The following is a 136,999-nucleotide window of genomic DNA, read 5'->3' on the forward strand; positions in this document are numbered from 1 at the left end:
GAAGAAAATCACTATTTTTATTTTTCCCTCTTTCCAATATAAGCATTTAGTGCTATGGGTTTTTCTCCGTATACTGTTTAAACCACATCATGGTAATTAGATATGACCTAAACCATAAATCTCCAACCGGCAGATTCTTTGTGTCTTCTACAGCACTTAGTGTGCTCACAATGAACACTCAGTGAACTTTTCCTATATTAATAAATTGAAGAATGATATGTTTGATCGCATTCTTCAGTCTATAATCAAGCAAAAGAGAAAAATGACTGCAGGTGGCAACACCATCGTAAACATGTTCTGAGCCCCTCTTCACCGTGGGGCTGCTGCGTTTTATTGATTTACTGATCCACTTCCAAATGCAAGTTCTTTGAGAACATAAAGACTTGCAATCCATTGATCCTTCTTTTTTCCATTTATCAGATCTACCCCCTGCCCTATCCATCTTCATTCCCCACCCTGTCCTAAGATTGTGTATAGTCCAAAAGTTCAACCACTTTCTTACTAATGATTTAAATTTACACCCCCTACTCTCCTTTTAAATCTTTTTGGAGGTGAAGATTTTTTTGTTTTACATTATAAACAATTTCAAACTTACAGAAATACAAAGAACAAAATAATGAACACAAATATGACCACCACCCAAATTTAATAGAAGATGTCAATTTAAGAGAGTTTTTATTATGCCAGTAAGTGGTACCATTAATCACCCAGCTGCCTATGCCAAAACCCAGTTACTAAATTTTAATCCTTTCTCCTGATTTCTATCTGGTCAATGCAGATCATGTTGTTATAATTTTATTTCCTAAATATGTCTCATATATGCTCCTATTCTCTTCATCCCCATTGCCACTAGTGTGGCCCAGGGCTCCGTCATATTTCACATGGTTTATTGCAAAATCCTTTCTACCACAATTGCTGTATTCAAGCATGTTTCCTTTCAGACAATGAGCTCTGAGAGGCAGGACTACGTTTATTCTTGATCTACGGCTTCATCTCCAGCTCCCAGCACTTAGCAGGAACTCAGTAAACGTTTTCAAATAAATTAATGAATGCATTTTTTATGTACTATATAGTTTACTTCTTCATCAACATGATATGTCTATTTTAATAATTTGTGTTGCAGAATGAACATGGAGAAACCTAATTCATCTTTGGTGGTGGAATTATCTTACCCAGACTTGGTCATCAATGTAGGAAAAGTAACTATTGGTGAGGAGAACAGAAAAAAGCTGCAGAAAACTCAGAGAGTGCAAGAGAAGGAGAAAGTTATACAAGCTGCATGTGCTTTATTAAATTCAGGAGGAGGAGTGGTTCTGATGGAAATGGCAAACAACGATGAGCATCTTGTGGAGCTGGGACTGGATTTAGAAGAGTCTTTGAGAACACTTATTCAGTCACCAGGTTTGCAAGCTTTCTTCGAGACCAAGCAACAAGGGAGTTGTTTTTACCTTTTTGTTAAATCTTGGGGACCTGAGCCTTCCCCTGAAGATGATTCCATGAAGCCCCGCATATGCAGCCTGGATTCTTCATTATACTGTAGATCTGGCACCTCTGTGCTTTCCATGAAACCAAGAGAGGCATTTAATTTCCTGAAAACCAAGAAAAGAACTGCAAAATATTTGGACGAAGGACCTTCTAAAAAAATTCTCAGGGAGTCAAAGCAAAACTTCCAGTACTTGAATCCTGCTTACAACACTTTCCAAAGAGACCGTTTTAAGCGTGGTGAAACCCTGCCTTTTCCTGAGTCTCAGTATGTAGAGTTTAAACAGTTCTCTTCGAAACATATCAAAGAGTACATAAAAAGCATAATTCCAGAGTACATCTCTGCATTTGCAAACACTGGAGACAGCTATCTTTTTATTGGAGTGGATGATAAGAGCAAGAAAGTTCTGGGATGTCCTAAAGAAAAAGTTGACTGTAACTCTTTGAGGGAGGAAATAGAAAAGACAATAAAAAAATTACCTCGTGTCCATTTTTGCCAATCCCAACGCCAGATAACTTACACACTCAAATTCTTCGATGTGTTCGAGGAGGAGCAGTTATATGGCTACGCTTGTGCCATCAGGGTGAAGCTGTTCTGTTGCGCAGTATTCGCGGAAGCTCCCAAATCATGGATGGTGAAAGGCCAGGAAGTCTGCAGCCTGAGAACCGAGGAATGGGTAGGCATGATGATGGACACAGATCCAGGTAAGGGGGCGAGAGTACCTCCCTTCTTGTCCTTTTCTACCTCTAGCACCTTCATTTTAGTCAGGTTTCTCTTCGTTTCCTGTGACTTTGAACTTCTCACATCCGCTAAATTCCATGGTTTTTTGAATCTTCAAGTATCCTGCTTTCCATACTTGATAAAATTTCAGCGGGTAATTAGAAACCCAAATCAGTGTCTTACAATAGGCGATTTTTTTTCTCACATCAAAAGATGAGAAGAAAAATTTGGGGAAGTGGTTGCCTTGTAGTAGCTTTTACTGGCTCCAACATCATTTATTGATATTTTGCCCTGGCTGAGTAACTCAGTTGGGTAGTGTTGTCCAAGCACGCCAAGGTTGCAAGTTTGCTTCCTGCTCACGGCACATACAAGAATCAACTGATGAATGCATAAATAAGTAAAACAACAAATCTCTAAAAATCAATAAATACAATTTCAGGAATTTTGTGAGCCAGTTGTTAAAACTGGCCATTATTAAAAATTATTATATAAACTTACAAATACATTATATAGAAAGAAATGTAATAAATGCAAACTTACCACTGCCTAATTATTTACCACATTTTAATACTATTTTTGCTTATCAGGCTATTTACATCTATTGTATCTGTTTGGTTGAAATACTATAAAATGCTGTGCTACTATGCGTTTCTTCCCAACTCTGCACTGAATGACATCACATTGGTAGCTTGACATTATCCGTGGTTGAAAGTATTTACACCACAGAAATAAGCTACATGTACATACATGTTTACTAAAAGAATGTGCTACATAGAAAAAAAAAGCAATAGAAACAAAATGCTATCTAGACATAGAGAGTGAAGAATTATATTGAATGAGAAGCACATTCAAACTTCCAAATAATGTCTCTTCATTATCGGATTTTGGTAACCTCCATATGCAGTAAAGGTACTTGTCTACACAAGATGAATGGGGCATTATCTTGCCATTATCTCTCAAGTCACACTACCTAGACAGTCACATGATACATCTCCTTGTAAGGCCTCTTTCAGTGGTGAAAAGATGAACTAACATGTCAGAATAACATGAATTTTCTTTCTTTCTTAAGATCTATGCTTGTCCGAAGACTTTGAATCTCAGCTGAGTCTGTCTAGTGGGCCTCCTCTTAGCAGACCAGTGTACTCCAAGAAAGGCCTGGAACACAAGGAAGATCTCCAGAAACTTTTATTTCCAGGTAGCAATTACTGTTTGTCTACTTGACACCAGCCAGTTTCTATGCTAGGTTGAGGGGAGATAAATGGTTATGCTTGTTTTTTAAAATCTTGAAAGTAGCCCTGACTGATGTGACTCCAGTGGGTTGGGCATTGTTCTGCAAATTGAAAGGTTACCAATTCGATTCCTGATCAGGGCACATCTCTGGGTTGCGGGCCAGGTCCCCAGTTGGGGACATGTAAGAGGAAACCATTTGATATTTTTCTTACACATTGATGTTCCTCTCCCTCTCTTTCTCTCTCCCTTTCCCTCTCTCTAAAATAAATAACATGTTTTTAAAATCCTGAAAGTATACTCTGAAAGCCTATGTGTACCAGGTGATAATGCTACTAGTATATTGATGATAAATAATTTAGAAGTGAACTTTCACTGACCCCACTGGCTGAGGCAGTAGCACATATAGAATCCAAGACTATTATTATCCTTAAAGACTATTCGGTCCTAAAGTTCTCAAATTACACTGATCATCAATATTTATGGTTATTTTAAAAAGTACAGATACCTGGTTCATCACTCTAGATTTAAGAAATTAGGATATGGGGATAGTATGTCATAATGTATATTTTTATTAAGCTTGCTCCTATAATTTTGGTGTTCATCCAGGTTGGATACCTTTTTATGTAGTTGAACTAGAGGCATACATTGCACCAAGAGCAAAAAAAAAAAAAAAAAATGCCCACCTCTGTCATATTTTCCAGAGGAGTGCCCGTTATAAATATAAAAATAATATTTATATCAAGATGTAACATAAAAAAAGTGAAAATCAAGCCCTGGCTGCTGTGGCTCAGTGGATTGAGCGTTGGCCTGCGAACCAAGTGTCGCTGGTTTGATTCCCAGTCAGGGTACATAATTAGGTTGCTTGTCAGGTCCCCAGCTGGGGGCGCATGAGAGGCAACCACATAGTGATGTTTCTCTCCCTCTCTTTCTCCTTTCTCCTCTCTCTAAAAATAAATAAATTAAATAAATTAAATAAATTAAAAAAAGAAATTCAGAGCCAAGACTCAAATTTTAAAAAAAAGTGAAGATTAATTATGAACACTTTTCAGAGGTAGGAGAAACAGTTGTGTTTAACAGCACAAAATAATGATACAAAACCAAGGACAGCACCTGTTTTCTGCTCTCATCGCTCACTCCCAATTGTTAGGCTTTTACTGGGAGTCCATTGCTGTCCTCTTTCTAGACTTTTAGAGAGAGGAAACCACTTGCTGAAGTCTATGCAGCATCAGTGGCTTATCTGGCACTAGAATTTGATACATAAATGTCATGTAAATGTGTAAATATTAAGGACCATTAATAGATACTGACTGCCCAAAATTTTACTTTTTCCCTTACCTGAGGTCTTTCCTTTCATTTGGACATCAAATTTATATTTTAAAAATTGTACACAATAAATAATATTAGATACAAGAATAAGGATAAACATTGATAATGATTACCATGGAATAAATTATAACTAAAACAAAATACTGACTGTATGTTCACATATTCTTACATAAATTAATACAGTCTTATATAAAAGTTTTTCAGGAATTATACCAAATATCAAAAGAATGCTTTCCTTTTTTCACATTAAAAATTTTTAAAGATTCTATTTATTTATTTTAGAGAGAGTAGAAGGGAGAGAGAAAGAGAGGGAGAGAAACACTGATGTGCAAGAGAAACATCAATCAGTAGCCAAGGAAGGAAAAAAGAAAAAAGAGAGAAACATCAATCAGTTGCCTCTCACACGCCCCCAACTGGGGACCTGGCCCGCAACCCAGGTATGTGCCCTGACTTGGAATCGAACTGGCAACCCTTTAGTTCACAGGCCAGTGCTCAGTCCACTGAGCCACACCAGCCAGGGCTAACATTAAAATTTTAATTTAAAATTAAAGGGTCACTAAACATAAATTTGGAAAATTAAGAATTTCTTATAGTCTGTTAATGTCATTCTAAATTTTATCTGTAAATATAGATAAGGATATAGATATGTTTACAAATATGATATATTTTACATGATTTTCTTAGTTTTAATTATCTATTTAAATGCATATGAAAATTTAAATTTCATATTTAATACTCATAACCAATTTTACTTTTAAAATTATCTCTCTGAATTTTATTTTATTACTTATTTTCATGAAAACTAGATACTTTCAACACTACTTAAATTGTTCCATAGCCACAGAAAAAGGATGGAAATAACAAAGTTATTTTTTAAGCAGGAATAGCAATAATTACAAAACTTGACAGCACAAAAAAGGAATAACTCATACTAATATTATCTGTGAAAGAGGATGCAAATTAGAACTCCAGGAATGAAAAGATAGATCAACCTTAAGGGAGTTATTGTTAAAATTCAACATTTCTATATATCTATGCAAAATATATGATAATATGTATTCTTGACTTGTAAAAAACCTCAATAAAATAGGAACTCATAGATACCTCTTTAATATTGTATTTATATCTATCTATATCCCCTAAAGACCATCATATTAATTGGGGGATGTTATAGGGAGTCTATTAAATTCAGGAACAAAACAATCATGTGCACTCTAGAATTCACTGTAATATTGGTTAGCCAATGCAGTTAGATAAAGGAAAGAAATTAGAGGGATAAAAATTGAAGACGATAAGGCCCTGGCTGCTGTGGCTCAGTGGATTGAGCGTCGACCTGCGAGCCAAGTGTTGCTGGTTCGATTCCCAGTCAGGGCACATGACTAGGTTGCATGTCAGGTCCCCAGTTGGGGGTGCAAGTGAGAGGTAACCACACAGTTATGTTTCTCTCCCTCTCTTTCTCCTTTCCCCTCTCTCTAAAAATAAACAAACAAATAAATAAATAATTTTTAAAAATTGAAGAGGATAATACTATATATTTAGAAAATTTAAGAGAACCAATGAAAAACCACTATGAACAAAAGAATTCAGAATGAATTGAAATAATTGCATTACATAGCATTATAAGAAACATCAGTGAATATTAATATGCAGAATTCAGTGTCAATATAACAATGAAAGAAAATACCCAATTTTCAATAACAACAAAAAATTATTCAATAAAATATCTAGCATAAACCAATCTGCAAAATAATTAAAACCCATTGAAGGACACAGATGAAAACTTGTATCAAATGGAAACACATGTCATGTTCTTGAAGTCAGCATCATAAAGTTGTCAATTCTCTGTTATTTTATAAATGTTATAAGATACCAATAAAAAAGAGATGAACTTAATCTTGACAATCTTATTCTAAAGTTCCAGTGAGAGAGTAAATAAAAAGAACCAGAAAATAAAGACCTGAAAAGGAAGAGCAAACAGGAGGGGCTATCAAGACCTCAAATCATTATAAAGCCTCTAATTTTTAAAAAATTGGCGTATAATTAGACCAAGAATGTAGAATAGACTCTCTCAAAATAGATTCAAATATATATGAGAATTTAGTTTATGATGGAATTCACTTCTTTAAAAAAGTGTAGAGAGTAGAAAAGTCAACTGCACTAGATTGCAGCGCCTGGGGTGGACCTTTTTCTTAATGGTTTCCTTTCTCTTAAGATTTGATACAATCTGTCTTTTAAAAAGTGGAGAAAAACTGATGTTTCAATAAAAAAGATATCAGGATAACTGGGTAACAATTTACTTTTTAAAATATGGAGTCACACACTTCATGCCACATACTAACATAAACTCTAAATGGACCAAGAATTTTAAACAAAATGTTAAAGCCGTAAGTGTTCTAGAAGAAAACTTGGGCAAATGCTTTTATAACTTTGGCACGAGCATTAGAAAAATCAAGATTCAAAATCCAGAAGCCATGATAGTAAAGATTGATATATACGACTGCATAAATTTTTTTTTAAAAAGAATTGTGCATGACTAATGCCACGAAAAACAGTCAAAGGGCCATTGACCAACTGGGAGAAGCATTTGCAGCTTATAGTACAAAGGGCCACTGTCTTTAATATGTAAAGAGCTTCCAGAAGTTGATAAGGATAAAAAACAACCTCTTAACAGAAAAATCAACAGACGGTTCAGAAAAAATAAAATTCAAATGGCTTTCAAACATTTGAAAAGATGCTTATTAATCAAAATAAGAAACATATGCAAATTAAAACAGGATATCATTTTTATGTTTGCAATGTAAAAAATAAAGAAATCTGACATCATATTTTATATACTGTGCTGTGGAAACACATGGCTTCTCATATATTACTAGTGGGAGTGCATGTTGGTACAACTGGCAATTATCTATCAGAATTACAAATGCATTTACCTTTTTGCCCAGTAATGCCACTGTTAGAACTTTATTCTTCATATATATATACCTGCATACATACCAAATGTACAAGGTTATCTATTGTACTATTATTATAATGGCAAAAGATTAGAGGGGAAATCCATGTGCCCATCAGTAAGGACTTTTTAAATAAAATATGATACATCCATAAAATGGCATGTTAGATAACTGAAAAAATATAAGAAAGTTCTTGCGTAGTAATATAGAAAGATCTCCAGTATATATTGCTAAGTGAGATGAAGTAAGTGCCAAATGGTTTGCTACCTATTGTGTAAGAAGGTGAGGAAGAGGATATTTGCATAAGGAAATTTTGGAAGGATAGGCAAGCAACTAAAAATACTATCATGGTGGGGGAGTAGGATAGTGTTTGGAAGGCAGGAAATGGAGCGAATAAGAGTAGGAATATTTTGGTATTTGGACTATGGGAATGTATTACCTAATTAAAATTAATTTTTTAAAAGCCAATTTTTATTTTCAGAGACTACTGTTATTATTAGGTTCTGAATACTAACAGTGCTAAACAAAAAGTTTGTTTTTTGTTTTGTAGTTGGACTCCAGGTATTAAGAATAGAGATGTCCTCAGCACTTTAATTGTTAGCATGGATTGATAATGATTTGCCTTCAGTTTAAGTACTATAAATATTTATGTTAGAGGAAATGCAGTGATTGAAACAGAAATGTTGTCGATAACTGGAGTTATTAATACTAAAGAAAATCGGGTCCTGGGCTAGTAGGTCAGCATCAAACCAGCTCCTGGTGTCCTACACTGTTAGGAACCCTCCCCTGATTTCCTATAGTTTGAAAGCAACCACTCAGGACGCTTTAGTGCTTTGTTTCTAAAGATTTCCCTAGATACAAAGTGGCATTAGTGCACAAAATGGTTACAAAATTCTATGGGAACCCTGAAGAGAGGACAGACATAGCAGTTCTGGGAAAGATGAGAGGAGTTTTATCAGGTGACAAAAGTGGAGGAGGGCATTAGAGTCTCAGAACACACCTCTGCAAAGGCACAGAGGCCCCAAGTCACGTGGGGAGTGTGCCTGCTCTGATGCGTGGAGAGCGATGCATTTATGGAAAACCTATTCTGGTCCCTGCAATTTGCTCAGTGTAATGTAAAATATCAAAGAAATGAAAGGGACACTTCTTGCCTTCACATAATTTTCTTAGGAAGTACATCCTCTTGTATAACTAAAGAAAGATAAGACCCAGTCAATGATGAAATAAAACATGTTTGCTATTAATTGCTTTAGTGATTTTCTCCATTTATCAGCAGGGGTAGCCTGTGTGACTTGCAGGGCAGTGTGGCAGAGTGGAGACAACAGAGGGTCTGGGGTCTGGATGCTGGTTCTGTCATTTCCTACGGATGTGGCTGTGGATGACTCACTTAATCTGAGTTTCCATTTTCTCATAAAAAAGAGAATAATAAGTCTATCTGCCTTGCATAATTGTGAGGCCCAGTGATGTCTGTCAGCTCCCTAGTACAATCAACAAATGATGTTTTATTAATTCCTACTTCCTTTGGTTTCTAAAGCTCTAGTTTAAACATATGTTATTCTGTTTCATTTATTCTAAGATATGTGTTCCCCCCACCTTTTAACATCTCTGGAATCTGCATGTGTCTCATAAAGGAAGCCATCTCCCACTTGCTATCTATCATCCAGGTTACAGACATAATCAAGTTGTGCAAACAACTAGTACAAGTAAGAAAGCACTAACAACAACGAACAATTGCCAATGAAAGATGGGTAATTTCACTTAAAATTGGTATTACAAATGTGATTCTGGCTTGTGATCTGACACCAGCACAACAAGATGAAAACAGTCTCTTCATTTTCCCCCCTTTGGGACAAATGATCATTGAAATAAGTTTTAAACACCTACGGTGTGAGTTTATTTTCATGTCACATAATTATTCTTTGCTTTCATGACAAAAGGAGACTTGTGATGGATGCAGTCTCACCTTGACCTGTAAGGGAGTACCAGAGTTTTGTTTCAGAAGAGTTACCTCAGGGCCTGGCCTCAGGGTCTCCCAGTCCAGGACTACAGGGGATTCTCTACTAATAAAAGGTGTAACGTGGCTCCATCTTCTCTGCAAATATTTAATGAGCACCTTCTTCCTGGGAGGGCTCCTTCTGCCTCCATCAATGGGAACTGTTCAGAGAAAATTTGAGATTCGAATACTTTGAGGGTAAGAAGGGGAACAGAACTAACATTTCCCAAGTAGCTACAATGAGCCAGGTATTTTATGCTTTTTTATTTATTCCTCACCATAGGAAATATGGTTTTTGTTTGTTTGTTTGTTTTACAAATGAGGGAACAGAGTCTTAGAAAAACTAAGAAATTTCTCAGTGTGCCAGGTTTTCAAGACTTCATTTCCTTTATTATAAAATAATATTTACAAAAGAACACATATGAAAAAGCTCTAATTTATCATAAGGTTAATTATAATTGTAAGTATAATAATTCCTTTTTATTAATTGTAATTAGTCATAAAAATAAATATGATATTGACCTCAAATTTATAATTATCTCCATATTTAGTGGCATCAGAAGATTTGCAACGTTATCCTGAATCCCTCTGGCAGGAACTGTCCTCAGAGCATGAAGGTCTGGAGGAATTAATAAATAAGCAAATGCATCCTTTCTCTCGGGGAATTTTGATCCTTTCTAGAAGCTGGGCTGTGGATCTGAACTTGCCAAAGAAGCAGGGAGTCGTCTGTGATGCTCTGCTGGTAACACAGAACAGCACCCCCATTCTCTATACCATTCTTGAGGAGCAGGATGCAGATGGGCAGTTGTATTGTACCCGTACAGCCTTTGCTCTGAAGCAGAAACTGGTGAACACGGGCGGCTATGCTGGGAAGCTGTATGTCATGCCCAAGGTCCTCCATCTGAGCCCTGAGAGCAATGCGGAGTCCTTTGAAGGCTCAGGCTCTCTCATTGACTACCCTGAGTCCTATTACCTTGCAGACACCCAGCAAATGGAAGCCTTGCTACAGTGCCTCGTGATTGTCTCACTCGGCTTCAGATCTTCCCTGAGTGACCAGGTCGGCTGTGAGATTTTAAATCTGCTCACCATCCAACAGTATAAGATCATCTCAAAACGCCTTGACAAGAACACAGAATTGTTTATCCATGGCTTACCTGGCACAGGGAAGACAATTATAGCCACGAAGATCATGGAGAAGATCAAGAATGAGCTTCATTGTGAGGAAAATGAAATTCTCTATGTTTGTGAGAACCAACCTTTGAGGGACTTTATTGGGTAAGTAGTTGGATCTTGCTGTCACCAAATGAGGTTAGGTTCAGTCTGAATTCATTCCATACCTCCCTCCGCTCAGACCATTTTGTTCTGTAACAATCAAATCAAATGATCTATTAACAATAGTCCTGTGTTCATAGGAGTATGATAGCCATTTTCCTCCTTTATATACTTGGAGAAAACCTGAGTGTGTCATTTTAATTTTTTTAAAGATCTTACTTATTTATTTTTAGAGAGAGGTGAAGGGAGGGAGAAAGAGAGGGAAGGAAACATTGATTTGTGGGAGAAACATCCATTGATTGCCTCTCACATGCCCCCAACTGGGGACCTGGACCCACAACCCAGGCATGTGCCCTGACTGGGAATCAAACTGGCGACCCTTTGGTACGCAGGCCATCACTCAATTCATTGAGCCACACTAGCCAGGGTCATTTTAATTTTTTAACTGTTCATATATGTTATTTATTTTTTATTTTTTATTTTAATTTTTACAGTAATAAAAATATCTGCTGTGCAGTGACCCGGAAAACCTTCATGAGTACTGACTTTAAAAAAATTAAACACATCATCATTGATGAAGCTCAGAATTTCCGCACTGAAGATGGGGACTGGTATATGAAGGCAAAAAGCATCATTCAAACAGGAGATGATGGCCCACGAATTCTCTGGATCTTTCTAGACTACTTTCAGACCACTCACATGGACAAGAGTGGCCTCCCTCCACTCAAAGACCAGACTTCAAGAGAGGAACTCAACAAAGTGGTCCGCAATGCAGATCCAATAGCCCACTACCTACAAGAAATAATGCAAGATGTCAGAGAAAACCCGCCTCCTAACATCCCCCCTGGCTCCCTGAAGATACTCCATGAAGCTGAATGGGCTCAGGGTGTTCCAGGCAACTGTTATATTAAGACGTTCTCGAACTTGGAGCAGATAATAGCTGAGATAGCAATGCAATGCCAGGTTCTCTTGAAGAATGGTTATTCCTGCAAGGATATTGCTGTGATTTGCAGCAAACAAACTGATGTAGAAGAATATAAATCTAAGCTTCAAATAGCAATGAGGAAGAGAAGTAGTTCTGTGCTCAGTGAGGAATCTCATCTGTTAGTACAAATCAAAAATGCATCAGATATCATGGACAATCACATTGTGTTGGACAGTGTCCGCCGATTTTCAGGCCTAGAAAGGAACATAGTGTTTGGGATCGATCCCAGAGTAGCTGAGCCACCTCTTTTCCGCAATTTTCTGCTCTGTCTGTCTTCCAGGGCAAGGAAACACCTGTATATTCTGACACTAGTCTAAGAAAAATTGATAGAGAAAATATTCCCTCTGTCCCTGCAGTTTCAGAAAAGGAATGACTACTCTGCATCATAAAGGCATTATTTCTAACAATGGACCTTTGTAGGAAAACTAGCTTCAGAGTTGTTGCTCTATCCTGTAACATGAACTTCTAAAAAGTATAATTCTGATTGATTCTATCAATTGGTACTTTTTTGCCTTGCTTATTCATATTTATACTGACATTCAGTTTTTTAAAACTTTAAGTTTTGTTTGCTAATCCAGAAGAGAATTGTTGATATTTCTTTCTTTGTCCACACTTGGAAGAGCAATAAAACATAGGACTGCATACATTTGTTTTCATAAAGTGTTCAAGAATCTATGGCTCCTTAAATTTAACAAAGGGTAATATGAATTGGACCATTAATCTGAGAGATGATTTTTATGGTGAATAGTCCCTCCATGTCCAATTTCAAGCTTCCTATGTGACATCAACAGGCTCCTAACATCCCTGGAAATTTAACAGGTAGCTCTTGCAAGCCAGCAGAAGCCGGTTCCAGCACTACAACTGAAACCATTCCATAAAAATTTAACGTGCCTTTTTCTCAGCACAATGTGTTCAGAAAGAGAAAACATTAAAACTGGAACACTATAAACTTTTATTGAATTACTCAGTTGTTTTTACATTGATATTTATGTCTCAAAAGGTATTGTTTACCTTTTTACTGACTCTATTATCTTGAAAGGCAACTCTTCCAAGAAGAAAACCATTATGATATTTAGTCCTCTAAAAACTAATTCCTGAAATTTAATGTATTGTGGACTACATTAGCAAAAGAATAAGGTTCACCAGAAAAATATGGCCATGATATAGGATAATGTTGTCACACAACGTTCAACCTGAAGCTTTTAAAAAAATTTGAAGCAACTGCAACTACAGAAGAATATCACAGATCAGAAATAAAGGAGCACAGATAAGACATGGCCCAACAAAGAGAGAATGTGAAATGTGCCCTCAGCCAATCAAGAGAAGAACAACACAAAATAATTTCAGGAGTGAAGGCTAGATTATAAGGTGCATAGGGATAATCAACACAATAGACAACAGAATAACAAATTAAGAATATAAATTAGAAACCCAAAAAAGTAAAGAGATGTTTTAAAAGGTTAGAAGGAGACACATGTGGAAGACGGAATGGATTTTCAATGTATCTATAATTGGAGTCCTTCAAAGAGTGATACAAAACACTAGAACAGAACAAATATTTAAAACTGTAACTCAATAGAATGCATCTGAAATTAAAGGACACCTGAATCTATATATTATAGGAGCCTACCATGTGTCTAGAAAATGTAAAATTGGGTAGTACCCACTTGGCCTTCCTTGAAGCCAACTGTGGTCATAGGACCATACACATCTTGGACTATAAAGACAGAATCCATTGGCAGCCACACAAAGACTGAGTCACTTCAATGAAGTATCAGGCTGACACTGGCTTTCTCAGAAGAATGTTTCATGCCCCAAAAGAGTGGAGCTACACCAACAAAAGAGCCCCAGAAAGGAAGTGTGACCTTTTCTATGCAGCCACTCTGTCCATTATGAATGAAGAATGGAGAAGAACAATTTTGTATCTGTAAAAACTCAGGGAGGACCAATCCCATGAATCCTTCCTGAGCAACTTTATTAGAGGATGAACTTCATCCAACCAAGAAATGATTGTAGAACCATTGGCACAAAGACTGTCAGTGAACATGGACTATAGTGAACTGTAGATCTAAGATAAAAAACAAAGTTGGAGGTAAGAGTGGCAAAATAATATGTAAATGACATATACTGTGATAATATAGAAATTGCATACCTAAGGCGAGGGGAACACAAAGAGAAGAGAAGGTGGAAACCATACTTATTCCCTCATAGGACATTTAGTCATTTCTCCTACACAAGTGTCCTTCTTTACCCCAGTGTGTGTAGAATTTCCTTCATATACATTTTTTTTTAAGATTTTTATTTATTTTTAGAGACAAGGGAAGGGAGGGAGAAAGAGAGGGAGAGAAACATCAATGTGTGGTTGCCTCTCGTGTGCCCCCAACTGGGGACCTGGCCCACAACCCAGGCATGTGCCCTGACTGGGAATCAAACCAGTAGCCAGCCCTTTGGTTCTCAGGCCGGCACTCAATCCACTGAGCCACATCAGCCAGGGCTCTCCTTCATATACATTTTACACATTTCTTTATATGTTTATTCCTAGGTATTTTATCTTTTCTTCCATTATATTTTATGACTGCCCATTACTATTTTCTTCTATAGAAAAAGAATTACCATTTTAAACTGGTAAATCTATTTGTAGAAAATTAAGTATATTTAAAAGTATGAAGATAAATACTAAAAACATGATACTATTAAATTGGGTAGTAGAGGAGAGGAAAATGATAGGGGAGGGAACGTTTATAAGATAGCTGTATTAGGGCTCACGGTAGGGAACTGTCCAAAGAAGATGGAGCTTAAGAGTATTATATAAAGAAATAGCTTGCCTATTTTATTTTCCCCGTAAACCTCTCTCCTGTCTTCTACCTCAAAAATTTTGTTCAGTCCTAGGCAAAGTGAAATATATTTTGTTTGGATTTGTTGCTTTCTTCAAGCCTACCCGTGCATGCTCTTCTACCCTTAGCATAGGCTGCTAATGGTCTCTCAATATTTATTCTTTCCTTTTTCTATAGTAACATACATTTTTAGGGAAGTACATGATAACCTGACATTTTAAAAAGCTATTTTCCAGCTTCCTTGAAGCCAGTGGTGTCCATAGGGCCAAATTCTGGCCAAAGATATGTGAGCAGAAGTACTGTGTTTAATATTCAGGAGGTTTTCTTAACGAGGGCTTCTTGATGGTCCTGTTTTTAGAGAAATGATGTATTTTTCCATCAGCCAATTCATTTGGGTAAGGGATTATTAAGATGTGCCCCCAGGGAATCCCCTAGGCTTCTTACACAGTTCTTCTTGATCTGTGATGTAGCAGCAAACCAGTTTTCCCTTCATCATCAGTGTGATATTGTGATTTATAAGAAATATATATTTGGCCCAAGGTGACAGTGGCTGGTAGCAAAAGTTCATTAAATGGGTTATTAGATGTAATCATGAGAAAGTTTACTCACACTTCCACCCCTTGGTTCTCAGACTGGTCCATTCTGGCATACACTGCAGATTCGTCGTCGGCGGCGGCAACCGTCCGTCTCGAGAGACGATGGCGTAGCTTCTTGAGAGTCTATCTGCACCGCCGAGAACGGCTGTGCAGTCCGACTCGGGAGTGACAATCCCTGCCGCACTTGTTACAGGTGAAGGCAGATGGCTGTTGTTGCTGCTGTTGACGCTGCTTCCGCCTCGATCTTTTCTGGGCCGCCTCCTCGTTGTGCGCAGCCTCTGCGCGTGAGGTACCTTGCCTGACCGCGAGCCTCCAGGCTAGGCGGTCGTCTGCTTGAACTTCCCATGTGTTGAGATTGATGGAGCATTGTGTCATGTCCTTTTTGCAGATGTCTTTGAACCGCAGTTTTGGGCGCCCTGTCATCCTCTGGCCTTCTGCTAGCTCGCCGTAGAGGAGGTCTTTGGGAATACGGCCTGCATCCATTCTTTTGACATGGCCGAGCCACCTGAGGCGTCTCTCACTAAGAACTGCATGCAAACTGCTCATGTTGGCTCGCTTCAGCACCTCGGTGTTGGGGACCTTATCCTGCCAGGCGACATGCAGGACGCGTCGCAGGCACCTCATGTGGAAGCTGTTGAGTTTCCTTTCGTGCCTTGCGTAGGTGGTCCACGTCTCGCTGCCATAGAGGAGAGTGCTGAGTACGCAGGCTTGGTAGATGCGCAGTCTGGTTTTCTCAGTGAGGCTGGAATTGTTCCACGCTCGCCGGTTCAGTTTGGCCATAACTGTGGCTGCCCTGGCGATTCTCCGATTGACCTCCAAGTCGACTGACAGAGAGCTCGAGATGGTGGACCCGAGGTAAGTGAAATCGTTGACAACCTCCAGGGTGTATCCGTCGATGGTGATGCATGGGGGAGTCCCCGTGCCTTGAGCCATAACGTTCGTCTTCGTCAGGCTGATGGCTAGTCCGAACTCCTTGCATGCGTGGGAAAGGCAAGTGACTAGCTGCTGGAGTCCCTCTTCGGAGTGTGATGTCAAGGCTGCGTCGTCGGCGAAGAGCATCTCACGGATGAGCACCTCTTTGACTTTGGTCTTGGCTCGTAGACATACATCATATACACTACATACATTACATTACATACATCAGGTTATGGCTTCAGGCTCTAAAAAGCCAGCTGATTCTAAGTGATGGGCGTATGGTAACAGCAGAGACTTCTCTGTGTATGAGCTCAATGCTGTCCCATTGGGATATACTGTTGTGTTAAGATGAATTTGTTGTTTTATTCTAAGAAACCAAGGTTTGGTTTAACAGGTGAAAATCAACTGATGTAATCCACAACATCAACAGATTAAAAGAGAAAAATGATATAATTGTCTCAATGAATGTAGAAAAAGCATTTAATGTTATTTGACATGCATTCAAGATACAAACATACAGCAAACTAGAACTAAAAAGGAACTTCCTTTCCCTGGTTAAAGGTGTGTTCAGAAGCTCCCACCAAATATTATACTCAATGGTAAAATGTTGAGAGGTTTCCCTTCAAAAGATGGGGTGTGAATATTTTAGGGGTTCAAAGCTGGGAAATAACGGTTCATTCTTGCAAATTCCCAAATAAATTGCTGATCACTTGGACTTGCTTGACCTTTGTGTGGGTAATTGAGGGGCAATATGTTTTGGAATGTGATGAAATGTAGGAGAAAAGTAATGCTCCAGAATTCCTAGAGGCTGGCCAAAGAAGGAGAAAGGAGAAAATGGAGCTAGGTGGGCATTGGTGCCCTTAGGTTACCAGCTGCTTCAGCCGTTCCTTTCTCCCACACCACGTACAATGAGGGCAGATCTGGGGCAGGGAGTCCAAGAGGGGCCCCAGTGCGAAGCCGGTGCATTTGCACCCACGTGGGCTCTGCGTTAGGCCAGTGAAGAAGCCGCAGGCTGAGCAAAAGGCCTATGGCTAGGAAAAGAAAAGGGAAGGAAAGGAGGAGGAGTCGGGGAGCTAAGGAGGGAGGGGACAGACAAAGGGAGGAAGGGAGGAGGAGCAGAAAATCCCCAAGACCCAGTTTAGTTTTCTCCAAACACAAGCCCCAAGACCTGCCAGCCTCCAAAGTTCATCCGAACGAACGGGCTCCACCGCCAGGCAGAAGCGGAGTCTAAGTTCAAATCCTGGCTTCTTGGGACGTGTTGTGGAAGTTAGAGCAACAGCAACGGAAGAGCAGTGGCAGAATTCTCCTTTCCCTCATTTTGGGGCGGGCTGCTCTTTTCCTGGGGAGGGGCCGGCACCCTGGACTGGACCCCACAGCCCGCGAGGCCGGTGGTCCAGATGGGAAAGCTCTGGGGTCCCTACCAGGGCCGCGGCCCCCAGAGAACGGGGCCCTGCGAAGCTCTTAACATGTTTCTCTTCTATTACTCTTGACTTATTTTGGCCTAACAGCTTAAAAAAAAAAAAAAAGCGTAAGTTATACTAGGCACTCGGAGGTAACCAGGGATGTAGCGGAGTGCGCGTGGACAGACAGCGCCCCCGGGGTGTCTCTAGGGTGGGGATGTAAGGACCGCTCCCCGCGCCTCCAAGACTGGAGGTTCCAGCGAGTTGGCTGCGGGCAGATGAAGCACTCAGGAGACTGTACTGGCTCCTACGCCTGGCTCCCCACGGCCCCAGCTTCTCTCCAGCCACGATGAAGTCATCTGGCCCCATTTTTCCGGGTGCGAGAAGAGGGGGAGGAAGAGAGCTGTCGCCTGCAGAGGAAATAAAGATGTCATCTGTGACACTTGCCCAGTTTCTCAGAACAACCGCCCAGTTCTCTACACAAGCATTTGACAAAATACAGACCATAGGTCAAACCCAGCCTACCACCTGTTTTTGTTAGGTTGAAAAAATCTCAAGGAGAGTCATGTTTTGTGACAGTGAAAATTAGACAATATTTAAATTTCATTGTCCATGTAAAGTCTGTTGGAATGTAGCCACGTCATGCATTTATACATTGCCTATGGCTCCTTTTGTGCTACAACAGCAGAGCTGAGTAATCACAGCAGAGACTGCCTGACCATACTCACTCAGGCCTTTCACTGAAAATGTTTGCCTGCCCCTAATCTACACCACACAGGCAGCGCGCAGCCCAGTGCAAGGGCCACTCCACGTGCACTGCCCTCCCATTACAGCAGAAACTCGTGAAATGGGTGCCTGCATCGGAAATGTATGTTTCATGACCATGCTCTGCTACCTGTGCAACAAGAGGAACGCACAGATCCATGACGGCTTAGGCTTGTCAATAACTTATCCCGAGATGGAAAGCCTTACAAACACCCAGAAAATGAAGCTTTGTTGCAGTCTCTATACTAATGGGTTCCTTATTTATGTTTTTCTTGGCCTAGTTTTTTCTTATGTGAGCAGCTGAGCTCTGAAGTTTGAACCCACTCATATAACAGTATAAGCTGTTTTTAAAGAACCTTGGTGAGAGCAGGAAGTTGTTTGCAACTCACCTGAAATAGGGAGAAGAGCAGGAATGCGTTTCCCTGAGTCAGTTGAAGGTTTTTACATTTGTGAAAAAAGAGCCTCTGGAGAAGTTTGCGAGGTGCGCAGTCCGGGCATGACAACAGCAGGATGTGAGCAATGTTATAACTTCTATGTACATAGCAGTTTACTAGTTGAATCTGCCTTCTTTATTACATTAGAAAATCCTGCACTTGAGCCTTACATTTCTGACAGCAAGTAAAACATCTTCCAGGCAGTAGCTCAGGAAACCTTCCTGAAAAAGTAACTTTGAGAAGAGGCAACATGTCCTCATTGACAAAACTAAGAATTTCCACGCTGACAACATGAACTGCTGTGAGGGAAAATCAAATCATTCAAGGGAGAAAGGATTGCCCAGGAATATTATTTGGATTTTCGTTGACTACTTTCTGACTAGCACTTGGGTTATGGATAGGCGGTGGTATCGAAGGATGTTGCACACAGTAGCTCAATTTCTGTGAACCTTTGAGCTCCTTTATGTAAAACAGTGCTTCTCAATCTGTAGTGTGTCATGTGCATATGAATCCCATGGACATCTTGCAAAAATTTTGATTCAGGAGGTCTGGGATGGAGCCTGATAGTCTGCATTTTTAAGTAGCTCCCAGTATTGTTAGTGCTGCTGGTCCACAGGCCACATTCTGAGCACCGAGGTTCTAGCAAATGCCAGGTAGGGGTATTTTAAACCCATTAAGTATTGACCACTGTTGAGTCCAGACATCAATTAACCAAAATCAATTAGCCAAATCTAGCATAGTATTAATACCCTCTGATAGCAGCACATTCAATTACAGCTGGGTGTCCATAATTTTAGGCAGATCAAGCCTTTCATTTCATCCTTCTTCATCAAACATCTTTAGTATACATTGCCACTGCTGCTCCCCAGGCTCTGCCAATAAACATTGATGAGATTGTGAAACTATGGCCTACAGGCTATCTCCTCCAGGAACGGTCTTCACCTCTGCGCCAAGTTGGGCTCTAACTCCTATTACAGGGTGTGTTTGAGTCTTGAGGAACATCAGCATCAGGTGGTTAGGCACCTGGTCCAAGTGCAACCATTCAGCTGTCAAATTTTTTTTTTTGCCTGGGAAATTCGCTTCCCTTAGGCATGGTGTGCCTTCCTCTCTAAAGGTATTTAGGGGTCCAGAGTTCTCAGCACCTACCTGTAAGAACGGAGTCGCTCAGAAGGCCATTAAAACGCAATGAGCAGGAAAAAAGAAGTTTATTGGGCGAATCAGCAAATGGGGAGGGAGCCCTGCCACTGGTGGTCAAGCTTAGCAAGTGGGGAGGGAGCCGTGCCCACGGGTGGCTCCGACTCCGAACTCCTAGGGAGAGGGGAGTTGCTTTATAGGGGGAAGAAAAAAGCGACTATTGAGTTTAGTTGGCCGTTTGGTTATCTGGCAGCTGCAAGTATGACAGGCTGATCAAGGCCAAATTCGGTTTGGTTTGATGCACCCTGCTATTGCCGGGAACTCTCAGCCCAAAACATCGTTATCTCCCAGGCAGTTACAGGTGGGAGCGGGGCTGGGGCTAGGGGGAGGGCATGGGAACTCAGGCTGTCACTACCCAAACAGCCCTTCGTGGTTTTTGCTGCTGGGGGAAGGGGAGAGAAATTAGGAAAGAAAAGAAAAACAAACTCAAATTTCCTTAAGCTTTTTTATTTCTTTTATTTTTTAAAAAAGGTTGAAGCAAATATAAAAAAAAATATTAGCACTTATAAATCCTAGATAGCAAAGATGTATTATATATACAATTTTTTTACTTTTTATATTGTTTAAATTTTACCACTCCTCATTACACATCACTATTCATTATGGCCATGAGGGGCTTATCTCGGGGTACAGGTTGATAAAAAAATGATTCATAAAGCCATGACATCAACCAGTAAAAGCACAGGCATGGCAAAATCACATCAGCAAATACCCAAAATATTACTTGTACCAAATCCAAAAGTCATAAAAAAGCAAAAGCTGTCTTTTTATCATCTGTGTTCCCTCGCATTCATTTGCCCTTCCATAGAGCCAAACACTATTACCAGTTTTTTTGTACACTTGCAAAGATACTTAATGAATTTATAAGCACATCTCTGTATCAGTTCTACAAGTCAAAGATAGCCACTTTTAGAACACTGATTTGTTCACCATACAAAATCTCTCAGGGGTGGTCCCACATCAATACTTCATAGTATTACAGTGTGTTGATATGCCACAGTTAATCAATTCAACCCATTGAGGGGGCTATTTACTATTTTGCAGTCTTCTATTAAAAATAAAGTGAAGTTCAATGAACTGTACAGAAGTCATTGCATGCATTTAAGCACATAGGTAGAATAAATTCCTAGAAGAATAATTGCTACCTAAAGGGATATGCGCATTTAAAATTTTGGTAGCCTGCCAGATTGTTCTTGATGGAAGCTGTACTGCTTTTCACCCTGGCTGGTGTGGCTCAGTGGATTCAGTGCTGGCCTGTAAAACAACGGGTCGCTGGTTCGATTCCCAGTCAGAGCACATGCCTGGGTTGTGGGCCAGGTCCCCAGTTGTGAGGCACCGGAGAGGCAACCACACATTGATGTTTCTCTTCCTCTGTTCTTCCTCCCTTCCCCTCTCTCTAAAAATAAATAAATAAATAAATATATATTTTTTAAAAAGTGCTTTTTCCCTGCCAAATAGTAAAATCATTAGGTTTGAACTTAGTGATTTTTGTCAATCTAATGAGTGGAAAGAGTGATATGTTGTAATTTTTAATTTATACTTCTATTATTATGGTTAAAGAGTCTGTATGTTTAAAAACTATTTTAAATTCCTTTTCTGGGTTCTTCTGCCTATTTACATCCTTTGCCCATTATTCTTTTGGTATCTTAGAACTTTTCTCTTTAGTTTTTAGAAACTTGTTTAAAAATGCGGAGTAAACTACTTGTCTATGATTTTTTGTTGCAGATAATTTTTCACTGTTGTTTGTTTCTTGACCTATTTTCATAGTGTTTTTTGCTACAAAGATAATTTTGTTTAAAATAGTCAATATTTTATTTCATGGTTTCTGATTGGAGACCATATTTATGCCTTCCTTATACTGAGATTATAAAAGTAATTTTTGCTTCATGTACTTCCATAATTCCAAATTTTTACATTTAAGTATTGAATTCACCTGGAATTTATTTTGCTGTCAAGTGTGATGTATGACCCAAGCCTAATTTTTTGCAGATAGGTACCCAAGTCATTTAGCATCATTTGGCAAATAACCCATATTTCCCCAATGAACTTGAATGCTACCTTTAACATATGCTACATTCCCACACATATTTGAACTTATTTTTGGACATTCTAGTCTGCTCAATTCCTGCCACACAACAGAACCATATTGCTTTAATTATTGTAACTTAGGAGCTCCTGTGCCTGAGGGTCTCTTGGTGTTTTCCCAAGCTGCCTTTCAGTGTCCCAGATGGCACTCTAAATGGATCGTATTAGCGAGAATTCTAGTTTTCTTTCTTTTCATGTACCCTCTTTGCTCAGTACTGCTTTAAGCTTGTGAGTGTAACTATGCCTTCATATAAATCTTTTAAATTCTGATTTTTATGTCCACACACACTTATTGGGTGTTTATGGCATGAGCTTGAGCTCTCTTCTTTGCTTCTCTCTTGCTGGTAAAGTTTGGGCTGTAGTTTTACTAATTTTGTTTATTCTTTCAGGTATTGGTAAAGAGAGAGTCTGGGAACTGTACTGATTCAGCTTTTAATTGAGAATTGCCAATTTTTATATTAATCATTTTATTTTAAAAATATATCTCTATACTATCCTAAGTGATTTACAGTTTCTTCCAAGTTAGCTACAAATCATTTCACAATGCATTAATTCCATGCTTTCCCACGGACATGTCTCAAAATTTTTCAAGTTCTTAATATTGTAACCCAGCTGCCAGAAATAACCAATTCTTGCTTCAAGTTCATATTTCTTACAGAGATATCTCAATATCTCTATTTTGGGGGAAATACTGGGGTCTTTACTTAACCAAGAATTAACTCTGATTTTTTTTAGTTTAAGTCTCTCAGAAAAGAGGGATTTGTTTGACTTCAAATATTATGAGAATTTCTGAGAGACCATCGGCACACAAGGAATTTGCTCTTTGAGAGATGAGCTGAAATCCTGGAGACTCAGCAAAATAAAGATACTGGACTTACTTTATCATTTCATTGGTTATTAAATTAAGTGAAAAACAAAGTGTAACCTTTGAGTTCAGTACTTTCATCTTCTTAAGTACCCTTTCATTTTAAAGTTAATTTAAAAACACAGTATGTCCCCCTGAGCAAATGTGGCCATCTTTCCTTTGAGTAGTAACCCAAGATTTTCCACAGGAACAATATTAAAGCAGAGTTAAAGGGCTGAGATTTCAAGTAACTGAAAAGCACACATAAATTTTTTAAAACTGTGATAAGAAAAATACTAACACTATTAAAAGGAAACTAATAAATTAATGTGATGTGGTCTTACAAAAAATTATAATTTGTGCCTCTGATCATACATTTTGAAATGTGCCACAGTCATTCCTTGCCATTAAAAACCCAGACACACTATCCCTCTCCACCCTTCATCCTCTCCCAGCACATCATAGTCAAACATTTCTACACCATGGCAGTGTTAAAAGTAATAAAAAATATGAATTTGCCTGGCACATACAACTCTGATCTTCTCATGACTTCTTCCCTCACTGAGCACTTCTCTGACCACTCTAGATAACCAATCCTCCTTCCTGTCTACCTACCCACCTACCTACCTACACACACACATACACGCACACCCAGATGAGGGTTACTTAATTGTTTCTTAAATTAGGATCTTTCTGTCAGTTAGAAACCTTCAGAATATACAGGTGTTTCCTTGCCCTGGAAGCCAGACAGAGCAGAAGACTGTGGAAAACAGGTGGCAGAGCTCCCCTGGGATCGATCCCAAACATGGTGTTTCTTTCCAGGCCCGAAAATCGACGGACACTGCAGATAGCTAAGGTGTATGGAAAGTACAAAAATAACGATAATTTGAACACCTCAGTATTCACCAGTTATTTGTAATACACTTATTTGTAGTGGAGGGGATTGAGGACAGAATTTGAGTTATTCTTAGTATTTACTCAAAATTAAAAGTAAAACTCTCATGTTTGGTCTGTCCAAGAGCAGGAAAAGCCAAGAGCCGGCTACCTCTGGTCATTCACACATGCACACACACACTCAGTTAATGCAACTTTTTACCATTTTTCTCAAGCTAAGCAGGGAGCAAGTTAACAAGAAGTGGGGTGTTTTAAAGGGACAAATGGCCTTATAAGGTTCAGGGAGTCTCTCATGGAGGGAGAATCACTGTCTAGGCCAGCCACGTGTCAGTGACCTCTGCCAGCACATGAGGTGGAGGTCACAGTAAGGTGGGAAGCTGCGTGCCTTGGTCTGTAGGTCTTGGCCCATAGAGAACCTGATCAGCGTTCTCCGTGAGAGACACAGGGAGATTGATGCCGAGGCTCCATGCTCAGTGACACGGTAGCTGCTCAGGCTTTTATGCTAAAACGTTTATGGGGAAACGATGGGCTACAGCAGCCAGGAGTTTTAGCACAGAGCTTTATCAGTCCTTCCACAGACTTTGGTGTTTATAATATTCACTTTTTAGGCAATAAGAGATTTTCTATTTTCTTTATTTTTAATCAATAGCAACAAATTAAAAAAATAAATTTTACATAAACATGTTTTGATGGTTTAAAAAAAAAATTCTTACCTGAGGATATGTTTTTATTGATTTTAGAGAGAGAGGAAGGGGGAGAGAGAAGGGGGGGTGAGAGAGAGAGAGAGACATCAATCATTTGCCTCCTGTATGCACCCTGACTGGCGATCAAACCCAAAACCTAAGTATGTGTCTGGACCAGTAATCAAACCCACAACCTTTTGGTGCACAAGACGACACTCCAATCAACTGAGCCACCCAGCCAGGGCTTGGTATTTCTTAAGAACAATGTTTGTCATTGTTCAAAGTGGGGTAAACCTCTCCATAAATTTACTAGGAGGAGGGATGAGGCACCCTTTACAAGGGTTTATATAGACTATACTCATCAGAGAATGGCAGGGAGAATCTGGGTCCTCTGGCCCTCCCAGCACCCACAATGAGATCCAGAAGCCTCCTGGTGTTATTCCTGCCCCAGTGGGTGATTATACTTTTCCTGAAGGAGCTTAGTTATGTGAGCCCAATGCTCCATTTGCTTTTACATGTGTAGGAAAGTGAAAGTGTGGCTTAGAATTTTCTCTCTGTATCCTCCCTCAGATCTTTAGTTCACTGAGAATGAATGTGGTAGGCAGAATAATGGCCTCCCAAGGATGTCCACTTCTTAATCCCCAGAAGAGGTTATGTTACAAAGCAGGGGGAATTAAGATTGCAAAGAGAATTAAGGTTGCTAATTAGCTGAGCTTAAAATAAAGAGATTGTCCTGAATTATCTGGGTGGGTTTAATGTAATCATGAGTGTTCTTTAAATGTGGAAGGAACCCTGGCCAGTGTGGCTCAGTGGATTGAGCGCCAGCCTGCAAACCGAAAGGTCCCCAGTTAGGGGTGGGGGAGAGGCAACCAGTCAGTTGCTGTTTCTTTCCCTCTCTTTCTCCCTGCATCTATTGATATACCATATTATTTTTCTTCCCAGAGTCATTACTGGGAATTGTGCTGGGTTGAGAATTGTTTTCTCTCTTCTCTTTCATACCATGAACTATAATAACTATGTAAGCCTGGAGCTTCTGTGGATTATCTTTCCTACCACATGGAGGGTGCCTGCCAGAAGATAAGGTCAACTCAGGGGCTATCAAAGCCAAGATATGGGGTAGGAGGGAATGAGAGAGCAAGATAAAGACATCCATGCAGAAAATAATGTTGGTGACAACATTTGAACACTGAATCTAACAATATCAGAACTTTCCCTGGATAGACGAGATATATGAATGAATGAAATTTTTTATTAAAGTACTTATGAATTGATTTTATTTATATTCATCATGTCCATCTTGCTTGGAAGATTTTCCCAAGCAAATTGCAAACATCATGTCATGCTGTTGAACATGAACTGTATTTCCATCACAGTTGAGTGATGGATGTGATATGGGGCGAGGACAGGGCACTGCAGCAGAAACATGCAGTTCTAGGCAGCCTTATTCAAACAGCAGGGGAGAGAGAGTATAAACCAGGACAGATGAACATCCAGATACAACAGCATTAACCTTTATATTCACATGCCTGTGAGGCCCTACCTTACCACACAATACATTTTCCAAAATATAAAGAACTTCAGCCCATTATCCTGGCCTTTGGAATGGGTACAGAAAGAATTATACAACCTATCTTCCAAAATACAGATACAATTTATTCTCGAAACTTCTAGAACATGACAGATATAAGGAGCCAATGAAACAGACAAACTTTGGGCAAAGGGGAAGATTCACAACTCAGGGAACAACCAAGTTTCTTGTTTGTCTGTTTGTTTTTTGTTTTGGAGACTTCATCATCACTGCTATGATCCCTAGATGAACCGACACTCCAGGAGTTCCAGCCTCAGGACTGCCTAGTACTGGCTCAGCCCCAGCATGCCTGTGGGCTTCTGTCTAAGACACTGGTTTAATGAAGCCATAATCCATGCACTTGACGAGACATTCCCGGGCTGTCTGAATCACTGCTGCCCTCTTCTCGTCCGGTTCCTGTTTGCCCACCACAGTCAGGATCTCCAGCAGCTCACTCTCCACCAGCTTCTTGGCCAGCTCAGCATCAGCCTCCAGCAGGTTGTAAGCAATGACCAGGCCCCGGTGCTGGATTGACAGCTGGTCGTGCAGGCAAAGCCTCTGGAGGATCTCTAACCACTGAGTTGTCTGGTGGGGAAAAGGTGGTTAAGGAAGGATTAGAGGAATCCGTGGGTGGACAGAGAGATTTTGGGTACTGGGCATTGGCCCAGCCCAGATTCTGAGCTCTAAAAGGATGAGCACATATCTGGTCATGTGTGTATGGGACTCAGCATATGCCTACCTGGGCCCCTTGGGACTACTTGGATGATGCCCATTATACCAGAGCCAGGGCAGGAATTGGAGACCTAGAAGGAATTTGAAAGAATCTAATCCCTTTCATTTTACAAGTGGAGGGACTGAGCTCCAAGAAGAGGAAGTAACTTAGCTATGTATGGTATCTGGAAATAGTAGAAAACAAACATCCACCCATCCATTTATTTTTTAAAGCACCTTAAGAAGCAAAGGGACAGGCTTACTGCATGCCTGAACAGAATGAGGATGGAGGGCATTCAAAGAGGAGCATTCTAACCCTGGGCACATGGTCAGGACCTATTTCTACTAACCCAGGTGCCCCTGGAGACATGAGCTATAGGTGTGCACTCCATCAGCCCTGACTTCATCTGGGATCAACACTGGAGTTGGAGTGTATCTTCTCCTCCCTTCCCCCTCCCTTTCTCTCTTCCATTCCCAGGTGTGAAGCAGCCCAACCACTGTGCACGGGGAAGGCAGAACCACTCTGATCACCCCAGGAGACAGAGATGGAGCTGAGAATAGAACCAGGAGGCTTGACTCTTAATCATTCAACAGACACCCATGGGCAGCAGAGTAAAATAGTTATTGGCATGAATCTTGGCGTCAGAGAGACCAGTGTTCAGGCCCCAGCTCAGCCACTTACCAAATTTTATGACCTTAGCTGTTATTTAGCCTCTGCAAGCCTCAGGAGCCTCCTCTACCATCTGCTCTGCCTGTCTCTTAACATTGTGGTGATTTAGTAAGATGGTACATGGGAAGAGCTTAGCATGGGAGCTGAAGCATGGTGAGAGCCCAACAAGTAGAAGTGGACAGGGATGGTGACATTAGACACTAATCCGAAGAGTTCCTTTTTGCTTCCCTGTACCGGTCACCCCCACCCTTTAGTAGTAAGCCGGGATAGCTTTCTACATGCACTGCTCTCAGATGGGGAGAAGACAGAGGGGAAGAAAAGGCAAGTCATTGGCTTCTGAGCTTCTAGGAAGACTTCTGTAAACTCTACACTGAATCTCCTACCACAGAGAAAGGAAATGAACATTCATCTAACTGGTAGGGTTCAGGGGAAGATTTAATGCTGATGGGTAACCGATAATGAGTCCAGTGTCCATCGCTCCCTGGGATGAGTCACTGGAGGCTAAAGGAAGGTCCTTTTGGGATGGGATCCCAGAAGAAAAATCTGTTGCCTGGCTTCCCAGGGCGTATGTCAGCAGGTGTGTGCAGCATCCAGCATGGCCCCAGGGTTGTACAAAAGAGAGGTATAGCCAGCTTCAGAGAGTCCACAGGATACCACTGTGGGGACAGGAATGCAGCCAACATTTCTGAGTCCCTCAGAAAGGAAGAAGAAGTGGCCAGGAGAGGGTGGGCCATCCTAAAGGATTCCAATACCTTTCCAATTAGCTGTGTGGCCTTGGGCTACTTTTCTGCACTCAGTTTCCTCATTGGTAAAATAAAGATAATAATAATCATGCCCACCACACAGGGCTTTGGGGGGAATGGAATGACTTAATAGATATACACACTTAGAGCACTGCCTGGAGCCCAGTAAACTGAGGAGTCACAGAGCGCCCTGCAGGGGCCGTTGATAGGAGTTACTTCAGCAGAGGCTGCTTAGGGTAGCAGTGTCAGTGTGGTCCCCAGGCTGGAAGCACCTCATCCCCGGTACTGAATCAGAATATCTGGGGAAAGTATTTTAACTGGCCCTCCAGGTGACTCTTGCACACCTTACAGTTTTGAGAAGCTTGCCTTAGGGAAAGTGTTGAAGCCCAAGGACTAAGCAGGATGAGCTATGTTCAGCAGGGACACCCCTCCCCTGGTGCCAGGACAGCATCAGCACTGTGGACCTCAGAGAATACACACACACAGACACACATACACACACACATCCCTACATTAAACTGAGTATCTGAAAGAGCCTGCCTTTAAATAAAGAGACTTGACTTAAGTACCTTTGAATTGAGATGTTCACATTTTTCTCGATCAGTAGAGATGATGGCCATGAACTTAGTTGTTTGGTGGAATAAAGTCTCATTTTGCACCCCATGTTCGTGACTGTGTAAATATCCCTTTCATTACACCCTTCTGCGATGGCCACAGTGCCACCAAAGGAACTGAACGCCGTGTCCACTTAAGAGAGCTCCCGATGGTATCCTAACCACACCCATGCTTCTAGGGAGCTTGAGGCTCCACAACAGTATTTAGTGTTGTTGATATTATTATTATTATTCTTAAACAATGAATCATAAGCACCACCAAAGGCAATGTGTGAAACTACAGTGGAAGAGATTTGAATTGGAAAACTCAGAAAGTTCAAATAATGACTTTAAGGGGCCAAAAGGTATAGACTCTCCTCTCCTTAGGTGGTAGGAACAGGGGGGTTAGGAGAGGTTACCTTGGGGGTAGGCCTTCCCCCAGAGCAGTGCGGTCTGGGCATGAAAAGAGTCCTTAGAGCAGTGGTTCTCAACCTGTGGGTCGCGACCCCTTTGGGGGTCGAATGACCCTTTCACAGGGGTCGCCTAAGACCATTGGAAAACACATATATAATTACAATTACCTATTGTTTTTGTGATTAATCACTATGCTTTAGTTATGGTTGGGGGTCACCACAACATGGGGAACTGTATTAAAAGGTCGCAGCATTAGGAAGGTTGAGAACCACTGCCTTAGAGCCTACCCCCTTTCTAGCCCCCAGGGCCCACTCTCACCACTTGGGTCATCTTGAGGCACAGTTTCTTATGTGCTGCTGTCAGCATGGCCAGGGCCCCTGCAGCTGCATTTTGCACCTTTTCATCATCCTCCCCGCAGAGCAGTACCAGAAGCTTCAGCCGGTCATTCCCATCAGCCAGGAACCTCTCCTGTACCTGTGGGAGGAAGGTACATGGCTCAGAGAAAAATGCCTTTACCAGCCTTGAGAGGGGAAGATGCACCTGAAGCCACATTCTCTGACTCAGTATCTCTTGGAGCTTTCCTTTGAGCAGATTACCCACACCACCTCCTCCAGGAAGTCTTCTCTGAGTAGCTGTGTGAAGGGGCTACAATCTCCTTCAGCTAAAAGTTAGAGAAAACAAGGGATTCCCTAGATAGTGTGCTCTACCACCTGTGTTTGTATTCAACTAGCCACGGAGGGGAAAGAGGCAGACACAGACTCCTCAAGGGTAGATGTTGCCTGAGGAGCCACATCTCACTTCCAATTTGGGGAAGCCTGGAGTGTTTATCTCACAATAGGTGGGCCTTCAGGGTCTGCCCTAAAATGACTTTGCAGTCCCTAAAGGCACAGGGGCGTGGCAAGAGCAGGGAGAGGTTGGGTAGTTTATTTGGTATTAAAGTGCTGCTGTACCATCTCCACCAGGTGAGAGGTGAGCTTTTCAAAGAGTCCGAAAACAGGAGAGGAGCCTTCTCGGGCTCAGGGTCCTGAAGGCTCACTGACCCTTCCATCCTTCTGCTCTACAATAAAATGTGATTGATCAAGTTTAAGGGCATTTTGTTGGGTCAGGTTTCCTAGAAGTGGAGCTCCAAAAGGAGTCAAAGATCACAGCTGCCCAGGTTAAGCTGGATCAGTGTCCTCAGAAGTGAGAGTGTGGCAGGGATGGTCCATGCGGTCACTCCTCATAAGGCACAGTTGTGAATGGGAAACAGCTGCCCCCAGAGGACTGTTTTCCCCCACCCCTTGCACCTAGATGTGGTCATGACTAGTTCTCAGCAATGGAATGTGAGTGGAAATGTTGTGTGTCACTTCCAGGCCACCAGAATAGAATACTACAGGTGTCTCTCCCATGGTCTCTCTCCCAATTCACCCTCTGAAGAGAGATCACTCCCAAGGTGGCAAAGGGGGAGGCAGTTCTTGATGATCAAAGAAGCCTGGATCCACGAGTCACTCCTTGGAAATGAGCCACCTGATCCAAATGTGAGTGAGAAATGAGCTACCCTGTTGGGACCACTGTGTTTTTAGGTTCTGGTTGCTGGCATCAGTTGCTGCTTCCGCAGGGAAGGCCGCTGCCCCATCCCATTGTTGCTCCCCTCCCCTGTCCCTGGACACACTCTCTTCTCCCACATGGCTGCCAGGCCCCAGCCCAGCCTTCGGCCAGCTCCCTGGTGGGCCCTGGTCGTTCTGTATCCTTTGACTTGAACAGGCTTTCATGGGTCTAGTTTTCCTCCTACAACAGTGAGAAGACCCAAGACTTAAGTTCAGGACAGAGTGCATGTCACACTAGGCTCCCCATGAGTGTCCAGGAGGGCCACTTAGCCTGGCCCCCACATTGTTGAGGAACCTCAGGCTAATGCCCTGTTGTTACCTCTGATGAGGTTGTACCTGCAGGCACAGCAAAATACTCTAGCAGGATGGGAAGGAGAAGACATGCCTCCACCGTATGGTTACAGTTTATCCCATAACTGGACCATGAGGCTATTGACATGTTCTGAATTCATTTTATTGTTATAAATTCCATGATTATTCTATGAAGAGCACAGTTATAATGCAATGCAGTTTCTATGGAAATAGAGTATATTCATGTTAACATTTAAAAATATTCCAAAACTGTAACTGCTTTTGCATTTCTTCCACATATTCCTATATATGGAGCTTCAATAGATGCAAGTGGTCTAGCCTTGCTTGGCCTCTAAGAGGTCCTGGTCTCATATCCTGCTTTGTTATGAGGTTATTTAGACCTAAATAACTTAGGTAAATGGTAACTTCTACCTCATCCAATGGGAGCTTTGGGGTCAAAGTCCCAGCTAGTGATACTACTACTTTGTCTGTTTTCTTTCACCTTTGTGCATGTATTCCTCTCAGGGTTCCTGGGGGGGGGGGCTGTAATCTAGGAAAGATTTGGGGGTTTCTGGGTTCTGTGGCAAAAATGCAACCTTAATACTATTATAACAGCCCCCAGTCTCACGCCAGACCCCGGCCTGTGGCCTGACTCCCTGGGCCTCGGTCACTCCCCTTCCCCATAATGAGCCCCCTCACCTCCTTGTTCAACACCATGTTACACACACACTCGGTGGCCGCCTGCCGCAGCTGGTCGTGATTCTCAAACATGTAGTTCTCGATGTCTGGCAAGGCCTTCTCCTTTAAGATCTTCTGCCTAGGGCGGGAGGGGTGGAGGAAGAGGCCACTGAGTTCTCTGTCGTGAACAGCTGGGGTGTTTGGCCGCTCAGGTGCCCTTTTCCCACCCTAGTGGTGTCCTCCCCATGTCCTCGGCCTGCGTGGTTTCTGTGGCATTGACCCTGCCCCCAGTTTTTTTTTTGGGGGGGGCACCAGTAGGCGTGAGCTAAATGACAGAGCATAGCACCCAGCTGGAGATTCTCTTGTATTAATGCAGAGGAAGAGAGACTCTCTCTCTCTCTCTATCCTGCTGGACATGAAGCCAGAAAAAGATGAAGCCACTTCCTGCCGGGTACGAAGATGAAGCCTTGTGGCTGTGAGAGGCGGGGAAAGCCCACCTGAGAGTTAAGACAACAGAGACAGGCGAGGTACAAAGAACCGGGCCTCAGGTCAGCTTTGTAACCCCTGCATCAAGCTGCACCTGAGGCTGGAGTACCCCACACTTTTTATTTCCATGAGACAGTAAATTCCCTTTATGCTTAAACCAGTCAGAGCCGAGTTTTCTGCCAGCTGGCACCGAAAGAATCTCAGCCCAATACACTCCGCCACCCCTGCTTCTGAGAAGGAATACACTTTGTCTCTCCCCACCTGCCCCCCTGGGTATCTTTTCACAGCTTCAGAAGGAAGTATTTTCACAGTCTCCTTTGGCTTGTTCACTCGCCACATGGTTTCTCCAAGTGCTAATTCAGATCTCTCCCACTGTGTTTCTTCTCACGGCCTTTGATCGGGTCCTTGGAGGAGAGCAGTTTTCCCACAAGGTATCTGTGAAATTCACCCAAACGCCTCATGGGACACCTGTCTTCACTCCTGCTCCCTGCACACCCCACTCACCGGAGTTTTTCACTCCGCCCAGACAGGTTGGTGAGGCCTAGGAGAGCCTCGTAGTTCTGCAGCCCATCCCTCTGTGTGTCTAGGAGTCTCACAAGGGGACGCACCACCTCGTAGACCTATGGGGAGGAGAGGAGGGGTGGGTCAGGTGGAGACCACGATCCCAGTTTCTGACATTTATAGGTGTCCAGCTTTAGAATTTCCAAAGCACTTGTCCATCCACTATCTGATTCGACCTTAATGATGATCCTGCAGGCAGGATCATTTCCTTTACTTCGCAGATGAGATGAGTTTCCGAGAGGACCGCCCAGTTAGTCACCTCCTGTCGCCCAGACACGCACCCGCTCCCCAGGGAAAGCGATGTCCGGATTGGAGACGGCCGCGATCTTTGCTAGGGCGTGGGCTGCCTTCACCTTGCCCACATCCGTGCCCTTCAAAGCCAGGGGAATCAGGGCCTGTAAGAAAGGGCACAGTCCCTCCTGGGTCACAGACATCCAGAGGCCCCTCTCCCCATCCTCCAGCTGCTGTCTGTCTGTCTGTCTGTTCCATCAGAAGTTCAGGAAGACTGCGATATAATCAACTCCTGGGCATCATACAAAACAATGAAATACTTAATCACAGATTCACTGCCTCTGGTTCTCAGGGCACATTAAGGATTCATCCCTACTCTCCTCACCATCCATATATTCATTTGGTTTTTAGAAAAGTAAATAGATCAATACATTGATTTTTTACTTTCTGCCTGAGTCAAACCTAATCATAACAGCAGCCATTTATTGAGTATCTACTATGAGCCAATACTTTAAGTGTATTTCCTCTAATCCTTGTGACATTCTGCAAAGTAAGTGTGTGATTACCCCACTCCCCATTTTGCAGATGAGGAAACTGTGGATCAGGGAGATTAAGTAATTCACCCAAGATTGTACAGCTAACAAGGGGACAAGCAAAGAATGAATGACAAGTCTTCTGCAGCGAAGTCCATGGCCTTTGTATCTGTACTGTGCTTCCTTCCGGTGGCCAGGAGGACAGATGGGCTCCCACAGTAAGTCCCATGATGCGTCACAGAATCAGGCAGAAATTGGATTGAGGCCATAGCACAGCATAGTTACCTAAATGATCATATTCCAGGAGGTCAAATTGGAGCAGGGGGTACATTAGTGTTGAGCTGGGAAAACAGTGTGCCTGAGTGCACACACACACTCACAGAGTACCTTCTAGGATGGCGAGAACTTTATCTCAGCCAATTACCTTGCCACCACCTTGAGCCACAATGGTGCCTCGGTCCCTTGGGTTGTCACACAGTGCCAGGAATACCCTGTAGAGTGAGGATAAAGGGCATTTAATGCCCCAGCACACCCTTCCCAGGCATCAGCAGCCAGCCAGTCAGACTCAGGGAAGCGCTGGAAAGTGCTGCCGCTGTGTGCGCGCACCATGGGAAGACACTATCAAGAACATTAGTGGCTGGGGAGGAAGAGAGGCCTACCGAAGCTGCAAAGAGCCACCTCACCCTTACTTAGGAAGACAATGAGTGGCTCCTTGCTGCCTACCAACCACGAGAAGCACGTCAACATCAAGGCACCCCAGGACCTCTGTGACCTGGCCCTGTCTCCCATTCTAGTCTTACCTAGCACTGCTCCCTCCCATCACTCCATGCTCCAGACATACTGCAGGAGGACCCCAAACTCACTCATTCTTCCTCCATCCTGGGTGTCTTTGCATGTGCCGGTCCCTCCACCTGGAACCCTTGCCTCCCCTGCAGTTGAGCGGCTCCTGTTCCTTCGAGGCTCCCTTGAGCTGTCATATCCTCCAAGAGGCCTTCCTGGATGCCCACCCTCCTACCCTCCAGGCTGGCTGGCTGGGTGCCACTGCTCGTGCTCCAGCCAGCTCTGTCTTTCTCCCGTCATGGCACGTGTACCATTGTATTGAACCTGTGAGCCTGTCGTCCTCCTCCACCAGGCTGCACACATGCGGTGCCTTTCCTCTCTGAAATAGCAGGTCCCACACAAAACCCAGGATCCAGGTAACCAGCCAGTGACCTCTTTCCTCCTGATGCAAACTTCCACTTGTGATCACCTGCCCCCGCCCATGTCACTTTTTAATGTCAATCCCTTTAGGCTCCTCTCCAGGCCCCTCAATGGCTCAGTTCCCTATTTACTCCCTGCATTTCTATCTCCCTGCCCAGCCTCCCGCTTTCTGTCCCCTCAGACCCCAGCCCTGACCCACGGTGGCCGCACCTGGCCAGCAGCTCTTTGGTCTGGTCGGTGAGGATGGCACTGTCTGCTTTCACCATGCAGGCCAGCGCAGAGATGACGCCGGCCTTCAGGAGCCGCTTCACCCGCATGTCTATGAAGTCTTTCTTGTCCTGGGGAGACAAAAGGGCGCAATGGAGAAGGGACCTGGCACCAGGACAATCTGTATTGGAACTAAGATGGTGCATTTCTGACTTCTTGTGGTACATAGCATAATGGTCCCCAAAGCGTTCATGTCCTAATCCCCAGAACCTGTGAATATGTTACATGGCAAAGGGACTTGGCAGACACGATTAAGTTAAGGATCTTGAGCTGGGGAGATGATCCTGGATTACCTGGGTAGGCCCAATATAATCACCAGGGGGCTTTATAAGAGGAAGGCAGGAGGGTCAGAGTTAGTGGTAGGGCATGGGACAGCAGAAGCAAAGGTTGAAATGATTCAAGGTCATGAGCCAAGGAAGGTGGCTTTCCAAAGTTGAAAAAGGCAAGAAAAGATTGTGCACTCAGAGCCTCCAGAAGGAACCCGCCCTACTGATTCCTTGACTTTGACCCAGTGACACATTTTAGATTTGTGACCTCCAAACGTGGAAGATAATAAATCTGTGTTATTTGTGGCAATTATATTTGTGGCAATTTATTGTAATAGTAATAGGAAACTGCTACCCTCCTCTAGGTTCCCTTTGTCCAAACAACAGCCAGCAGGTTATAGCATGTTCTGCTGTTGTGAATGTCAGAACAACTCCTCCTCTTCCTTGCCCTCCCCCTGCCCCAAGACAGAGCTTGAGTAGCTGATATGGCCAGGAAATCAATCCCAAAGACTCTTCATTCACAGAGGAATGAAATAAAAGAATGATAATCCAAAGCACTAGATGACCCACATGTTAGGTTTTGTTTTTTTGCAGACGGTTGACTTTCTGTTAGGGTATGTAGCAGGTGGAAGGGTAGGGGGACGCAGGCAGGAGTGAGAGGGGGTAGGGAGCAGATAAAGCTGACATGACAATGGGTTGGGCTTTGCTGGAAACCCAAAGTCAGCCCCAGGGTTGAATAATCCTCAGAGTAGCTGGCATGAGACTGACAGCCGCAGGCGATCTTGAGAAGCCACATTTGACCTTGACAGCAGCAGCGCATGCTCTACACTCTTGCCTGCAGAAATACTATGCAGCTTTGAGAAATAATTCAGAGACTGACACAGCCATGAGAAAACCCATAAAGTATTTTCCCAAACTGGGAACGAAATGATAAGTACATTCTGATTACAACTATGAGGAAGAAAAAAAAAAGGTGGTAGGTAAAGTACCATGCCCCAATGCTGAGGGTGGTCAGGGGAGATGATGTCATTGCGTGCGATTAATTCTCTTCTTTACTCTCCACCTTTTTGTTTGTGTTGCAACCTGGTTATAGTATTTTGATCATTTAAAAAATCTACATGTTTTACTGGCTGGAAATATGATGCATATATAATATATTCATATACAAACCACATACGAAGTATACCTTTGTGCACAGGGAATCACTGCGGGAGGGCCCCCAAGGGGATCTGTGACACCTTGGCTACTGCAGATCTGTGTCCCACCTCTTCTCATTGTTCCTGCTGAGCACCCATATCCTCAAACCCAGATACCCCAGAAAATAAGATGTTTATGTGTTGGGAACATAAAATGCAACTGTCTGATGTCCGTGAAATCAACAACATAAATCGTAAAAAGTGTTCATCATGGTTCTGTTTGCTTTCTCAGACTGCAAATTGTTGGGTTCCTGACGTCCTCCCCCACCCCCGCGACCCCCCACCCCCCAGCCGGTAGAACATTAAAACTAAGAAAAACCTGAGCGCCACCTAGTGGGAGAAATTTACCATTATCACCTTCAGTTCCCCTTACCTGAAATGCCTTCAAACACACCCACACAGCACCCTGACATCACCCTCTCTCCTTTCCACCCCTCTGGAGGTCTGGTGGCACAGACCTCCCTCCCGGGGTGTCCCTGTCCCCACCTTGGGGTGCTCCTCGGGCACATGCTGCTTGGAGAACTTGGCCAGCTGTACGAGCTCGGGGATGACCTCCTTGACATCGTAGCTGTTGGTGCAGTTCACCAGGGTGGTGGCCACTGAGTACAGGACGGTCTTGTCAGAGGTCTGCTGGCACGGGGCAGGGAGATAGGAGGGAAAAGGCAGAAATGAAACTTTGGAACAAACTTTTGCTTCCAAGATGGCCCCCGCATGGCCCACACATTGGTTTGGGTGGAGGGTGTGGCTGACGCAGCTCAGCTCAGGAAATGCACAAGCAGCACGGAGGGCGAGGAACTGGCTCCGGTGCTACACGGTACACCTCAGCAGCACCCCCGAGAGCATGGGTGGGAGTCCTCAGAGTCCACCCTCTTTTGTGTGCCTCTTTGCAAAGGTCAGGATGGCCCTGGCGGGTGACTCAGTTAGTTAGGGCGTCATCCCAATATGTTCAAGTTGTGGGTTTGATCCCCAGTCACAGCACAAACAAGACATAGAGGAGTGAAACAACAAATTGATTTTTTCTCTCTCTCTCCCTTCTTCTCTCTCTCTCTCAAAAAAAAAAAAAATCAGTGAAAAAGAAAGGAAGAAAGGAAGGAAGGGAGAAAGGAAGGAAAGGGAAAGGAAGGGAACGGAAGGGAAAAAGAAAGAAAGATCCAGGCCAAGACACTTTCACATGTGTGTCTGCCTTCCCTGGGGTGGGGATGGGATGGGATGAGGACAGGGTGGGGGCTGGACATCCTCTGGCCTGGCCCTGATGAAAACCTCTCATACGTCCTCCCTTTAGTGGTGAGAAAGAGGAAAGGAGTCTGAGAGGGGCTCAGAAAGAGAACGGGGGCTAACAAGAGGCCTGGTACTGCCTCTTGGTCCTTCAGATCTCACTTCCTGAGGATCTGGGGGAAAAAAATCCCAGCCTCTTGTTCATCCTCCCACTGCCTGGAAGGCAGGAAGAGTCGCGAACCCAGTTTGTAGCCACATAGCATGAGCGTGAGGGAGAGGGAAATAACCCAGGTTTCCACAGGGAGTAGAGGGTCCAGCCAGGATGAGGACACAGGGGAAGGCCCTGTGAGCCTGAATCTGGGAGATCTTTCCTGAGGCCACAGGTCAGGGCCACACTTGCCTTCGCCAGCTCAAACATGACCTGCAGGGCAGGGATGTCCTGGACAAAGTCATCCTTCACGTCAGCATCCAGTGTGAGGTAGGCCATGCCCTCCACCGCCCATCGCCGGGTCCAGGTGTCTATGGCCGGGTTGCACAGCCACCTGGAGTTGGGGAGGGAGACATACTGTGAAGGGCTCCAGGGCTCGGGCCAGGGCAGTGACACCGTTTCAGGTGGTGGGTAGCAGGGGAGGGGCCTTTCACAACCTGGTGTACACCAGGCACACCCCGGAGAGATGGCAGGCCTGGGGAAATAGCACCCCTTACTTGCGGCACTGTTTGGCCAGCTTTTCCGTTGACCCTTCAGCAAACTGCCTGAGACCATAGTCTGTGCCACCTGCAGAGCCGAGCTTACAGAGTCCCTGGGAGGAGGAGAGACGGTGGACATGTGAAGGATCAGAGACATCAAGCTTGGGGACAATGCTTTGTTCAAACAGGTCCCTGGCACTGGAACATGTCACCCCTTTTTCTTTGCCCGGATGAACCTCTATGCATCCTACAAAACTCAGCTCCAGGGCCACCTCTTCTGAGATGCCTTCCCTGAGGCTTCCAGGTGAAGATAGATGCCCAAAAAGCTGGAGGTGTTTCCCCTAACCCCTCTCCCCACCATCTGACCCTGCAGATGTTCTGTGTCTGCCATTTTGAAATATCAGCACGAGATAATAGTAATCATATCTGGATCTGCAAGGCTGAAACTTGTCAGAGCACAAAAACCGGCAGAGAAATCCTATCTTGTGGGTGACAAATTCAGATATACAGAATTTTACCCAGGAAATTTGGACTGTTGTTAGAAAAAAAAAAGTCTTCCATAAGAGAAAACTCACAATAACAGAAGCTAAAATTAGTTTATAAAAAATTGATACAAAAAAATTACTCTAAGCCTCACTCTAATTATTTATGAGGAAAAGGTCAATGAAAATAATTTCTGTAACATGAGGATGGAAAGAATGAAGCAGGATTAACTGTGCCATATAGAAACTGATTAACGAAAAAAACCGACTTTTTGGAGTTTGCTCTAAAAATACTTGCTGGATAAGGCTCATCAGTGTCAGTGCCACCCAGAAGCATGGGGGGAGGGGTGAAAAAGGAGCAGGGATTAAGAAACAAACAAACAAACCTCATAGACAGACAACACTATGGTGAGTACCAGAGGGAAGGGGGGTGGGGGGAGGTAGGGAAGGGTAAAAAAGGCATGGAGGTGTTGGAGGTTGAACAGCAGGATCCACCATTCTGATTCTCTGCCCTCACAGCCTCCTGCACGTCCCCCTGCTCCTCAGGGGCCTGAGTGCCCTTGGAGCATGGTCTCCTCAAGGGTGGGGCCATGCCTCATTCATCCTGATGTCCCCGGTGCCCGGCATGGTGTCTGGTACCCAGCCCGCTTACCACCAGTGTGCGGATCTTGATCTTCTCATTTTTGGTGGTCTTGTAGATCTGTTTGAGCAGTGCCACGCCATTGGTGATGATGAACGTGGCACGGCTGAGCTTGGTGGAGGCGTGGATGAGGGCCTCCACGGCCACCAGCTGGTCTGCCTCTCGGTCTGAGCCGCACAGCGCTACCATCATCTCCATCACACCTTTCAGCCCCAGCAGCTGATTGCCCAGGTCAAAGGGGCCTTGCAGGATCCCTGACACTGTCTGGATGGCTATCACATTCTTGTCCATGTCCTGGGGGTCAAATGTGCCCCTAAAAGAGAAGTCAAGGGTGGTCAAGAGGACTGGTGGGCAGAGTGTGAGATTTGGGGGCAGACAGATTTGGATTTGCATCCTGGATTCACCACTTGTGTGCTGTGTGACCTTAGGCAATTCACTGAAGCTTTCTGAGTCTCAGCTTCTTGATCTGGAAACTAAGAATAGCACTACTATTTCGAAGAGTTACAATGAGGACAAGTGATAAAACAGATATACCAGGGGTCGTGTTCCCCAAGCACACTGTGAGACCGTGGTTGACACACAGGAAGTTTATTTGGGAGAGCTCTTGGGATCAACACCTGTAGGGGAAAGGAAGAAAGCAGGACTGGACAGAGATGCTGGGCTGCATGCTATCGCGACAAAGCCTCAGCCTGTGAAGAGTTCTAGAGCTGAGACACCCCTCAAAGCTGTTCCATGTTGGGGTGAGGGACAAGTCATTGGGTGCTAGCTGCCCTGGGAAGGGTGAAGCATCTGGGACAAGTCCTTACGACAGGTAAGAGGGGAGAACTGTGAGCCAACAGGCTTCCCAGCAGCTGGGGTGCCTGGTGGGTACAACAGAGACAACACGAAAAGGACTACCACGCCTGCTCGCTGCACGTCCCCCTGCAGCGTGGCTGAGTCACAGCTCAGCCTGCACCAGTCACTCCCCCCACTGTTCCCAGCCCCTTCCCCTATCAGAGGAGGGTGTGGCCTAGATGAGTCAGAAGGTTCTGCTTGGCTTTCAGAATTTACTACAGTATCATCTATCCTATGGGAAAATCTGTGTTTGGGGAAGGCAGAGGTGATGCACCTACTGATCCTTCCATGATCATGATGGGCCCAGGCTGGTTCAATGTGGGGAATCTGGGCAGGTGTGCACAGTGGAAAGGCAGATATGTATAAATGAGGGAAGGCAGTGTGGACTAGGCAGGAGAACTCCACACCCAGAGTTGGAGACCTGGGCTCTGGTCCCACATCTGCCTGGGGCTGGCTTAGTGACCTGGGAGAGAAGCTCTGAGAACCCCTCCAGCTCTGACATTCCAGGTCCTGCCCCTCTTCTCCCCACCCAGTGCCAGGGACCCTAGAGCCTTCATAATTAGTTTGTGCCCGCCCTTTAGGCTCGTTCCTCAGGCTAGCTGGTGCCTGAACCGCCCCCAGCTCCTGGCCCATGAGGGAGCAGGGTAGGGCAGCCTCAGGTGCCATTTGTGGAAGGCGGTGACCCCACCCACTGAGCCTCAGATGACAGACCTAGGGGCGGAGCCTGTGCAGAGGCAGCGTCCCAGAGGCTGATGGGGTGGGGCCTCAATCAAAAGCCTCTTTACAGGAGGACTAGCTGGGTGAAGTTACCCAGACTTAGTTTGGGACCTCATGAAAGACTCAAGGAGTTGGTCACAAAACCTGAGGCTGAGGGAAAAAAAAGACCAGAAGAGCCCTGAGGAACTTTAAGTGAAACACAGCCAGGAGTCAGGAGAAGCTACAGGGTTGTCCAGGAGTCACTGAACTTCAGCTACGGGCCAAATCTAGGAAGCTGAGAATGGTTTTTACATTTTAAAGGGTTTTTTAAATGTGCAATAGAGACCTCCATGTCCCACAAAACCTAAAATATTTACTCTGTGGCCCTTTATCAGGAAAGTGTGCAAACCCCGCATGGAGAAAGGAAAAGCAGAGTGAAGGCAGGGTCTTTACCTTCCCAAGACTCACCTGGGTGCTTTTTTTTTTTTTAAGGTTTTATTTATTTATTTTTAGAGAAAGAGAGGGAAAGAAACCTCACTGTGCAGGCGAAACATAGATTAGGTTGCCTCTTGCACGTGCCCAACGGGACTGAACCCACAGCCCAGGCATGCGTCCTGACCAGGAGTTGAATCAGTGACCTTTCGGTTTGTGGGACGATGCCCAACCCACTGAGCCACACCAGTCAGGGCACCTGGGTGCTTTTAAACATGAAACTTTCTGAGCCACACCCCAGACAACTAAGTCCAGGGCAGGTCCCAGAAACCTGAACCATGTACAAGTTTGAAGATCATTAAAATAAAAGAGTAAAGGCCATGTAGCAGTAGGAGGAGAAGGAAGACACATAAAGAGAAACAGACACAGAGAGAGCATCTGGGTCACCGTGATGATGGAGGGACAGTGAGAAGACCCAGGAACTCCAGCAGCTGAGGGCCCCAGGCTCCTGTCTAGTCCCTGCAAGGCCCCACAGTTCTTCAAGTCATGACAGAGCCAAGTCTCCCTCCTTGACAAGTTGAGGTTTGTTTCTTTCAACTACAGGAAATTGTGGTAGGTCTAATGTATGTCCGAAAATATTCTGACAGTCCTCCCTGCAAAAGGTGAAGCCTAATTCTTTCCTCTTGAACACAGACCAGACAATGACTTGCTTCTAATGAAGAGAATGTGGTGGAAGTGATGGTGTCACTTCTGAAGCTAGGTTATAGAAGACATCGTCATTTCTACCTTGCTCTCTCTTGGAGGACTCACTCTAGGGGAAGCCAGCTACCACGGGGAAGAATCAAGGCCTCCCGCCAACAGCCAGCACCCACGTGCCAGCCATGGGAGAGCATCATCTTGAAAGCAGACCTTCCAGCCTCAGTCAAGGCTTCAAATGACGGCAGCCCAGGCCAACATGGGACTGTAACCTCAAGAGAACCCCAAAGCCAGAACCATCCAGCCCAGCCACTCCCAAACTGCTGTCTTATTATAATAAATCATCGTTGCTGCTTTGAGCTGCTAAGTTTGGGGGTAATTTGTTGTACATCACTGATAACAAATACAGAGGCTGACCCATGGGGCCTCCAAGACACTCACGTGATGTACTCCTCGCAGATCTTGCGGAAGTGATCGCGTTCTGGGTCACAGCGTAGGTCGTCGTAGAGCTTATTGATGAGGATAGAGGCCAGCATGCGGGTGTTGTCCGTCAGGGGCAGGCAGGGCGGGAGATCTGGAACCTGCCCCACCACCTTCAGGATCTTCCTCAGTCCTACAGGACAGACGGCATCAGCCAGCGGAAGACCCCTGCTGGGCTGTGTCCTCACAAACACGCCCCTCCCTCCGTCAGTCATGCCTTATCATCCGTTGCTCTCCAGCCTGCCTTTAGGGAGCATAGGGCTTATCCAGGGGGAAGGGCCAAGAGACCCAAGCTGTACACCTGACTCTGCCCCTACTTGAGCAATTCATCCCCCCACTACGGGCCTCGATTTTCACATTTACAAAATCAAAAATAATTGATCTCAGAGGACTCTATCAGTGCTAACATTCTATAGGTTGATGTATCACAGAACCTTCTTCAAACACTTATTTTATATTCTCTTTTCCCTACCTCCCTCATAGAGTTGGAAGACTCAACGAGATAATCTATGGAAACTGCCTAGTGACGTCATTAGCACTCAAGAAAAATATGTATCATTTATTTAGAACAATATATTTACTATTATTGTTGTTTTCCCTACCCTTCTGTTGAAGACTCTTCGGTGGCTTCCTATTACATATCAGGCTAATTCAACTGTCATGTATTTGTTGAATAAATGAATGAATGAGTGAATGAATGAATGATCACTTTTCAGGCACTGAAATCAAAGAAACGATCCTGACCTCAAAAAACTCACAACGCAGTAGGGAAGACAGACGTATAAAGATTACAATAAGGTGTGATAAGCATAGAGTGGTAACACCACAGATGGGGTGATTTGCTCCAAAAAAGGAAGAATTGCAAGTTATTTTGAGCACTTACTCCAAGAGCTTTATACCTGTTGCCTCATTTAATTCTAGCAATGATCCAGCTGCTTTGGAATCATTACTCCCATCTTTCAAGTAGAAAACCAAGACTTGGAGAAGTCAAGGAGGCTGCCTAGGACCATGCAGCTGGTAAGTGACACAGTGAGTGACATTTCCCAGCAATGTCTGATTTCAAAGCCCATAATGTTAACTGGGATGCTATGCTGTCCCTGGGACAACAGACAGCTTGACTTCAGAGCCAGGTTTTAGAGGTGGCTAGGAGTCACTCAGACCTCAGGTGGCACACAAAAGTGGGAGAAGGAACATTCGAAGTAAATGTTGGAAGACATGAAACTGAGTAGTAAGAGTGAATTAACTGTGCTCAACAGTAAATTTTATGCTAGGTGTCTTTTACTGTATATACAAAAGCACTGGCAGGGCTGGAGCATAGGAAGGGGCCTCATGAAACAATGCAAATTCCCCAGCCCAGCTCTCAAAGACCGCCGTCAAATGCACCTGCTCCGCCTCCCACCACCTTCCCAACCTCAACCGCCATTGTTCCCTTCTATCCCTGCCCTCACCTTCAGCATCTATCTCATTTGTATTCTGCTAGAATACTCTGCACCTTCTCTTTGTCCATTTCTGCCCCTCCCTGAATCCCAAAGCTCACTTTAGGCTTGACATCCTGATAGCTCCCCGACCCAAGTCGCCCAACCCAGTTTGCAAAACATACAACCTCAACATTGCAGCTTTTCATTAGTACACCAGGATTCTAAGTCCATATTGTCTTTACCCAAGTGTTATTCATTTTGATGCCTAGAATAATAAATATGGCTCCCCATTACGCTATACCATAAACCATAGGGTTGGGCCCAAATCCTCGTGCAGAGAGAAGAGGTCTGCTGTTGATTCTCAGCCTTTGCAATATATGCAGAGAAGACCAGAACTGGGGCAAAAGTGTTGGGGGTGAGTCTTAAGCACTAGAGTCATTTGTTAATGTGCACTTTGCTGAAATCTGTGAAAACCAAACAAGGAAGTGCAATATTAAAAAGAGAATGAATTTCAAGCTGGTAAAGCTGACTTGAACCTTTTAGAACAGTGAATGGTCTAAATGTCATTAAACTTTTGAGAGAATTTATTGTAGCAGATTATAAAGCCACAGGTATAATTCCTGAACAATTAAAGAAGTTAATTTAGGAGAGGGTTAACACCTTGGAGCTAATAAGCTCAGCGACTATCTATCTGCTGGAACGTCATTACTGTGCTTTATATAAAGTACACTTGATGCCATGTCTCCCTTCTAGAAGGCCTATGAAGTATTTTGCCAACCATGAGACTTCAGGAACATGACCCAGTGGTGGGTGGAGTCTTGCTTATTCTTTAACACTTACCCCCATTTGTTAGGAAGCTCCGCCCAGATATTTTTGGTGTGTTTGGACATTTTCTGGGTGTGGTCAGGCCCTTAATTCAGACTTGACCTCCACCTTCACCAGCCCACTGGTGGATTCTAATATGCTGATGCTTTCCTAGCTTTTCAGCTGGGCCTGAATACTTCTTCCAGATAAGAGCCATACCTCTTGCACTTTCTGCCCACTGGAAAGGCTGGAACGAGCCCCAGACCCACCCACCTCCTCACCGTTATCCACCACGTAGATGGTGCGTGAGTTGTCTTGAATGGACAGGTCCTTCCTGGGGACATTCTTATTGAGCAGGTTCAGAGCCTGGTCCCTGCCCTGGCCTGACACCTTTTTACTAACCAGCATGTCAAGCAGGTGACTGGTGATCTGCTTCAGGTCCTTCTTGGTGTCTGAGGAAGGAGAGCACAGGGGTAAACAGAGAGGACTAGGGAGCCTCAGGTTATTAGGACCAGGAATGAAAGGGGCTTCTAGGACTCTGGAAATATCGAATCTACTGCTTCTGGGATATTGGAATTTCCCAGGAGGGCACAGTATTGTCCATCTCACCCCCCAAAAAGGAAGGAAATCACTAGACAACACTTCCAGGGGTCCTCCAGCCGCTCTGAGCACTGGCCTCTATGACAGCCCATTCCATCCTTGAACAGCTCTGGTTCATGTCTTTATTTCAGGTAATGATTGGCAGGGATCCAGAGATGCTTTGTGCAGTTTTTAATAAACTGGTTTAATAAAATATTTTCCAGAAAGAAACTTTATACTCCTTACAAACATCTTACTCCTCACAGAGTCAGGCAGGCTGGGAGCCTGAATTCAAGCCTCTGTCTGGGATGCCAAGTCCTCCCTACCCACTGGGAATCTTTTTTTTTTTTTAATGAGTTGTTTTTGTTTTGTTTAAGATTTTATTTATTTATTTTCAGAGAGAGGGGAAGGAAGGGAGAAAGAGGAGGAGAGAAACACCTATGTGTGGTTGCCTCTCACACACCCCCAAATGGGGACCCAGCCTGCAGCCCAGGCATGCGACCCGACCGGGAACCGAACCGGTGACCCCTTCGATCACAGGTCAGTGCTCAATCCACTGAGCCACCCCAGCCAGGGCCCACTGGCAATCTTAAATGGCAAATGCCTTTTCCTGCTTTGTCCCATCTGGCCCCCCTAAAACTTGGAGATGTTTGTTCCCATTCCAGGTTGGAGCCCAAAGGTAGGCAACAGGCAGACAGGCAGAAAGGAAAGCTTTCCAAACCATGTCATCTAAATAAATGAGGAAGGAATGAGGCTAAGTAGAGAAGGAAAGACAAAAGCGGACAAGGTAGCTTGTTTTCAGATAAAGATATGGCACGAGGGTGAGTAACAGACTTACTCTGTCAGGCTGTAGGCGGCAGAATTGGGACCAGAGGTGGGTAGATGCCACAGGGAGATAGGTTTGAAATCAATGTTCAGAATCTTTTAGCAGGGATATGTAATAGCGCACTGCCTCACTAGGAAGTTGTAGCCCCCAACAAACCGCACCTGTCATTATTACGTGCTAGAGGAGTCCCCTCCCACACTGGGCCTGGGCTGGTCATGTGATTTACTGCACATCCAGAGGCTTCAAAAGCATTTGCTCACTGGGGCCTGTCCATTGAAAAGTCCAGCCACTGTGTTACATGGAAATCCCACTAGAGAGGCCATAAGGCGTGAAACCAAGGTGTCCGGGCAGCATGCCCAGTTAACCATCAGCACCAGCCACACGAGTGAGTCCGGTTCAGACCCTCCTGTGATTCTAGCGCAGAAAAGGAACATGACTCGCTGACCATCACAATAGTAAATCAGAACCATATCAGGAAGAATTCAGGACTCCAAAAAAATTAATATTACTAATCTACAAAGAGCTCTTATGAATCAATAAGAAAGCACTGATCCTCTAATGCAAAAATAGGTAACAACATGAACAAACCATTCAAAGACAAAGAAATCTAAATGGTTAATAAAGAAAAATGATTAATCTCACTAGTACTTTTTAAAAATTCACACAAGGTCATTTTTACTTAATGAAAAGGAAAATAGATCTTTAAGAATGATCTTATTCAAGTCTGTTGAGACTGATTTGAGACTGTAACTCTTATCATCACTTGGTAAGAGTACAAACTGAAGCACCTTCTCAGAAAGGAATTTGAAAGTAAGATGGAGAAAGAATATTAGTTACGTTCACAGCTATTGACATAGTACTCCCCATTTCTCAGAATTTCTTCCTGAGAGGCCTGGCTGGTGTGGCTCAATGGACTGGTGGTGAGGGCCTGAGACAGGAAACCAGTCAATGCATCTCTCACACATCAATGTTTCCCTCCCTCTCTTTCTCCCTCCCTGCCCATCTCTCTGAAAATAAATAAATAAAATCTTTTAAAAAAGAATTTGTTCCAAGAAAATAATTACAAATGCAAACATAGATTTATGTAAAGAATGATTACTGAAGTGTTTTACAAGCATGCAATTAGAAACTATCTCAATCTCTAATAACATAAAGCAGGTTGATGAATTATGATACAACCACGCAATGAAATATACTAAAATTATTTAAAATCAATTTTCCTTTAAGTGAAGCTGTTTCTGTGACCCTCCCAGGCAGAGCAGGAACTCCTAAAACGATGCCTCGAACCTGGATGTGCAGAAAGAAGCACAGGTCTATGCGTGCAAGTATTTAGAAATGAAATAAATGTAAAATTAATCATTATTAAAGTCAAAAAGAATTCTTTTTAAGAATATTAAATGGTACACAATACTAACATAATGCTCAGTGAAGAAAAAATACAAAACTATCCATAGTCAAATTCCAATTTTGTTAAATAGATATTTATATGGATAGCTAGTGGAAGAAAAAGGTTCTCTGAAAGGGTAATTACAAGGTTATTTTTTTCATTATTACATATTTCTAAATTTTTGCAAATTTCTCCAATAAGCTTCTGATACTTTTTTAAAATTGTGGTAAAATATACATAAAGTAAACTTACCATTTCAACCATTAAAAAAATATTTTATTTATTTATTTTTAGAAAGAGGGGAAGGGAGAGAAAAATAGAGGAAGAGAAACATGAATATGCAGTTGCCTTTCGCACGCCCGCAACAGGGGACCTGGCCTGCAACCCAGGCATGTGCCCTGACTGGGAATCGAACCTGAGACACTTTGGTTCACAGGCCGGTACTCAATCCACTGAGCCACACCAGCCAGGGTTTTAACCTTTTTCAAGTGCATAGTTCAGGGGTATTAAGGACAGACATTCACATTGTTGTTCAACCATCACCACCATCCATGTCCATCTCCATCTCCAAAACGTTTTCACCTGGCAAAACTGAAACTCTTATCCATTACATAACTCTCCACTTCCTCCTACCCCACCCCTGGCAGCTGCCATTCTAATTTCTGTTTCTATGAGTATGACAACTTCAGAAACTGCATGTATGTGGAATCATACTGTTTGTCTTTTTGTGCCTGGCTTATTTCATTTAGCATAACATCCTAAGGTTCTTCCATGTTGTATCATGTGTCAGAATTTCCTTCCTTTTTAAAAATTTTACTTATTTATTTTTAGAGAAAGGAGAAGGGAGGGAGAAAGAGAGGGAGAGAAACATTGATGTTCGAGAGATACATCCATCAGTTGCCTCTCTCATGCCCGCAACTGGGTACCTGGCCTGCAACCCAAGTGTATGCCCTAACTGGGAATTAAACCCATGACATTTAGGTTTGCGAGCCAGCACTCAATCTACTGCACTACACCAGCCAGGGAAGTATTTTCTTCCTTTTTAAAGATGAGTAAATATTCCATAGTGTGTGTGTGTGTAACATTTTGTTTATCCATTCACCTGATGGACATTTGATTTGCTTCTACCTTTAAGTTATGGTACATAATGGTGCTATGCATCTGTTAATTTTATAATCAGAATATAAGTATGAGCCCTGACTGGTGTGGCTCAGTGCATCATCCCGAAAACCAAAAGGTTGCTGGTTTGATTCCCGGTCAGGGTACATGTCTGGGTTGTGGGCCAGATCCCTGACTGGGGGTGTGCGAGAGGCAACCATTGTTTCTAACGCACTGATGTTTCTCTCTCTCTCTTTCTCCTTCCCTTCCCCTCTTTGTAAAAATAAATAAATATTTTTTAAAAGAAAAAAAGTATGAAAATAAAACCAGACCACCTCCACATACAGGGAATTCCCACTCTGAGGTGGTAACTGACTCTCCCTTGCCCTCCAGGCCCCGGAACCAAAACTGAAAACTATCTCTTACCTAGAACCAGAGCCTCCTCCTTCCCTCGATGCTCCCGCTTGTCCTCCCCAGACAGAGAGTCAATGATGGCCTGGAGCAGGTTGCAGACAGCCAGAGACATCTCCTCATTCTCCACTGCCATGAGGCTACAGATTCTGTCTACCCGGACCGCATGGAGAATCACGGTGGCCTAGATCCCCAGCAAACCACAGTCAGCGGTGCGCCCCTCCCTCCCAGCTGGCATGCAGGTTCGGGAGCTGGAGATAACCCCCCCCACGCAGTAGGGAGCTAATGTCTCAGGGCCCATGGTCTGGGGATGCCCTTGACACCAGCCATGCTCCTTTCCAGGGGTTTAGAGCCACGGGCCACATGGAGCCACTGAGCACTTGCAACGTGGCAAGTTCACACTGAGATGTGCTCTAAGTGTAAAATACATGCTGGATTTTGAAGACTTAGTATGAGAACATGTAAACTATTGTAGTCTTTGCATTCAGCTCTTCCTCACAAATGACTTTCAATAATCTCATCTGTGTATAGACCCATTTCCAGCACAGAGAAAAGAACATAGGAGCAATCTCTGTTTAATCCTGGACCACACACCAAAGTTGGAGGGGACACTTCAGACTTTGTGTCAGGGTGTGTTTATGCCAGTCACACCCTGCCCACATGTCACCCTCCAGGTCCTTGGATGAGCAGCCATTCACGCCTAGCACCCCACACCCGGGCCCTCACCCTAGCTCGGTGGCCACTGCACATGCCCGACAGGGTCCGCACTGCAGCCAGCACCAGCTCGAGACTCTTAGTGTCCATAAGCTGCAGAAGCAAGGCCACTCCATTGTTCTGGAAGATCCTTTCTGCCCCTGCTTCTTCACGGCCCAGTACAATGAGGTTGTTGGCAGCCTGAAAGAGAGAAGAGACCATGAGGGCCAGGAGGAACGTTTGGCTGCTGAGGCCTTGGTCTTGTGCCAAGTGCAGGGTCTGGTTCAAAAACTGTGTCTTTATATTCTTTTACCCTATAATCTTACTCCTGGAAACATAGCCCAAGAATATAATTCAAAAGGAAGACACAATAACTTGTATAAAGACCAACTTGATGAAATATATTGCAATCATTAAAGACATAAATAAAAAGACTACTGAGTGATTTGGGGGGAAAATGGTAAACAGAATCAGAATTGTAGGTCCAACTCTGATTATATTTATGTTAAAATAAAGCTGTGTGTGTGTGTGTGTGTGTGTGTGTATGTATACATGCTTATGGATAAGGACTTAAAAAAGGTAGGGAAGTGTTAAATTAATTGAACAAAGAGGCCATTAGAACGAAGCAGCTGTAATGTCTTAGCAGCTAACCTAAGTAAACCAAGACCTAACTAAGTCTGTAATGCCTCAAGGTTAAGAAGTCCAAATTTAAGAACAATGAATCACAGCCAGCTAGGCTTTCCCAAATAGTGAACTGCTTAAGCTATAGCCAATAAATAACTTTCTTGCTTTGCTTCCACCAGTTTTCTGTCTTTCCCCTGGCTCTAGTAGGTGGAGTACTCCTAATCACTGCCTGTTTTGGCATCGCCTGATTCAAATTGATTTCGCCCAAATACACTTTTAACACTTTTAATATGCCTCAGTTTATCTTTTAACAGAAGTGAAGTGTTTCTATGTGGAGAATTCTTTTCCTTGAATATAGTTTTGCTGTTTTGTTTGTTTGTTTGTTTACCTGTTCAGGGTAATCTGAAGTTGCAAGACTTTCCACTGAGGAAGGTGGAAGGGAGAGAGAGCAAGAGATGAGTCTCAAAAGCCCTAGGCTTGAGTTCTGATTCTGCTACATGCTAGCTGTGTGACCATGGGCAAGTCAGAGCACCTCTCTGAGCCCAGATTCCTGTACATAGAATTAGGCAGTTGAGCTAGAAGGTTCCCAAGTGTCTTCCCACCCTAAAACCTTCCAACCTGAGGATGCATGAACCTTAAAAGGCCCAGATCAGGGAATAAGGCCCTAGAAAGGACCTGAGAACTTAGGGTGGGTGAAGAACTCATGAAGCAGCAGAAGAAGGAGGATGTGGGCAAATAAATGGGGAGTGGGTGCTGGGGAGGGGGCTGATTAGAGAATCCCAGGAAAGCATGACCAGAACCATCAGCACTCTACTAGTCAAAGGCTTTGTATTTTACCAAGTGCTTTTATCTATAACAACTCATTAACTCTTCGCAACAGTTTGTTGTAAAAGATATTTGCATATTACATGGCCTTATTGACTATACAGCGAACAAAAATTCCCCAGGCATTGTTTGCCAAGTTCTTATAAATGTAGAACATTCAGATGCTCATTTTTTTTCCTCTGAAAAAAGACTAGAAGGGAAAGGGGGAAAATGCAACAAATTTGGCTAAGAGGATGGCGTGATGAGTAAATATTTTCATATCTCAGAATGACTTTTTGCAATGTTTCTCAGGAATGTGAGATACTCAAAATATCAAAATCAATGCAATGCAGAATAAAAATAAAAATCTGATGAACAAAACATCAAAAATTTAAATATACACGGAATCCAACCCTGCTACAAAACTCTCCTCAGTGGCCTTATACTGAACGGCTCCCTTCTTACAGTTCATGTGGTTTTCTCAAGTGCTTGACCTTTGGCCTCTTATTGTACATGTTCCCCAAGTGGACGCCCCTCCATCCCTCTCCCCTCTTCCATTCCTGCTTCCCAAACTGTCCAGAGACTGGGGCGGGGCCTGAATGGGGAGTGGTTACACCCCGGGCCCAGAGCGTGTCCTCTGTTGGTCGGCTGCTTGCCCAACACTAACCTTCTCCAGTTTATCAGCTTCACTGTTTTCGTCCAGGAGGATCTCAAACATCTTCTGTACCCTCGAGTCTGTGGAGAACTGCACACGGAGCTAAGGAAGGAGGAGGGAGGAGTGGGGAAGGGAGCAGGCAGAAGTCCACATTTAGTCAGCTCCACGTGAAGTTCATCTCAGTAATATTAGGGTATCTACTCTGGGCCCTCACACTGCCATTCATTCATTCATTCATTCAACAAACGTTTACTGAACAACTACTAGGTGCCAGACACTGCTGTAGATGTTTAGATGCTAGGGATAGAATGGCAAACAAAATCAAGTCCTTGCCCTACAAAGCTTACAGTCAAGTTACATTCCTTATCCCAGTTGGTCATTGCAAGTCTTGGAAGGCAAAGGGATCATCTCCCCAATTTTGGAATCTAGAAAACAGTTAGCTACTAGACATTTAAATACGGGTTAAAACATAAATAGGCCTCCAGGATCAGAAACTGGAAGCAGCTTAAAGTAGCTCCTTAAGCAATTGAAATTACTATGTTTAGATGTGCATCCCTCACAATACCCATCCCAGCCTCAAGGCTCTGAAGCTTTCTTAAAATGACCAAACCGATCATCATCCCCCACCTCACCATCTCTGTCTGTACCTCCCACTACTTTGTTGTGCTGGTCTACACTCCCTCCTATGTCCTTCCAGGCCTTCAGGGAAGGGAGGGGTCTCTCATGCACCTCCCAGTCTTTGACCCTCTTGGGTTGTATTTCCCCAGCCCTGAGTCCGCACTCCAGACAGTGGTCCCACCTTGGGGCTGCCCCAGGCACATAGGAGTTACTGAGTCTTAGAGCCAGAAGCTGAGTGATCAGTTACCCTCCTGCTCCAATAGAGAGGAAACTGACACCCTGGGGGGTCCCTCAGAAAATTGGGAGCTAAGGCAGGACTAGGGTGCAGAATTCCTCACTTCTGGTCCAAGTTCTCCCCACTTTACTCCATTTTCCTAGAAGAGATTTCCTGTTCCTACTGGCTCCTGACTCTCCTCTATCCGCCACCAATAACACCCCCACCCCATTCCTAGGTATCTCACGCTGCCTTTATCCTCCTAGAAAGAGAGGGAGAGGTGAAGACACATTAAGTTGCAATTTTAACAAAAACCTCTATCTGGAACGTAAAAGGCCCCAGCTCTGGTCTGGCTGGCTCCAACACTTACACAAGCATTACAGCATCTCTGTTCCCTCACAGAGAGGTGCACCTGCTCCCCCGTTCTGCGGTACCTGCCTATGCCACTTGCTCACTCCATCCAAGGGAGTGGAGGTAGGACTAGCCTTGCCCTAATGTCCTGCACCTCTACCATGTCCTTGCTAGGAATGGGGGGAGGTAGCCAAGGCTTGTGGGAAGGGGTCTGGCTGACCTTCTCCTGGATGCTTGTATTGAGCTTCCTCAGTGTCTCCTGGAAGTTCTGGTTCCGTGGCTCGAGGGTGGCACAGCGCTGCACATCCTTGAAGGCCTGGTCCAACTTCCCCAGGTGCTCCAGTGCCTGGCATCGCCGATACAGGGCCTTGATGTCCGAGGAGTTGATGTCAATGGCTAGGGGGGACAACAGGCAGGGCCTTAGGGGGTTGGGCTGCAGATCACCTTCCTTCCCCTCCTGCCGCTGCCCCCAATCTCTTCCTTGGAGATTACCCACCCATGTGGACTATCTGGTTCAAGGCTCCCCTTTGTTAAGGAAAGAGGAAAAATCATTGTCTCAAGGTTGGAAGGGAGTTTAAGGGTCACCTTGCCCAATCCCTGATGCTCTAGAATCTGCTACACTGATCCCTGCCAAGTGTGCATCCACCTGGTGCTTGCATACCTCCAGTAGTGGGGAGCTCCCTCATAACGCCCTTCCCCTTTCCTACCTGAAATATGTCCCTCTGTAACTTTGCCCTTTCATCTTAAGTCCAGCTCTGGAACCCCCAAGATGAAATCCAATCTTTCTTCCTCGTGACAGTTTTTGCTTTTTAGGAATTTGAAGGCAGCTCTCCTCCGTCCCACCTGGGAGTTGCTTTTTCTGAGCTAATTATTGCCACTTTCCTTGGCTGCTCATCACAGGGTGTATTTCCAGTCCCCTCTCCAGCTGGTTCCCTCCCTCCTGAACTCATTTCAGGCTATTTGTTTCTCCTAAAAGAATGGCAACTGGATCAAAACCCAAACACAGACCTGCAGCCAAGAGAAGTCTTCCCATTTTAATCATGCTCTTAAGCCAATGTTGACTTATGGTTTTTTTTTTTTTTGTTTTTTTTTTTTTATGTTTACTTCTCCTAGTGTCCGTGGAACAGGCTGGTGACTCCCTCTTCCCCAGAAGAAGCCCAGCCCCCATGGAGTAGACTGGGCTGATGGACTTGGTCCTGGGGATCCCCCATGAGAATATCCAAATTTACAACAAGGGGTGTGTGCATCATGACCATGGCAAAGATTTTCAGAAGCAATCTCTTTTTTAAAAACATAAATTGCTCATTTATTGTATTCTATTCTGGTTCTTATGTAAAATGCCATTTCCTATAAAACTATTGTTATTTTTATTGTTGTTTCATTACAGTTGTCCCAATTTTTCCCCTGTTACTCTCCACTGCCCCACCCATCCCCCCCCATCCCCCTCTCCCACAGTCAGTCCCCATCCTGTAGTCTATGTCTATGAGTCATTTATATAATACATGTTCCTTGACTAGACCATCCCCTTTCTTCCCCCGCTTCTCCTTCTTCCCTCTCCCCCTCCCCTCTGGTCACTGTCAGTCTGTTCCTTGTTTCCATGCCTCTGGTTCTATTTTGCTCATTTATTTGTTTTGTTCACTAAGTTCCTGTTATAGATGAGATTATATGGTATTTGTTTCTCACTGCCTGGCTTATTTCACTTAGCATAATACTCTCCAGTTCCATCCATGCTGTCACAAAAGGCAGGAGTTCCCTCTTTCTTTCTGATCAGAAGCAATCTCTTAAGAAAAGAAACTTAACATGGAACTCCATTTGCAAAAATGTGACTTAGGGGTGGAAGGCACACCTGAAGCCCCGCCTACGATGCCTAGGTTGGCATTTACACAATTTGTAACTCCCCTTAGACAAAACAGGGATGCTGAGGCAGGTGGGGCAAAGGAGGAAGGGGTGGCTCACCTCTCGAGGCATCTGAAGCTGCCTGAACATAGCTCTCCTGAGAAAGAGAAGGAGACTTAGTTAATGGGGGCCCATTGCAGAGACAGCCTGAGAGGGTCCCCACGGGCATTAGAGGGCACCTGATGGGAGCTGCTGGCCATCAGGGACCCAGAGGAGGGTCCCTGGCTGGTTATGGAAAAGTGAGTGAGATTTGGATTTGAATCTGGGCTCTGCTACTAACAACCTGGGAGATCTCGGACAACTTATTGAACCCTCTGAGCCTTGGGGTTCTTATCTGCAGTATGAACATGACAGCCGCTGCCTCAGCAGGCTGTTATTGAGATGCTACAACATAACATAAAAAGCCCCTGGCTTGATGCAGGTTCCCATTACGCTGGTTTCCATCTGGGGGGAGTTCTGTCTCCCAGGGTAGTGGGTCTAGGAAAGCAGTGAGAGGCGCCCTTCTCCAGCCTGAGGGGCCTTGGGGAGGGGGCTGGGACGATGGAAGACGGATGATGCCTATCAGGAAGGGGAGGCTGCACCCCAGCCCAGCCCTCAACCTCCTGCCCCGCCCCAAACCATTTTCAGGCCACAGGCCGCCCGGTTGCGATAGAGTGTGGCCTTCAGGGCCTTATCCTTGGTCAGCTTCAGGGCCTGGCTGTAGCTCTTTGTCGCGGCCTTGTAGTCCTGGAGCTGGAAGTGCCGGTTCCCTTCCTCCTTCAGCTGCACAGCTTCAGCCTCCGCCTCTGCCATCTGTCGGGACAGGGCAGCTCTGTCTGGCCAGCCACTCACTCCAGACCCAGGGCTGGACTCCCAGCTTGAGGTCTGGAGCTCCAGGGTGAAGGTGAGTGTTCTTACCTGGAAGGGACCTGCGCCCAGCACCCCCAAATCCATTACCCAAAAGGATATTACGGCATGTGCTTGGAGTATAGCCCAAGTTGAGAGGGGCCTCAGGGTCCCTGTGCCTCCCTCTCTGTCCCTCTCTGCTGGGCAGATGAAGCCACCAGGCCAAAGGCCTGAACTCTCAGTGCAGACCTTAAAAGTTCTTGTTGGCTCCCCTTCTCCCTCCCAGTCCCAGGAACATTCCAACTGGCTTACTTTCTCCCAAAGACAATGTGCTTGGGCTGTTCTCCGGTGATGTGAGGTTGCTCCTCTGAGCTCCGGTGTGAACCCCCAGCCAGTCAGCCTCCCTCTGCCCCTCCCAGCCCCAACCCAGGAGACTATCGCCCCTGCCAGTGGCTCCAGACTATATTTGGCCACAGGGGCAGGTGCTCCTGGAGTCTGTCATTGATACTCAGGGCCCTCCCCATCCCCAGACTGGATAGTCAAGTACCACGTGGAGATGCTGACTAACCTCTGCCCCAGCACTCTGCACAGGGGCAGTTCTGGGGGCTCAGGCACTCATACGCTGAAGAGTGAGAGAAAAATCCAGAAGGTACGGGAACCCCCCAGCAGATCTCCTTCCCTAGGCACAGCTATAATGTCCCTTCTCCACCTCCATCCTGGATAAACAACCCTCTCTCCCTCCCCCAACCACAGCTATTTTGGGAGCAGAGTGACAGCTGAGGGGCTGACAGACTTGGATGCAGAGAGCAGCTGCCCACAACTGCCCTCTCCCTGTGGCATTCGCTTGTTAAAAATGTCCTTGCTTTACAGAAAGACCAGCAGACTTGTTAACTCAGTTTAATGGAATTGGGTCTGTTTTGATCCACATGTATTCTGTTCCTCCCCATTTGTAGTGAGTGGATACACTCAGCCTACCTCTCCTGTCCGACTGGGAACTCCCTGAGAATGGGCTCTGTATATCCTACCCCCTCCAGACTGTAGCCTTCTCCTAGGGCATGAGCTGGGTCAGCCTGGGAATTCCTGGAGACCAAGGACTGTGCCCCTTATCTGACTGGGAACTCTCCTCGGACAGCTGAGTCTCCCTCATCAGAAAAGGGTCTTTCTGGGATAAGAACTACGGGTTCACCACTAGAAAGCATCTCCCGGGGGGGGGGGGGGGACAAGAAATGTTTCTCAGGAACTGAGGGTTCCTGAGGTAAACTTATGAGGTTGTCCTGAGATGGACAACTCTCTCGCCTTTCAGTGTCTCCAAGCCTGGGCTGTGCGCTTCCTCTCCGAGGGCAAGCATGGCATCTCATGCATCTTGACTTCCCCTGGGGCAGAGCCTGGCAGAGGCAGTGCCCAGCGTGTGTTTCCTGATTGCATAAATAGATGAATGTGTGGTGTCTACATGCTGATGCTTTGATTCACTTACTACCATGGTGCCCCCTCCCATGTGTCTTCAAACTTGCCTACCCAGGCTGAGAAAGACACTAAAGAAAAAGCATAGGTGGGTTACCGACACCAGATTCTGCTCCTGGCTCTGTGACTTCGAACACACAGCTATGACTTTGGACAAGTTCTACTGCCCTACTGAACACAAGGCCCAGCCCTGATGCATGTTTGTCTAATGTATGTTTGTTGACTACATGAATGGATGGATCGATGGATGGATGGATAGATTGATTCCCTGAGGTCATAGTGTCCCAAATCCTGGGCCTCTTTATGGGGCAAGTTCTCTGTAGCAATGAGGTAATATGATAAAGGATTCTGCCACTGGCAGAGAACTGCAGTTCTGTGATTTTAGGTCCAATGAATCCCAGATTCTAATCTTGATTCATTCATTCCACAGGTATTTCTTAAGCATCTACTGAGGGCCAGGAACTGTGAACGATCATGAAAACAGAGAACACTCATGAGGACAAGGATCTGTGTCTATTTTGTTCATTTACATATGCCAAGTGCCTATAATAGTGTGTGGTATGTAGTAGGTGCTCAACAATATTGAATAAATGAATAAAATAGTTCCATAAATCTGCAATTTCAAATATGAGAAATACCTGGACATTTTGAAAACATGTAATAGGGGAACCTGACATCGTTTTAGAGAAGGTTCCCCTAAGTAAAAGATTAAAGAAGTTAATGCATTGAGAGCTCCTAGAACAATGCCCAGTAGAGAGTAAGTGCTCAGTATACTTGTTAAATGAATGAATGAATAAATATTTAAGGAACGACCTGAAGAGTGAGAAACTTGTATTAGTTTGCTAGAGCTGCCATAACAAAATACCACAGACGAGGGGGCTTAAACATTAGAAATTTACTTTCTCACAATTCTGGAAGATAAAAGTCTAAGATCAAGGTGTCATCAGGGTTGATTTATGATGCAACTTCTCTTCCTGGCATGTAGACAGCCAGCTTCTCACTGTGTCTTTACCTGGCCACTTCTCTGAATGAGTGCAAAACAAGAGACCTCTGGTGTCTTCTCTTCTTATAAGGACACCAGTCCTACGGGATCAGGGTCCCATCCTTATGACCTCCCTTAACCTTTACTACTTCCTTATAGGCCTTATCTTCAAATACAGTCACACAGAGGGTCAGGGCTTCAACATATGAATTGGGGAGGGTGGTACACAATTTAGTCCATAACATTTCCAGACAGGGAAAACTGCATGTGCAAAAGCACTGATGCAGAAAGGGTCATGCCTTGGAAGAACTAACAAAAAGCCAGAAGGATCTGATCTTAAAGAGATAAGAATGGCTGGAGAGGTAAGGCAGGCTGAATGGACCCTTATGAGGAGTTTGAAATTTTTTTTTTCTTGCATGTGATGGGAACCACTGCAGGGTTTTAGGTGGAGAGAAACTGACCAGATTTTTGGTTTGAAATCATCACCCTGGTTGCAGTGTAGAGAATGCATGGGAGGAGGCAAGAATAAAAACAGGGAGGCAAGTGAAGAGGTGGTGTAGGGAACCATGGTGACTCAGAGCACAGTGTGGCAGTGGAGATGGGGAGCACTGATTTAAGACAGGTTACCCAGGCAGAACTGACAGAGCCTGAGACTGCCTGGGTGTGAGGGCTTGAGGGGCGAGGGGGAGGAGGGCTGACAAGGAAAATCCCAGGTTTCTGGTAAGAGCACTCCTGTTCTTTGTTATCTGCTTCAGTTCCTCATCTGTACTATGGGGAGAAAAGGGTTGTTGTGAAGATTAAGAGTACAGCACTTAGAACAATGCTTGACACGTTGCTATCATTGTTATTGCATTACAGTGTTGAGAACGGTAGACATTTTCTGCTTTTGTTCTCATCAAATATTTTTAATTGATTTAATCCATTTTAAAAAGAATGATAAGGGGAAGAGGGTAGGGGAAGGTTGAAGAGGGTAAAGGAAGTCAACAATATGGTGATGGAAGGAGACTAAACTTTGGGTGGTGAGCACACAATACAATATACAGATGATGTATTATAATGTACACTTGAAACTTATATAATCTTATTAACCAAAGTCATCCCAATAAATTTTTTTTTTTTTTAAATAATGACTTATTTCCGGGTCGGTAAAGTTACAGAAAATTTTTATTCTATTTTATTTTTTATCCATGTATTCTAATTTTTCTAAATAAACGTGTAATAAAAATACAATAAAAGTCATTTTTTCAAATAAAAAATAATAATAATTTTTGCCCTCAACCCAATAGCCTTTGGCTTTGTAAGTAATCCCCTACAGGGATTACTGCTGCCTGGAGCCTATTTAGTCTCTGTCATTTTCTACCTCTGTGGTCTTGGAGAAAATCACAGCTTAAAACCTCGATTTCCCCATACATAAAATGGGCAAGAATCCCCGTTCTAACGAGACAAAAGTTTCTTTGCATCTTGCAAGGCACCGAGCTGTCCAAGGGGAGGTTGTAGAGATGGGTACTATGTGAGGCCATTCCCAAGGCCGAAGGCCTGGCGCGGCGTGACACTTTCCCTCCGCAACACCAGAGGGCAATGTCGCGGGCTGCGGCACCACCCGATCACGGGGGCGGCGCTCTGTCCCCACAGAGTCTTTCTCCACGTGGGAACGCGGGATGGCGGCGGCGGCGGCGGTGGTGGGTGTGCGGGAAAGGGGGCGAGGGCGTCGCGGCAGGGCGCTGGGGCCCGGGGGCCACGATGCGGGAGGGAGGCGGAAATGGAGACCCTTCTGTCCGAGCCGTGTGGCTGACGCCCGCGGTGCTTGTTGGCTCAGGACGAGGCGGCGGCGCGCGACGTGCAGCGGCTGCTAGTGCAGTTCCAGGATGAGGGCGGGCAGCTGCTGGGGTCCCCGTTCGACGTACCGGTGGACATCACTCCGGACAAGCTGCAGCTCATATGCAACGCGCTGCTGGCCCAGGTGAGCAGTGGCCGGTGCCGCCCGGGTCGGGCCCACGGTGGGTCGGGAGACCAAAAGGGCCCCCACCATGCGCCGACACTGGGTAATACACGCGGGTGCGAATCCATGGAGTGCCACTTACCCGGGGGCGGGTCAGAAAGACGCATCAGTGTGAGAGCGCTTTTCACGCCGACCATCGCGGTCCGCAAGCCCTGGGTGCTCTGTCAAATGATTCCTCGCCACAGCCCCTGATTAATTATCGTCATGTTACAGTGTGCCGGGAGGCATTAAGTTATTCGCAGGATGCTACGCAGTAGCTGTTGAATTTGGAATTGGAACCCTAATCTGTCAAAATCAAAGCCCATGTTCTTTTAACTCCTAGTCCGGTGCTTTGGAAGTGTTGCCTTCTGTCGGGGTGGGAGGTGCTTAAAAATGCTGTACTTGGGCTCCACCCCCAGACTTACTATACCAGACCCTGGGGTGAAGCAGAGAATGCATTTCCAAACAGCTTTTTGGATGCTTCTTAACACATTATACAGCATGGTGTGGTGGTTTGAAAAACACTGCTTAATGGTATATACTCATCTTGGACTTAAGTGTTCTTTTTAAAGAACACTAAAGAATCTGAATTAGTCATTAGCAATAGGAGGTTGGGCTAATTACTTGGTTGCTCAGAGCCTCGGGTTTTTTTTTTCATCTGTCAGGTGGGAATATTAATGCCTACCCCCAGGGTTATTGTAGGATGCAGATAAAGGATTTGAAAGTGATATGTAAGCAACTTGCTCTTCAAGGATTAAAAAGGTCGGCCTCGATGGGGAATGATGGGGTGGGTATAACTCAAGCAGGATGGCTGAAAAGAAGGAAGCTTTATCTCCCACAGCTCAGTGAGGGGAGCCTCGCTGGTGCAGGTGGCCCCTGCCCATCTTTTGATGGGGGGGTTGCCCTTTGCCATTGCCCTTCAGGAGGATCCCCTGCCACTGGCATTCTATGTCCACGATGCCGAGATTGTCTCCTCACTGGGGAGGACGCTGGAGTCACAGGCGGTGGAGACGGAGAAAGTTCTTGACATCATTTACCAGCCACAGGCTATCTTCAGGGTCCGCGCTGTGACCCGCTGCACCAGCTCCTTGGAGGGTCACAGTGAGGCAGTCATTTCTGTGGCCTTCAGCCCCACAGGAAAGTAAGGACAGCTGCAGAATTGTGGAGGGGAGTGTGGGGGTGCAGCGTCTGGCTGGAGTGAGGAGGGTACTCCCAAATCATGATCACTGTGACCCATGCTCTAGGCTCAGGTCGAAAGTAAGGGACTTTTCGAGTGAGGTTTAGTCCACAAAGATCAAGGACACCTGCCTTGGAAGAGTCCTTCCTGAACTTGATCTCAGAAGATCTGAGCTGCTAGTTCAACTCTGCCCCTTCTAGCTGTGTGACCTAGGCAAGTCACTTAACCTTTCTGAGTTTTCTTCATCTTCTGTGAAACTGGGACTTTATTTATTTATTTATTTATTTATTTATTTATTTATTTATTTATTTATTTTTAGGGGAAGGGGAAGGGAGGGAGAGAATCATCAATGTGCAAGAGAATCATTGATCAACTAACTGTCTCTCGGATGCTCCCCACCAGGGGACCTGGCCCACAACCCAAGGCATGCGCCCTGACCTGGAATCAAACCAGTGACCTTTTGGTTTGTGGGATGATGCCCAACCCACTGAGCCACACCAGTCAGGGCAGAAACTGTGTTTCTTTGCTTCTCACAGTCCTATGGGCGTAATCAGAAGCTTTACATCTGATTATAGCTGTGGCTGTTCCTTTTAGGAAGGAAGAGAAGAGAAATGGCCTCCTGGGGTCTTCTCCCAGATCACATCAGTGTTACATTTCTTTTCAGGGGAGAGAGAAAAGTCCAGCCCCAGATTCTATTCCCACAAGACAGTTGAAAGGCAGCAGACATGGGCAGTGTTTCAGGGTGAGCCCTACCCCTTGTCCCCACTGCAGAGGTCAGGCAGCGTCTCTTCTTCCCCAGGTACCTGGCCAGTGGCTCCGGAGACACAACTGTGCGCTTCTGGGACCTCAGCACTGAGACACCGCATTTCACATGTCAGGGTCAGTATGCAGTTAGCCATTTAGGGAGTCTTAATGGTGGGTGGGTGATTGACTCATCTCTTTAATTCCTGAGGAGGCCTGGAGCAGATTCCAGCTCCTTCACCTCCCTTTAGTGGCTGCCTGTTCCTAGGTAGAGACTGTACTCTTGAGCCTCGCCAACCATTTATGAACAAGAAGACTAGACCAAAGATTTGAGTGTGGGGTTGTGGGAAGGGACTGACTGGCTAATAGCAAGGAGAACCTGGCTTAAATCCAGCCTATGCCATAGTGGTTCTCAAACTTAAACGTGCATCAGAATCACCTGGGCTTTTGTTAAAATACAGACTGCTGGGTCCCACCCCGAAAGTTTTTGTCTCTCTAGGTCTGGGGTGTTGCCTGAGAATTTGTTTGAAGTTCCTAGGTGGTGTTGGTGCTGCTGGCCAGGGGGCCACACACTAGCTGGGCAAGGACCTTGGGGTGGGGCGTGGATGCTCCCTTTGTAAGCTTCTGTTTTCTCTTCTGGAAAATGGGGGTGATAATTTGTTCTTGACTTCAGACCTTAAAGCTATTGAGAGATTTCTGCGGATGACTTGAAAACACTTTGTACCACATGCCACATAGGGATCATTAGAGGCAGTATGTTATCTGTGCATCAAAAGGCATGGCTTTAGCACTTGCAGTGTATTCTCCCTCTGCCTAGGAAGCCTTATCCCTCCTTTTGTTCAATTGTTTATTCAGCAGCTAGTTTAGAAGTACTTACCATGTGCCAGGCATTGCTAGGAACTGGGGATAAAAAACAGATGTTCCTCCTTTCTTTCTTAGGACACAGACACTGGGTCCTTAGCATATCCTGGTCCCCAGACGGTAAGAAGCTGGCTTCAGGCTGCAAGAATGGCCAGGTAGATGGTGGTCAGGGTAACTAGACAGGGACTCTGGGGTTACCTTTGGGGAGCTGGGTCAGAATCAGGTTCTGGGTCTTCAGGGAGGGTGGGTGAGACAGGGAAAGGTTGGGGAGGGTTATTCCGTGAACTTCTGTCTTTCAGATTCTCCTGTGGGACCCAAGCACAGGGAAGCAGGTGGGTAGGACCCTCGCTGGACATAGCAAGTGGATCACAGGCCTGAGCTGGGAGCCCCTCCATATGTAAGTGACATTGACAGCTGGGGTAATGAAGAACAAGGGGTTCAGAGCTGTCCCCCACCCCACTTAATGCAGAGGGGGCAAGGTGAGCGGTCTGACAGTGACTATGAGGCAGGAAGTGGGGAAGGTCATTGCACCTACGTTGCTGCTCAGGCGGGGGCTGTTCATCACGGGGCCTGAGAGCCACCCAGAGGTGCAGCTGGATCTTGAGGTCAGGAATCTATAGACATTGTCCCTGACTCTTGAACTGGGAACGGGGAGGTGCCGTGGGGAGACAGGCATTACCAGGTCAGAAGTGAGGTCCCATCTCCCACCCCCTCTCCAGGAACCCCGAGTGCCGCTATGTGGCCAGCAGCTCCAAGGATGGCAGCGTGCGGATCTGGGACACGACCTCCGGCCGCTGTGAGAGCATCCTCACCGGGCACACCCAGTCCGTCACCTGTCTTCGGTGGGGAGGAGATGGGCTGCTCTACTCTGCCTCGCAGGACCGCACCATCAAAGTCTGGAGGGCTCACGATGTAAGCACTGGGAGCGTTCGGGAGCCAGTCTGGGGAAACCAGGCATCCAGCACTAGGAGGAACACTGACCGGTGTTCCCTGGGCATGTTCTGGGAGCCAGATCGGGGACACGTTTTGGGGACAGGGGGTCCTGTGATTGGTGCTGCACTGTAGGGGAGGTTCCAGGGTCCATCAGCATTGGCAGGCTCTGGAAATTCCAGCTGTCGGAAGCCTCTAGCTTTATTGAACCTGCCATATTCCAAACTTTATTATACTGGAGCCTGTCTATTCTGATATACTTCCTTCCATGAAACATATTTTCAGAAACATTGATCTGAACTAGTGCCCTCTTTTTACAAATGAGGAGAGATGTAAGGTCATAAGGGTGGTGTGATTAAGGTCACACTGAATCAGGGGCCTGGCTCTGAGTCTCCTGGGGCTAATCTGGGGGTGCAGGTTCCCCAGGTTGGAGAGTGGTGTGTGTCTGACCTCTGTCCTCCCCTAGGGTGTGCTTTGCCGGACTCTGCAAGGCCATGGCCACTGGGTGAATACCATGGCCCTCAGCACTGACTATGCCCTGCGCACAGGGGCCTTTGAGCCAGCCGAGGCCTCCGTTAATGCTCAAGACGTCCAAGGGTCCTGTGAGTGAATAGGAGGTCGAGGGGAGAGCTGCTTGGTAAAGAGCCAGTTCTGTAGCTTAACGTGTGAGAGTCGGACCTAAGCCGGGGGCTTTGCTGTTTGTGTTGGGTTTTCTAATCAGCCCCGTTCCTCATCTCCTTTTCTCCCCTCCGGTGCGTGGACACAGTGCAGGAGTTAAAGGAGAGGGCGCTGAGCCGGTACAACCTGGTGCGGGTGAGTATGTGCCAGCGAGTCCAGCTCTGTACTCTCCCTTGTCTAGTCCCTGCAGCGCTGCGGACAGTCAGCCCCGCTGCCTTCCAGCCCCGCCTGAGAAAGCCCCTTTTCTGGAAAGTTGTTCTTGAAAATCCTAGTTTATACTCCTAAGATCTTAATGTGCCAGAGATCACTTTTATTTCATTTTGTTGTAGTTACTTCTCTATATAGCGTTCCCAAGGTAACTCTCTTTTTTATTTTATTTAGTTTAAGTAACACACTCACATGATCTAAGGTTCAAAGAACACAAAAAAGTAGATAGTGAAATATCTCTCATCTCTGTTGCACATTCATTCATTCCTTCTGGAAACATCTAGTGCCATGAGTATCTTGTTTCTCCTTCCAGAAACTTCATATATACGTGTGTGTGTGCGCGCACGCACACACTGTATACCATACAGTCATGTGCTACATAATGACATCTCAGTCAACGATGGACCACATATACAAGGGTGGCCCCATAAAATTATAATGAAAAATTCCTGTTGCCTAGCGATGTAGCTGTCCTAACATCCCATCGCAATGCATTATTGTATTGCAGGGTACCCTTTATACTTATAAAGAAGTTTGCTGTAAACCGTGTGCCATGTTATGCTAGCAGCAGCCTCATATGCCTCACGTGTCTGTGATCGCGTCCTTTTCTCTTGCGCTTGATTTACTCTCGTGCTCTCTTGCACGGTAACGTGCTGTGTGGGCTTCTCACCTAGGAGCAATAGGCTGCTCCGCAGAACCTAGCTGGGTCGTAGGCTGTACCCCTTAGGTTGTGTAAGTGCGCTCAGCGAAGTCACAATGACAAAATCGCCAAATGACGCATTTCTTAGAGCACATTCCTGTCATTCAGTGGCACAAACCCACGTGTAAAGTCCATCCCCTTTTTAACACACCATTCTGTCCCTTGCTTCTTCATGTGATTACATATCTTAGAAATTGTCCTGTGTTCATAGTTTCCTTTTGGGGGAGGTAACTCATGAGGTAGTGGCTGGGCCAGGCCTTGTCGCTCATGTTGAGTAATCAGTAGCGTGTTTGCAGCCGAGGTCGGACTCCCCCGCCTGAGACCATACCCAACAGTGTGTGTTCTGCCTCCCCTAGGGCCAGGGCCCGGAGAGGCTGGTGTCTGGCTCAGACGACTTCACCTTATTCCTGTGGTCCCCAGCAGAAGACAAGAAGCCCCTCACACGGATGACGGGACACCAGGCCCTCATCAACCAGGTGCTCTTCTCCCCTGACTCCCGCGTGGTCGCCAGTGCCTCCTTTGACAAGTCCATCAAGCTGTGGGATGGCAGGACGGGCAAGTGAGTGGGGGCGTGGGGAGGGGGAAGAAAGCCACTGTTTCTCTGGAGAGAGCTTGGCTCTGCCGCTTACTAGCTGTGTGGTCTGCGCAAGTGTTTGGGTTTTCTGAGCCTCTGTTTCCTCTTCTGTAATAAGAAGACACCTTAGCCTGTCAGTCTTGTTACAAGATTTGCATGAGATGGCATATTTAGCAGCAGCATTAGTAGGCATGGAGAACGTTAGTTTATTTCACGTCTAAGGAGAGACGGTCCTCAAGCTGGTCTTTCTCAAAGTGTGGCCCACAGACTAGCGGCGGTGGCAGCAGCATCTGGGAGTGCGATAGAAATTCAGAACCTCGGGGCTCACCCAGACCATGTGAATCAGAATCTGCCTTTTAAAAATTTTTATAGTTGACATACAATATTATATTAGTTTCAGGTGTACAACATAGAGATTAAACATTTAGTTACTTTACAAAGTGATCGCCCCAGTAAGTCTAGTACCATCTGACCCCGTGCATGGTTGCCACGGTATCATTGACTCTATTCCCATTGTTGCGCTTTCATCCCCGTGGCTCTTCTGTAACTACCAGTCTGTGCTTCCTAATCCCTTCACCTTTTTCACCCTTCCTGCCAGCCCTCCTTCAGTCTGCCGACCATCGATTTGTTCTCTGTATATATGAGTTTGTTTTTGTTGGTTTGTTGATTTATTTTGACTTTTAAATTCCACATATATGTGAAATGTTATCTTTCTCTGACTTATTTCACTTAGCACAATACCTTCTCGGTCCATCCGTGTTGTCACAGATGGCAAGATTTCATTCTTTTTTATGGCAAATTAATATTCCGTTATATCCATGTGCCACATTTTCTTTATCTATTCACCTATGAGTAGACACTTAGGTTGCTTCCATATCTTGGCTATTGTAAATAATGCTACAGTGAACATGGAGATGAATGTATCTTTTTGAATTAGTGTTCCGGATTTCTTTGGATAAATACTCAGTGGAAATGGTGGGTCATACAGTAGTTTTATTTTTAGTTTTATGAGGAATGGCCATATTGTTTTCCATAGTTATTGCACCAATTTACACTCCCACCAACAGTGCGTGAGGGTTCCCATTTTTCCGCATCCTCACCAACACATGTTGTTTGTTGATTTATTGATGATAACCACAGAATCTGCATTTTAGTAAGGTCACCAGGTGATTCTGCTTGTCATTAAGTCCAAGAGGCACTGGTGTAATGAGGCACAGTGCCCTCGGGGTTAATTAGGTTGGAGGAGCGGCAAAGGCAGGGGCAAGAAGGAGCAAGGGAAACTCTTGGCACCTATGTTTGAACTCATTTTCTTTTTAAGGTAAGACACCTGTGTTTCAGAGATGCCTAATAACTTGTCCCAGTAGATGCAGCCACGCCACCTGTCAGCAGGCGACTGTCATATTGGGAGGATGTCAGGCAGACGGGCTAAGCAGGTGGCTGCATTGGACTCTAAGACATGCAGAGTTGAGTGGGTGTGGGGGCCTGGCAAGAGGCACCCTAGAAGCAACTCATTTGGAGAAGTTTTAAGACGCATAATGGGCAGTAATGATTAAATTGGCCTGGGATAGGACCTGGTGGTGGGATTTTGTAAAAGTTCCCAGGTAATTCTAACATGAAGCCGAGGTTGAAAATCACTGCTATAGGGGCATAGAGGACCCTTCAGACATGTTTGAAGATCTAATCTCCATCACCATCTTCCCTTGGCCCAGGTACCTTGGCTTCCCTGCGTGGCCACGTGGCTGCTGTGTACCAGATTGCGTGGTCAGCCGACAGCCGGCTCCTGGTCAGTGGCAGCAGTGACAGCACGTTGAAGGTGTGGGACATGAAGGCCCAGAAGCTGGCCACAGACTTGCCAGGCCACGCGGATGAGGTATGGCTGCCTGTCGTGGGCAAGGAGTGGGTATGGAATTGAAGCCTGGCCCTTCTCCTTCACCCTCCTCGTTACCCCACTTTTCCTCGTCTTCCTCCCCGGTTTAGGTATATGCTGTTGACTGGAGTCCAGATGGCCAGAGGGTGGCAAGTGGCGGGAAGGACAAATGCCTCCGGATGTGAGTTTGGGGGAAGTGGTGGTTGGTGTACTTGGCCCCGCTGCCCTGGAGGGGTCACTTTTTGTGACTTTCCCTTCTGGCATAGAATTCTGGGGGCTCGCCGGGTGCCCAAACTTTCCTGAGATGGTGTGTGAAGCCAGGTTCTCAGTGGGCAGTGGGAGGACTATGGGAATTGCAGGGATTGTGGGAGACCCTGACAGTTCTGAGGCCACCCTCCAGAGGACGAGGCCAGGGTCATTCCAGTGCCAGGCAATAGGCTTTTGGTTAGCACTGGGCTTGGGAGTTCCTAAGACCTGGTTCAAATCCTGGTTCTGCCTTTCAGTATAGTCTTGGAGAGCTTGGTTACTTGGAATGCGAGGCATTGTGTACTTGTAGAACTGTCACTGTTCGTCATTGGACAATGTTGGTGGGCATCCCAGGAGGCCAGGCCCTGGTCTGAGGCCCTGGTGAGGCCGGCGGTGGGTGGGCGCCTACTCTGACTGAGACAGTAGCTAGGCTGTGTATGACTGTGGGGAAACCACAGGTTCTCCCCATAGTGGGCCCCTGGGATTACATGACAGCCTCCCTTTCCTGCATTTTGTTCCCTCCCCTTCTCCACAGATGGAGGAGATGAGAATCCCCACAGCTCTCTCTGACGCCCACCTGAACTCAGCCTGTGTCAGCTGCTGCCCCGACAGACCAAGGGCCAGGGTGGTGACCTGGAAAGCAAGTGTGGCTTCCTGGTCCTGCACAGATGCCAGCGGGGCTCCTGCCCAGAGCAGGAGATCGGAGGGCACAGGAAGTTACGTGGAGCTCAGCCCTTGGCCATCACTCTGTATCATGCTGGTGCCATCAGGGTTGGCGGGCGGCCAGGCAGCGATTGGCCCCTGCTGCTGCCCCTGCCTCCTTGCCCTGATGTCAGCTTTATTCAGGGTCAGACCCCAGATTCTGTGACCAAATAAATTATATTTTGTGTGTTTCTGTTACAATCCTTTTTCTAGAATCTGGGCTGAGTCATTTGTTTAGCCTCCTCTGCACTGGGCTACACCAAAAGGATACTGGCCGGGAAGCCGCCTTGCCTCTCTCCACCCTGTGCCTACAAGTGAGAGGCCAGTTGAGGCTGGGGAGTGAAGTGTTGTATGTGTTCAGAGATGCTGAGGTAATTCCAGCAGACAGAATTATTGGACGAACGGAGGGGCTGCTGCACACTCAGGCAAGTCAGCCAAGAGCAGAGCAGAAGACCGTCCTTTTATTGGGTTTAGACATGATACTAAAAATAGATCAATGGGAACAGACTCAAGGTAAAGAATGTTAGAAATTTATAGAACACAATGGTTATCTATAAAAATTCAAACAGGATAACATATGGTTTAAGCTTTAAGTTCTTGAAACTAAACAAAGGTATAAATCCTTAGGTCTGATTTCAAGCAAGATGTTATCTATAAGGCAAGGAGATGGGAGTACTCAGCAAGGTCTCTTTGGTCTCAGTATACACCACGGCTCAGTGGCCTGAAACAGCTTGCAGCTGCAGGCGTCAGCAAGGCCAGCTTGCTTATCTGAGTCACAGGACACCTGGACAGAGAGGCATGGGAACATGTCCTTTCTCAGAGGCCTGATTTCCTCCAAAGGGAGGCTGGCGAGGCTGGCTGAAGCCCCTATCGTTGCGGCCAGAGAGGATAGTGTAAGGCTGTGCTCTGATGTGGTTGCACTAGCCACATGTGGCTATTTCCGTTAACTAGCACTCCATACAGTTAGAAATGCTGTTCTCAGTCACGCCAGCTGAAAACACAGACAACATTGTCACCATCACCGAGTTCTGCTGGCTCGTGCTGCTCTAGGGGTGCCTTCCTCGGCCTCTCAGCACACTTTTTGAGGCCTTGCCATACACTGAACACTGGCAGGTGCTCGGGGTGCATCTGGGAAGGCGACGGCTGTCCGGATGACTTAACAGCATGCGGTGGTGAGAGCTCTAGCAGAAGTGTGTGTGTTGTGACGTGGGAAGAGGGTTCCCTGTCCCGTGAGGATGTCCACAGACCCTTGACCAAGATGTGGCACTCCATGCGTTCTGCTTCACCTTCTCTTCCAGTGCTGAGGTGGATCAACTCAGGTTGCACTTTATTTTTTAATTGATTTTAGAACAAAGGAGAGAGAACATCAATTTGTTGTTTCACTTACTTATGCGTTTATTGGTCGCTTCTGGTATGAGCCTTGACTGGGGATCGAACCCGGTATCTTGGCATATTGGGATGATGCTCAAACCAACAGAGCTACCCAGCCAGGACTGGGTTGAACTTCTAAACCTCCCTTGTATGGCTGCTCAGGGCCACAGCACTTCTAGTCTTGTGTTCTCACCCTCCCCTCCCCACCCCCATCTGCGTTTACAGTTTTACTTGTCACCAGCGGTGGTTCTCAGCTTCCACCTTGCATGTCTGCAGGGAGGCTGCAGGAGGCTGCGGGAGGCAGCAGTTGCTGGGCCCCTATCTGTGCGGGTCCTTTTTCTGTGTGCTCTCCCATGACCGTCAGAGTAACCACACAGCCATACCTGGTATGATCTCATGTTCCCATAGTTTCGATGAGGAAATGGCCCAGGAAGCTTAAATGGTTTGCCTGTGCCCTCACATCCAAGAAGAGCCAAAATTAAGTGGACCCTGCCCCAAAGCTTGTGTAATTTGCACTATGTCCCACCAGAGCTCAAGTCTGATGCTGACAGTGTGTGGGCTGCCACTACTGTCCAACGTCGCTGTTTGTCCTAGCGTGTGTTTTAGTCTGAGTACCATTCTCTTCCTCCCACGGGGGAGAGAGGGTGATGCTGGCAGAATCAGGCAGTAGGTGGGGGTGGCATCTCATTGCCCCACACCCCTGTTTTCCATCCCCCACTCCCCCCGGAATCTTGGTTCTGGCAGAAGCTAGGAAGGCAGACGCCAACGGCCCAGCTGAGGCTGTGCACAGCATGAGGCAGAATTTAGGGGGTCTCAGTGACCTGCAGTTCTTTAATGAGGGACCTGGACTTAGCCCATATCTGGGGAGGGGGTGCCTAGCAGCTGCTCTGGCCTGCAATGTCTTGGACCCCTCCTCCTCAGTAGGGAGATAAGTGTTCCAGATCTTCCAGCCTCCGCATCTCATCTGGCCGGATGGTCACTGTTTTTCGCTGGGGTTTCTTGCGCCGCACGGTGATCTGGATTGGGTTGTTCTCAGGAAAGCTGCTCAGGTCATTGGCAACGGTTGCAAACTGAAATGACACAAGAAAACCCCTCAGACTTCCTTCTCACACCTGACCTCTCTGTCATTGCCGCCTCCTGGTTTGTTTGCTAAATGGGATCTTAGCTGGCTGTACCAACCTACCCATCAACACCAGAAACAGGTACCAGGAGGTATGATTCAAACCTGTGATGCTTCCAACCACAGGGCTGCATACTCAGGCTGCTCCCCCACCCTGTGCCTCTACCTACCCCCAGGCTGCTCCCCTCTTTGTCCCCCTTCAGCCTCTTCCCTGTTTCCATCGATGCCCTTTGCTTCCCCACCTATTCACAATTTTTGGTACCAAGTTGAAAGATGAATATTATAATGATGCTAATGAGTAAGTTAGTTCGTCCCAGTGGGTACCAGAGTGGCTTAATCCTTAAGCCTCCCAGAAGAGAGCAGCCTGGGATTGCTATGTATTTGTGCAGGTGGGAGGAAAGCAAGCAGGGAGATGAGTTGTGGCGGTATGGGGTGGCCCGGCCTCCAGAGCCCCTGGTGCAGGCTTCTCTCCCTGATCCCCTGGGCCCCCTTCTCCCAGGGCTCACTTTGTAGGGCTTGCACCACTTCCCCACCCCCGCTATGTTGACAGCACGGACGATGAGGCAGTAACTGGTGTTAGGCTTCAGCTCCATCAGCTTGACAGTGGTGCCCAAGATCTTGTGGAAGAACCATGGAAGAATCTTTGTCGTGGGAGGCTCATTATCATTTCTCTCGACTACCTCCTGCAGCAAGAGCTGGTAGAAACTGACTGGCTGCTTGCTCAAGGCATAGGTCCAGGAAATCTAGAAGAGAATCCCGGAGGCTTCCTCAGTCCTGGCCCGGCCTGTCCTCCCCTCACCTCGACACCCTGCCCTACCCCACATGGGTGGGAATGCCCATATCCATCCCCTGCCCCCTCCTCCTAGTCCCCCACCCAACCCCCACTCCCATGCCCTGTCCCTGCTGGAGCTGAGGCAAGTCTGATGGAGGTGTCAGGTACTCCAACCGAAAGCGGAATTGCCAGCCTGCAGCATACGCTACTCTCCCTGCACAGCCCCACCCACGTTGGAGTGTGCCTTCATTCTGTTTCTTCTAGACCAGTGATTTTCAGCAGGTGTATGGCAAGAATTTTTAAAACATGTAATATCTGACTCTAAATAGTCAACTAGTGTGCCACAGCCGATGCATGTTTTAAATATTCTCGTGGCACACCAGCTGAAAATCGCTGTTCTAGACTATGTCAGTTGAGAGGGACCTTGGAGATTATCTCACCCACCTCACTCACTGCAAGTGGGGTTAAAGGTTCAGAGAGGGTAAGTGGCTGGCCCAGGGTCGCATAAGCAATTAAGTGACAGGGATCAAAGAATAGCTCTGGAGTCTATAGACTATAATAGTGGTTGCCAAGCAAGCCTGACTAAGGATCCAAGGGAGTTTTAATAACATGGCAGATCCCTGGCCTGCTGTCTCCTGTCTGGTCTCCCATGTCCTGTTTCTCCTCCATCTGGACCAGAAGTTTTCAAACTGGTGTATATCAGAATACCCTAGAGACCTTGTTAAAACACAGATTGCTGGCCCCTGCCCCGACAGTTTCCGATTCAGTAGGCCTAAGTTGAGGGTGGGGTGACAGGGGGAACAAAAATGTAAATTTCTAACAAGTTGTCCTCTGATGCTGGCACTGCTGGTGGTCTGGGAAGACACATGGCTCTAGGCCCTCCAACAGTCGGGCTCCCAGATTTATCTTCCTAAAACTCAGCTCAAATTGCATCCATCACCAGATAAAAAGCTCTGAAAAAAGCTGTTTCCTACTGCTTACAGGAAACTCTTATTACGTAGCCTAAAATTGGAGAACTTCGGGAAAATGACCCCAGACTAACTTCCCCGTCCATTACCCTAATACCACTCTAGGACAGTGCTGCTCAGCATGTGGTCCGGGGCCATCAGTGCCACCTGGGAATTTTTTAGCAGTACAAATTCTCAGGCCCCATCCCCCAGACCTACTCCTGAATCAAAACCTCTAGAGATGGGATCTGGAAATCTTGTTTTGAACAAGATGATCAGATCTACAGACACATGAATGTGTGAAAAGCCCTGGGTTGGGGCCTGGGTGTTTCCTCCCCCTCTTTCCCACGTATGAGCCTTTGTTAGTATCAGCTCCTCCAGGGAACACCTTCCCCCCATCTCCAGATGTTTAAATCCTACCTCTATGCCCCAGCTCAAATGTTACCAAGAGCCACCCAGCTAATTCCTGTACCTTGAAGTAATGTTTCTTTCCCTCTGACTCCCTGGTGGTGCTTGATCTGAACTCTTCCTACAGCAATGAGCCCTTTCTAGCTTACGCTGGAGTTTCTTCCAAATATGCCCTCTCTCCTAACCCATGAGTTTGAGGTCAGGATGTAGGTGGTAGGCATCTTCACATTCCCCACAGAGCTCAGCCCAGGGCACACTGGGCGTGACCAGTAAGCCTTTGCCAAATGCGTGAAGAAGAAAACGCACCACTGCCGTGTAGTCGCTGACTGTGTGTTCACAGATGAAGGGCGCCTCTGGCACATCTATGACCACGGAGGACTTCGAGGATGTCGAGGAGGTGTCTGTGTCCTGCTCAGGGTTGTCAAGGTCCAGCAGGCCCCCAGGGGCTATTTGGGACTTAGATTGGTGGAGGCAGAGGGCCAGGTCCTCCTTTTCTGTATTCTTGGCCACTGGGGAGATGCTGAGTTTGTTCAGCTCGCCTTCCGGCAGCCCTGCAAAGAAGCTGCTGTTGGGCTGGGTCACAGCCAATTTGATGGGATTTAACAAGGTGGATGAAATGGGGGAGATGCTGGTGTAATCGGAGCTGCATTCAGATTCCTTCCCTGGCATCTGCTTCCTGGAGGATGAGGGGAGACAGGTGGGTCAGATGGGGGAGGTCACCCCAGCCAGCCCATACAGCCTAGAAGCTCCCGGAGGCCAGGCGTTGGGCCCCCAGCTGCTTCTGAATAGCTCAGAACATCCTCACTGCTGCGCAGCAGTGCATCTACCCACCAGAGCACTTGTTAGTGGGAAATGCAGATTGCTGGTACCCTGTCCTTCATTTGGGTGGGCCTGGGGAAGCTGCTAAAGTTAATAGGATGCTCAGACAATCCTGATACAGGTGTACTAAGAACCACAATTTGAGAAACACTGCTAAAACTTTGTCCTCCCTCCAAAGTGGGGTGCCAATGCCCCAGGGAATGACCACAATGATTTACTAGAGTATAGAAAAGTATCTAAAACTAATAATAAATTAAGCTTTACTAATATTTATTCACTATTTAATATTTATTTATTTTTAAATATCTTACTTATTTTTAGAGAGAGGGGAATGGAGCGAAAGAGGGAGAGAAACATCAATGTGTGAGAGAAACATTGGTTGCCTCTCACATGCCCCCAAGTGGGGACCCGGCCCACAACTGAGGTGTGTGCCCTGAAGGGGAATCCAACTGACATCCTTTTGGTTTGCAGTCCCATGCTCAATCTGCTGAAACACATCAGCCAGAGCTTCACTATTTAATATTTAATGTAATTACTAATGTAGTTACTTAGAATTTATAACATTTAACAATGTTAATATGTGTAGCATGTAAAATTAACAGATAAATATACATATCTTGGAATGAATGCTGAAAACTTTTTTCTTCCATTCTAATTTTTTAAAATCATAAACTATTTTAGACGAATCCAAGATATCAAGAATAATATATTAAGCTTTTAATGAGTCATCACCCAGCTTCAGAACTAAAGCCTCGTCAGTATGATTAAAGCCCCTGAACAATTCTTCCCTCCACCTACTGCTCTCACTCAGAGGTGGCCAGGACAGGAAATGTAAAATTGTGTTTATTCTCCTCGTGTCTTTACACGTTTGTTACATATGTATGTTATTCTTAAGCAAGATCTACTTTGCACATTTTAAAACTTTACATAAATAGCGCCATTTAGTACATTTCTACGGACAGTTTGCTTTTTCACGCAACCTTGTTTATTTCAATCCATCTGCATTATATGTGTACCTCTGCGGATATATGTATCATTACTAACTTTTTGCTATTACAAAGAAAAACCTTGCACATGTTTCCCCACTACTAAATTTTTTTTTTACCAGTGAAGTGCAGAACCCCCCAAAATTGGCTTTCAAATCTTTAAAAAATTTTTTTACCTGACACAAAGTAAGAAATACATATTATATGGCAACCTAGTGTACTCATACATATATATCAAACTAAAACACACTGCACAGACTAGTACTTATTCTGTGTGTGATGTGCTCTGGAATTTTTTATTCTGTTTAAATGCATTTTTATGATACTGGTCTCCACCAACTAGAAGGAGTTCCTGACCCATTAATGGATGGGTCACAACCCACAGTTTGAAGAGCACTTGTCTGGAGACAGCAGTCAAGGTCACATGGTAGGTTGATGGCAGAGTCGGAACTAGAACCCAGATCTCCTGGCCTAAGGGCTGCCCTGCGCTATGCAGCTCCCAGCTGCCCCTGGCACTTTCTGGCTCCTCTCCTCTGTATCCTATCCCGTCTCCCTCAGCTGCTCTGGCCAAGTCCAGCAACCAACACACCCCTCTGAATCCCTTACTCCAGGGCAGGCTCTGGTTTCATGGTTGGTTGATGGGTCAAATTTCTCCTCCCTGAGCTCCAGCCCCATTGACCCCCTCATGAGAAGTCCTCATCAGCCCAAACCTCCAATGCCAGCCCTTGGTCGACATTTAGAATAAATGATTCCCCCACCAAGGTCATTCGTAGGCTGAAGAGTCTGAGTATTGATGCGATTTATACTTCAACTTGTCCTAATGAATCTGTTTTCAAAACACCAGTGCTGAAGTGGGTGTGGAAGGCAGCTAGGCATTGGCTATATACTGGACATATTCTCTTCTGATGTTTACAGTAGTCCTGCTGGATGGGTGTTAGCCACAATTTCCAAATGAGGGACTGACTGAGGAGTCACTGATCTTAATTAACTTGTCCACAGCCATATATCTAAGTGGTAGAACTTGAATTTGAACTTAGACTCATAGTCTTAGACTTTCCCACTGTAGCATGAAGTTTCATGTAAGCATTTATCATTTTAGCTATACCTGCTACTTACAGGTCCCTTAGGAAATGGATACCATATCCCTTTCATATAATCAGGACCAGCTACATAGTTTTTGGGTCCCCTTCAAAAATTATTAAGAATTTCAAAAGAGTGACAGTGAGCATTAAACTAAGGACAGGGCCCTTCTAAGTATGGGCTGTTGTGACTGTAAAGGTCACACACCACAAAACTGCCTTGCAGATAATTTCTTCAGCCTATGTCAACCTCCTCCACCACCCCTTCACTGGCTAACTCCTTCCATTCCTATGACATTCAGCTCACATATCACCTCCTCCAAGAAGCCTCCCTTAACTGCACCGTCTCCCAAGTTATACTAAGCCTCTTCCATTTTCTCAAGGTGTCCTGTCATAGCATAGACCATGCTGTATTATTCTTGATTCTTGACACACACATACACCAGGCTGGGAGGTCTTGAAGGCAAACACTGTGCTTTTTATTGGTACATTCCAGAACTTAACACTGGGCCAGACACCTTGCAGGAGGCCAACAAGTTTTGTGGAATGAATTAAAGGGAACCCAGAATCACTGAGGAGCAGTAAACCTCAGTCTGAACACAGATGGGCTATTGGGGGGGGGAGGGGGGACATAATCAGGAAGGGGAAGACACCAAAAGGGAGGATTAAAAGACAGGAGCCATGGGGAGTGTGGAAGGGGGCATGGGTGTTTGGGGGAAGGGGTGAGGAACCTAACTACACTAAGGAGATGAGAAACACTGTCAATAAGTCTCTGACTAATCCTGGAAGTCCTCCTGGAGTGGGAGGCCTACATTTCTCCAAGAACTGATTTGGGGTCCGGAATCCATGATGCAACCTGCACACATGCTCTTCCCAGGAAATCTGAGGCCCAGGTTGTGATAGGTCCAGGAAGTCCCTCTCCCCACCCCAAGCTCCAGCTCCACCCCTAGCTCGAGGCTTAGAAAGGAGGAAAGGACCAGATTTGTGTCTTACGGTAAATTGATGGTATCTTCCTCCATGAAGTTAATCAAACCGCCCCTTGAGGAAAGTGGGAGTCCTTTGGTAGCAACTGTCCTGTTCATAGACTTGGAGCTTGGAAAGGGCTTTGAGATTTCATTGAAAACATTGAGGGTTTTCTTTTTCATCATGGCTGGCACCATGCAGGACAACCAAGCTGACAGGAAGTAGAGAGAAACTGGAGACAGCAGACACACCCTTAATTTAGCTGGGATGGGGGTGCAATGAGCTGACTTCATAATCATCGCAGAGTGTAACAATTGGGGATGCTGTTGCCTAGGGCCAGGACCGGGGTCTGGAGTGGGATAGAACCAAGAAACGGACTCTATCACCCTTCCATCTCTGATGCTCTGTGGTTCGGCAGCCCTGCCCTTCTCTGAAGATCAAAATGCCTACCACCTGTGGTGCCCTTTGGCGCTGCTCTGGGAAGGAGGAGAGGATGGTGGGAAGAAGGCACTGGAATGGGTTTCCAGGAGTGGGAGACTGAGGATGCTGAGGCACCATGTCCTGCAATTGTATGCGGCAAAGCCCCACTGTGTCCAGTCTGTAAGTATAGGGAAAGCATGGCTCACATATACCCAGGTCTTACTGCGAACATTCTAAATGTGCCACACTTTTACCCCAAGTGTCCCCATGTGTTGCGTGACAAAGGAGGGTGCTGCAAAGGGATACAGAGATGAACCAGACATTATTTCTGTTCTCAAGGAAACCACTCTACTGTAGGAAAACATACACATTACTTTCGGGGTGGGAAGAGAGGCTGTTAAAGCAGTACTGGCTTTGCATTTAGTTGTGGATTTGTCTGATTTAAGTCCTGTTCTGCCCTTACAGACTCTGTCATCTTTGGCACATGATTTTCCTCCCCTGAGAGCCTCAGCTTCCTCATCTGTGAAACAGGAATAAAAATAGCACTTACCTAATTGCATTGTGAGAAGATAACCCCGTAAGATTGTTACGTTTCTTCCAGAGGATGAGGCAAAGGAAAGGATATTTAAGATACCAAATTCTATATTTTGTGTCCCATATACTCAGCGTTTTTGTTTGTTTTTTAAAATGTTATTGGCCCTGGCTGAGTAGCTCAGTTGGTTAGAGTATCCGCCCTATATGCCAGGGTTGCAGGTTCGATCCCTGTTCAGGACACTATAATAGTCAATCAATAAATGTACAAATTAAGTGGAACAACAAAAATTGATGCCCCGCTCTCCCTCCCTAAAATCAATCAATAAAAAAATGTTATTCATAACAAATGTAAAGTACAGAGAAGCAGTTGCCCTCCATGTGTTCTGTTGTTCTTAGCACCCATCATATAATCTGTAGTATCCTATCTGGTTGATTGGATTCCTCTTTATTGCCTTGCCCTGAGCATGGGGACGATCAGTCTTCTGGAATTTTCTGGCGTTTAGAACAGAGGCTCATGATTAGGTCTGCCTGCTTGTTTGGCTAAGTGGTTAGAGGCTAACGCGCACTCGGAGCGCACGTGGCGCCGGCGGCCTGTTTCCTCCTCAACCAAAGGGTCTCATAAGGTCGTGCAGCCGTCCCTCGCGGCCAGCAGATGGCGCTGCCAGCCCGGCTCTGGAACCTGGAAGCCGGAAGCAGTAGCCAGGCCCGGACTGGCGGGCCCTGGGCGCGGGAGATCCGGCGTGGGGCCACACCCTCCGCGCCGCCTGCCCCCACTCCAGAAAGGGGCGCCGAGCGGCATCTGGAGAGGGCGCTGCGGCTGTCCACGGAACGCGCGGCCCCTGGTCCCCAGGGGACATGGGTGTGCTCAGGGCCGGCCTTTGCCCAGGCCTCACCCAGGACATGATCCAGCTTCTGAAGAGCCACGGAATCAAGACAGGTGACCGCGTGCGCGTGCCACAGAGCTGGTGACACCGGGGAGCCCGGCCCCACGGCCCTGGCATACCCGGGAGGGGCCACTTCCTCCCTCCTCTGCTCCCCACCCTCGGGATGGTGGGCGTGGTCAAGCCAAACCCCAAGCAGGGCAGAACCCCCGAACTGAGTGCCTGGCAGCACGCCAGGCTCCGCGGCTCTGTTAGATGGCCTGCCCCAAGGTAGAATTATCACCCCATTTTACAGATGGGGGAAAAGCCAAGCATGGGAAGTCCCGCCCTTCCTGCCAATCAACCACACCTGTTTTGTTTTCAGTGGTGGACCTGGTTTCCGCAGACTTGGAAGAGGTAGCCCAGAAATGTGGCTTGTCTTATAAGGTGAGCGGATGATCTCGTTCCAAACCTGAGCAAAGGGTTCCCAGAAATTGATAAGGGGGGCTGGTGGCATATGGGACTCTGGGATGCCCTCTCCCTTGCCCGGTCATTGCTCATTCCTGAGTACTCTGGTCCGCTTTGGGTTGAAGTGCCCTGGCTCCATCCTGAGTTGCCCCCACTCCTTCGCCAGGCCCTGGTTGCCTTGAGGCGGGTGCTGCTGGCTCAGTTCTCAGCTTTCCCCTTCAATGGCGCTGACCTCTATGAGGAACTGAAGACCTCCACTGCCATCCTGTCTACTGGCATTGAAAGGTTTGTATGAATGTGTACTTTGGGAAGAAGAGGAGAGGCAAGAGGACATGCGTGCTTCCTGCTCGGCCGTTGATGCTTGAGCCTAGGGAGGGCAGGGTTTTTCAAGCGGGGGTGAGGGCAGTAGGGACTGGTGGTCAGGACTTCTGAGTTCTCTTACCTCACAACAGGGTTTCTCGACCTCACAACAGGGTTTCTCGACCTCACACTCCTAACATTTGGGATGCATAATTATTTGATGGTGGGGCGTGGGCATGTCTTGAAGGATGTTTGGCTGCGTTACCTCACCTCTATCCTCTAGATGCCAGTAGCACCTCCCTCCCAGTTAACAGTGTCTCCAGACATTGCCAAATGACCCCTGAGGGACAAAATTGCCCCAGGTTAATAACCCTGTTCTGTAACACAAGATGTCAGTATTTTATTATTATTCAGCAGTTGAGAGCAACCCTTCTCTGGCTCTACGTCCTCATTCACTTACGGACAGGACAAGAAAGAACACTCAGGACTAACATTTATTGAGTGCCTAGTATGTGCCAGCCATTGACTAGGTTATATAATCTCTTCAGTGAGCCCTTTGAGTTAGTGATGATTAACCCCTTGAGTTTAGCCCAAGAGGAGCAAGGGGTGGATTTGGGGCTCAAGCCCTGCAGTACTAGACTCATGCCCCATACTCTGCAGCAGAAGGGGACAAGGGAGCTTTCATAAAGGAGTAGTTCTATTCTGCCGTGTTGTTTGGAGAGGGAGAGAGTTAAAGACAACAGCCACTTTCTGGCTGAGGGAGTCTGACTTCCTTCCTGTCCTATTTCTGTGGAATTTGATGCAGAATTCCTCCACCACAAAGGTCTTTGGATTGGTTTGGCCCTTGCTGCGTTCACAACATATTCTCTTGGCAGGGTTCACACAGCGTGGTGCGTGCTCCTCCTGGTTGGGGATCTGAGTCTGGTAGCCATCAAGCACCGGCTGAGTGCCTACTGATTGCCAAATACGTGCAGTTGGTAGGTGTATGAGTGAGGCAAGGATCCTACACTTAAAGGCGTGTGGGGTAGACAGAAGAGCAGGTGAACCCAGTGTACGAACCTGTGGAGACAGCATAAGGAGGGAGTGATGAACAGGAAGCTGACTTGGCCTTTGGGCTTGGGGAGCTAATAAACCAACATACTCAGAGGAAGCATTCACGGAGCAGTCAGCTGGTAAAAAATTTTAAATATACACGGAATCCAACCCTGCTACAAAACTCTCCTCAGTGGCCTTATCCTGAACGGTTCCCTTCTTACAGTTCATGTGGTTTTCTCAAGTGCTTGACCTTTGGCCTCTTATTGTACATGTTCCCCAAGTGGATGCCCCTCCATCCCTCTCCCCTCTTCCATTCCTGCTTCCCAAACTGTCCAGAGACTGGGGCGGGGCCTGAATGGGGAGTGGTTACACCCCGGGCCCAGAGCGTGTCCTCTGTTGGTCGGCTGCTTGCCCAACACTAACCTTCTCCAGTTTATCAGCTTCACTGTTTTCGTCCAGGAGGATCTCAAACATCTTCTGTACCCTCGAGTCTGTGGAGAACTGCACACGGAGCTAAGGAAGGAGGAGGGAGGAGTGGGGAAGGGAGCAGGCAGAAGTCCACATTTAGTCAGCTCCACGTGAAGTTCATCTCAGTAATATTAGGGTATCTACTCTGGGCCCTCACACTGCCATTCATTCATTCATTCATTCAACAAACGTTTACTGAACAACTACTAGGTGCCAGACACTGCTGTAGATGTTTAGATGCTAGGGATAGAATGGCAAACAAAATCAAGTCCTTGCCCTACAAAGCTTACAGTCAAGTTACATTCCTTATCCCAGTTGGTCATTGCAAGTCTTGGAAGGCAAAGGGATCATCTCCCCAATTTTGGAATCTAGAAAACAGTTAGCTACTAGACATTTAAATACGGGTTAAAACATAAATAGGCCTCCAGGATCAGAAACTGGAAGCAGCTTAAAGTAGCTCCTTAAGCAATTGAAATTACTATGTTTAGATGTGCATCCCTCACAATACCCATCCCAGCCTCAAGGCTCTGAAGCTTTCTTAAAATGACCAAACCGATCATCATCCCCCACCTCACCATCTCTGTCTGTACCTCCCACTACTTTGTTGTGCTGGTCTACACTCCCTCCTATGTCCTTCCAGGCCTTCAGGGAAGGGAGGGGTCTCTCATGCACCTCCCAGTCTTTGACCCTCTTGGGTTGTATTTCCCCAGCCCTGAGTCCGCACTCCAGACAGTGGTCCCACCTTGGGGCTGCCCCAGGCACATAGGAGTTACTGAGTCTTAGAGCCAGAAGCTGAGTGATCAGTTACCCTCCTGCTCCAATAGAGAGGAAACTGACACCCTGGGGGGTCCCTCAGAAAATTGGGAGCTAAGGCAGGACTAGGGTGCAGAATTCCTCACTTCTGGTCCAAGTTCTCCCCACTTTACTCCATTTTCCTAGAAGAGATTTCCTGTTCCTACTGGCTCCTGACTCTCCTCTATCCGCCACCAATAACACCCCCACCCCATTCCTAGGTATCTCACGCTGCCTTTATCCTCCTAGAAAGAGAGGGAGAGGTGAAGACACATTAAGTTGCAATTTTAACAAAAACCTCTATCTGGAACGTAAAAGGCCCCAGCTCTGGTCTGGCTGGCTCCAACACTTACACAAGCATTACAGCATCTCTGTTCCCTCACAGAGAGGTGCACCTGCTCCCCCGTTCTGCGGTACCTGCCTATGCCACTTGCTCACTCCATCCAAGGGAGTGGAGGTAGGACTAGCCTTGCCCTAATGTCCTGCACCTCTACCATGTCCTTGCTAGGAATGGGGGGAGGTAGCCAAGGCTTGTGGGAAGGGGTCTGGCTGACCTTCTCCTGGATGCTTGTATTGAGCTTCCTCAGTGTCTCCTGGAAGTTCTGGTTCCGTGGCTCGAGGGTGGCACAGCGCTGCACATCCTTGAAGGCCTGGTCCAACTTCCCCAGGTGCTCCAGTGCCTGGCATCGCCGATACAGGGCCTTGATGTCCGAGGAGTTGATGTCAATGGCTAGGGGGGACAACAGGCAGGGCCTTAGGGGGCTGGGCTGCAGATCACCTTCCTTCCCCTCCTGCCGCTGCCCCCAATCTCTTCCTTGGAGATTACCCACCCATGTGGACTATCTGGTTCAAGGCTCCCCTTTGTTAAGGAAAGAGGAAAAATCATTGTCTCAAGGTTGGAAGGGAGTTTAAGGGTCACCTTGCCCAATCCCTGATGCTCTAGAATCTGCTACACTGATCCCTGCCAAGTGTGCATCCACCTGGTGCTTGCATACCTCCAGTAGTGGGGAGCTCCCTCATAACGCCCTTCCCCTTTCCTACCTGAAATATGTCCCTCTGTAACTTTGCCCTTTCATCTTAAGTCCAGCTCTGGAACCCCCAAGATGAAATCCAATCTTTCTTCCTCGTGACAGTTTTTGCTTTTTAGGAATTTGAAGGCAGCTCTCCTCCGTCCCACCTGGGAGTTGCTTTTTCTGAGCTAATTATTGCCACTTTCCTTGGCTGCTCATCACAGGGTGTATTTCCAGTCCCCTCTCCAGCTGGTTCCCTCCCTCCTGAACTCATTTCAGGCTATTTGTTTCTCCTAAAAGAATGGCAACTGGATCAAAACCCAAACACAGACCTGCAGCCAAGAGAAGTCTTCCCATTTTAATCATGCTCTTAAGCCAATGTTGACTTATGGTTTTTTTTTTTTTTTGTTTTTTTTTTTTTATGTTTACTTCTCCTAGTGTCCGTGGAACAGGCTGGTGACTCCCTCTTCCCCAGAAGAAGCCCAGCCCCCATGGAGTAGACTGGGCTGATGGACTTGGTCCTGGGGATCCCCCATGAGAATATCCAAATTTACAACAAGGGGTGTGTGCATCATGACCATGGCAAAGATTTTCAGAAGCAATCTCTTTTTTAAAAACATAAATTGCTCATTTATTGTATTCTATTCTGGTTCTTATGTAAAATGCCATTTCCTATAAAACTATTGTTATTTTTATTGTTGTTTCATTACAGTTGTCCCAATTTTTCCCCTGTTACTCTCCACTGCCCCACCCATCCCCCCCCATCCCCCTCTCCCACAGTCAGTCCCCATCCTGTAGTCTATGTCTATGAGTCATTTATATAATACATGTTCCTTGACTAGACCATCCCCTTTCTTCCCCCGCTTCTCCTTCTTCCCTCTCCCCCTCCCCTCTGGTCACTGTCAGTCTGTTCCTTGTTTCCATGCCTCTGGTTCTATTTTGCTCATTTATTTGTTTTGTTCACTAAGTTCCTGTTATAGATGAGATTATATGGTATTTGTTTCTCACTGCCTGGCTTATTTCACTTAGCATAATACTCTCCAGTTCCATCCATGCTGTCACAAAAGGCAGGAGTTCCCTCTTTCTTTCTGATCAGAAGCAATCTCTTAAGAAAAGAAACTTAACATGGAACTCCATTTGCAAAAATGTGACTTAGGGGTGGAAGGCACACCTGAAGCCCCGCCTACGATGCCTAGGTTGGCATTTACACAATTTGTAACTCCCCTTAGACAAAACAGGGATGCTGAGGCAGGTGGGGCAAAGGAGGAAGGGGTGGCTCACCTCTCGAGGCATCTGAAGCTGCCTGAACATAGCTCTCCTGAGAAAGAGAAGGAGACTTAGTTAATGGGGGCCCATTGCAGAGACAGCCTGAGAGGGTCCCCACGGGCATTAGAGGGCACCTGATGGGAGCTGCTGGCCATCAGGGACCCAGAGGAGGGTCCCTGGCTGGTTATGGAAAAGTGAGTGAGATTTGGATTTGAATCTGGGCTCTGCTACTAACAACCTGGGAGATCTCGGACAACTTATTGAACCCTCTGAGCCTTGGGGTTCTTATCTGCAGTATGAACATGACAGCCGCTGCCTCAGCAGGCTGTTATTGAGATGCTACAACATAACATAAAAAGCCCCTGGCTTGATGCAGGTTCCCATTACGCTGGTTTCCATCTGGGGGGAGTTCTGTCTCCCAGGGTAGTGGGTCTAGGAAAGCAGTGAGAGGCGCCCTTCTCCAGCCTGAGGGGCCTTGGGGAGGGGGCTGGGACGATGGAAGACGGATGATGCCTATCAGGAAGGGGAGGCTGCACCCCAGCCCAGCCCTCAACCTCCTGCCCCGCCCCAAACCATTTTCAGGCCACAGGCCGCCCGGTTGCGATAGAGTGTGGCCTTCAGGGCCTTATCCTTGGTCAGCTTCAGGGCCTGGCTGTAGCTCTTTGTCGCGGCCTTGTAGTCCTGGAGCTGGAAGTGCCGGTTCCCTTCCTCCTTCAGCTGCACAGCTTCAGCCTCCGCCTCTGCCATCTGTCGGGACAGGGCAGCTCTGTCTGGCCAGCCACTCACTCCAGACCCAGGGCTGGACTCCCAGCTTGAGGTCTGGAGCTCCAGGGTGAAGGTGAGTGTTCTTACCTGGAAGGGACCTGCGCCCAGCACCCCCAAATCCATTACCCAAAAGGATATTACGGCATGTGCTTGGAGTATAGCCCAAGTTGAGAGGGGCCTCAGGGTCCCTGTGCCTCCCTCTCTGTCCCTCTCTGCTGGGCAGATGAAGCCACCAGGCCAAAGGCCTGAACTCTCAGTGCAGACCTTAAAAGTTCTTGTTGGCTCCCCTTCTCCCTCCCAGTCCCAGGAACATTCCAACTGGCTTACTTTCTCCCAAAGACAATGTGCTTGGGCTGTTCTCCGGTGATGTGAGGTTGCTCCTCTGAGCTCCGGTGTGAACCCCCAGCCAGTCAGCCTCCCTCTGCCCCTCCCAGCCCCAACCCAGGAGACTATCGCCCCTGCCAGTGGCTCCAGACTATATTTGGCCACAGGGGCAGGTGCTCCTGGAGTCTGTCATTGATACTCAGGGCCCTCCCCATCCCCAGACTGGATAGTCAAGTACCACGTGGAGATGCTGACTAACCTCTGCCCCAGCACTCTGCACAGGGGCAGTTCTGGGGGCTCAGGCACTCATACGCTGAAGAGTGAGAGAAAAATCCAGAAGGTACGGGAACCCCCCAGCAGATCTCCTTCCCTAGGCACAGCTATAATGTCCCTTCTCCACCTCCATCCTGGATAAACAACCCTCTCTCCCTCCCCCAACCACAGCTATTTTGGGAGCAGAGTGACAGCTGAGGGGCTGACAGACTTGGATGCAGAGAGCAGCTGCCCACAACTCCCCTCTCCCTGTGGCATTCGCTTGTTAAAAATGTCCTTGCTTTACAGAAAGACCAGCAGACTTGTTAACTCAGTTTAATGGAATTGGGTCTGTTTTGATCCACATGTATTCTGTTCCTCCCCATTTGTAGTGAGTGGATACACTCAGCCTACCTCTCCTGTCCGACTGGGAACTCCCTGAGAATGGGCTCTGTATATCCTACCCCCTCCAGACTGTAGCCTTCTCCTAGGGCATGAGCTGGGTCAGCCTGGGAATTCCTGGAGACCAAGGACTGTGCCCCTTATCTGACTGGGAACTCTCCTCGGACAGCTGAGTCTCCCTCATCAGAAAAGGGTCTTTCTGGGATAAGAACTACGGGTTCACCACTAGAAAGCATCTCCCGGGGGGGGGGGGGGGGGGACAAGAAATGTTTCTCAGGAACTGAGGGTTCCTGAGGTAAACTTATGAGGTTGTCCTGAGATGGACAACTCTCTCGCCTTTCAGTGTCTCCAAGCCTGGGCTGTGCGCTTCCTCTCCGAGGGCAAGCATGGCATCTCATGCATCTTGACTTCCCCTGGGGCAGAGCCTGGCAGAGGCAGTGCCCAGCGTGTGTTTCCTGATTGCATAAATAGATGAATGTGTGGTGTCTACATGCTGATGCTTTGATTCACTTACTACCATGGTGCCCCCTCCCATGTGTCTTCAAACTTGCCTACCCAGGCTGAGAAAGACACTAAAGAAAAAGCATAGGTGGGTTACCGACACCAGATTCTGCTCCTGGCTCTGTGACTTCGAACACACAGCTATGACTTTGGACAAGTTCTACTGCCCTACTGAACACAAGGCCCAGCCCTGATGCATGTTTGTCTAATGTATGTTTGTTGACTACATGAATGGATGGATCGATGGATGGATGGATAGATTGATTCCCTGAGGTCATAGTGTCCCAAATCCTGGGCCTCTTTATGGGGCAAGTTCTCTGTAGCAATGAGGTAATATGATAAAGGATTCTGCCACTGGCAGAGAACTGCAGTTCTGTGATTTTAGGTCCAATGAATCCCAGATTCTAATCTTGATTCATTCATTCCACAGGTATTTCTTAAGCATCTACTGAGGGCCAGGAACTGTGAACGATCATGAAAACAGAGAACACTCATGAGGACAAGGATCTGTGTCTATTTTGTTCATTTACATATGCCAAGTGCCTATAATAGTGTGTGGTATGTAGTAGGTGCTCAACAATATTGAATAAATGAATAAAATAGTTCCATAAATCTGCAATTTCAAATATGAGAAATACCTGGACATTTTGAAAACATGTAATAGGGGAACCTGACATCGTTTTAGAGAAGGTTCCCCTAAGTAAAAGATTAAAGAAGTTAATGCATTGAGAGCTCCTAGAACAATGCCCAGTAGAGAGTAAGTGCTCAGTATACTTGTTAAATGAATGAATGAATAAATATTTAAGGAACGACCTGAAGAGTGAGAAACTTGTATTAGTTTGCTAGAGCTGCCATAACAAAATACCACAGACGAGGGGGCTTAAACATTAGAAATTTACTTTCTCACAATTCTGGAAGATAAAAGTCTAAGATCAAGGTGTCATCAGGGTTGATTTATGATGCAACTTCTCTTCCTGGCATGTAGACAGCCAGCTTCTCACTGTGTCTTTACCTGGCCACTTCTCTGAATGAGTGCAAAACAAGAGACCTCTGGTGTCTTCTCTTCTTATAAGGACACCAGTCCTACGGGATCAGGGTCCCATCCTTATGACCTCCCTTAACCTTTACTACTTCCTTATAGGCCTTATCTTCAAATACAGTCACACAGAGGGTCAGGGCTTCAACATATGAATTGGGGAGGGTGGTACACAATTTAGTCCATAACATTTCCAGACAGGGAAAACTGCATGTGCAAAAGCACTGATGCAGAAAGGGTCATGCCTTGGAAGAACTAACAAAAAGCCAGAAGGATCTGATCTTAAAGAGATAAGAATGGCTGGAGAGGTAAGGCAGGCTGAATGGACCCTTATGAGGAGTTTGAAATTTTTTTTTTCTTGCATGTGATGGGAACCACTGCAGGGTTTTAGGTGGAGAGAAACTGACCAGATTTTTGGTTTGAAATCATCACCCTGGTTGCAGTGTAGAGAATGCATGGGAGGAGGCAAGAATAAAAACAGGGAGGCAAGTGAAGAGGTGGTGTAGGGAACCATGGTGACTCAGAGCACAGTGTGGCAGTGGAGATGGGGAGCACTGATTTAAGACAGGTTACCCAGGCAGAACTGACAGAGCCTGAGACTGCCTGGGTGTGAGGGCTTGAGGGGCGAGGGGGAGGAGGGCTGACAAGGAAAATCCCAGGTTTCTGGTAAGAGCACTCCTGTTCTTTGTTATCTGCTTCAGTTCCTCATCTGTACTATGGGGAGAAAAGGGTTGTTGTGAAGATTAAGAGTACAGCACTTAGAACAATGCTTGACACGTTGCTATCATTGTTATTGCATTACAGTGTTGAGAACGGTAGACATTTTCTGCTTTTGTTCTCATCAAATATTTTTAATTGATTTAATCCATTTTAAAAAGAATGATAAGGGGAAGAGGGTAGGGGAAGGTTGAAGAGGGTAAAGGAAGTCAACAATATGGTGATGGAAGGAGACTAAACTTTGGGTGGTGAGCACACAATACAATATACAGATGATGTATTATAATGTACACTTGAAACTTATATAATCTTATTAACCAAAGTCATCCCAATAAATTTTTTTTTTTTTTAAATAATGACTTATTTCCGGGTCAGTAAAGTTACAGAAAATTTTTATTCTATTTTATTTTTTATCCATGTATTCTAATTTTTCTAAATAAACGTGTAATAAAAATACAATAAAAGTCATTTTTTCAAATAAAAAATAATAATAATTTTTGCCCTCAACCCAATAGCCTTTGGCTTTGTAAGTAATCCCCTACAGGGATTACTGCTGCCTGGAGCCTATTTAGTCTCTGTCATTTTCTACCTCTGTGGTCTTGGAGAAAATCACAGCTTAAAACCTCGATTTCCCCATACATAAAATGGGCAAGAATCCCCGTTCTAACGAGACAAAAGTTTCTTTGCATCTTGCAAGGCACCGAGCTGTCCAAGGGGAGGTTGTAGAGATGGGTACTATGTGAGGCCATTCCCAAGGCCGAAGGCCTGGCGCGGCGTGACACTTTCCCTCCGCAACACCAGAAGGCAATGTCGCGGGCTGCGGCACCACCCGATCACGGGGGCGGCGCTCTGTCCCCACAGAGTCTTTCTCCACGTGGGAACGCGGGATGGCGGCGGCGGCGGCGGTGGTGGGTGTGCGGGAAAGGGGGCGAGGGCGTCGCGGCAGGGCGCTGGGGCCCGGGGGCCACGATGCGGGAGGGAGGCGGAAATGGAGACCCTTCTGTCCGAGCCGTGTGGCTGACGCCCGCGGTGCTTGTTGGCTCAGGACGAGGCGGCGGCGCGCGACGTGCAGCGGCTGCTAGTGCAGTTCCAGGATGAGGGCGGGCAGCTGCTGGGGTCCCCGTTCGACGTACCGGTGGACATCACTCCGGACAAGCTGCAGCTCATATGCAACGCGCTGCTGGCCCAGGTGAGCAGTGGCCGGTGCCGCCCGGGTCGGGCCCACGGTGGGTCGGGAGACCAAAAGGGCCCCCACCATGCGCCGACACTGGGTAATACACGCGGGTGCGAATCCATGGAGTGCCACTTACCCGGGGGCGGGTCAGAAAGACGCATCAGTGTGAGAGCGCTTTTCACGCCGACCATCGCGGTCCGCAAGCCCTGGGTGCTCTGTCAAATGATTCCTCGCCACAGCCCCTGATTAATTATCGTCATGTTACAGTGTGCCGGGAGGCATTAAGTTATTCGCAGGATGCTACGCAGTAGCTGTTGAATTTGGAATTGGAACCCTAATCTGTCAAAATCAAAGCCCATGTTCTTTTAACTCCTAGTCCGGTGCTTTGGAAGTGTTGCCTTCTGTCGGGGTGGGAGGTGCTTAAAAATGCTGTACTTGGGCTCCACCCCCAGACTTACTATACCAGACCCTGGGGTGAAGCAGAGAATGCATTTCCAAACAGCTTTTTGGATGCTTCTTAACACATTATACAGCATGGTGTGGTGGTTTGAAAAACACTGCTTAATGGTATATACTCATCTTGGACTTAAGTGTTCTTTTTAAAGAACACTAAAGAATCTGAATTAGTCATTAGCAATAGGAGGTTGGGCTAATTACTTGGTTGCTCAGAGCCTCGGGTTTTTTTTTTCATCTGTCAGGTGGGAATATTAATGCCTACCCCCAGGGTTATTGTAGGATGCAGATAAAGGATTTGAAAGTGATATGTAAGCAACTTGCTCTTCAAGGATTAAAAAGGTCGGCCTCGATGGGGAATGATGGGGTGGGTATAACTCAAGCAGGATGGCTGAAAAGAAGGAAGCTTTATCTCCCACAGCTCAGTGAGGGGAGCCTCGCTGGTGCAGGTGGCCCCTGCCCATCTTTTGATGGGGGGGTTGCCCTTTGCCATTGCCCTTCAGGAGGATCCCCTGCCACTGGCATTCTATGTCCACGATGCCGAGATTGTCTCCTCACTGGGGAGGACGCTGGAGTCACAGGCGGTGGAGACGGAGAAAGTTCTTGACATCATTTACCAGCCACAGGCTATCTTCAGGGTCCGCGCTGTGACCCGCTGCACCAGCTCCTTGGAGGGTCACAGTGAGGCAGTCATTTCTGTGGCCTTCAGCCCCACAGGAAAGTAAGGACAGCTGCAGAATTGTGGAGGGGAGTGTGGGGGTGCAGCGTCTGGCTGGAGTGAGGAGGGTACTCCCAAATCATGATCACTGTGACCCATGCTCTAGGCTCAGGTCGAAAGTAAGGGACTTTTCGAGTGAGGTTTAGTCCACAAAGATCAAGGACACCTGCCTTGGAAGAGTCCTTCCTGAACTTGATCTCAGAAGATCTGAGCTGCTAGTTCAACTCTGCCCCTTCTAGCTGTGTGACCTAGGCAAGTCACTTAACCTTTCTGAGTTTTCTTCATCTTCTGTGAAACTGGGACTTTATTTATTTATTTATTTATTTATTTATTTATTTATTTATTTATTTATTTATTTTTAGGGGAAGGGGAAGGGAGGGAGAGAATCATCAATGTGCAAGAGAATCATTGATCAACTAACTGTCTCTCGGATGCTCCCCACCAGGGGACCTGGCCCACAACCCAAGGCATGCGCCCTGACCTGGAATCAAACCAGTGACCTTTTGGTTTGTGGGATGATGCCCAACCCACTGAGCCACACCAGTCAGGGCAGAAACTGTGTTTCTTTGCTTCTCACAGTCCTATGGGCGTAATCAGAAGCTTTACATCTGATTATAGCTGTGGCTGTTCCTTTTAGGAAGGAAGAGAAGAGAAATGGCCTCCTGGGGTCTTCTCCCAGATCACATCAGTGTTACATTTCTTTTCAGGGGAGAGAGAAAAGTCCAGCCCCAGATTCTATTCCCACAAGACAGTTGAAAGGCAGCAGACATGGGCAGTGTTTCAGGGTGAGCCCTACCCCTTGTCCCCACTGCAGAGGTCAGGCAGCGTCTCTTCTTCCCCAGGTACCTGGCCAGTGGCTCCGGAGACACAACTGTGCGCTTCTGGGACCTCAGCACTGAGACACCGCATTTCACATGTCAGGGTCAGTATGCAGTTAGCCATTTAGGGAGTCTTAATGGTGGGTGGGTGATTGACTCATCTCTTTAATTCCTGAGGAGGCCTGGAGCAGATTCCAGCTCCTTCACCTCCCTTTAGTGGCTGCCTGTTCCTAGGTAGAGACTGTACTCTTGAGCCTCGCCAACCATTTATGAACAAGAAGACTAGACCAAAGATTTGAGTGTGGGGTTGTGGGAAGGGACTGACTGGCTAATAGCAAGGAGAACCTGGCTTAAATCCAGCCTATGCCATAGTGGTTCTCAAACTTAAACGTGCATCAGAATCACCTGGGCTTTTGTTAAAATACAGACTGCTGGGTCCCACCCCGAAAGTTTTTGTCTCTCTAGGTCTGGGGTGTTGCCTGAGAATTTGTTTGAAGTTCCTAGGTGGTGTTGGTGCTGCTGGCCAGGGGGCCACACACTAGCTGGGCAAGGACCTTGGGGTGGGGCGTGGATGCTCCCTTTGTAAGCTTCTGTTTTCTCTTCTGGAAAATGGGGGTGATAATTTGTTCTTGACTTCAGACCTTAAAGCTATTGAGAGATTTCTGCGGATGACTTGAAAACACTTTGTACCACATGCCACATAGGGATCATTAGAGGCAGTATGTTATCTGTGCATCAAAAGGCATGGCTTTAGCACTTGCAGTGTATTCTCCCTCTGCCTAGGAAGCCTTATCCCTCCTTTTGTTCAATTGTTTATTCAGCAGCTAGTTTAGAAGTACTTACCATGTGCCAGGCATTGCTAGGAACTGGGGATAAAAAACAGATGTTCCTCCTTTCTTTCTTAGGACACAGACACTGGGTCCTTAGCATATCCTGGTCCCCAGACGGTAAGAAGCTGGCTTCAGGCTGCAAGAATGGCCAGGTAGATGGTGGTCAGGGTAACTAGACAGGGACTCTGGGGTTACCTTTGGGGAGCTGGGTCAGAATCAGGTTCTGGGTCTTCAGGGAGGGTGGGTGAGACAGGGAAAGGTTGGGGAGGGTTATTCCGTGAACTTCTGTCTTTCAGATTCTCCTGTGGGACCCAAGCACAGGGAAGCAGGTGGGTAGGACCCTCGCTGGACATAGCAAGTGGATCACAGGCCTGAGCTGGGAGCCCCTCCATATGTAAGTGACATTGACAGCTGGGGTAATGAAGAACAAGGGGTTCAGAGCTGTCCCCCACCCCACTTAATGCAGAGGGGGCAAGGTGAGCGGTCTGACAGTGACTATGAGGCAGGAAGTGGGGAAGGTCATTGCACCTACGTTGCTGCTCAGGCGGGGGCTGTTCATCACGGGGCCTGAGAGCCACCCAGAGGTGCAGCTGGATCTTGAGGTCAGGAATCTATAGACATTGTCCCTGACTCTTGAACTGGGAACGGGGAGGTGCCGTGGGGAGACAGGCATTACCAGGTCAGAAGTGAGGTCCCATCTCCCACCCCCTCTCCAGGAACCCCGAGTGCCGCTATGTGGCCAGCAGCTCCAAGGATGGCAGCGTGCGGATCTGGGACACGACCTCCGGCCGCTGTGAGAGCATCCTCACCGGGCACACCCAGTCCGTCACCTGTCTTCGGTGGGGAGGAGATGGGCTGCTCTACTCTGCCTCGCAGGACCGCACCATCAAAGTCTGGAGGGCTCACGATGTAAGCACTGGGAGCGTTCGGGAGCCAGTCTGGGGAAACCAGGCATCCAGCACTAGGAGGAACACTGACCGGTGTTCCCTGGGCATGTTCTGGGAGCCAGATCGGGGACACGTTTTGGGGACAGGGGGTCCTGTGATTGGTGCTGCACTGTAGGGGAGGTTCCAGGGTCCATCAGCATTGGCAGGCTCTGGAAATTCCAGCTGTCGGAAGCCTCTAGCTTTATTGAACCTGCCATATTCCAAACTTTATTATACTGGAGCCTGTCTATTCTGATATACTTCCTTCCATGAAACATATTTTCAGAAACATTGATCTGAACTAGTGCCCTCTTTTTACAAATGAGGAGAGATGTAAGGTCATAAGGGTGGTGTGATTAAGGTCACACTGAATCAGGGGCCTGGCTCTGAGTCTCCTGGGGCTAATCTGGGGGTGCAGGTTCCCCAGGTTGGAGAGTGGTGTGTGTCTGACCTCTGTCCTCCCCTAGGGCGTGCTTTGCCGGACTCTGCAAGGCCATGGCCACTGGGTGAATACCATGGCCCTCAGCACTGACTATGCCCTGCGCACAGGGGCCTTTGAGCCAGCCGAGGCCTCCGTTAATGCTCAAGACGTCCAAGGGTCCTGTGAGTGAATAGGAGGTCGAGGGGAGAGCTGCTTGGTAAAGAGCCAGTTCTGTAGCTTAACGTGTGAGAGTCGGACCTAAGCCGGGGGCTTTGCTGTTTGTGTTGGGTTTTCTAATCAGCCCCGTTCCTCATCTCCTTTTCTCCCCTCCGGTGCGTGGACACAGTGCAGGAGTTAAAGGAGAGGGCGCTGAGCCGGTACAACCTGGTGCGGGTGAGTATGTGCCAGCGAGTCCAGCTCTGTACTCTCCCTTGTCTAGTCCCTGCAGCGCTGCGGACAGTCAGCCCCGCTGCCTTCCAGCCCCGCCTGAGAAAGCCCCTTTTCTGGAAAGTTGTTCTTGAAAATCCTAGTTTATACTCCTAAGATCTTAATGTGCCAGAGATCACTTTTATTTCATTTTGTTGTAGTTACTTCTCTATATAGCGTTCCCAAGGTAACTCTCTTTTTTATTTTATTTAGTTTAAGTAACACACTCACATGATCTAAGGTTCAAAGAACACAAAAAAGTAGATAGTGAAATATCTCTCATCTCTGTTGCACATTCATTCATTCCTTCTGGAAACATCTAGTGCCATGAGTATCTTGTTTCTCCTTCCAGAAACTTCATATATACGTGTGTGTGTGTGTGTGCGCGCACACACACTGTATACCATACAGTCATGTGCTACATAATGACATCTCAGTCAACGATGGACCACATATACAAGGGTGGCCCCATAAAATTATAATGAAAAATTCCTGTTGCCTAGCGATGTAGCTGTCCTAACATCCCATCGCACTGCATTATTGTATTGCAGGGTACCCTTTATACTTATAAAGAAGTTTGCTGTAAACCGTGTGCCATGTTATGCTAGCAGCAGCCTCATATGCCTCACGTGTCTGTGATCGCGTCCTTTTCTCTTGCGCTTGATTTACTCTCGTGCTCTCTTGTACGGTAACGTGCTGTGTGGGCTTCTCACCTAGGAGCAATAGGCTGCTCCGCAGAACCTAGCTGGGTCGTAGGCTGTACCCCTTAGGTTGTGTAAGTGCGCTCAGCGAAGTCACAATGACAAAATCGCCAAATGACGCATTTCTTAGAGCACATTCCTGTCATTCAGTGGCACAAACCCACGTGTAAAGTCCATCCCCTTTTTAACATACCATTCTGTCCCTTGCTTCTTCATGTAATTACATATCTTAGAAATTGTCCTGTGTTCATAGTTTCCTTTTGGGGGAGGTAACTCATGAGGTAGTGGCTGGGCCAGGCCTTGTCACTCATGTTGAGTAATAAGTAGCGTGTTTGCAGCCGAGGTCGGACTCCCCCGCCTGAGACCATACCCAACAGTGTGTGTTCTGCCTCCCCTAGGGCCAGGGCCCGGAGAGGCTGGTGTCTGGCTCAGACGACTTCACCTTATTCCTGTGGTCCCCAGCAGAGGACAAGAAGCCCCTCACACGGATGACGGGACACCAGGCCCTCATCAACCAGGTGCTCTTCTCCCCTGACTCCCGCGTGGTCGCCAGTGCCTCCTTCGACAAGTCCATCAAGCTGTGGGATGGCAGGACGGGCAAGTGAGTGGGGGTGTGGGGAGGGGGCAGAAGGCCACTGTTTCTCTGGAGAGAGCTTGGCTCTGCCGCTTACTAGCTGTGTGGTCTGCGCAAGTGTTTGGGTTTTCTGAGCCTCTGTTTCCTCTTCTGTAATAAGAAGACACCTTAGCCTGTCAGTCTTGTTACAAGATTTGCATGAGATGGCATATTTAGCAGCAGCATTAGTAGGCATGGAGAACGTTAGTTTATTTCACGTCTAAGGAGAGACGGTCCTCAAGCTGGTCTTTCTCAAAGTGTGGCCCACAGACTAGCGGCGGTGGCAGCAGCATCTGGGAGTGCGATAGAAATTCAGAACCTCGGGGCTCACCCAGACCATGTGAATCAGAATCTGCCTTTTAAAAATTTTTATAGTTGACATACAATATTATATTAGTTTCAGGTGTACAACATAGAGATTAAACATTTAGTTACTTTACAAAGTGATCGCCCCAGTAAGTCTAGTACCATCTGACCCCGTGCATGGTTGCCACGGTATCATTGACTCTATTCCCATTGTTGCGCTTTCATCCCCGTGGCTCTTCTGTAACTACCAGTCTGTGCTTCCTAATCCCTTCACCTTTTTCACCCTTCCTGCCAGCCCTCCTTCAGTCTGCCGACCATCGATTTGTTCTCTGTATATATGAGTTTGTTTTTGTTGGTTTGTTGATTTATTTTGACTTTTAAATTCCACATATATGTGAAATGTTATCTTTCTCTGACTTATTTCACTTAGCACAATACCTTCTCGGTCCATCCGTGTTGTCACAGATGGCAAGATTTCATTCTTTTTTATGGCAAATTAATATTCCGTTATATCCATGTGCCACATTTTCTTTATCTATTCACCTATGAGTAGACACTTAGGTTGCTTCCATATCTTGGCTATTGTAAATAATGCTACAGTGAACATGGAGATGAATGTATCTTTTTGAATTAGTGTTCCGGATTTCTTTGGATAAATACTCAGTGGAAATGGTGGGTCATACAGTAGTTTTATTTTTAGTTTTATGAGGAATGGCCATATTGTTTTCCATAGTTATTGCACCAATTTACACTCCCACCAACAGTGCGTGAGGGTTCCCATTTCTCCGCATCCTCACCAACACATGTTGTTTGTTGATTTATTGATGATAACCACAGAATCTGCATTTTAGTAAGGTCACCAGGTGATTCTGCTTGTCATTAAGTCCAAGAGGCACTGGTGTAATGAGGCACAGTGCCCTCGGGGTTAATTAGGTTGGAGGAGCGGCAAAGGCAGGGGCAAGAAGGAGCAAGGGAAACTCTTGGCACCTATGTTTGAACTCATTTTCTTTTTAAGGTAAGACACCTGTGTTTCAGAGATGCCTAATAACTTGTCCCAGTAGACGCAGCCACGCCACCTGTCAGCAGGCGACTGTCATATTGGGAGGATGTCAGGCAGACGGGCTAAGCAGGTGGCTGCATTGGACTCTAAGACATGCAGAGTTGAGTGGGTGTGGGGGCCTGGCAAGAGGCACCCTAGAAGCAACTCATTTGGAGAAGTTTTAATACGCATAATGGGCAGTAATGATTAAATTGGCCTGGGATAGGACCCGGTGGTGGGATTTTGTAAAAGTTCCCAGGTAATTCTAACATGAAGCCGAGGTTGAAAACCACTGCTATAGGGGCATAGAGGACCCTTCAGACATGTTTGAAGATCTAATCTCCATCACCATCTTCCCTTGGCCCAGGTACCTGGCTTCCCTGCGTGGCCACGTGGCTGCTGTGTACCAGATTGCGTGGTCAGCCGACAGCCGGCTCCTGGTCAGTGGCAGCAGTGACAGCACGTTGAAGGTGTGGGACGTGAAGGCCCAGAAGCTGGCCACAGACTTGCCAGGCCACGCGGATGAGGTATGGCTGCCTGTCGTGGGCAAGGAGTGGGTATGGAATTGAAGCCTGGCCCTTCTCCTTCACCCTCCTCGTTACCCCACTTTTCCTCGTCTTCCTCCCCGGTTTAGGTATATGCTGTCGACTGGAGTCCAGATGGCCAGAGGGTGGCAAGTGGCGGGAAGGACAAATGCCTCCGGATGTGAGTTTGGGGGAAGTGGTGGTTGGTGTACTTGGCCCCGCTGCCCTGGAGGGGTCACTTTTTGTGACTTTCCCTTCTGGCATAGAATTCTGGGGGCTCGCCGGGTGCCCAAACTTTCCTGAGATGGTGTGTGAAGCCAGGTTCTCAGTGGGCAGTGGGAGGACTATGGGAATTGCAGGGATTGTGGGAGACCCTGACAGTTCTGAGGCCACCCTCCAGAGGACGAGGCCAGGGTCATTCCAGTGCCAGGCAATAGGCTTTTGGTTAGCACTGGGCTTGGGAGTTCCTAAGACCTGGTTCAAATCCTGGTTCTGCCTTTCAGTATAGTCTTGGAGAGCTTGGTTACTTGGAATGCGAGGCATTGTGTACTTGTAGAACTGTCACTGTTCGTCATTGGACAATGTTGGTGGGCATCCCAGGAGGCCAGGCCCTGGTCTGAGGCCCTGGTGAGGCCGGCGGTGGGTGGGCGCCTACTCTGACTGAGACAGTAGCCAGGCTGTGTATGACTGTGGGGAAACCACAGGTTCTCCCCATAGTGGGCCCCTGGGATTACATGACAGCCTCCCTTTCCTGCATTTTGTTCCCTCCCCTTCTCCACAGATGGAGGAGATGAGAATCCCCACAGCTCTCTCTGACGCCCACCTGAACTCAGCCTGTGTCAGCTGCTGCCCCGACAGACCAAGGGCCAGGGTGGTGACCTGGAAAGCAAGTGTGGCTTCCTGGTCCTGCACAGATGCCAGCGGGGCTCCTGCCCAGAGCAGGAGATCGGAGGGCACAGGAAGTTACGTGGAGCTCAGCCCTTGGCCATCACTCTGTATCATGCTGGTGCCATCAGGGTTGGCGGGCGGCCAGGCAGCGATTGGCCCCTGCTGCTGCCCCTGCCTCCTTGCCCTGATGTCAGCTTTATTCAGGGTCAGACCCCAGATTCTGTGACCAAATAAATTATATTTTGTGTGTTTCTGTTACAATCCTTTTTCTAGAATCTGGGCTGAGTCATTTGTTTAGCCTCCTCTGCACTGGGCTACACCAAAAGGATACTGGCCGGGAAGCCGCCTTGCCTCTCTCCACCCTGTGCCTACAAGTGAGAGGCCAGTTGAGGCTGGGGAGTGAAGTGTTGTATGTGTTCAGAGATGCTGAGGTAATTCCAGCAGACAGAATTATTGGACGAACGGAGGGGCTGCTGCACACTCAGGCAAGTCAGCCAAGAGCAGAGCAGAAGACCGTCCTTTTATTGGGTTTAGACATGATACTAAAAATAGATCAATGGGAACAGACTCAAGGTAAAGAATGTTAGAAATTTATAGAACACAATGGTTATCTATAAAAATTCAAACAGGATAACATATGGTTTAAGCTTTAAGTTCTTGAAACTAAACAAAGGTATAAATCCTTAGGTCTGATTTCAAGCAAGATGTTATCTATAAGGCAAGGAGATGGGAGTACTCAGCAAGGTCTCTTTGGTCTCAGTATACACCACGGCTCAGTGGCCTGAAACAGCTTGCAGCTGCAGGCGTCAGCAAGGCCAGCTTGCTTATCTGAGTCACAGGACACCTGGACAGAGAGGCATGGGAACATGTCCTTTCTCAGAGGCCTGATTTCCTCCAAAGGGAGGCTGGCGAGGCTGGCTGAAGCCCCTATCGTTGCGGCCAGAGAGGATAGTGTAAGGCTGTGCTCTGATGTGGTTGCACTAGCCACATGTGGCTATTTCCGTTAACTAGCACTCCATACAGTTAGAAATGCTGTTCTCAGTCACGCCAGCTGAAAACACAGACAACATTGTCACCATCACCGAGTTCTGCTGGCTCGTGCTGCTCTAGGGGTGCCTTCCTCGGCCTCTCAGCACACTTTTTGAGGCCTTGCCATACACTGAACACTGGCAGGTGCTCGGGGTGCATCTGGGAAGGCGACGGCTGTCCGGATGACTTAACAGCATGCGGTGGTGAGAGCTCTAGCAGAAGTGTGTGTGTTGTGACGTGGGAAGAGGGTTCCCTGTCCCGTGAGGATGTCCACAGACCCTTGACCAAGATGTGGCACTCCATGCGTTCTGCTTCACCTTCTCTTCCAGTGCTGAGGTGGATCAACTCAGGTTGCACTTTATTTTTTAATTGATTTTAGAACAAAGGAGAGAGAACATCAATTTGTTGTTTCACTTACTTATGCGTTTATTGGTCGCTTCTGGTATGAGCCTTGACTGGGGATCGAACCCGGTATCTTGGCATATTGGGATGATGCTCAAACCAACAGAGCTACCCAGCCAGGACTGGGTTGAACTTCTAAACCTCCCTTGTATGGCTGCTCAGGGCCACAGCACTTCTAGTCTTGTGTTCTCACCCTCCCCTCCCCACCCCCATCTGCGTTTACAGTTTTACTTGTCACCAGCGGTGGTTCTCAGCTTCCACCTTGCATGTCTGCAGGGAGGCTGCAGGAGGCTGCGGGAGGCAGCAGTTGCTGGGCCCCTATCTGTGCGGGTCCTTTTTCTGTGTGCTCTCCCATGACCGTCAGAGTAACCACACAGCCATACCTGGTATGATCTCATGTTCCCATAGTTTCGATGAGGAAATGGCCCAGGAAGCTTAAATGGTTTGCCTGTGCCCTCACATCCAAGAAGAGCCAAAATTAAGTGGACCCTGCCCCAAAGCTTGTGTAATTTGCACTATGTCCCACCAGAGCTCAAGTCTGATGCTGACAGTGTGTGGGCTGCCACTACTGTCCAACGTCGCTGTTTGTCCTAGCGTGTGTTTTAGTCTGAGTACCATTCTCTTCCTCCCACGGGGGAGAGAGGGTGATGCTGGCAGAATCAGGCAGTAGGTGGGGGTGGCATCTCATTGCCCCACACCCCTGTTTTCCATCCCCCACTCCCCCCGGAATCTTGGTTCTGGCAGAAGCTAGGAAGGCAGACGCCAACGGCCCAGCTGAGGCTGTGCACAGCATGAGGCAGAATTTAGGGGGTCTCAGTGACCTGCAGTTCTTTAATGAGGGACCTGGACTTAGCCCATATCTGGGGAGGGGGTGCCTAGCAGCTGCTCTGGCCTGCAATGTCTTGGACCCCTCCTCCTCAGTAGGGAGATAAGTGTTCCAGATCTTCCAGCCTCCGCATCTCATCTGGCCGGATGGTCACTGTTTTTCGCTGGGGTTTCTTGCGCCGCACGGTGATCTGGATTGGGTTGTTCTCAGGAAAGCTGCTCAGGTCATTGGCAACGGTTGCAAACTGAAATGACACAAGAAAACCCCTCAGACTTCCTTCTCACACCTGACCTCTCTGTCATTGCCGCCTCCTGGTTTGTTTGCTAAATGGGATCTTAGCTGGCTGTACCAACCTACCCATCAACACCAGAAACAGGTACCAGGAGGTATGATTCAAACCTGTGATGCTTCCAACCACAGGGCTGCATACTCAGGCTGCTCCCCCACCCTGTGCCTCTACCTACCCCCAGGCTGCTCCCCTCTTTGTCCCCCTTCAGCCTCTTCCCTGTTTCCATCGATGCCCTTTGCTTCCCCACCTATTCACAATTTTTGGTACCAAGTTGAAAGATGAATATTATAATGATGCTAATGAGTAAGTTAGTTCGTCCCAGTGGGTACCAGAGTGGCTTAATCCTTAAGCCTCCCAGAAGAGAGCAGCCTGGGATTGCTATGTATTTGTGCAGGTGGGAGGAAAGCAAGCAGGGAGATGAGTTGTGGCGGTATGGGGTGGCCCGGCCTCCAGAGCCCCTGGTGCAGGCTTCTCTCCCTGATCCCCTGGGCCCCCTTCTCCCAGGGCTCACTTTGTAGGGCTTGCACCACTTCCCCACCCCCGCTATGTTGACAGCACGGACGATGAGGCAGTAACTGGTGTTAGGCTTCAGCTCCATCAGCTTGACAGTGGTGCCCAAGATCTTGTGGAAGAACCATGGAAGAATCTTTGTCGTGGGAGGCTCATTATCATTTCTCTCGACTACCTCCTGCAGCAAGAGCTGGTAGAAACTGACTGGCTGCTTGCTCAAGGCATAGGTCCAGGAAATCTAGAAGAGAATCCCGGAGGCTTCCTCAGTCCTGGCCCGGCCTGTCCTCCCCTCACCTCGACACCCTGCCCTACCCCACATGGGTGGGAATGCCCATATCCATCCCCTGCCCCCTCCTCCTAGTCCCCCACCCAACCCCCACTCCCATGCCCTGTCCCTGCTGGAGCTGAGGCAAGTCTGATGGAGGTGTCAGGTACTCCAACCGAAAGCGGAATTGCCAGCCTGCAGCATACGCTACTCTCCCTGCACAGCCCCACCCACGTTGGAGTGTGCCTTCATTCTGTTTCTTCTAGACCAGTGATTTTCAGCAGGTGTATGGCAAGAATTTTTAAAACATGTAATATCTGACTCTAAATAGTCAACTAGTGTGCCACAGCCGATGCATGTTTTAAATATTCTCGTGGCACACCAGCTGAAAATCGCTGTTCTAGACTATGTCAGTTGAGAGGGACCTTGGAGATTATCTCACCCACCTCACTCACTGCAAGTGGGGTTAAAGGTTCAGAGAGGGTAAGTGGCTGGCCCAGGGTCGCATAAGCAATTAAGTGACAGGGATCAAAGAATAGCTCTGGAGTCTATAGACTATAATAGTGGTTGCCAAGCAAGCCTGACTAAGGATCCAAGGGAGTTTTAATAACATGGCAGATCCCTGGCCTGCTGTCTCCTGTCTGGTCTCCCATGTCCTGTTTCTCCTCCATCTGGACCAGAAGTTTTCAAACTGGTGTATATCAGAATACCCTAGAGACCTTGTTAAAACACAGATTGCTGGCCCCTGCCCCGACAGTTTCCGATTCAGTAGGCCTAAGTTGAGGGTGGGGTGACAGGGGGAACAAAAATGTAAATTTCTAACAAGTTGTCCTCTGATGCTGGCACTGCTGGTGGTCTGGGAAGACACATGGCTCTAGGCCCTCCAACAGTCGGGCTCCCAGATTTATCTTCCTAAAACTCAGCTCAAATTGCATCCATCACCAGATAAAAAGCTCTGAAAAAAGCTGTTTCCTACTGCTTACAGGAAACTCTTATTACGTAGCCTAAAATTGGAGAACTTCGGGAAAATGACCCCAGACTAACTTCCCCGTCCATTACCCTAATACCACTCTAGGACAGTGCTGCTCAGCATGTGGTCCGGGGCCATCAGTGCCACCTGGGAATTTTTTAGCAGTACAAATTCTCAGGCCCCATCCCCCAGACCTACTCCTGAATCAAAACCTCTAGAGATGGGATCTGGAAATCTTGTTTTGAACAAGATGATCAGATCTACAGACACATGAATGTGTGAAAAGCCCTGGGTTGGGGCCTGGGTGTTTCCTCCCCCTCTTTCCCACGTATGAGCCTTTGTTAGTATCAGCTCCTCCAGGGAACACCTTCCCCCCATCTCCAGATGTTTAAATCCTACCTCTATGCCCCAGCTCAAATGTTACCAAGAGCCACCCAGCTAATTCCTGTACCTTGAAGTAATGTTTCTTTCCCTCTGACTCCCTGGTGGTGCTTGATCTGAACTCTTCCTACAGCAATGAGCCCTTTCTAGCTTACGCTGGAGTTTCTTCCAAATATGCCCTCTCTCCTAACCCATGAGTTTGAGGTCAGGATGTAGGTGGTAGGCATCTTCACATTCCCCACAGAGCTCAGCCCAGGGCACACTGGGCGTGACCAGTAAGCCTTTGCCAAATGCGTGAAGAAGAAAACGCACCACTGCCGTGTAGTCGCTGACTGTGTGTTCACAGATGAAGGGCGCCTCTGGCACATCTATGACCACGGAGGACTTCGAGGATGTCGAGGAGGTGTCTGTGTCCTGCTCAGGGTTGTCAAGGTCCAGCAGGCCCCCAGGGGCTATTTGGGACTTAGATTGGTGGAGGCAGAGGGCCAGGTCCTCCTTTTCTGTATTCTTGGCCACTGGGGAGATGCTGAGTTTGTTCAGCTCGCCTTCCGGCAGCCCTGCAAAGAAGCTGCTGTTGGGCTGGGTCACAGCCAATTTGATGGGATTTAACAAGGTGGATGAAATGGGGGAGATGCTGGTGTAATCGGAGCTGCATTCAGATTCCTTCCCTGGCATCTGCTTCCTGGAGGATGAGGGGAGACAGGTGGGTCAGATGGGGGAGGTCACCCCAGCCAGCCCATACAGCCTAGAAGCTCCCGGAGGCCAGGCGTTGGGCCCCCAGCTGCTTCTGAATAGCTCAGAACATCCTCACTGCTGCGCAGCAGTGCATCTACCCACCAGAGCACTTGTTAGTGGGAAATGCAGATTGCTGGTACCCTGTCCTTCATTTGGGTGGGCCTGGGGAAGCTGCTAAAGTTAATAGGATGCTCAGACAATCCTGATACAGGTGTACTAAGAACCACAATTTGAGAAACACTGCTAAAACTTTGTCCTCCCTCCAAAGTGGGGTGCCAATGCCCCAGGGAATGACCACAATGATTTACTAGAGTATAGAAAAGTATCTAAAACTAATAATAAATTAAGCTTTACTAATATTTATTCACTATTTAATATTTATTTATTTTTAAATATCTTACTTATTTTTAGAGAGAGGGGAATGGAGCGAAAGAGGGAGAGAAACATCAATGTGTGAGAGAAACATTGGTTGCCTCTCACATGCCCCCAAGTGGGGACCCGGCCCACAACTGAGGTGTGTGCCCTGAAGGGGAATCCAACTGACATCCTTTTGGTTTGCAGTCCCATGCTCAATCTGCTGAAACACATCAGCCAGAGCTTCACTATTTAATATTTAATGTAATTACTAATGTAGTTACTTAGAATTTATAACATTTAACAATGTTAATATGTGTAGCATGTAAAATTAACAGATAAATATACATATCTTGGAATGAATGCTGAAAACTTTTTTCTTCCATTCTAATTTTTTAAAATCATAAACTATTTTAGACGAATCCAAGATATCAAGAATAATATATTAAGCTTTTAATGAGTCATCACCCAGCTTCAGAACTAAAGCCTCGTCAGTATGATTAAAGCCCCTGAACAATTCTTCCCTCCACCTACTGCTCTCACTCAGAGGTGGCCAGGACAGGAAATGTAAAATTGTGTTTATTCTCCTCGTGTCTTTACACGTTTGTTACATATGTATGTTATTCTTAAGCAAGATCTACTTTGCACATTTTAAAACTTTACATAAATAGCGCCATTTAGTACATTTCTACGGACAGTTTGCTTTTTCACGCAACCTTGTTTATTTCAATCCATCTGCATTATATGTGTACCTCTGCGGATATATGTATCATTACTAACTTTTTGCTATTACAAAGAAAAACCTTGCACATGTTTCCCCACTACTAAATTTTTTTTTTACCAGTGAAGTGCAGAACCCCCCAAAATTGGCTTTCAAATCTTTAAAAAATTTTTTTACCTGACACAAAGTAAGAAATACATATTATATGGCAACCTAGTGTACTCATACATATATATCAAACTAAAACACACTGCACAGACTAGTACTTATTCTGTGTGTGATGTGCTCTGGAATTTTTTATTCTGTTTAAATGCATTTTTATGATACTGGTCTCCACCAACTAGAAGGAGTTCCTGACCCATTAATGGATGGGTCACAACCCACAGTTTGAAGAGCACTTGTCTGGAGACAGCAGTCAAGGTCACATGGTAGGTTGATGGCAGAGTCGGAACTAGAACCCAGATCTCCTGGCCTAAGGGCTGCCCTGCGCTATGCAGCTCCCAGCTGCCCCTGGCACTTTCTGGCTCCTCTCCTCTGTATCCTATCCCGTCTCCCTCAGCTGCTCTGGCCAAGTCCAGCAACCAACACACCCCTCTGAATCCCTTACTCCAGGGCAGGCTCTGGTTTCATGGTTGGTTGATGGGTCAAATTTCTCCTCCCTGAGCTCCAGCCCCATTGACCCCCTCATGAGAAGTCCTCATCAGCCCAAACCTCCAATGCCAGCCCTTGGTCGACATTTAGAATAAATGATTCCCCCACCAAGGTCATTCGTAGGCTGAAGAGTCTGAGTATTGATGCGATTTATACTTCAACTTGTCCTAATGAATCTGTTTTCAAAACACCAGTGCTGAAGTGGGTGTGGAAGGCAGCTAGGCATTGGCTATATACTGGACATATTCTCTTCTGATGTTTACAGTAGTCCTGCTGGATGGGTGTTAGCCACAATTTCCAAATGAGGGACTGACTGAGGAGTCACTGATCTTAATTAACTTGTCCACAGCCATATATCTAAGTGGTAGAACTTGAATTTGAACTTAGACTCATAGTCTTAGACTTTCCCACTGTAGCATGAAGTTTCATGTAAGCATTTATCATTTTAGCTATACCTGCTACTTACAGGTCCCTTAGGAAATGGATACCATATCCCTTTCATATAATCAGGACCAGCTACATAGTTTTTGGGTCCCCTTCAAAAATTATTAAGAATTTCAAAAGAGTGACAGTGAGCATTAAACTAAGGACAGGGCCCTTCTAAGTATGGGCTGTTGTGACTGTAAAGGTCACACACCACAAAACTGCCTTGCAGATAATTTCTTCAGCCTATGTCAACCTCCTCCACCACCCCTTCACTGGCTAACTCCTTCCATTCCTATGACATTCAGCTCACATATCACCTCCTCCAAGAAGCCTCCCTTAACTGCACCGTCTCCCAAGTTATACTAAGCCTCTTCCATTTTCTCAAGGTGTCCTGTCATAGCATAGACCATGCTGTATTATTCTTGATTCTTGACACACACATACACCAGGCTGGGAGGTCTTGAAGGCAAACACTGTGCTTTTTATTGGTACATTCCAGAACTTAACACTGGGCCAGACACCTTGCAGGAGGCCAACAAGTTTTGTGGAATGAATTAAAGGGAACCCAGAATCACTGAGGAGCAGTAAACCTCAGTCTGAACACAGATGGGCTATTGGGGGGGGGAGGGGGGACATAATCAGGAAGGGGAAGACACCAAAAGGGAGGATTAAAAGACAGGAGCCATGGGGAGTGTGGAAGGGGGCATGGGTGTTTGGGGGAAGGGGTGAGGAACCTAACTACACTAAGGAGATGAGAAACACTGTCAATAAGTCTCTGACTAATCCTGGAAGTCCTCCTGGAGTGGGAGGCCTACATTTCTCCAAGAACTGATTTGGGGTCCGGAATCCATGATGCAACCTGCACACATGCTCTTCCCAGGAAATCTGAGGCCCAGGTTGTGATAGGTCCAGGAAGTCCCTCTCCCCACCCCAAGCTCCAGCTCCACCCCTAGCTCGAGGCTTAGAAAGGAGGAAAGGACCAGATTTGTGTCTTACGGTAAATTGATGGTATCTTCCTCCATGAAGTTAATCAAACCGCCCCTTGAGGAAAGTGGGAGTCCTTTGGTAGCAACTGTCCTGTTCATAGACTTGGAGCTTGGAAAGAGCTTTGAGATTTCATTGAAAACATTGAGGGTTTTCTTTTTCATCATGGCTGGCACCATGCAGGACAACCAAGCTGACAGGAAGTAGAGAGAAACTGGAGACAGCAGACACACCCTTAATTTAGCTGGGATGGGGGTGCAATGAGCTGACTTCATAATCATCGCAGAGTGTAACAATTGGGGATGCTGTTGCCTAGGGCCAGGACCGGGGTCTGGAGTGGGATAGAACCAAGAAACGGACTCTATCACCCTTCCATCTCTGATGCTCTGTGGTTCGGCAGCCCTGCCCTTCTCTGAAGATCAAAATGCCTACCACCTGTGGTGCCCTTTGGCGCTGCTCTGGGAAGGAGGAGAGGATGGTGGGAAGAAGGCACTGGAATGGGTTTCCAGGAGTGGGAGACTGAGGATGCTGAGGCACCATGTCCTGCAATTGTATGCGGCAAAGCCCCACTGTGTCCAGTCTGTAAGTATAGGGAAAGCATGGCTCACATATACCCAGGTCTTACTGCGAACATTCTAAATGTGCCACACTTTTACCCCAAGTGTCCCCATGTGTTGCGTGACAAAGGAGGGTGCTGCAAAGGGATACAGAGATGAACCAGACATTATTTCTGTTCTCAAGGAAACCACTCTACTGTAGGAAAACATACACATTACTTTCGGGGTGGGAAGAGAGGCTGTTAAAGCAGTACTGGCTTTGCATTTAGTTGTGGATTTGTCTGATTTAAGTCCTGTTCTGCCCTTACAGACTCTGTCATCTTTGGCACATGATTTTCCTCCCCTGAGAGCCTCAGCTTCCTCATCTGTGAAACAGGAATAAAAATAGCACTTACCTAATTGCATTGTGAGAAGATAACCCCGTAAGATTGTTACGTTTCTTCCAGAGGATGAGGCAAAGGAAAGGATATTTAAGATACCAAATTCTATATTTTGTGTCCCATATACTCAGCGTTTTTGTTTGTTTTTTAAAATGTTATTGGCCCTGGCTGAGTAGCTCAGTTGGTTAGAGTATCCGCCCTATATGCCAGGGTTGCAGGTTCGATCCCTGTTCAGGACACTATAATAGTCAATCAATAAATGTACAAATTAAGTGGAACAACAAAAATTGATGCCCCGCTCTCCCTCCCTAAAATCAATCAATAAAAAAATGTTATTCATAACAAATGTAAAGTACAGAGAAGCAGTTGCCCTCCATGTGTTCTGTTGTTCTTAGCACCCATCATATAATCTGTAGTATCCTATCTGGTTGATTGGATTCCTCTTTATTGCCTTGCCCTGAGCATGGGGACGATCAGTCTTCTGGAATTTTCTGGCGTTTAGAACAGAGGCTCATGATTAGGTCTGCCTGCTTGTTTGGCTAAGTGGTTAGAGGCTAACGCGCACTCGGAGCGCACGTGGCGCCGGCGGCCTGTTTCCTCCTCAACCAAAGGGTCTCATAAGGTCGTGCAGCCGTCCCTCGCGGCCAGCAGATGGCGCTGCCAGCCCGGCTCTGGAACCTGGAAGCCGGAAGCAGTAGCCAGGCCCGGACTGGCGGGCCCTGGGCGCGGGAGATCCGGCGTGGGGCCACACCCTCCGCGCCGCCTGCCCCCACTCCAGAAAGGGGCGCCGAGCGGCATCTGGAGAGGGCGCTGCGGCTGTCCACGGAACGCGCGGCCCCTGGTCCCCAGGGGACATGGGTGTGCTCAGGGCCGGCCTTTGCCCAGGCCTCACCCAGGACATGATCCAGCTTCTGAAGAGCCACGGAATCAAGACAGGTGACCGCGTGCGCGTGCCACAGAGCTGGTGACACCGGGGAGCCCGGCCCCACGGCCCTGGCATACCCGGGAGGGGCCACTTCCTCCCTCCTCTGCTCCCCACCCTCGGGATGGTGGGCGTGGTCAAGCCAAACCCCAAGCAGGGCAGAACCCCCGAACTGAGTGCCTGGCAGCACGCCAGGCTCCGCGGCTCTGTTAGATGGCCTGCCCCAAGGTAGAATTATCACCCCATTTTACAGATGGGGGAAAAGCCAAGCATGGGAAGTCCCGCCCTTCCTGCCAATCAACCACACCTGTTTTGTTTTCAGTGGTGGACCTGGTTTCCGCAGACTTGGAAGAGGTAGCCCAGAAATGTGGCTTGTCTTATAAGGTGAGCGGATGATCTCGTTCCAAACCTGAGCAAAGGGTTCCCAGAAATTGATAAGGGGGGCTGGTGGCATATGGGACTCTGGGATGCCCTCTCCCTTGCCCGGTCATTGCTCATTCCTGAGTACTCTGGTCCGCTTTGGGTTGAAGTGCCCTGGCTCCATCCTGAGTTGCCCCCACTCCTTCGCCAGGCCCTGGTTGCCTTGAGGCGGGTGCTGCTGGCTCAGTTCTCAGCTTTCCCCTTCAATGGCGCTGACCTCTATGAGGAACTGAAGACCTCCACTGCCATCCTGTCTACTGGCATTGAAAGGTTTGTATGAATGTGTACTTTGGGAAGAAGAGGAGAGGCAAGAGGACATGCGTGCTTCCTGCTCGGCCGTTGATGCTTGAGCCTAGGGAGGGCAGGGTTTTTCAAGCGGGGGTGAGGGCAGTAGGGACTGATGGTCAGGACTTCTGAGTTCTCTTACCTCACAACAGGGTTTCTCGACCTCACAACAGGGTTTCTCGACCTCACACTCCTAACATTTGGGATGCATAATTATTTGATGGTGGGGCGTGGGCATGTCTTGAAGGATGTTTGGCTGCGTTACCTCACCTCTATCCTCTAGATGCCAGTAGCACCTCCCTCCCAGTTAACAGTGTCTCCAGACATTGCCAAATGACCCCTGAGGGACAAAATTGCCCCAGGTTAATAACCCTGTTCTGTAACACAAGATGTCAGTATTTTATTATTATTCAGCAGTTGAGAGCAACCCTTCTCTGGCTCTACGTCCTCATTCACTTACGGACAGGACAAGAAAGAACACTCAGGACTAACATTTATTGAGTGCCTAGTATGTGCCAGCCATTGACTAGGTTATATAATCTCTTCAGTGAGCCCTTTGAGTTAGTGATGATTAACCCCTTGAGTTTAGCCCAAGAGGAGCAAGGGGTGGATTTGGGGCTCAAGCCCTGCAGTACTAGACTCATGCCCCATACTCTGCAGCAGAAGGGGACAAGGGAGCTTTCATAAAGGAGTAGTTCTATTCTGCCGTGTTGTTTGGAGAGGGAGAGAGTTAAAGACAACAGCCACTTTCTGGCTGAGGGAGTCTGACTTCCTTCCTGTCCTATTTCTGTGGAATTTGATGCAGAATTCCTCCACCACAAAGGTCTTTGGATTGGTTTGGCCCTTGCTGCGTTCACAACATATTCTCTTGGCAGGGTTCACACAGCGTGGTGCGTGCTCCTCCTGGTTGGGGATCTGAGTCTGGTAGCCATCAAGCACCGGCTGAGTGCCTACTGATTGCCAAATACGTGCAGTTGGTAGGTGTATGAGTGAGGCAAGGATCCTACACTTAAAGGCGTGTGGGGTAGACAGAAGAGCAGGTGAACCCAGTGTACGAACCTGTGGAGACAGCATAAGGAGGGAGTGATGAACAGGAAGCTGACTTGGCCTTTGGGCTTGGGGAGCTAATAAACCAACATACTCAGAGGAAGCATTCACGGAGCAGTCAGCTGGTAAAAAATTTTAAATATACACGGAATCCAACCCTGCTACAAAACTCTCCTCAGTGGCCTTATCCTGAACGGTTCCCTTCTTACAGTTCATGTGGTTTTCTCAAGTGCTTGACCTTTGGCCTCTTATTGTACATGTTCCCCAAGTGGATGCCCCTCCATCCCTCTCCCCTCTTCCATTCCTGCTTCCCAAACTGTCCAGAGACTGGGGCGGGGCCTGAATGGGGAGTGGTTACACCCCGGGCCCAGAGCGTGTCCTCTGTTGGTCGGCTGCTTGCCCAACACTAACCTTCTCCAGTTTATCAGCTTCACTGTTTTCGTCCAGGAGGATCTCAAACATCTTCTGTACCCTCGAGTCTGTGGAGAACTGCACACGGAGCTAAGGAAGGAGGAGGGAGGAGTGGGGAAGGGAGCAGGCAGAAGTCCACATTTAGTCAGCTCCACGTGAAGTTCATCTCAGTAATATTAGGGTATCTACTCTGGGCCCTCACACTGCCATTCATTCATTCATTCATTCAACAAACGTTTACTGAACAACTACTAGGTGCCAGACACTGCTGTAGATGTTTAGATGCTAGGGATAGAATGGCAAACAAAATCAAGTCCTTGCCCTACAAAGCTTACAGTCAAGTTACATTCCTTATCCCAGTTGGTCATTGCAAGTCTTGGAAGGCAAAGGGATCATCTCCCCAATTTTGGAATCTAGAAAACAGTTAGCTACTAGACATTTAAATACGGGTTAAAACATAAATAGGCCTCCAGGATCAGAAACTGGAAGCAGCTTAAAGTAGCTCCTTAAGCAATTGAAATTACTATGTTTAGATGTGCATCCCTCACAATACCCATCCCAGCCTCAAGGCTCTGAAGCTTTCTTAAAATGACCAAACCGATCATCATCCCCCACCTCACCATCTCTGTCTGTACCTCCCACTACTTTGTTGTGCTGGTCTACACTCCCTCCTATGTCCTTCCAGGCCTTCAGGGAAGGGAGGGGTCTCTCATGCACCTCCCAGTCTTTGACCCTCTTGGGTTGTATTTCCCCAGCCCTGAGTCCGCACTCCAGACAGTGGTCCCACCTTGGGGCTGCCCCAGGCACATAGGAGTTACTGAGTCTTAGAGCCAGAAGCTGAGTGATCAGTTACCCTCCTGCTCCAATAGAGAGGAAACTGACACCCTGGGGGGTCCCTCAGAAAATTGGGAGCTAAGGCAGGACTAGGGTGCAGAATTCCTCACTTCTGGTCCAAGTTCTCCCCACTTTACTCCATTTTCCTAGAAGAGATTTCCTGTTCCTACTGGCTCCTGACTCTCCTCTATCCGCCACCAATAACACCCCCACCCCATTCCTAGGTATCTCACGCTGCCTTTATCCTCCTAGAAAGAGAGGGAGAGGTGAAGACACATTAAGTTGCAATTTTAACAAAAACCTCTATCTGGAACGTAAAAGGCCCCAGCTCTGGTCTGGCTGGCTCCAACACTTACACAAGCATTACAGCATCTCTGTTCCCTCACAGAGAGGTGCACCTGCTCCCCCGTTCTGCGGTACCTGCCTATGCCACTTGCTCACTCCATCCAAGGGAGTGGAGGTAGGACTAGCCTTGCCCTAATGTCCTGCACCTCTACCATGTCCTTGCTAGGAATGGGGGGAGGTAGCCAAGGCTTGTGGGAAGGGGTCTGGCTGACCTTCTCCTGGATGCTTGTATTGAGCTTCCTCAGTGTCTCCTGGAAGTTCTGGTTCCGTGGCTCGAGGGTGGCACAGCGCTGCACATCCTTGAAGGCCTGGTCCAACTTCCCCAGGTGCTCCAGTGCCTGGCATCGCCGATACAGGGCCTTGATGTCCGAGGAGTTGATGTCAATGGCTAGGGGGGACAACAGGCAGGGCCTTAGGGGGCTGGGCTGCAGATCACCTTCCTTCCCCTCCTGCCGCTGCCCCCAATCTCTTCCTTGGAGATTACCCACCCATGTGGACTATCTGGTTCAAGGCTCCCCTTTGTTAAGGAAAGAGGAAAAATCATTGTCTCAAGGTTGGAAGGGAGTTTAAGGGTCACCTTGCCCAATCCCTGATGCTCTAGAATCTGCTACACTGATCCCTGCCAAGTGTGCATCCACCTGGTGCTTGCATACCTCCAGTAGTGGGGAGCTCCCTCATAACGCCCTTCCCCTTTCCTACCTGAAATATGTCCCTCTGTAACTTTGCCCTTTCATCTTAAGTCCAGCTCTGGAACCCCCAAGATGAAATCCAATCTTTCTTCCTCGTGACAGTTTTTGCTTTTTAGGAATTTGAAGGCAGCTCTCCTCCGTCCCACCTGGGAGTTGCTTTTTCTGAGCTAATTATTGCCACTTTCCTTGGCTGCTCATCACAGGGTGTATTTCCAGTCCCCTCTCCAGCTGGTTCCCTCCCTCCTGAACTCATTTCAGGCTATTTGTTTCTCCTAAAAGAATGGCAACTGGATCAAAACCCAAACACAGACCTGCAGCCAAGAGAAGTCTTCCCATTTTAATCATGCTCTTAAGCCAATGTTGACTTATGGTTTTTTTTTTTTTTTGTTTTTTTTTTTTTATGTTTACTTCTCCTAGTGTCCGTGGAACAGGCTGGTGACTCCCTCTTCCCCAGAAGAAGCCCAGCCCCCATGGAGTAGACTGGGCTGATGGACTTGGTCCTGGGGATCCCCCATGAGAATATCCAAATTTACAACAAGGGGTGTGTGCATCATGACCATGGCAAAGATTTTCAGAAGCAATCTCTTTTTTAAAAACATAAATTGCTCATTTATTGTATTCTATTCTGGTTCTTATGTAAAATGCCATTTCCTATAAAACTATTGTTATTTTTATTGTTGTTTCATTACAGTTGTCCCAATTTTTCCCCTGTTACTCTCCACTGCCCCACCCATCCCCCCCCATCCCCCTCTCCCACAGTCAGTCCCCATCCTGTAGTCTATGTCTATGAGTCATTTATATAATACATGTTCCTTGACTAGACCATCCCCTTTCTTCCCCCGCTTCTCCTTCTTCCCTCTCCCCCTCCCCTCTGGTCACTGTCAGTCTGTTCCTTGTTTCCATGCCTCTGGTTCTATTTTGCTCATTTATTTGTTTTGTTCACTAAGTTCCTGTTATAGATGAGATTATATGGTATTTGTTTCTCACTGCCTGGCTTATTTCACTTAGCATAATACTCTCCAGTTCCATCCATGCTGTCACAAAAGGCAGGAGTTCCCTCTTTCTTTCTGATCAGAAGCAATCTCTTAAGAAAAGAAACTTAACATGGAACTCCATTTGCAAAAATGTGACTTAGGGGTGGAAGGCACACCTGAAGCCCCGCCTACGATGCCTAGGTTGGCATTTACACAATTTGTAACTCCCCTTAGACAAAACAGGGATGCTGAGGCAGGTGGGGCAAAGGAGGAAGGGGTGGCTCACCTCTCGAGGCATCTGAAGCTGCCTGAACATAGCTCTCCTGAGAAAGAGAAGGAGACTTAGTTAATGGGGGCCCATTGCAGAGACAGCCTGAGAGGGTCCCCACGGGCATTAGAGGGCACCTGATGGGAGCTGCTGGCCATCAGGGACCCAGAGGAGGGTCCCTGGCTGGTTATGGAAAAGTGAGTGAGATTTGGATTTGAATCTGGGCTCTGCTACTAACAACCTGGGAGATCTCGGACAACTTATTGAACCCTCTGAGCCTTGGGGTTCTTATCTGCAGTATGAACATGACAGCCGCTGCCTCAGCAGGCTGTTATTGAGATGCTACAACATAACATAAAAAGCCCCTGGCTTGATGCAGGTTCCCATTACGCTGGTTTCCATCTGGGGGGAGTTCTGTCTCCCAGGGTAGTGGGTCTAGGAAAGCAGTGAGAGGCGCCCTTCTCCAGCCTGAGGGGCCTTGGGGAGGGGGCTGGGACGATGGAAGACGGATGATGCCTATCAGGAAGGGGAGGCTGCACCCCAGCCCAGCCCTCAACCTCCTGCCCCGCCCCAAACCATTTTCAGGCCACAGGCCGCCCGGTTGCGATAGAGTGTGGCCTTCAGGGCCTTATCCTTGGTCAGCTTCAGGGCCTGGCTGTAGCTCTTTGTCGCGGCCTTGTAGTCCTGGAGCTGGAAGTGCCGGTTCCCTTCCTCCTTCAGCTGCACAGCTTCAGCCTCCGCCTCTGCCATCTGTCGGGACAGGGCAGCTCTGTCTGGCCAGCCACTCACTCCAGACCCAGGGCTGGACTCCCAGCTTGAGGTCTGGAGCTCCAGGGTGAAGGTGAGTGTTCTTACCTGGAAGGGACCTGCGCCCAGCACCCCCAAATCCATTACCCAAAAGGATATTACGGCATGTGCTTGGAGTATAGCCCAAGTTGAGAGGGGCCTCAGGGTCCCTGTGCCTCCCTCTCTGTCCCTCTCTGCTGGGCAGATGAAGCCACCAGGCCAAAGGCCTGAACTCTCAGTGCAGACCTTAAAAGTTCTTGTTGGCTCCCCTTCTCCCTCCCAGTCCCAGGAACATTCCAACTGGCTTACTTTCTCCCAAAGACAATGTGCTTGGGCTGTTCTCCGGTGATGTGAGGTTGCTCCTCTGAGCTCCGGTGTGAACCCCCAGCCAGTCAGCCTCCCTCTGCCCCTCCCAGCCCCAACCCAGGAGACTATCGCCCCTGCCAGTGGCTCCAGACTATATTTGGCCACAGGGGCAGGTGCTCCTGGAGTCTGTCATTGATACTCAGGGCCCTCCCCATCCCCAGACTGGATAGTCAAGTACCACGTGGAGATGCTGACTAACCTCTGCCCCAGCACTCTGCACAGGGGCAGTTCTGGGGGCTCAGGCACTCATACGCTGAAGAGTGAGAGAAAAATCCAGAAGGTACGGGAACCCCCCAGCAGATCTCCTTCCCTAGGCACAGCTATAATGTCCCTTCTCCACCTCCATCCTGGATAAACAACCCTCTCTCCCTCCCCCAACCACAGCTATTTTGGGAGCAGAGTGACAGCTGAGGGGCTGACAGACTTGGATGCAGAGAGCAGCTGCCCACAACTGCCCTCTCCCTGTGGCATTCGCTTGTTAAAAATGTCCTTGCTTTACAGAAAGACCAGCAGACTTGTTAACTCAGTTTAATGGAATTGGGTCTGTTTTGATCCACATGTATTCTGTTCCTCCCCATTTGTAGTGAGTGGATACACTCAGCCTACCTCTCCTGTCCGACTGGGAACTCCCTGAGAATGGGCTCTGTATATCCTACCCCCTCCAGACTGTAGCCTTCTCCTAGGGCATGAGCTGGGTCAGCCTGGGAATTCCTGGAGACCAAGGACTGTGCCCCTTATCTGACTGGGAACTCTCCTCGGACAGCTGAGTCTCCCTCATCAGAAAAGGGTCTTTCTGGGATAAGAACTACGGGTTCACCACTAGAAAGCATCTCCCGGGGGGGGGGGGGGGGACAAGAAATGTTTCTCAGGAACTGAGGGTTCCTGAGGTAAACTTATGAGGTTGTCCTGAGATGGACAACTCTCTCGCCTTTCAGTGTCTCCAAGCCTGGGCTGTGCGCTTCCTCTCCGAGGGCAAGCATGGCATCTCATGCATCTTGACTTCCCCTGGGGCAGAGCCTGGCAGAGGCAGTGCCCAGCGTGTGTTTCCTGATTGCATAAATAGATGAATGTGTGGTGTCTACATGCTGATGCTTTGATTCACTTACTACCATGGTGCCCCCTCCCATGTGTCTTCAAACTTGCCTACCCAGGCTGAGAAAGACACTAAAGAAAAAGCATAGGTGGGTTACCGACACCAGATTCTGCTCCTGGCTCTGTGACTTCGAACACACAGCTATGACTTTGGACAAGTTCTACTGCCCTACTGAACACAAGGCCCAGCCCTGATGCATGTTTGTCTAATGTATGTTTGTTGACTACATGAATGGATGGATCGATGGATGGATGGATAGATTGATTCCCTGAGGTCATAGTGTCCCAAATCCTGGGCCTCTTTATGGGGCAAGTTCTCTGTAGCAATGAGGTAATATGATAAAGGATTCTGCCACTGGCAGAGAACTGCAGTTCTGTGATTTTAGGTCCAATGAATCCCAGATTCTAATCTTGATTCATTCATTCCACAGGTATTTCTTAAGCATCTACTGAGGGCCAGGAACTGTGAACGATCATGAAAACAGAGAACACTCATGAGGACAAGGATCTGTGTCTATTTTGTTCATTTACATATGCCAAGTGCCTATAATAGTGTGTGGTATGTAGTAGGTGCTCAACAATATTGAATAAATGAATAAAATAGTTCCATAAATCTGCAATTTCAAATATGAGAAATACCTGGACATTTTGAAAACATGTAATAGGGGAACCTGACATCGTTTTAGAGAAGGTTCCCCTAAGTAAAAGATTAAAGAAGTTAATGCATTGAGAGCTCCTAGAACAATGCCCAGTAGAGAGTAAGTGCTCAGTATACTTGTTAAATGAATGAATGAATAAATATTTAAGGAACGACCTGAAGAGTGAGAAACTTGTATTAGTTTGCTAGAGCTGCCATAACAAAATACCACAGACGAGGGGGCTTAAACATTAGAAATTTACTTTCTCACAATTCTGGAAGATAAAAGTCTAAGATCAAGGTGTCATCAGGGTTGATTTATGATGCAACTTCTCTTCCTGGCATGTAGACAGCCAGCTTCTCACTGTGTCTTTACCTGGCCACTTCTCTGAATGAGTGCAAAACAAGAGACCTCTGGTGTCTTCTCTTCTTATAAGGACACCAGTCCTACGGGATCAGGGTCCCATCCTTATGACCTCCCTTAACCTTTACTACTTCCTTATAGGCCTTATCTTCAAATACAGTCACACAGAGGGTCAGGGCTTCAACATATGAATTGGGGAGGGTGGTACACAATTTAGTCCATAACATTTCCAGACAGGGAAAACTGCATGTGCAAAAGCACTGATGCAGAAAGGGTCATGCCTTGGAAGAACTAACAAAAAGCCAGAAGGATCTGATCTTAAAGAGATAAGAATGGCTGGAGAGGTAAGGCAGGCTGAATGGACCCTTATGAGGAGTTTGAAATTTTTTTTTTCTTGCATGTGATGGGAACCACTGCAGGGTTTTAGGTGGAGAGAAACTGACCAGATTTTTGGTTTGAAATCATCACCCTGGTTGCAGTGTAGAGAATGCATGGGAGGAGGCAAGAATAAAAACAGGGAGGCAAGTGAAGAGGTGGTGTAGGGAACCATGGTGACTCAGAGCACAGTGTGGCAGTGGAGATGGGGAGCACTGATTTAAGACAGGTTACCCAGGCAGAACTGACAGAGCCTGAGACTGCCTGGGTGTGAGGGCTTGAGGGGCGAGGGGGAGGAGGGCTGACAAGGAAAATCCCAGGTTTCTGGTAAGAGCACTCCTGTTCTTTGTTATCTGCTTCAGTTCCTCATCTGTACTATGGGGAGAAAAGGGTTGTTGTGAAGATTAAGAGTACAGCACTTAGAACAATGCTTGACACGTTGCTATCATTGTTATTGCATTACAGTGTTGAGAACGGTAGACATTTTCTGCTTTTGTTCTCATCAAATATTTTTAATTGATTTAATCCATTTTAAAAAGAATGATAAGGGGAAGAGGGTAGGGGAAGGTTGAAGAGGGTAAAGGAAGTCAACAATATGGTGATGGAAGGAGACTAAACTTTGGGTGGTGAGCACACAATACAATATACAGATGATGTATTATAATGTACACTTGAAACTTATATAATCTTATTAACCAAAGTCATCCCAATAAATTTTTTTTTTTTTTAAATAATGACTTATTTCCGGGTCAGTAAAGTTACAGAAAATTTTTATTCTATTTTATTTTTTATCCATGTATTCTAATTTTTCTAAATAAACGTGTAATAAAAATACAATAAAAGTCATTTTTTCAAATAAAAAATAATAATAATTTTTGCCCTCAACCCAATAGCCTTTGGCTTTGTAAGTAATCCCCTACAGGGATTACTGCTGCCTGGAGCCTATTTAGTCTCTGTCATTTTCTACCTCTGTGGTCTTGGAGAAAATCACAGCTTAAAACCTCGATTTCCCCATACATAAAATGGGCAAGAATCCCCGTTCTAACGAGACAAAAGTTTCTTTGCATCTTGCAAGGCACCGAGCTGTCCAAGGGGAGGTTGTAGAGATGGGTACTATGTGAGGCCATTCCCAAGGCCGAAGGCCTGGCGCGGCGTGACACTTTCCCTCCGCAACACCAGAAGGCAATGTCGCGGGCTGCGGCACCACCCGATCACGGGGGCGGCGCTCTGTCCCCACAGAGTCTTTCTCCACGTGGGAACGCGGGATGGCGGCGGCGGCGGCGGTGGTGGGTGTGCGGGAAAGGGGGCGAGGGCGTCGCGGCAGGGCGCTGGGGCCCGGGGGCCACGATGCGGGAGGGAGGCGGAAATGGAGACCCTTCTGTCCGAGCCGTGTGGCTGACGCCCGCGGTGCTTGTTGGCTCAGGACGAGGCGGCGGCGCGCGACGTGCAGCGGCTGCTAGTGCAGTTCCAGGATGAGGGCGGGCAGCTGCTGGGGTCCCCGTTCGACGTACCGGTGGACATCACTCCGGACAAGCTGCAGCTCATATGCAACGCGCTGCTGGCCCAGGTGAGCAGTGGCCGGTGCCGCCCGGGTCGGGCCCACGGTGGGTCGGGAGACCAAAAGGGCCCCCACCATGCGCCGACACTGGGTAATACACGCGGGTGCGAATCCATGGAGTGCCACTTACCCGGGGGCGGGTCAGAAAGACGCATCAGTGTGAGAGCGCTTTTCACGCCGACCATCGCGGTCCGCAAGCCCTGGGTGCTCTGTCAAATGATTCCTCGCCACAGCCCCTGATTAATTATCGTCATGTTACAGTGTGCCGGGAGGCATTAAGTTATTCGCAGGATGCTACGCAGTAGCTGTTGAATTTGGAATTGGAACCCTAATCTGTCAAAATCAAAGCCCATGTTCTTTTAACTCCTAGTCCGGTGCTTTGGAAGTGTTGCCTTCTGTCGGGGTGGGAGGTGCTTAAAAATGCTGTACTTGGGCTCCACCCCCAGACTTACTATACCAGACCCTGGGGTGAAGCAGAGAATGCATTTCCAAACAGCTTTTTGGATGCTTCTTAACACATTATACAGCATGGTGTGGTGGTTTGAAAAACACTGCTTAATGGTATATACTCATCTTGGACTTAAGTGTTCTTTTTAAAGAACACTAAAGAATCTGAATTAGTCATTAGCAATAGGAGGTTGGGCTAATTACTTGGTTGCTCAGAGCCTCGGGTTTTTTTTTTCATCTGTCAGGTGGGAATATTAATGCCTACCCCCAGGGTTATTGTAGGATGCAGATAAAGGATTTGAAAGTGATATGTAAGCAACTTGCTCTTCAAGGATTAAAAAGGTCGGCCTCGATGGGGAATGATGGGGTGGGTATAACTCAAGCAGGATGGCTGAAAAGAAGGAAGCTTTATCTCCCACAGCTCAGTGAGGGGAGCCTCGCTGGTGCAGGTGGCCCCTGCCCATCTTTTGATGGGGGGGTTGCCCTTTGCCATTGCCCTTCAGGAGGATCCCCTGCCACTGGCATTCTATGTCCACGATGCCGAGATTGTCTCCTCACTGGGGAGGACGCTGGAGTCACAGGCGGTGGAGACGGAGAAAGTTCTTGACATCATTTACCAGCCACAGGCTATCTTCAGGGTCCGCGCTGTGACCCGCTGCACCAGCTCCTTGGAGGGTCACAGTGAGGCAGTCATTTCTGTGGCCTTCAGCCCCACAGGAAAGTAAGGACAGCTGCAGAATTGTGGAGGGGAGTGTGGGGGTGCAGCGTCTGGCTGGAGTGAGGAGGGTACTCCCAAATCATGATCACTGTGACCCATGCTCTAGGCTCAGGTCGAAAGTAAGGGACTTTTCGAGTGAGGTTTAGTCCACAAAGATCAAGGACACCTGCCTTGGAAGAGTCCTTCCTGAACTTGATCTCAGAAGATCTGAGCTGCTAGTTCAACTCTGCCCCTTCTAGCTGTGTGACCTAGGCAAGTCACTTAACCTTTCTGAGTTTTCTTCATCTTCTGTGAAACTGGGACTTTATTTATTTATTTATTTATTTATTTATTTATTTATTTATTTATTTATTTATTTTTAGGGGAAGGGGAAGGGAGGGAGAGAATCATCAATGTGCAAGAGAATCATTGATCAACTAACTGTCTCTCGGATGCTCCCCACCAGGGGACCTGGCCCACAACCCAAGGCATGCGCCCTGACCTGGAATCAAACCAGTGACCTTTTGGTTTGTGGGATGATGCCCAACCCACTGAGCCACACCAGTCAGGGCAGAAACTGTGTTTCTTTGCTTCTCACAGTCCTATGGGCGTAATCAGAAGCTTTACATCTGATTATAGCTGTGGCTGTTCCTTTTAGGAAGGAAGAGAAGAGAAATGGCCTCCTGGGGTCTTCTCCCAGATCACATCAGTGTTACATTTCTTTTCAGGGGAGAGAGAAAAGTCCAGCCCCAGATTCTATTCCCACAAGACAGTTGAAAGGCAGCAGACATGGGCAGTGTTTCAGGGTGAGCCCTACCCCTTGTCCCCACTGCAGAGGTCAGGCAGCGTCTCTTCTTCCCCAGGTACCTGGCCAGTGGCTCCGGAGACACAACTGTGCGCTTCTGGGACCTCAGCACTGAGACACCGCATTTCACATGTCAGGGTCAGTATGCAGTTAGCCATTTAGGGAGTCTTAATGGTGGGTGGGTGATTGACTCATCTCTTTAATTCCTGAGGAGGCCTGGAGCAGATTCCAGCTCCTTCACCTCCCTTTAGTGGCTGCCTGTTCCTAGGTAGAGACTGTACTCTTGAGCCTCGCCAACCATTTATGAACAAGAAGACTAGACCAAAGATTTGAGTGTGGGGTTGTGGGAAGGGACTGACTGGCTAATAGCAAGGAGAACCTGGCTTAAATCCAGCCTATGCCATAGTGGTTCTCAAACTTAAACGTGCATCAGAATCACCTGGGCTTTTGTTAAAATACAGACTGCTGGGTCCCACCCCGAAAGTTTTTGTCTCTCTAGGTCTGGGGTGTTGCCTGAGAATTTGTTTGAAGTTCCTAGGTGGTGTTGGTGCTGCTGGCCAGGGGGCCACACACTAGCTGGGCAAGGACCTTGGGGTGGGGCGTGGATGCTCCCTTTGTAAGCTTCTGTTTTCTCTTCTGGAAAATGGGGGTGATAATTTGTTCTTGACTTCAGACCTTAAAGCTATTGAGAGATTTCTGCGGATGACTTGAAAACACTTTGTACCACATGCCACATAGGGATCATTAGAGGCAGTATGTTATCTGTGCATCAAAAGGCATGGCTTTAGCACTTGCAGTGTATTCTCCCTCTGCCTAGGAAGCCTTATCCCTCCTTTTGTTCAATTGTTTATTCAGCAGCTAGTTTAGAAGTACTTACCATGTGCCAGGCATTGCTAGGAACTGGGGATAAAAAACAGATGTTCCTCCTTTCTTTCTTAGGACACAGACACTGGGTCCTTAGCATATCCTGGTCCCCAGACGGTAAGAAGCTGGCTTCAGGCTGCAAGAATGGCCAGGTAGATGGTGGTCAGGGTAACTAGACAGGGACTCTGGGGTTACCTTTGGGGAGCTGGGTCAGAATCAGGTTCTGGGTCTTCAGGGAGGGTGGGTGAGACAGGGAAAGGTTGGGGAGGGTTATTCCGTGAACTTCTGTCTTTCAGATTCTCCTGTGGGACCCAAGCACAGGGAAGCAGGTGGGTAGGACCCTCGCTGGACATAGCAAGTGGATCACAGGCCTGAGCTGGGAGCCCCTCCATATGTAAGTGACATTGACAGCTGGGGTAATGAAGAACAAGGGGTTCAGAGCTGTCCCCCACCCCACTTAATGCAGAGGGGGCAAGGTGAGCGGTCTGACAGTGACTATGAGGCAGGAAGTGGGGAAGGTCATTGCACCTACGTTGCTGCTCAGGCGGGGGCTGTTCATCACGGGGCCTGAGAGCCACCCAGAGGTGCAGCTGGATCTTGAGGTCAGGAATCTATAGACATTGTCCCTGACTCTTGAACTGGGAACGGGGAGGTGCCGTGGGGAGACAGGCATTACCAGGTCAGAAGTGAGGTCCCATCTCCCACCCCCTCTCCAGGAACCCCGAGTGCCGCTATGTGGCCAGCAGCTCCAAGGATGGCAGCGTGCGGATCTGGGACACGACCTCCGGCCGCTGTGAGAGCATCCTCACCGGGCACACCCAGTCCGTCACCTGTCTTCGGTGGGGAGGAGATGGGCTGCTCTACTCTGCCTCGCAGGACCGCACCATCAAAGTCTGGAGGGCTCACGATGTAAGCACTGGGAGCGTTCGGGAGCCAGTCTGGGGAAACCAGGCATCCAGCACTAGGAGGAACACTGACCGGTGTTCCCTGGGCATGTTCTGGGAGCCAGATCGGGGACACGTTTTGGGGACAGGGGGTCCTGTGATTGGTGCTGCACTGTAGGGGAGGTTCCAGGGTCCATCAGCATTGGCAGGCTCTGGAAATTCCAGCTGTCGGAAGCCTCTAGCTTTATTGAACCTGCCATATTCCAAACTTTATTATACTGGAGCCTGTCTATTCTGATATACTTCCTTCCATGAAACATATTTTCAGAAACATTGATCTGAACTAGTGCCCTCTTTTTACAAATGAGGAGAGATGTAAGGTCATAAGGGTGGTGTGATTAAGGTCACACTGAATCAGGGGCCTGGCTCTGAGTCTCCTGGGGCTAATCTGGGGGTGCAGGTTCCCCAGGTTGGAGAGTGGTGTGTGTCTGACCTCTGTCCTCCCCTAGGGCGTGCTTTGCCGGACTCTGCAAGGCCATGGCCACTGGGTGAATACCATGGCCCTCAGCACTGACTATGCCCTGCGCACAGGGGCCTTTGAGCCAGCCGAGGCCTCCGTTAATGCTCAAGACGTCCAAGGGTCCTGTGAGTGAATAGGAGGTCGAGGGGAGAGCTGCTTGGTAAAGAGCCAGTTCTGTAGCTTAACGTGTGAGAGTCGGACCTAAGCCGGGGGCTTTGCTGTTTGTGTTGGGTTTTCTAATCAGCCCCGTTCCTCATCTCCTTTTCTCCCCTCCGGTGCGTGGACACAGTGCAGGAGTTAAAGGAGAGGGCGCTGAGCCGGTACAACCTGGTGCGGGTGAGTATGTGCCAGCGAGTCCAGCTCTGTACTCTCCCTTGTCTAGTCCCTGCAGCGCTGCGGACAGTCAGCCCCGCTGCCTTCCAGCCCCGCCTGAGAAAGCCCCTTTTCTGGAAAGTTGTTCTTGAAAATCCTAGTTTATACTCCTAAGATCTTAATGTGCCAGAGATCACTTTTATTTCATTTTGTTGTAGTTACTTCTCTATATAGCGTTCCCAAGGTAACTCTCTTTTTTATTTTATTTAGTTTAAGTAACACACTCACATGATCTAAGGTTCAAAGAACACAAAAAAGTAGATAGTGAAATATCTCTCATCTCTGTTGCACATTCATTCATTCCTTCTGGAAACATCTAGTGCCATGAGTATCTTGTTTCTCCTTCCAGAAACTTCATATATACGTGTGTGTGTGTGTGTGCGCGCACACACACTGTATACCATACAGTCATGTGCTACATAATGACATCTCAGTCAACGATGGACCACATATACAAGGGTGGCCCCATAAAATTATAATGAAAAATTCCTGTTGCCTAGCGATGTAGCTGTCCTAACATCCCATCGCACTGCATTATTGTATTGCAGGGTACCCTTTATACTTATAAAGAAGTTTGCTGTAAACCGTGTGCCATGTTATGCTAGCAGCAGCCTCATATGCCTCACGTGTCTGTGATCGCGTCCTTTTCTCTTGCGCTTGATTTACTCTCGTGCTCTCTTGTACGGTAACGTGCTGTGTGGGCTTCTCACCTAGGAGCAATAGGCTGCTCCGCAGAACCTAGCTGGGTCGTAGGCTGTACCCCTTAGGTTGTGTAAGTGCGCTCAGCGAAGTCACAATGACAAAATCGCCAAATGACGCATTTCTTAGAGCACATTCCTGTCATTCAGTGGCACAAACCCACGTGTAAAGTCCATCCCCTTTTTAACATACCATTCTGTCCCTTGCTTCTTCATGTAATTACATATCTTAGAAATTGTCCTGTGTTCATAGTTTCCTTTTGGGGGAGGTAACTCATGAGGTAGTGGCTGGGCCAGGCCTTGTCACTCATGTTGAGTAATAAGTAGCGTGTTTGCAGCCGAGGTCGGACTCCCCCGCCTGAGACCATACCCAACAGTGTGTGTTCTGCCTCCCCTAGGGCCAGGGCCCGGAGAGGCTGGTGTCTGGCTCAGACGACTTCACCTTATTCCTGTGGTCCCCAGCAGAGGACAAGAAGCCCCTCACACGGATGACGGGACACCAGGCCCTCATCAACCAGGTGCTCTTCTCCCCTGACTCCCGCGTGGTCGCCAGTGCCTCCTTCGACAAGTCCATCAAGCTGTGGGATGGCAGGACGGGCAAGTGAGTGGGGGTGTGGGGAGGGGGCAGAAGGCCACTGTTTCTCTGGAGAGAGCTTGGCTCTGCCGCTTACTAGCTGTGTGGTCTGCGCAAGTGTTTGGGTTTTCTGAGCCTCTGTTTCCTCTTCTGTAATAAGAAGACACCTTAGCCTGTCAGTCTTGTTACAAGATTTGCATGAGATGGCATATTTAGCAGCAGCATTAGTAGGCATGGAGAACGTTAGTTTATTTCACGTCTAAGGAGAGACGGTCCTCAAGCTGGTCTTTCTCAAAGTGTGGCCCACAGACTAGCGGCGGTGGCAGCAGCATCTGGGAGTGCGATAGAAATTCAGAACCTCGGGGCTCACCCAGACCATGTGAATCAGAATCTGCCTTTTAAAAATTTTTATAGTTGACATACAATATTATATTAGTTTCAGGTGTACAACATAGAGATTAAACATTTAGTTACTTTACAAAGTGATCGCCCCAGTAAGTCTAGTACCATCTGACCCCGTGCATGGTTGCCACGGTATCATTGACTCTATTCCCATTGTTGCGCTTTCATCCCCGTGGCTCTTCTGTAACTACCAGTCTGTGCTTCCTAATCCCTTCACCTTTTTCACCCTTCCTGCCAGCCCTCCTTCAGTCTGCCGACCATCGATTTGTTCTCTGTATATATGAGTTTGTTTTTGTTGGTTTGTTGATTTATTTTGACTTTTAAATTCCACATATATGTGAAATGTTATCTTTCTCTGACTTATTTCACTTAGCACAATACCTTCTCGGTCCATCCGTGTTGTCACAGATGGCAAGATTTCATTCTTTTTTATGGCAAATTAATATTCCGTTATATCCATGTGCCACATTTTCTTTATCTATTCACCTATGAGTAGACACTTAGGTTGCTTCCATATCTTGGCTATTGTAAATAATGCTACAGTGAACATGGAGATGAATGTATCTTTTTGAATTAGTGTTCCGGATTTCTTTGGATAAATACTCAGTGGAAATGGTGGGTCATACAGTAGTTTTATTTTTAGTTTTATGAGGAATGGCCATATTGTTTTCCATAGTTATTGCACCAATTTACACTCCCACCAACAGTGCGTGAGGGTTCCCATTTCTCCGCATCCTCACCAACACATGTTGTTTGTTGATTTATTGATGATAACCACAGAATCTGCATTTTAGTAAGGTCACCAGGTGATTCTGCTTGTCATTAAGTCCAAGAGGCACTGGTGTAATGAGGCACAGTGCCCTCGGGGTTAATTAGGTTGGAGGAGCGGCAAAGGCAGGGGCAAGAAGGAGCAAGGGAAACTCTTGGCACCTATGTTTGAACTCATTTTCTTTTTAAGGTAAGACACCTGTGTTTCAGAGATGCCTAATAACTTGTCCCAGTAGACGCAGCCACGCCACCTGTCAGCAGGCGACTGTCATATTGGGAGGATGTCAGGCAGACGGGCTAAGCAGGTGGCTGCATTGGACTCTAAGACATGCAGAGTTGAGTGGGTGTGGGGGCCTGGCAAGAGGCACCCTAGAAGCAACTCATTTGGAGAAGTTTTAATACGCATAATGGGCAGTAATGATTAAATTGGCCTGGGATAGGACCCGGTGGTGGGATTTTGTAAAAGTTCCCAGGTAATTCTAACATGAAGCCGAGGTTGAAAACCACTGCTATAGGGGCATAGAGGACCCTTCAGACATGTTTGAAGATCTAATCTCCATCACCATCTTCCCTTGGCCCAGGTACCTGGCTTCCCTGCGTGGCCACGTGGCTGCTGTGTACCAGATTGCGTGGTCAGCCGACAGCCGGCTCCTGGTCAGTGGCAGCAGTGACAGCACGTTGAAGGTGTGGGACGTGAAGGCCCAGAAGCTGGCCACAGACTTGCCAGGCCACGCGGATGAGGTATGGCTGCCTGTCGTGGGCAAGGAGTGGGTATGGAATTGAAGCCTGGCCCTTCTCCTTCACCCTCCTCGTTACCCCACTTTTCCTCGTCTTCCTCCCCGGTTTAGGTATATGCTGTCGACTGGAGTCCAGATGGCCAGAGGGTGGCAAGTGGCGGGAAGGACAAATGCCTCCGGATGTGAGTTTGGGGGAAGTGGTGGTTGATGTACTTGGCCCCGCTGCCCTGGAGGGGTCACTTTTTGTGACTTTCCCTTCTGGCATAGAATTCTGGGGGCTCGCCGGGTGCCCAAACTTTCCTGAGATGGTGTGTGAAGCCAGGTTCTCAGTGGGCAGTGGGAGGACTATGGGAATTGCAGGGATTGTGGGAGACCCTGACAGTTCTGAGGCCACCCTCCAGAGGACGAGGCCAGGGTCATTCCAGTGCCAGGCAATAGGCTTTTGGTTAGCACTGGGCTTGGGAGTTCCTAAGACCTGGTTCAAATCCTGGTTCTGCCTTTCAGTATAGTCTTGGAGAGCTTGGTTACTTGGAATGCGAGGCATTGTGTACTTGTAGAACTGTCACTGTTCGTCATTGGACAATGTTGGTGGGCATCCCAGGAGGCCAGGCCCTGGTCTGAGGCCCTGGTGAGGCCGGCGGTGGGTGGGCGCCTACTCTGACTGAGACAGTAGCCAGGCTGTGTATGACTGTGGGGAAACCACAGGTTCTCCCCATAGTGGGCCCCTGGGATTACATGACAGCCTCCCTTTCCTGCATTTTGTTCCCTCCCCTTCTCCACAGATGGAGGAGATGAGAATCCCCACAGCTCTCTCTGACGCCCACCTGAACTCAGCCTGTGTCAGCTGCTGCCCCGACAGACCAAGGGCCAGGGTGGTGACCTGGAAAGCAAGTGTGGCTTCCTGGTCCTGCACAGATGCCAGCGGGGCTCCTGCCCAGAGCAGGAGATCGGAGGGCACAGGAAGTTACGTGGAGCTCAGCCCTTGGCCATCACTCTGTATCATGCTGGTGCCATCAGGGTTGGCGGGCGGCCAGGCAGCGATTGGCCCCTGCTGCTGCCCCTGCCTCCTTGCCCTGATGTCAGCTTTATTCAGGGTCAGACCCCAGATTCTGTGACCAAATAAATTATATTTTGTGTGTTTCTGTTACAATCCTTTTTCTAGAATCTGGGCTGAGTCATTTGTTTAGCCTCCTCTGCACTGGGCTACACCAAAAGGATACTGGCCGGGAAGCCGCCTTGCCTCTCTCCACCCTGTGCCTACAAGTGAGAGGCCAGTTGAGGCTGGGGAGTGAAGTGTTGTATGTGTTCAGAGATGCTGAGGTAATTCCAGCAGACAGAATTATTGGACGAACGGAGGGGCTGCTGCACACTCAGGCAAGTCAGCCAAGAGCAGAGCAGAAGACCGTCCTTTTATTGGGTTTAGACATGATACTAAAAATAGATCAATGGGAACAGACTCAAGGTAAAGAATGTTAGAAATTTATAGAACACAATGGTTATCTATAAAAATTCAAACAGGATAACATATGGTTTAAGCTTTAAGTTCTTGAAACTAAACAAAGGTATAAATCCTTAGGTCTGATTTCAAGCAAGATGTTATCTATAAGGCAAGGAGATGGGAGTACTCAGCAAGGTCTCTTTGGTCTCAGTATACACCACGGCTCAGTGGCCTGAAACAGCTTGCAGCTGCAGGCGTCAGCAAGGCCAGCTTGCTTATCTGAGTCACAGGACACCTGGACAGAGAGGCATGGGAACATGTCCTTTCTCAGAGGCCTGATTTCCTCCAAAGGGAGGCTGGCGAGGCTGGCTGAAGCCCCTATCGTTGCGGCCAGAGAGGATAGTGTAAGGCTGTGCTCTGATGTGGTTGCACTAGCCACATGTGGCTATTTCCGTTAACTAGCACTCCATACAGTTAGAAATGCTGTTCTCAGTCACGCCAGCTGAAAACACAGACAACATTGTCACCATCACCGAGTTCTGCTGGCTCGTGCTGCTCTAGGGGTGCCTTCCTCGGCCTCTCAGCACACTTTTTGAGGCCTTGCCATACACTGAACACTGGCAGGTGCTCGGGGTGCATCTGGGAAGGCGACGGCTGTCCGGATGACTTAACAGCATGCGGTGGTGAGAGCTCTAGCAGAAGTGTGTGTGTTGTGACGTGGGAAGAGGGTTCCCTGTCCCGTGAGGATGTCCACAGACCCTTGACCAAGATGTGGCACTCCATGCGTTCTGCTTCACCTTCTCTTCCAGTGCTGAGGTGGATCAACTCAGGTTGCACTTTATTTTTTAATTGATTTTAGAACAAAGGAGAGAGAACATCAATTTGTTGTTTCACTTACTTATGCGTTTATTGGTCGCTTCTGGTATGAGCCTTGACTGGGGATCGAACCCGGTATCTTGGCATATTGGGATGATGCTCAAACCAACAGAGCTACCCAGCCAGGACTGGGTTGAACTTCTAAACCTCCCTTGTATGGCTGCTCAGGGCCACAGCACTTCTAGTCTTGTGTTCTCACCCTCCCCTCCCCACCCCCATCTGCGTTTACAGTTTTACTTGTCACCAGCGGTGGTTCTCAGCTTCCACCTTGCATGTCTGCAGGGAGGCTGCAGGAGGCTGCGGGAGGCAGCAGTTGCTGGGCCCCTATCTGTGCGGGTCCTTTTTCTGTGTGCTCTCCCATGACCGTCAGAGTAACCACACAGCCATACCTGGTATGATCTCATGTTCCCATAGTTTCGATGAGGAAATGGCCCAGGAAGCTTAAATGGTTTGCCTGTGCCCTCACATCCAAGAAGAGCCAAAATTAAGTGGACCCTGCCCCAAAGCTTGTGTAATTTGCACTATGTCCCACCAGAGCTCAAGTCTGATGCTGACAGTGTGTGGGCTGCCACTACTGTCCAACGTCGCTGTTTGTCCTAGCGTGTGTTTTAGTCTGAGTACCATTCTCTTCCTCCCACGGGGGAGAGAGGGTGATGCTGGCAGAATCAGGCAGTAGGTGGGGGTGGCATCTCATTGCCCCACACCCCTGTTTTCCATCCCCCACTCCCCCCGGAATCTTGGTTCTGGCAGAAGCTAGGAAGGCAGACGCCAACGGCCCAGCTGAGGCTGTGCACAGCATGAGGCAGAATTTAGGGGGTCTCAGTGACCTGCAGTTCTTTAATGAGGGACCTGGACTTAGCCCATATCTGGGGAGGGGGTGCCTAGCAGCTGCTCTGGCCTGCAATGTCTTGGACCCCTCCTCCTCAGTAGGGAGATAAGTGTTCCAGATCTTCCAGCCTCCGCATCTCATCTGGCCGGATGGTCACTGTTTTTCGCTGGGGTTTCTTGCGCCGCACGGTGATCTGGATTGGGTTGTTCTCAGGAAAGCTGCTCAGGTCATTGGCAACGGTTGCAAACTGAAATGACACAAGAAAACCCCTCAGACTTCCTTCTCACACCTGACCTCTCTGTCATTGCCGCCTCCTGGTTTGTTTGCTAAATGGGATCTTAGCTGGCTGTACCAACCTACCCATCAACACCAGAAACAGGTACCAGGAGGTATGATTCAAACCTGTGATGCTTCCAACCACAGGGCTGCATACTCAGGCTGCTCCCCCACCCTGTGCCTCTACCTACCCCCAGGCTGCTCCCCTCTTTGTCCCCCTTCAGCCTCTTCCCTGTTTCCATCGATGCCCTTTGCTTCCCCACCTATTCACAATTTTTGGTACCAAGTTGAAAGATGAATATTATAATGATGCTAATGAGTAAGTTAGTTCGTCCCAGTGGGTACCAGAGTGGCTTAATCCTTAAGCCTCCCAGAAGAGAGCAGCCTGGGATTGCTATGTATTTGTGCAGGTGGGAGGAAAGCAAGCAGGGAGATGAGTTGTGGCGGTATGGGGTGGCCCGGCCTCCAGAGCCCCTGGTGCAGGCTTCTCTCCCTGATCCCCTGGGCCCCCTTCTCCCAGGGCTCACTTTGTAGGGCTTGCACCACTTCCCCACCCCCGCTATGTTGACAGCACGGACGATGAGGCAGTAACTGGTGTTAGGCTTCAGCTCCATCAGCTTGACAGTGGTGCCCAAGATCTTGTGGAAGAACCATGGAAGAATCTTTGTCGTGGGAGGCTCATTATCATTTCTCTCGACTACCTCCTGCAGCAAGAGCTGGTAGAAACTGACTGGCTGCTTGCTCAAGGCATAGGTCCAGGAAATCTAGAAGAGAATCCCGGAGGCTTCCTCAGTCCTGGCCCGGCCTGTCCTCCCCTCACCTCGACACCCTGCCCTACCCCACATGGGTGGGAATGCCCATATCCATCCCCTGCCCCCTCCTCCTAGTCCCCCACCCAACCCCCACTCCCATGCCCTGTCCCTGCTGGAGCTGAGGCAAGTCTGATGGAGGTGTCAGGTACTCCAACCGAAAGCGGAATTGCCAGCCTGCAGCATACGCTACTCTCCCTGCACAGCCCCACCCACGTTGGAGTGTGCCTTCATTCTGTTTCTTCTAGACCAGTGATTTTCAGCAGGTGTATGGCAAGAATTTTTAAAACATGTAATATCTGACTCTAAATAGTCAACTAGTGTGCCACAGCCGATGCATGTTTTAAATATTCTCGTGGCACACCAGCTGAAAATCGCTGTTCTAGACTATGTCAGTTGAGAGGGACCTTGGAGATTATCTCACCCACCTCACTCACTGCAAGTGGGGTTAAAGGTTCAGAGAGGGTAAGTGGCTGGCCCAGGGTCGCATAAGCAATTAAGTGACAGGGATCAAAGAATAGCTCTGGAGTCTATAGACTATAATAGTGGTTGCCAAGCAAGCCTGACTAAGGATCCAAGGGAGTTTTAATAACATGGCAGATCCCTGGCCTGCTGTCTCCTGTCTGGTCTCCCATTTCCTGTTTCTCCTCCATCTGGACCAGAAGTTTTCAAACTGGTGTATATCAGAATACCCTAGAGACCTTGTTAAAACACAGATTGCTGGCCCCTGCCCCGACAGTTTCCGATTCAGTAGGCCTAAGTTGAGGGTGGGGTGACAGGGGGAACAAAAATGTAAATTTCTAACAAGTTGTCCTCTGATGCTGGCACTGCTGGTGGTCTGGGAAGACACATGGCTCTAGGCCCTCCAACAGTCGGGCTCCCAGATTTATCTTCCTAAAACTCAGCTCAAATTGCATCCATCACCAGATAAAAAGCTCTGAAAAAAGCTGTTTCCTACTGCTTACAGGAAACTCTTATTACGTAGCCTAAAATTGGAGAACTTCGGGAAAATGACCCCAGACTAACTTCCCCGTCCATTACCCTAATACCACTCTAGGACAGTGCTGCTCAGCATGTGGTCCGGGGCCATCAGTGCCACCTGGGAATTTTTTAGCAGTACAAATTCTCAGGCCCCATCCCCCAGACCTACTCCTGAATCAAAACCTCTAGAGATGGGATCTGGAAATCTTGTTTTGAACAAGATGATCAGATCTACAGACACATGAATGTGTGAAAAGCCCTGGGTTGGGGCCTGGGTGTTTCCTCCCCCTCTTTCCCACGTATGAGCCTTTGTTAGTATCAGCTCCTCCAGGGAACACCTTCCCCCCATCTCCAGATGTTTAAATCCTACCTCTATGCCCCAGCTCAAATGTTACCAAGAGCCACCCAGCTAATTCCTGTACCTTGAAGTAATGTTTCTTTCCCTCTGACTCCCTGGTGGTGCTTGATCTGAACTCTTCCTACAGCAATGAGCCCTTTCTAGCTTACGCTGGAGTTTCTTCCAAATATGCCCTCTCTCCTAACCCATGAGTTTGAGGTCAGGATGTAGGTGGTAGGCATCTTCACATTCCCCACAGAGCTCAGCCCAGGGCACACTGGGCGTGACCAGTAAGCCTTTGCCAAATGCGTGAAGAAGAAAACGCACCACTGCCGTGTAGTCGCTGACTGTGTGTTCACAGATGAAGGGCGCCTCTGGCACATCTATGACCACGGAGGACTTCGAGGATGTCGAGGAGGTGTCTGTGTCCTGCTCAGGGTTGTCAAGGTCCAGCAGGCCCCCAGGGGCTATTTGGGACTTAGATTGGTGGAGGCAGAGGGCCAGGTCCTCCTTTTCTGTATTCTTGGCCACTGGGGAGATGCTGAGTTTGTTCAGCTCGCCTTCCGGCAGCCCTGCAAAGAAGCTGCTGTTGGGCTGGGTCACAGCCAATTTGATGGGATTTAACAAGGTGGATGAAATGGGGGAGATGCTGGTGTAATCGGAGCTGCATTCAGATTCCTTCCCTGGCATCTGCTTCCTGGAGGATGAGGGGAGACAGGTGGGTCAGATGGGGGAGGTCACCCCAGCCAGCCCATACAGCCTAGAAGCTCCCGGAGGCCAGGCGTTGGGCCCCCAGCTGCTTCTGAATAGCTCAGAACATCCTCACTGCTGCGCAGCAGTGCATCTACCCACCAGAGCACTTGTTAGTGGGAAATGCAGATTGCTGGTACCCTGTCCTTCATTTGGGTGGGCCTGGGGAAGCTGCTAAAGTTAATAGGATGCTCAGACAATCCTGATACAGGTGTACTAAGAACCACAATTTGAGAAACACTGCTAAAACTTTGTCCTCCCTCCAAAGTGGGGTGCCAATGCCCCAGGGAATGACCACAATGATTTACTAGAGTATAGAAAAGTATCTAAAACTAATAATAAATTAAGCTTTACTAATATTTATTCACTATTTAATATTTATTTATTTTTAAATATCTTACTTATTTTTAGAGAGAGGGGAATGGAGCGAAAGAGGGAGAGAAACATCAATGTGTGAGAGAAACATTGGTTGCCTCTCACATGCCCCCAAGTGGGGACCCGGCCCACAACTGAGGTGTGTGCCCTGAAGGGGAATCCAACTGACATCCTTTTGGTTTGCAGTCCCATGCTCAATCTGCTGAAACACATCAGCCAGAGCTTCACTATTTAATATTTAATGTAATTACTAATGTAGTTACTTAGAATTTATAACATTTAACAATGTTAATATGTGTAGCATGTAAAATTAACAGATAAATATACATATCTTGGAATGAATGCTGAAAACTTTTTTCTTCCATTCTAATTTTTTAAAATCATAAACTATTTTAGACGAATCCAAGATATCAAGAATAATATATTAAGCTTTTAATGAGTCATCACCCAGCTTCAGAACTAAAGCCTCGTCAGTATGATTAAAGCCCCTGAACAATTCTTCCCTCCACCTACTGCTCTCACTCAGAGGTGGCCAGGACAGGAAATGTAAAATTGTGTTTATTCTCCTCGTGTCTTTACACGTTTGTTACATATGTATGTTATTCTTAAGCAAGATCTACTTTGCACATTTTAAAACTTTACATAAATAGCGCCATTTAGTACATTTCTACGGACAGTTTGCTTTTTCACGCAACCTTGTTTATTTCAATCCATCTGCATTATATGTGTACCTCTGCGGATATATGTATCATTACTAACTTTTTGCTATTACAAAGAAAAACCTTGCACATGTTTCCCCACTACTAAATTTTTTTTTTACCAGTGAAGTGCAGAACCCCCCAAAATTGGCTTTCAAATCTTTAAAAAATTTTTTTACCTGACACAAAGTAAGAAATACATATTATATGGCAACCTAGTGTACTCATACATATATATCAAACTAAAACACACTGCACAGACTAGTACTTATTCTGTGTGTGATGTGCTCTGGAATTTTTTATTCTGTTTAAATGCATTTTTATGATACTGGTCTCCACCAACTAGAAGGAGTTCCTGACCCATTAATGGATGGGTCACAACCCACAGTTTGAAGAGCACTTGTCTGGAGACAGCAGTCAAGGTCACATGGTAGGTTGATGGCAGAGTCGGAACTAGAACCCAGATCTCCTGGCCTAAGGGCTGCCCTGCGCTATGCAGCTCCCAGCTGCCCCTGGCACTTTCTGGCTCCTCTCCTCTGTATCCTATCCCGTCTCCCTCAGCTGCTCTGGCCAAGTCCAGCAACCAACACACCCCTCTGAATCCCTTACTCCAGGGCAGGCTCTGGTTTCATGGTTGGTTGATGGGTCAAATTTCTCCTCCCTGAGCTCCAGCCCCATTGACCCCCTCATGAGAAGTCCTCATCAGCCCAAACCTCCAATGCCAGCCCTTGGTCGACATTTAGAATAAATGATTCCCCCACCAAGGTCATTCGTAGGCTGAAGAGTCTGAGTATTGATGCGATTTATACTTCAACTTGTCCTAATGAATCTGTTTTCAAAACACCAGTGCTGAAGTGGGTGTGGAAGGCAGCTAGGCATTGGCTATATACTGGACATATTCTCTTCTGATGTTTACAGTAGTCCTGCTGGATGGGTGTTAGCCACAATTTCCAAATGAGGGACTGACTGAGGAGTCACTGATCTTAATTAACTTGTCCACAGCCATATATCTAAGTGGTAGAACTTGAATTTGAACTTAGACTCATAGTCTTAGACTTTCCCACTGTAGCATGAAGTTTCATGTAAGCATTTATCATTTTAGCTATACCTGCTACTTACAGGTCCCTTAGGAAATGGATACCATATCCCTTTCATATAATCAGGACCAGCTACATAGTTTTTGGGTCCCCTTCAAAAATTATTAAGAATTTCAAAAGAGTGACAGTGAGCATTAAACTAAGGACAGGGCCCTTCTAAGTATGGGCTGTTGTGACTGTAAAGGTCACACACCACAAAACTGCCTTGCAGATAATTTCTTCAGCCTATGTCAACCTCCTCCACCACCCCTTCACTGGCTAACTCCTTCCATTCCTATGACATTCAGCTCACATATCACCTCCTCCAAGAAGCCTCCCTTAACTGCACCGTCTCCCAAGTTATACTAAGCCTCTTCCATTTTCTCAAGGTGTCCTGTCATAGCATAGACCATGCTGTATTATTCTTGATTCTTGACACACACATACACCAGGCTGGGAGGTCTTGAAGGCAAACACTGTGCTTTTTATTGGTACATTCCAGAACTTAACACTGGGCCAGACACCTTGCAGGAGGCCAACAAGTTTTGTGGAATGAATTAAAGGGAACCCAGAATCACTGAGGAGCAGTAAACCTCAGTCTGAACACAGATGGGCTATTGGGGGGGGGAGGGGGGACATAATCAGGAAGGGGAAGACACCAAAAGGGAGGATTAAAAGACAGGAGCCATGGGGAGTGTGGAAGGGGGCATGGGTGTTTGGGGGAAGGGGTGAGGAACCTAACTACACTAAGGAGATGAGAAACACTGTCAATAAGTCTCTGACTAATCCTGGAAGTCCTCCTGGAGTGGGAGGCCTACATTTCTCCAAGAACTGATTTGGGGTCCGGAATCCATGATGCAACCTGCACACATGCTCTTCCCAGGAAATCTGAGGCCCAGGTTGTGATAGGTCCAGGAAGTCCCTCTCCCCACCCCAAGCTCCAGCTCCACCCCTAGCTCGAGGCTTAGAAAGGAGGAAAGGACCAGATTTGTGTCTTACGGTAAATTGATGGTATCTTCCTCCATGAAGTTAATCAAACCGCCCCTTGAGGAAAGTGGGAGTCCTTTGGTAGCAACTGTCCTGTTCATAGACTTGGAGCTTGGAAAGAGCTTTGAGATTTCATTGAAAACATTGAGGGTTTTCTTTTTCATCATGGCTGGCACCATGCAGGACAACCAAGCTGACAGGAAGTAGAGAGAAACTGGAGACAGCAGACACACCCTTAATTTAGCTGGGATGGGGGTGCAATGAGCTGACTTCATAATCATCGCAGAGTGTAACAATTGGGGATGCTGTTGCCTAGGGCCAGGACCGGGGTCTGGAGTGGGATAGAACCAAGAAACGGACTCTATCACCCTTCCATCTCTGATGCTCTGTGGTTCGGCAGCCCTGCCCTTCTCTGAAGATCAAAATGC

The 136,999-nt window shown here is 47.3% G+C and overlaps 12 protein-coding genes and 1 long non-coding RNA gene across 14 annotated transcripts; 7 read left to right on the forward strand and 6 right to left on the reverse strand.

The window, feature by feature from the left end:
• Positions 1–1,124: 1,124 nt before the first annotated feature.
• Positions 1,125–16,076, forward strand: SLFN11 (schlafen family member 11). 2 transcript variants are annotated; one of them, XM_090291933.1, is made up of 5 exons: positions 1,125–2,187; positions 3,273–3,398; positions 10,255–10,978; positions 11,470–14,052; positions 15,779–16,076. In XM_090291933.1, exons 1-4 carry the CDS (start codon positions 1,125–1,127, stop codon positions 12,275–12,277), a joined length of 2,721 nt encoding a protein of 906 aa, XP_090148059.1. In that variant the 3' UTR covers positions 12,278–14,052; positions 15,779–16,076. The 2 variants fall into 2 exon arrangements, with proteins under 2 accessions (XP_090148059.1, XP_090148060.1); XM_090291934.1 differs by lacking the exon at positions 15,779–16,076 and adding an exon at positions 15,426–15,480.
• Positions 16,077–26,093: 10,017 nt separating this feature from the next.
• Positions 26,094–56,383, reverse strand: LOC149998053 (protein unc-45 homolog B). The gene is made up of 20 exons (XM_090291074.1): positions 56,275–56,383; positions 55,756–55,929; positions 55,198–55,234; positions 53,462–53,637; positions 52,071–52,160; positions 50,009–50,176; positions 49,298–49,466; positions 45,263–45,433; positions 42,721–42,892; positions 39,634–39,934; positions 38,518–38,612; positions 38,213–38,354; positions 37,084–37,224; positions 35,079–35,206; positions 34,093–34,159; positions 33,186–33,299; positions 32,848–32,963; positions 31,879–31,996; positions 29,621–29,776; positions 26,094–26,756 (listed from the first exon to the last, which is right to left on the reverse strand). Exons 2-20 carry the CDS (start codon positions 55,927–55,929, stop codon positions 26,496–26,498), a joined length of 2,796 nt encoding a protein of 931 aa, XP_090147200.1. The 5' UTR covers positions 56,275–56,383; the 3' UTR covers positions 26,094–26,495.
• A 3,680-nt stretch (positions 56,384–60,063) lies between these two features.
• LOC149998054 (notchless protein homolog 1-like) lies at positions 60,064–68,163 on the forward strand. Its single transcript, XM_090257524.1, has 11 exons — positions 60,064–60,084; positions 60,216–60,365; positions 61,307–61,524; positions 62,360–62,439; positions 63,241–63,317; positions 63,462–63,559; positions 63,882–64,074; positions 64,559–64,694; positions 64,859–64,905; positions 66,034–66,232; positions 67,961–68,163. The coding sequence occupies exons 1-11, from the start codon at positions 60,064–60,066 to the stop codon at positions 68,161–68,163; spliced, it is 1,422 nt and encodes a 473-aa protein (XP_090113650.1).
• Positions 68,164–68,240: 77 nt separating this feature from the next.
• Positions 68,241–69,272, forward strand: LOC149998055 (uncharacterized). The gene is made up of 2 exons (XR_016514160.1): positions 68,241–68,299; positions 68,900–69,272. It is a non-coding gene; the product is annotated as an uncharacterized LOC149998055 (long non-coding RNA).
• Positions 69,273–71,354: 2,082 nt separating this feature from the next.
• LOC149998056 (fibronectin type III domain-containing protein 8-like) lies at positions 71,355–77,716 on the reverse strand. The gene is made up of 4 exons (XM_090290900.1): positions 77,562–77,716; positions 73,991–74,360; positions 72,064–72,300; positions 71,355–71,507 (listed from the first exon to the last, which is right to left on the reverse strand). Exons 1-4 carry the CDS (start codon positions 77,714–77,716, stop codon positions 71,355–71,357), a joined length of 915 nt encoding a protein of 304 aa, XP_090147026.1.
• A 1,449-nt stretch (positions 77,717–79,165) lies between these two features.
• LOC149998057 (DNA repair protein RAD51 homolog 4-like) lies at positions 79,166–81,070 on the forward strand. Its single transcript, XM_090257525.1, has 4 exons — positions 79,166–79,422; positions 79,731–79,792; positions 79,980–80,098; positions 80,989–81,070. The coding sequence occupies exons 1-4, from the start codon at positions 79,341–79,343 to the stop codon at positions 81,068–81,070; spliced, it is 345 nt and encodes a 114-aa protein (XP_090113651.1). The 5' UTR covers positions 79,166–79,340.
• Positions 81,071–81,514: 444 nt separating this feature from the next.
• Positions 81,515–85,885, reverse strand: LOC149998058 (protein unc-45 homolog B-like). Its single transcript, XM_090257527.1, has 5 exons — positions 85,777–85,885; positions 85,258–85,431; positions 84,700–84,736; positions 82,963–83,138; positions 81,515–81,661 (listed from the first exon to the last, which is right to left on the reverse strand). Exons 2-5 carry the CDS (start codon positions 85,429–85,431, stop codon positions 81,515–81,517), a joined length of 534 nt encoding a protein of 177 aa, XP_090113653.1. The 5' UTR covers positions 85,777–85,885.
• Positions 85,886–89,568: 3,683 nt separating this feature from the next.
• On the forward strand, positions 89,569–98,784 carry LOC149998059 (notchless protein homolog 1-like). Its single transcript, XM_090257528.1, has 13 exons — positions 89,569–89,589; positions 89,721–89,870; positions 90,812–91,029; positions 91,869–91,948; positions 92,750–92,826; positions 92,971–93,068; positions 93,391–93,583; positions 94,068–94,203; positions 94,368–94,414; positions 95,547–95,749; positions 97,474–97,633; positions 97,741–97,811; positions 98,412–98,784. Exons 1-13 carry the CDS (start codon positions 89,569–89,571, stop codon positions 98,422–98,424), a joined length of 1,467 nt encoding a protein of 488 aa, XP_090113654.1. The 3' UTR covers positions 98,425–98,784.
• A 2,082-nt stretch (positions 98,785–100,866) lies between these two features.
• Positions 100,867–107,228, reverse strand: LOC149998060 (fibronectin type III domain-containing protein 8-like). Its single transcript, XM_090290897.1, has 4 exons — positions 107,074–107,228; positions 103,503–103,872; positions 101,576–101,812; positions 100,867–101,019 (listed from the first exon to the last, which is right to left on the reverse strand). Exons 1-4 carry the CDS (start codon positions 107,226–107,228, stop codon positions 100,867–100,869), a joined length of 915 nt encoding a protein of 304 aa, XP_090147023.1.
• A 1,449-nt stretch (positions 107,229–108,677) lies between these two features.
• On the forward strand, positions 108,678–110,582 carry LOC149998061 (DNA repair protein RAD51 homolog 4-like). Its single transcript, XM_090257529.1, has 4 exons — positions 108,678–108,934; positions 109,243–109,304; positions 109,492–109,610; positions 110,501–110,582. Exons 1-4 carry the CDS (start codon positions 108,853–108,855, stop codon positions 110,580–110,582), a joined length of 345 nt encoding a protein of 114 aa, XP_090113655.1. The 5' UTR covers positions 108,678–108,852.
• A 444-nt stretch (positions 110,583–111,026) lies between these two features.
• On the reverse strand, positions 111,027–115,397 carry LOC149998062 (protein unc-45 homolog B-like). Its single transcript, XM_090257530.1, has 5 exons — positions 115,289–115,397; positions 114,770–114,943; positions 114,212–114,248; positions 112,475–112,650; positions 111,027–111,173 (listed from the first exon to the last, which is right to left on the reverse strand). Exons 2-5 carry the CDS (start codon positions 114,941–114,943, stop codon positions 111,027–111,029), a joined length of 534 nt encoding a protein of 177 aa, XP_090113656.1. The 5' UTR covers positions 115,289–115,397.
• Positions 115,398–119,078: 3,681 nt separating this feature from the next.
• On the forward strand, positions 119,079–128,294 carry LOC149998063 (notchless protein homolog 1-like). The gene is made up of 13 exons (XM_090257531.1): positions 119,079–119,099; positions 119,231–119,380; positions 120,322–120,539; positions 121,379–121,458; positions 122,260–122,336; positions 122,481–122,578; positions 122,901–123,093; positions 123,578–123,713; positions 123,878–123,924; positions 125,057–125,259; positions 126,984–127,143; positions 127,251–127,321; positions 127,922–128,294. Exons 1-13 carry the CDS (start codon positions 119,079–119,081, stop codon positions 127,932–127,934), a joined length of 1,467 nt encoding a protein of 488 aa, XP_090113657.1. The 3' UTR covers positions 127,935–128,294.
• Positions 128,295–130,376: 2,082 nt separating this feature from the next.
• On the reverse strand, positions 130,377–136,738 carry LOC149998064 (fibronectin type III domain-containing protein 8-like). The gene is made up of 4 exons (XM_090290896.1): positions 136,584–136,738; positions 133,013–133,382; positions 131,086–131,322; positions 130,377–130,529 (listed from the first exon to the last, which is right to left on the reverse strand). The coding sequence occupies exons 1-4, from the start codon at positions 136,736–136,738 to the stop codon at positions 130,377–130,379; spliced, it is 915 nt and encodes a 304-aa protein (XP_090147022.1).
• Between the last annotated feature and the right edge of the window lie 261 nt (positions 136,739–136,999).

Source organism: Furipterus horrens, unplaced genomic scaffold (assembly GCF_987537825.1).
Source record: "Furipterus horrens unplaced genomic scaffold, mFurHor1.1.pri manual_scaffold_11, whole genome shotgun sequence".
NCBI lineage: Eukaryota > Metazoa > Chordata > Mammalia > Chiroptera > Furipteridae > Furipterus > Furipterus horrens.

What these genes read in the sequence shown, in the direction of transcription:
- SLFN11 (XM_090291933.1), top strand. Translation starts at nt 1,125, where the DNA reads ATGAACATGGAGAAACCTAATTCATCTTTGGTGGTGGAATTATCTTAC. An exon ending in GATGATGGACACAGATCCAG is followed by an intron (nt 2,188 to 3,272) that starts GTAAGGGGGCGA and finishes TTCTTTCTTAAG; the next exon opens with ATCTATGCTTGTCCGAAGAC. An exon ending in CCTTTGAGGGACTTTATTGG is followed by an intron (nt 10,979 to 11,469) that starts GTAAGTAGTTGG and finishes TAATTTTTACAG; the next exon opens with TAATAAAAATATCTGCTGTG.
- LOC149998053 (XM_090291074.1), bottom strand. Translation starts at nt 55,929, where the DNA reads ATGGCAGAGGCGGAGGCTGAAGCTGTGCAGCTGAAGGAGGAAGGGAAC. An exon ending in CATCTACGTGGTGGATAACG is followed by an intron (nt 42,893 to 45,262) that starts GTGAGGAGGTGG and finishes TCTGTCCTGTAG; the next exon opens with GACTGAGGAAGATCCTGAAG. An exon ending in TGCCCGAGGAGCACCCCAAG is followed by an intron (nt 35,207 to 37,083) that starts GTGGGGACAGGG and finishes TTGTCTCCCCAG; the next exon opens with GACAAGAAAGACTTCATAGA.
- LOC149998054 (XM_090257524.1), top strand. Translation starts at nt 60,064, where the DNA reads ATGGCGGCGGCGGCGGCGGTG. An exon ending in GCCTTCAGCCCCACAGGAAA is followed by an intron (nt 61,525 to 62,359) that starts GTAAGGACAGCT and finishes CTTCTTCCCCAG; the next exon opens with GTACCTGGCCAGTGGCTCCG. An exon ending in ACCGCATTTCACATGTCAGG is followed by an intron (nt 62,440 to 63,240) that starts GTCAGTATGCAG and finishes TTTCTTTCTTAG; the next exon opens with GACACAGACACTGGGTCCTT.
- LOC149998056 (XM_090290900.1), bottom strand. Translation starts at nt 77,716, where the DNA reads ATGATGAAAAAGAAAACCCTCAATGTTTTCAATGAAATCTCAAAGCCC. An exon ending in TCAGCGACTACACGGCAGTG is followed by an intron (nt 72,301 to 73,990) that starts GTGCGTTTTCTT and finishes ATTCTCTTCTAG; the next exon opens with ATTTCCTGGACCTATGCCTT. An exon ending in AGTGGTGCAAGCCCTACAAA is followed by an intron (nt 71,508 to 72,063) that starts GTGAGCCCTGGG and finishes GTGTCATTTCAG; the next exon opens with TTTGCAACCGTTGCCAATGA.
- LOC149998057 (XM_090257525.1), top strand. Translation starts at nt 79,341, where the DNA reads ATGGGTGTGCTCAGGGCCGGCCTTTGCCCAGGCCTCACCCAGGACATG. An exon ending in GAGCCACGGAATCAAGACAG is followed by an intron (nt 79,423 to 79,730) that starts GTGACCGCGTGC and finishes TTTTGTTTTCAG; the next exon opens with TGGTGGACCTGGTTTCCGCA. An exon ending in AATGTGGCTTGTCTTATAAG is followed by an intron (nt 79,793 to 79,979) that starts GTGAGCGGATGA and finishes CTCCTTCGCCAG; the next exon opens with GCCCTGGTTGCCTTGAGGCG.
- LOC149998058 (XM_090257527.1), bottom strand. Translation starts at nt 85,431, where the DNA reads ATGGCAGAGGCGGAGGCTGAAGCTGTGCAGCTGAAGGAGGAAGGGAAC. An exon ending in CGGCCTGTGGCCTGAAAATG is followed by an intron (nt 84,737 to 85,257) that starts GTTTGGGGCGGG and finishes TCTCTTTCTCAG; the next exon opens with GAGAGCTATGTTCAGGCAGC. An exon ending in AGCTTCAGATGCCTCGAGAG is followed by an intron (nt 83,139 to 84,699) that starts GTGAGCCACCCC and finishes TGTCCCCCCTAG; the next exon opens with CCATTGACATCAACTCCTCG.
- LOC149998059 (XM_090257528.1), top strand. Translation starts at nt 89,569, where the DNA reads ATGGCGGCGGCGGCGGCGGTG. An exon ending in GCCTTCAGCCCCACAGGAAA is followed by an intron (nt 91,030 to 91,868) that starts GTAAGGACAGCT and finishes CTTCTTCCCCAG; the next exon opens with GTACCTGGCCAGTGGCTCCG. An exon ending in TGGGATGGCAGGACGGGCAA is followed by an intron (nt 95,750 to 97,473) that starts GTGAGTGGGGGT and finishes CCCTTGGCCCAG; the next exon opens with GTACCTGGCTTCCCTGCGTG.
- LOC149998060 (XM_090290897.1), bottom strand. Translation starts at nt 107,228, where the DNA reads ATGATGAAAAAGAAAACCCTCAATGTTTTCAATGAAATCTCAAAGCTC. An exon ending in GAAGATACCATCAATTTACC is followed by an intron (nt 103,873 to 107,073) that starts GTAAGACACAAA and finishes CTCATCCTCCAG; the next exon opens with GAAGCAGATGCCAGGGAAGG. An exon ending in AGTGGTGCAAGCCCTACAAA is followed by an intron (nt 101,020 to 101,575) that starts GTGAGCCCTGGG and finishes GTGTCATTTCAG; the next exon opens with TTTGCAACCGTTGCCAATGA.
- LOC149998061 (XM_090257529.1), top strand. Translation starts at nt 108,853, where the DNA reads ATGGGTGTGCTCAGGGCCGGCCTTTGCCCAGGCCTCACCCAGGACATG. An exon ending in GAGCCACGGAATCAAGACAG is followed by an intron (nt 108,935 to 109,242) that starts GTGACCGCGTGC and finishes TTTTGTTTTCAG; the next exon opens with TGGTGGACCTGGTTTCCGCA. An exon ending in CTGTCTACTGGCATTGAAAG is followed by an intron (nt 109,611 to 110,500) that starts GTTTGTATGAAT and finishes TTCTCTTGGCAG; the next exon opens with GGTTCACACAGCGTGGTGCG.
- LOC149998062 (XM_090257530.1), bottom strand. Translation starts at nt 114,943, where the DNA reads ATGGCAGAGGCGGAGGCTGAAGCTGTGCAGCTGAAGGAGGAAGGGAAC. An exon ending in CGGCCTGTGGCCTGAAAATG is followed by an intron (nt 114,249 to 114,769) that starts GTTTGGGGCGGG and finishes TCTCTTTCTCAG; the next exon opens with GAGAGCTATGTTCAGGCAGC. An exon ending in AGCTTCAGATGCCTCGAGAG is followed by an intron (nt 112,651 to 114,211) that starts GTGAGCCACCCC and finishes TGTCCCCCCTAG; the next exon opens with CCATTGACATCAACTCCTCG.
- LOC149998063 (XM_090257531.1), top strand. Translation starts at nt 119,079, where the DNA reads ATGGCGGCGGCGGCGGCGGTG. An exon ending in ACCGCATTTCACATGTCAGG is followed by an intron (nt 121,459 to 122,259) that starts GTCAGTATGCAG and finishes TTTCTTTCTTAG; the next exon opens with GACACAGACACTGGGTCCTT. An exon ending in GCCGGTACAACCTGGTGCGG is followed by an intron (nt 123,925 to 125,056) that starts GTGAGTATGTGC and finishes TGCCTCCCCTAG; the next exon opens with GGCCAGGGCCCGGAGAGGCT.
- LOC149998064 (XM_090290896.1), bottom strand. Translation starts at nt 136,738, where the DNA reads ATGATGAAAAAGAAAACCCTCAATGTTTTCAATGAAATCTCAAAGCTC. An exon ending in GAAGATACCATCAATTTACC is followed by an intron (nt 133,383 to 136,583) that starts GTAAGACACAAA and finishes CTCATCCTCCAG; the next exon opens with GAAGCAGATGCCAGGGAAGG. An exon ending in TCAGCGACTACACGGCAGTG is followed by an intron (nt 131,323 to 133,012) that starts GTGCGTTTTCTT and finishes ATTCTCTTCTAG; the next exon opens with ATTTCCTGGACCTATGCCTT.